We start from the raw sequence: 144,179 nt of genomic DNA on the forward strand, positions 1-144,179 counted from the left end.
AAGATGCCCATTCTTGCTATGTTTATTCAACATAGTATTGGAAGTCCTAGCCCGAGCAATTAGATAAGAAAAATTTTTGAAGGCATCCAAACTGAAACAGAAGTAAAATTCCCTATTTACAGATGACATATTATATATAGAAAACCTTAAAGACTCCACCAAAAAACTGTTAGTACTAATAAACAAATGAAGCTGTAGGATACAAAAATCAATATACAAAAATCTGTTGTACTACTTTGCACTAGTAATGAATTCTCAGAGATATTATGAAAACAATTCCATTTATAACTGCATCAGAAACAATGAAACACAAAATTTAAACAGGTGAAAATCTGTACACTGAAAACTAAGACACTAATGAAAAAAAATTGAAGACAATACACATAAAAAGATATTATGTACTCATGAATTAGAATATTGTTATAATGTCCATATTATCCAAAACTATCTACAGATTCAACGCAATCCTTATCAAAATTCCAATAGAATTTTTTTTTTTTTTTTTTACATAGAGTGAACAATCCTAGAATTTGAATTTTTTTTTTTCAACGTTTATTTATTTTTGGGACAGAGAGAGACAGAGCATGAACGGGGGAGGGGCAGAGAGAGAGGGAGACACAGAATCGGAAACAGGCTCCAGGCTCTGAGCCATCAGCCCAGAGCCCAACGCAGGGCTCGAACTCACGGACCGCGAGATCGTGACCTGGCTGAAGTTGGACGCTTAACCGACTGTGCCACCCAGGCGCCCCAACAATCCTAGAATTTGTATGGAACCACAAATGACTTAGAATAGCCAAATTAATCTTTTTTTTTTTTTTTAACATTTATTTTTGAGACAGAGAGAGAGCATGAACAGGGGAGGGTCAGAGAAAGAGGGAGACACAGAATCTGAAACAGGCTCCAGGTTCTGAGCCGTCAGCTCAGAGCCCGACATGGGGCTCGAACCCACGGACTGCAAGATCATGACCTGAGCCGAAGCTGGCCGCTTAACCAACTGAGCCACCCAGGTGCCCCAATAGCCAAATTAATCTTGAGAAAAAAGAACAAAGCTGGAGGCATCACACTTCCTGATTTCCAAGTGCATTACAAAGGTATGGTAATCAAAACAGTATGTTAGTGGCATAAAAACAGACACATAGATCAACGGAACAGAACAGAGAACACAGAAATAAACCCATACATATATGGTCAATTAATTTATTACAAAGGAGCCAAGATTATACAATGAAGAAAGGATAGTTTTTTCAATAAATGGTCTTGGGAAAACTACACAGCCACATACAAAAAAAATATAATTGGACCACTATCCTATACCATACACAAAAATTAGCTCAAAGTGGATTAAAGACAAACAAATGTAAGACCTGAAATCATGAAACTCCTACAATGAAACATGGGGGTAAGCTCTTTGACATCAGTCTTGGCAGTAATTTTTCAGATTTCACACCAAAAGTAAAGGCAACAAAAGCAAAAACAAATGAGTAGGGCTATATCAGACTAAGCTTCTATATAGCAAAGGAAACTACCGACAAAATGAAGACAGCCTACCAATGGAAGAAAATATTTGCAAATTATTTATCGGATATGGGGTTAATTTCAAAAAAAATATATATAAGGAACTCCTATAACTCCATAGCAAAACAAATAAACAAACAACGCTGTTTTTAAAATGTGGAGATGAACTGAATAGACATTTGTCCAAAGACATCCAAATGGCAAATAGGTACACGAAAAGATGTTCAACATCACTCATTATCAGGGAAATGCAAATCAAAAAGGCAATGACATATCACCTCACACCTGTTAGAAAGGCAATTACCAAAAAGACCAGTATTGGTAAGAATGTGGAGAAAAGAGAACCTTTGTACACTACTGGTGGGAATATCAATTGTAAATTGGAAAACAGTATGGAATTTCCTCAAAAAAAAAGTATTAAATAGTACTACCATATAACTCAGCAATTCCACTTCTGGGTATTTGTCTGAAGGAAGTGAAATCACTATCTTGAAAAGATTTCTGGACTCTCATGTTCATATCAGCGTTATTTACAATAGCTAAGACCTGAAAACAAACTAAGTATCCACTGATGGTTGAATGGATAAAGAAAATGTGGTCTATTTATAGAATGAAATATTGACCCCAAAAAGGAAGGAAATCCTGCCATTTGTGACCACATAGATGGACCTTGAAGGCATTAGGTAAGTGAAATAAGTCAGACAAAGACAAAATAGTTTACGGTTTTACTTGTATGTAGAGGTCTTAAAACAACCTGAACTCATAGATGCAGAAAACAGATTGGCAGTTGCCAGAAGCAGGGGTGGGGTTGAAATGAGTGAAGGAGGTCAAAAGGTACAAAGTTTCAGTTACAAGATGAGTAAGTCCAGGGAGTATAACGTACAGTATTGTGACTCCTGACTATATTTTTTCAATTAAAAAAAAAGTCTCAGTTGAAGGGATGGGGAGAAAGAAAATGGTAATTCAAGGAGTAACAAGGTTTGGGAAGGATTGATTCCATTTATTCTTTTTAAGACAAGGTACAATTGACCAGTCTTTTTAGGCAAAGATGAATACAATAGGGTTGGTGAAACTGAAGAGTCCAGGGCACCAGTAATTAGAATGACAATGGCCACAGGCACAGATCGGTATCTGGAGAAGAGATGGTCTAAGAGGGAAAAGGGACCCTTCACTCCTGAGATGTTCCAAAGTAGAGAGGAAAGGAGGGGAGAGGAGCCCAGAGTGGCCTCAATAAGGACCATATTCTTATCTGATGCAGAGCATGGGGCCCGTGACTGGTGTTGGGCTTGGTTTTGGGGAGAGAGAGAAACACCTCACTTTTGTCTGCATCTCCACACCTGGGACCAGGATCCTTCTCGCCTTCTTACTAAATACATTCCAAGCACCCACATCTCTGTGCTCCTACTTTTCTCCCTTCCACAAAATCTTGCACAAGCAAGACATATGGATGCAGGTTACTACTTGTAGGCATATTGCACATGGCAGGTGGCTTCTGAAACGTACGTACACAGAGGAATGGCATTTCCTCCTGAAAGCCACTACAACTCAGCTGGTCTGAAACTGAGATCATTGCCACCTGCCCAAGCCCGCTTCCTCTCACAGGAATTAAGCCTTCTATTAAAAGGCATTGATGACCAGACACGGGGCTGAAAAACAGACCCATCTATGACACCTTCCTCCTCAAGTGTCCTCTTAACCACCTTCCCTAGTGGTTTCTCCTGTGCCAGTCTCAGGAATATTCGCACCCCCACTGTCGGCCTCAGGTCCTGATCACCTCTTGGACGGATGACAAAAATACTTATCAGCTGGTCCATCTTCCTCCAGCCTATTCCCGTTGCCCCGGGCTCCTGCAACACCTTGTTCTCCTTAGCTCAGAAGCCTTCAGTAATGCTGTTCTCTCCCAGTGAAATGCCCCTACTGCGTTTCTTGGTCAACTCCTACTCATCCTCCAGACTCAGCCCTGACCCTCCTACGTCCTGGCCCCAACCAGACCGTTGTGAGGACAGGAATGCTGTTCTACTTGTTATCCCCACCTCTAACCTGGTATCTACACTTAGTAAGTGCTTGGTAAGTGTCTAATGAAGAAAGCGCTGAAGAAATGAGGGTTTCTCACTGCTTAGTCTTCTCCAGTTAAATGACGAGGGGACAAGAACTAACATTGTGCTAGGTCTACTCCAGCCAGGCATTGCACCAAATACGGTATCCCAAATGCTTTGAATGTACTATTTCAGTCAAATTTCTCTGCTGCCGACAAGGAAGCAGGCTGAGCGAGGAAAGGAGTTTACTCAAAAGCACCTAGTTTGCACCACTGGCTCCAAAGTCCCTATAATCATGGGCTACGTATCATTACCTTCCATCTCCCCTCGCCCCACAATTAGAGGCCCTTGTGATTGCAAAGCTTGGGGAACTAGAAAGTCACTCCTTAGCATAGCTTAGGGATTCTAACAAATAACTTATGTCATTCATGCATCTTTAAATATCTATTTCTTAACTTGACATCAAGCTAAGAGGTCCCTACAGGCAGGAACTGTGTTATATTCATCTTTGTACAACCTTTGGTTCTTGGCAAGTCGTAGGTATTTTGTAAATATTTACTGACTTGATTATCAATCAAATTATTTGTTGACTTATTAAGTGAAACTGTAAGGGTGAATTTTCTGGAGTCAGGGCAGGAAGTATTTTTGAGCAGATGGCCCATTATGGCACCCATCAAATTATACTAGATGGGTCACTTTCTAAGCATGGGGCCAGCCCTGGGGACGTAGCTAAAACCAATTTAAATTCATGATGAATTCATTAAAAATTCCAGGGCAAGAAATCTTTCAGGAACACTAATGACATCCACATTTAAGACTACATTAATTCTGTATGGTTTAAATGTTGTTAAAATGAAGTGCAAACAAACACAATGGTGACGAGGCACTGCTTCTGAAAAGGAATCCATTAAGAGACTCAATCACCATAGCTTAGCTATTCTTTAGTACTGCTGGACATCTTCTGTGTTAGGTCATTTTTTTCAGTTCAGTTATTCAACACCTATGTATAGAGCACTTGTTCAAACAACGCAGGGAACTTGGAAAATTCAACAGAAGTGGAAGGTGGGGTACTTGCCTGTGCCAGGTGTGGTCTGAGAACCAGCATGTGGAGACTTTAACCAAACTACTCCATGATATTTGCTGCCTCAGCATCCATTTGGTGTGGCCAAGCAGTCCACAGGGACGAGGGACAGGTAATATCTCCTCGCACAAGCACGTGCCCTGGATAATGGCCCACAGAGGCACAGGTAAATTCAAGTTCCTGATACGACTTCTCCAACAGCCCTTGTGATAAACTTTCTCCCCTGCTGCCCAGGGCCTTCCCCTTGGATGTCCCTGAAGACAAAACTTCCAAGAAGCTTACCGAAATTCCACTCTCTTCATTTGAATAGACTTACCACAGGAAGCCCAAAGCACTCCATCCACCAATCCAAAAGGCTTGGAAAACAGTGTGGAGGTTCCTCAAAAAGTTAAAAATAGATCTACCCTATGACCCAGCAATAGCACTGCTAGGAATTTACCCAAGGGATACAGGAGTGCTCATGCATAGGGGCACACGTACCCCCAATGTTTATAGCAGCACTTTCGACAACAGCCAAATGATGGAAAGAGCCTAAATGTCCATTGACTGATGAATGGATAAAGAAGATGTGGTTTACATATACATTGGAATACTACTTGGCAAGGATAAAGAATGAAATCCGGCCATTTGCAGCAACATGGATGGAACTGGAGGGTATTATGCTAAGTGAAATAAGTCGGGCAGAGAAAGACTGATACCATTTGTTTTCACTCATACGTAGATCCTGAGAAACTTAACACAAGACCGTGGGGGAGAGGAATGGGGGGGAAAAGTTACAGAGAGGGAGGGAGGCAAACCTTAAGAGACTCTTAAACACAGAGAACAAACTGAGGATTGATGGGGGTGGGGAAGAGGGGAAAGTGGGTGATGGGCATTGTGGAGGGCACCTGTTGGGATGAGCACTGGGTGTCTTATGGACACCAATTTGACAATAAATTATACTTAAAAAACAACAAACAGACAAAAGGCTTGTGCCCAAGGTCCTGGGGCTCTCTCTGCCTGCACCCTGCCTTGACCTCCCCACCTGTCCCCTCAAGGCATGCTGTGCACCTCCTGCCAGGACCTGTAATAGACCTATTTCAATTTCCTCTGTGGTCTTTCCTTGAACTTCTGCTCACCATCCCACACCTCAGTGCTCTACTTAACAAATGTTAATTTGATAAGGACACAACACAGCAGCAGCAACCTCTGGGAGCTTGTAGGATCTCATACCCCACCCCAGACCTCTGGAATTAGAACCCCCAGTTTAACAAGATGCCCGGGTGATTGGAAAGGCCACAATGTTTGAGAAGCACTGTAGAAATCTCTAGGATCCCGCTGGTCATGTAGGATGGTCAAGAGATAGAATTTCTGGACAATATAAACAATCTTAATAAGGTCTACCCTATACAGACATCAAGTCATTTTGTTTTACACTTTAAACTTATACAGTGTTATGTCAATTATAGCTCAATAAAGCTAGAGGAAAAAAGGACTACCCTGACGCCATTTACTTCTACAATGTGAATCCCTTACCCCAATGGCCCACATAATCTCCTTACCGTGATCTATTTTTCCCCGTGACACTTACCACCTTCTAACATGTTATATTATACCTTTGTCGTTTATGTTGTTCACACTGTCTCCTACTAGAATTGAAGTCCATAAAGGAAGGGATTTTTGTCTGCTTTGCTCACTAATATACTCCAAGCGTTACAGATTTGAGCTCTGCAGCGGCAGGGATACTTCTGATGCTCCTCTAGCCCCCAGCTCAGCCAGAGGTTAAGTACAAAAAGAATCTTTCTTAACAATTGGAGGAAAAGGGGCACCTGGGTGGCTCAGTTGGTTGAGCGTCCAACTCCCGATTTCAGCTCAGGTCATGATCCCAGGGTCGTGGGATGGAGCTCCCCATCAGGCTCCACACTTAGCGGGAGCCTGCTTGAGATGCTTGCTCGCTCTCTCTCGCCCCCCCACCTTTGCTCCCCCTCATGTGCTCACTCTCTCCCTAAAATTAAAATAAATAAAAAATAATTGGAAGAAATAAATAAATGTCTGGCTGCTTCCAGGGCCCAAAGACCCTTCGCTTGTGTAAGACTTCCAGCCTGACTTTTTGTTTCAACTCAGTGAAGAGAAACCTAGAGTCTCCATACCCCATGTGCAGAAGGACAAGGTCATTCAAACTGGAATGCCTTGGAGATTACACGAGGGTGGGATGAACCTGCAGGTACAACAGGCGTACGTGAGGACCGTCTCAAGAAGCTGGGGTCTTACTTATGGGACCCACTTTGTTCTCTACAATCCAGCTCCAGGAAGATGGATTGGAAAGCTGTCTCCACGCGAGTTCTTCTCAAATACACTCAGATAGTAACAATTTGTGGCAACATAGTGCCACATTTCCCACTGACATTCCCCTATGAAATAAAGTAGGTCATCTAGATTGTCAACTTGTATTTTTGTTTCTGTGGAGTGCAATGATGCTACTTTTTGTTTCAAAGAGGGCAAATGTAAATGTGTATTTTTCCCAAACTGGCTTTTCTGCAGAAAACGTTGTGTATCCCAATGCTGCAAGAAAACAGCCAGTGCAAAAGTGCAAAGGGGTGTGTGGTGGGAGGCCCGCCCCTCAGATTTCCCTTGTGTTTCTTACCCAAACACAGCCTGGGCCTCGGTCTCAAAATAAAAATCAAAACCAACAATCTGCCCCCAACATTCCTTTCCTTCCTTCCCTCCCAAGTCCCAAATACATAAACAGAATTTGTTTTGAAGGAAGCACATTTTTTTCCCATGCGTGTTTAACAAGCTGCCGTGAAAGAGATACCTGTATTATGTTCCCTTCAGGAAAACGAAGGCTGACAAAGAATCCTGTCACTGGAGCACACCATCTGCCTTAATAAATATATTACATGATGCTTGGTGTTGTTAACATACACGATCCTGACCCTTAACTGAGTTCTAAGCTTGCTACGGAGGGGATCAGGTCATAGATTTTTTGCCTCCGTGTGGAACCATTTGATTGTAAAATTAAAAAAAAAAAAAAAAACAATCCGATTGAAATGAGGTCAAGTTAAAAAGTGTTTTCTTGGGGCGCCTGGGTGGCGCAGTCGGTTAAGCGTCCGACGTCAGCCAGGTCACGATCTCGCGGTCCGTGAGTTCGAGCCCCGCGTCAGGCTCTGGGCTGAGGGCTCAGAGCCTGGAGCCTGTTTCCGATTCTGTGTCTCCCTCTCTGCCCCTCCCCCGTTCATGCTCTGTCTCTCTCTGTCCCAAAAATAAATAAACGTTGAAAAAAAAAATTAAAAATTAAATTAAAAAAAAGTGTTTTCTTGAGAGGTTATAGGGACAGCTCACAGAACCAAGTGGAGGAATTCTAGCCAGGCCTGAGTGCCATGGGGAAGGTATGAGGCATGGAGGTACAAGGCTTGCCATCCCTCAAGGCCAGTGGTCCCCTTCATCACGGTGTTTCTATCTTCTGTCACTGCGCGGGCTTACTAACCATGCCTGTGCCCCCAACACGCTAAGAAATTCTTCCTTGGAGATCATGTTTTTCCAGTGAAAACATCATTGGCAACTTGGATGGGGCATTCATTGAGCTATGGTCTTGTGCATAGCTGGAGATTCAGCATGCTCTTCCCTTGCCCAACGAATGCTAGTAAGGTCTCCTCACAAATTCATTGTCACAACCTAAAATACCTCCATGCATTTTCCAATGTCCCCAACTATGTGATAATAGAGGTGAGCTTGCAACACTGTGTCTTAACTCCCATTCCCAGGAGAGAGATCGACTGATCAGTCTACAGCCATTACATTGGGCCCCAGTCCACTCAGCCATGACTAGAAGTGTGAATTTCAGTCCATCACAATCACAGGATACACCCAAGTCTGCCAAGACCTGCTTCTTCCAGGGGAGCTAAGGGCAGGGATAATCCCAGAGAGGGGACTATGACTAAGGAACTAATAGTCTAAATTGACTAAAGCATGGGACCAATGGCAAGAGTTCTCCGAGATAATTACATTTGCTCAGGGGGCCCCACCATAGTGCTCAGGATCTTGCCATGCTTTTGGACGCAATGCCTACAGGTCATCTAATTTCCCTTTCCTTCTCCCTTGAATGCCACTTTACTCCCACTTTTTATTTTCTCTGCATCTCCTACAACCATTTAGGTCCACAAACATGTGATCTTAGTGGTTCTGGCTTCTCTTGCATACCAGATAACACAACATTAATTTACTTAGACTTGAATGAACTATTTTGTAGGCCTAAGAACAGAATGCCCTAATTTACCCCCCAAATTAACATACTTTTGCTTATGTGTTTGCCTTGCACAGCTGTTCACCATTTGAAGAGGCCATCACAGTGCTCAAAAGATAATCAAAGAAGCTACTTAAGAATAACATGCTGCCTTTTTCAAAAACCAATGCCCATGCTGAACTCAGAATGGTAATCAGATCAGGCAAGAACCCAACTGAGACCTCCGTGGCCAACCCACCCAGCTGGGATATTTGCATTTTATACAAACCATTTTATGAGGCTATAAATTTCACATTTTTACAGTTACAGGTCTTAATCATCACGAATACCATTTCTGCACGCATCTTTGGTAGACAGAATTAAAATTTCCACATGATCTGAAGATGCTGAATTGTTAATAGCTTCGCTAGGGCTTTGTGGCTTTTTCTGACCTCTTTGATGATTTCATCATTGTTTATGCATATAAAAATCATGATTTAGGCTCATGAGCCTAATGTACATCTCCAGGCATTTTTTTCGAGTCGGTTTTTGCCGCTTTTCGATATTCTTCAAGCTAGAGGACTGGTGCTTGAAAAGCAGGGAGTGTATTGAGACTTACCAATGCCTTTCTCAAACCAAGTTAGGTTACAAGCAAATGGAGTACAAAATAATGGAGACACCAGTTTTTAACCCCAGCATATATTATAAACACAACTGTCATCTATTTTCACACTTGAAAGTATTTGTTCGTGACATGCGATCATATCATTTTTGGTTGTTTCATTCAGTATTTGGCTCTCAAGCCAATCTGCTTTTCCATTTATAATGTTTTTCCTAGAGGGTGCTTTAACTGCATTCATTTGGGGTTTTGAAACTGCTATATCTATATTTACCTACTTTTTAAAGTCACAAAGCTGTTTGAAGCAGACTCAAATTTCTTAGGTCTAAGTAAGCATTTGATTTAAAAATGATCTTTGAGCTGTTTAGTAACTATTTGTGAGCATTGTATGCTATTCTACAGGAACTCAGAAGAGTTTTTCATTCACTTGTGTTTATCAGTTCTGTATATTTGGGGATCATAGAGAATGTGTTCAAGACAATAAATTTAACATTTTTTTTTTTAGGTCTATTTCTTAATTTTTGAGAGAGAGAACACAAGCAGGGGAGGGGCAAGAGAGAAAGGGAGACACAGAATCCGAAGCAGATTCCAGGCTCTGAGCTGTCAGCACAGAGCCTGACGCAGGGCTCGAACCGTGAAGTCATGACCTGAGCCAAAGTTGGACGCTCAACAGACTGAGCCACATAGGCACCCCAACAAGCTGTTTTTGATTTAACCGTAAAACGAAAGCTTGTGCTTCCTTGAAAACATCTTTTGCATGAAGTAAAGGTGTTGATTCTTTCTATCGTTATCACCTGCCAAAGTTGAAGCACACTGGCTCCAGAGTCAGGTCTTCATCCACCATGTGATCGTGAGGATGGGGGCCTTGAAAAGCCGTCATTGTATTAACTGAGGCTTATAAACCCCTCTTCACACTGAGTGTGGTTGATGGAACAATAGGCGCTAGAAAGAGCACGAAGTTTCCAGGGGGAATAAATGCAAACTGAAGGATTTGGACACATTTGTAAAGGGTCTGATGAGTCCAGCCTGTGTGTCTGCCAAAGTCATCTTGCCTTCCAGTACTGCGCCTTCAGAGATGCCGGGTCTGTCTTTTAAATTAATCTAAGAATACCCTAGCTAATCCTGCCAGCTTCAACTTCATAACACCGTCCCTCCTTTATCCTTCTCAAATGTAAATGTAATCCTATTCCATCCCCTTTGAAACTCTTCAAAGTTTTTCTACGGCTTGCAGGGAAAACATACAAATGAGCTGGCAAGACCTCTAAAGCTAGCATCATTTTGCCTCTGGCCACATCTCCATACCCTTCCCATTTGTCCATTTCATTCCAGCCGCGCGGAACTGCATGGAGCCCCAGCCACGAGCCATTTGACCTTTAAGGCGTCCATTTCGGTCTCAAGGAATCTCCCATCCCATCCAGCTTTTACCTGGCCCGGAAGCCCCGTAGCCAACTCCTATTCCACCGTTCAAGACCCGGTTCAAGCATTACCTTGCTCAGGCTTTCCCTGACCACCAACCCCCTTCCAACAACTCAGTTCAGAGTTCCCTCCTTGCAGACACAGCTCAGTGCTCAGGCCTCTATCCCAGCACTTAACCACATAGGGTTGTAACTATTTTTCTCCAACATGGGAGCAATTCCCTCCTTGATTACACAAAGGTCAACTGGGAAGAGGATACCTATTGTTATGTTGCATCCTTGAATCCTTGAAGATTCTAATTTAATGGGTGGGGAAAGCCCCAGGAATTTTTTTTTTTTTAAGTGCTCCAGGCAATTCTGATGTGCCTGTCTGAGAATCCCCACACCACCGAACTGTGAGTTCTGGGCAGGCCAGGACTGGATCTTGTTGATCTCTGACGTACAGCAGAATGGCATTTAGACTTTCAGTCAATATGCAATGAGAAAAAGAAAAAAAACAGAGTGGGGGGGGTGGGCAGAGGGGCAAAGCACAGGTCTTCTAGGCTTCTTGGGAGAATGGTACCCTGTGGGGGAAAATACTGCAATACGGGAGTTTTGTGAAAAGAAACTTCCTGATTTAGCTCTAAGGATCAGATCTGCTTCTCAAGAAGATAGGAGCCAGGAGGTCGATATACTGAGAAAGACGCACTGGTACCCGGGAAGTGTGTGGGCACAGAAAAACCACGGAAGTTATTCCTGGTCTTGTAAGCACCAACGTCAACCATCCATAGAAAACACATCAATCAGCCTCTTGAACTTTGCCTGCGGTACCTCAGGTCTCTGGCAGTCTGACATCCAGCTGAAAGGATCTTCCACCTCTGTGATACACAAATTACTCCCAAGCCTTGCCGGGTGTTCCTCTGCTCAAGCCAAAGTTTTTGGCAACCAGGCTGCCTCATGCTGTTCCGCAGAATGCTGGGATCAGCGTTCTAATCCACTGGCCGACAAGCCCCGCCCCTCCACCCGCCCTGTCCCAGCCCCCAGCCCCAGCCTGGCGGACTCATTCAGATGTCAAGGGATCTGCACTTGGATGGCATTTTGTAGAAGAGGATTAGACAGCCAAGAGGACACCCTGGAGTGGAGTTGGAAAGAGATCTTTGCACCTCGTGGGGAGTTTTCCAGCTGCAAAGGACACTGCCGCTAGTTTTCTCTACACTGAATACCAGGAAATGGGGTTAAGCACCATGCAAAAATCAGCCCCCCACTCCCATCCCAAGGCTGCCAGACTGGGGCAAAAAAACCCCAGATCCTTCTCAACCTCTGGAAGAACGCTTTTAACGTTCTGGTTTTCCTGATCGCTGGAAAACAGGCCTCAGGATTTTAGCAGCCAAGAGGCCCGGTACGATTAATCTCATCAGAACGGACCGGAACTGCTAAAGACCGCAGGTTTTTGTTTTTAAATACATGCCGTGGTCAGGGAAGGAAAGCCCATCGTGCAGGGTGCAGCATTTCAAGCACAAAACGTGATGTGGAAGGGTTATGATTAGAGCAAGCATAGCGCGACTCCACTTTGGGGCTCTGCCAGAGCTCCCATAAAACCCTCCTTTTTCTTGAGTCTACACCATGCGCTCTGATGTGATCAATTTAAGAGGCTTTTATGAGATGCCAGAGCGCGTTACTTAAAGCACTCCCATTTATTACTCTTTACTTTATGTTTTTATTACGTAGCATTTGAATTAAATCCATCTGGCAACGTTTTACCACGGAGGGAGGTGGGGCCCATCAGGAAGAGAAAAGAAATTTGTTGACGAGGGAAAAGCTCCTGTGGTCAGGGCTGCTTGGACCTCAGTGGGGTGAGCACCCTCCCCCCAGTTGAACCCCCAGGTTCCATGTGAGGACAGATCTTAAATGACGAATATACAATCTGCCTCCACAATTTGATTTAGGTTCCCCCCCCCCCCTTTTCTTGCTTCTTCCCCTCCGGCTAACCATGAGCTATTTCCTGTTTATGCCTCCTACTAACCAGCCTTCAAGTCCTACCGGACAGTCAGGGACCAGACATAATGTCATCTCTGCCTCACCATGTCACTTAATCCTTCTGGAAGGAAGTAGCTGGTTTCAGCTCTGAACGCCTATGGCATTTTATCTGGACTTTTGTAGGAAAGTTATCACTTTGTATCTTGACTCCTACGGAGGCGCGTTTTAGTTTTCAAAATTATGAGTCTAGAGCCTGAATGTTTTATCTTTGAATCATGCTCAGCACCTACTGCAATGACTTGAACATCCGAGGGACCCAATAAATATGTTTTGAGTAGTTATGTACATGCCGACTCCAAAAAGCAATTTTAGAACTAGGAAGCAGTTGTCACTTACCTATAAGTGAGCCACAAGGACTTGTTTTAGAGGCAGCTCTTAAAGTCACAGCTACTCAGAAGCCACGCCTGGCAACTGGCCTCAGGTCCCACCGGCCAGCCCAGAGCCACGGCCAGGACGACTCGTTCTGAGATCAGGGAGCTGCGCTCGGACGACATCTTATGGGAGGGTACCGATGAGCCGGACTGGGATCATCTGTTTGCAATAAAGACCATCCTGCTCAGCTGGCACTATTAAAACAGGCTTCATCTTGAGGATCCACGTGGAGCTGTAATCAGGTCAAACCTCTGAGGACGCACCTGGAGCCTGGACCTTCACCTTGGCCCTCCACTCTGGTCAGGCCTGGCCACACGCACCTCCCATCTGCTCCTTTCTGCTGGGCCGCCAGCGGCCCCTCCATCCTGGCCGGTTGCCCCCACGGCCACCCCCGCTGTGTGACCCTTCAGTGGTAGCAGTTGCGAACAGTGGGTAAATGTGCGGTCTGTAGTTTTTGTTTTGTTTTGGTCTGTTTTAGTGTGGATTTCTGAACAAAGGAATTTGATTGGTTCAGCCATCCCTGGAAGCCAGATGACTATAGTTCTTGGGTCAGGCGCCTCCCTCTGGGTCCCAGGGCCAGGGTGCAGGGACACGTGTGCACCTGTGGGTGTGTGCCCTGGAAACCGTCGGTCAGGGACCACCGCACACCTGCGGAGCATTGCTGCCTGCCCTCCGTGAGGACCCTGCAGCTAGGGACAGGGCTCGGGGGAGGCCTCTGCTCCCTGTCAGAGCAGCGAGAGAAACGCAGCAACCAGAAGCTGGGGGTGACTAATTCACCTAGGTGTCCAGACTCGCGCACTGCAGGAGAGTCGAGGGGGGAAAATGAAGTAATTGCAGGCGATCGCAGATTGGTTGGGAACAAACACTAAAAACACTACACAAGGGAGAAAGAAGGGGGGAAAGCAAGTATTTTAAACCCCCTGATGAGCAGCTGAAGCCAGAGGACAGTCTTCTGAATGGAGTGATACGCTCAACACCTCATTAGAACCTCCGAGTTCATTGGGTCCTCCGGTATTTTAGACTCCTGGTCTGTCTTGGGTCCTCATCTTTAAGGCATTTGAGGTTTGGCTTTGGATATTTAAAGAAAGAAAAAAAAAACATCATAAGCTATTGCCTGATTAATGCCTAAGACACAGCAGTTTCTGATGCTCATTGCAAGCTTTGCCTCTTAGAAGTGGCTAACGCTGGTTCAGTTCTTAACAAGCTCCCCGTTCTCACGTCTCTCACGACTTTATAATCACAGATGGAGAGCCCTGATTAGCTGCTCAATCTGGTGACCAGAAGCGCTAGTCCTTTCTTTTAGCAGATTCAGGCAATCGCCCTCCTGTATCTCTGAGAAAAGAGTCTGCTAAGATTTGATTACGGGGTGCTAACGATCACGGGGTGGGGCTGGGGGTTGGAGGGTGGCACGGCCCCCTCCCCCGGGCTCCAGGAGCTTCTTTCTCTGTCTCCCTTCGGGAATGCTCCAGCTGGGAGGACGAATCCAATCATGATCATAAGAGCCAATGTCTACTGAATGCTTAATATGTCCCAGGCACCCTTGTGAGCCCATCCCATAATTACCTCACTGAATTCTCACGACAGCCTTTTGAGGAGGGCGCCATGCATGTATCTTTAATTTACAGATAGGCTCCGTCTTCAGAGGGGGCTTCTGAAACAGAGCAGGCAACCTTTTTTGGGGGGTGGGGGTGGGAGGGGCGGGAGGGTGGGTGAGGGGTATTGAGGAAGGCACCTGTTGGGATGAGCACTGGGTGTTGTATGGAAACCAATTTGACAGTAAATTTCATATTTAAAAAAATAATGATAAATAAATAAATAAAACTCTTAAAAAAAAAAATGAAACAGACTTTAGCCTGCCCAAAGTCACAGCCCCGGCAGGAGGATGCCACCCAGGCAGACCTCCACTTAACTTCTGTGCTCCTCCCAGGCTGGGAGACATTAACTCACACCTCGAATGAACGAACATTTCCACGAATGGAGGTTTTAAGTATTGCCATCATGTTAGCACTCCCCGCCCCGGGGTTATCTGTGGCCCCTCCCGGAAGGGCCTTCCTTCCTGGGGCGACTACCGTAGCAGGAAGCCATCTAAATGGTTGATTTCCAAAGAGATGTACAAGAGGGATGCTTTCTAAGGGTGGGATTTCTGGACCTACCACAAGGTGACAAAGCAGGTTGTGGCGCAGAACGCTCGTTTATTTAATCTGCACCACTCCTGAAATAATAGACGCTCTCATCCTCCTGTAAAAGGTGGGGGAACAGACACAATGAGATTCATCAACTTGCCCGACATCAAAATCGGGTGAATGGAAGAGCCAACATTCCAACCTGGCCCCGCACCAGTAGCTTCCCCATCTCTCAGCAAGGAAAGAGCCTTGCCGGACGGGAATGTACCCTACCGGGATCTGCATTTGCTCAAAGGGCCTCCGGTCTTTTGGGTCTGGTTCTGTTTTTCCCATCAGGCAAACCTGGGGCCTCCCGCTCCTGAAACTGCACATCCTGGCATGAAGCCCCGCCCACCTGCTCTGCAGGCGCACCTCCCGCCGGGTGGGCGCTCCATTTCACCCCCCCTCCGGCCTCACCCCCACCCCACACACAACACAAAATGACAGGGGAAAGAAAAATATCCTTTGTGTGGCCTGGAAGACTTAGCCTGAGGCATTACTCCTGCTTCAGCACCAAGACAACAGAAATACGCGATGATTACTGGGTACCTTTGTCAATGGATTTTTAATTTCACCTTATTTGTCATTTACTTTCTTAGGAAGAATTCTACAGTCTCCTTCTCTGTCCGTGGGTGGATGTCTTGGGATCGCTCTCATGTCCCTCTTATTAATTTTACTTTTATGCTCTCTGAAAAGACATTTTTTTTCACTTTGTCATTCCTTGGGGCTTGAGTGCAGCCCAGAGCCTCAGTTAGCGCCCCGGTGGCATTAAAGGTGACACCTGAGTTCTGAGCCTCACCTGACCTCTGCCATGGCGTTTCTCCTCTCCTCACAGCCAAGCCTGGGAACACCTCCTCTTCCCTCTCTTTCCCCAAATCCACCCACAAAATCTGCTACTTTTTGGGGAAGACACAAGCGGGGAGACTTAACCTCCGAAGCCCGGTCTCGATCTGAGCGCAGAGGGGCAGCTTGGCTGAGATGAGTTCAACGTTCGTTCACTGCCTTCTTGTCAGACAGCTGTGGTGCTTTTCAAACAAAAACTTCAGCAGTTATTTTCCTGTCCTGAAAAAGAATTCAACTTCGTCAAATTCACATTGTGTTTTGTTCTCTCAATAGATAGGTCTGGGCAGTTTTGCCCCGGGCATTTCAAACTGAAGCCAATGCCATTTCATACATAACTTCCTCAAAGATAGGAGACCCTCAGCCAATCGAATTGGGAGGCTTCACCGGCCTCCTGCCTGAAAGCACTTTCACTCAGGGGCCGGGACAATGGGCGTGCTTTGCACTTCTCCTGTCTTGAGGGAGGAAAAGCAGAGGCCTCCTACCCCAGAATCTTTGAGAAATTCATTGCTCAACATGGAGAGCACCTCCTCTGTGCCAGGCATGTACTAGGCGCAGGGATAGAAAACAGACACTACCGTGGGTCTACAAAAGAAAGATATCCTTCTGTTTCCAGTTTCTAAGTTCAAAACCAGTGGATAGACATACTCAAGAGTGAGACAGGTGGAGATGAAAATATCAGCTTTAGCACCGGCAAAAGCCAGACTGGAGGACACAGCGTAGATACGAAGGTTCCTATTACTTTCCACACGTGTCCAGCCCACCGCTGCAGAGCCGGACTACGGCAGCCTCCCCCAAAGGGTGGAGCGTGCCCCCCGGGGGGCTCACTGCCAGGCTGAGAGCGGGTAGGCATCCCCAGCTCCCCCACGGGGACCAGACGGAGAGAGAAAGGAAGGGGAGAGCCCAGAGGACTCTGGGCTGGTTTACCGAGCACCCTGGTTCCCCATGCCCGTTACCCCTCTGCAGAGAAGCAATGAGTGAGGATGGGAACGGGGCCAGGAGGGGTGTGCTGACTGGAGCCCTCCACCTGCCAGCACGCGACAGGGGACTAGAGACGCCCCCTAAGGGACACATTCCCTCCCCTCACAGAAAGGGCGGCCCTGCGGTAGGGAGACCAGAGAGGAATTGTAAAACAGTAAGTGCTTTCCAGAGCAGGTGGTCTCTGAGCTGAGGCCAGGACGAGCAGGGCCCTTGCCAGCTGGACGAGTGGCGGAAGGACCAGGATACGCCAGGGCCCGGAGCCTAATAGAAAGAGGGTGACTGCGAGGCCAGGCAGACTTGCAGAAAGCCACCAAGGTGCACTCTGTCCCTCTGGCCCTCAGGACCAGCTTCCTCCACTTCCATCTGGCTTGCAGTCAAGGACTAAGGAACTGAGCACAGGACCCTGAAGGCAGGTGCTCCGCGGGGCAAAGACTGGCGCCTGTCACAGGTGGCTGCCCAGCAAATATTTGTTCTTTGGACCCACATCACATCCCTCTGGCCGCCTGGAACAGGCCACTTTTCCTTCACGCCTCTTGCCGTAACTGCAGAGACCCCACTCCGAGTCACCTTCTCACTTCCCTGAGCCCCTGTGATGATCCTTCCAGAAGTGATGTTTGCACAAGCCCGAATGCTCTCGGAAGCACGGCTCTCTGTAAATACAGAGTTTTATTATTAGAAGATGATGAATTTTTAAAATGCCAATTCTGGCCTTTTCGCCGTGACAGAGTGTGACTCAGGTCTGCATACACTTGGCTCCTTCTTCGCCAGAAACCTCACGGGTCTCAGCTCGACGCCGAGGGCGTGACTTTGTGCAGCGGTCGAGGCCCATGGGGGATCAGGGACATCCTGTGAATGATGGAGCCCACGCAGCCACCCAACTCCTGGGAATGCCCAGGAATATTCGTCCAGCACGGCTTGTCAAGAAAAAGCAGAAAAATCTGTATTTTGTGTAAAATGTCCTGAATGTTAAATATCGGCCTCCAATTCAACAGTTAAAAAAGAACACCGTGAGGCCCTAACATGACACGTCAGAGGGGCAGGTTCCCTCTCCTCCCACTCCCCCTGCCAGCTGGCTTCTGAGCTACAGCAACTTTGCCCTAATGTCCGGTTCAGCACTTGGACCGGGTTGCTGGAAGGAGAGCTATGGTCTCGAGGAAGTGAGCCTTGGCCACCCAGGGGAGGGCAAGGTCTGTGCTGTGCATATTTTATTTTATTTTTTAATTTTTTTAATGTTTATTTTTGAGAGAGAGAGTGTGTGAGTGGGAGAGAGGCAGAGAGAGAGAGAGAGAGGGAGACACAGAATCCGAAGCAGGCTCCAGGCTCTGAGCTGTCAGCACAGAGCCCGACGTGGGGCTCGAACCCACGAACCGTGAGATCACGACCTGAGCCGAAGTCGGGCGCTCAACCGACTGAGCCACCCAGGCACCTCTGTGCATATTTTAAACTACTGCTTCTTAGCATTTGCAGCTTCACATAATTCTTCCTTTAATGTTTTCAGTCGTAGGGCTTGTCCCAATTCAGGCTTGTGCTCTATGGCGCGACTCTTCGCCAGACAGGAAGACTGTGGTTGAGACCACACACGGAGCCTGTGCAGTGCCACAGGTCTGGGGTCAAATCCCGACCCGTCACTTCTTGGCCGTGTGATCTGGACAAATCACTGAACCTTTCTGGGCCTCGTGGGCAAATGAGGGATGGCTACCAACCCTATTTCAAAGGGCAACTATGAGAAATACTTGTAGGTAAAGCACCGAGCACCTGTCCGGCAGAGTGAAACCCCGGCTACAGGATCTCCATGTCCTCGGTGCCTCCTGCTCCTAACGCACAACCCCAGGGCGTGCGGAAAGCCAGGTGGACGACCCTTGGAGAGCGAAAAGTAAAAGGCCAGAATCAGCCGGCATTTGGGGCACATCCACAATGCTCAGCGGATTGCTGATCGAACCTAGAAACAATTTGCCACGTGCCTTACTGGCCTCTTTTACCGACGGGATCAAATACGCTTACGAAGCGCAAGTCTGGGGCATGGAGCCCCCATAACCGTCGGGCCCTGTGTGGGCATCAAGTGATTCCTTCTCTTGGGTGGAGACTGTTTCCTTTCTGCCTGCTGGGCTTGCACCAGAGGGCTTGACGGGACCCTTTCCCATGGCGCACATTGTTCCGCCTCAGCTCACAGTTGTCTGCAGACGTTAGAATGTACGCTGGTTAGACAGCGGGCAGACCATCATCTGGCTCATCCTTGGACCTCCTTCCTCCTCATCAGCCTGCCCCGTGGCTGCCACGTGGTCATGCGAAAACAAACAAACAAACAAACAACAACAAAAAAAACACACCCCTCCAGAAACAAGAAGCTACTAATTGAAGCCTGGGCCAAGGTGCATTAACACCGTCATACCCACATTCTCTCCCAATCCCACTCTAGCCGTTGTCCACTGATAGTTTTCCTGTCCTCCTCCACTTGGAAGCTCTCCGTGATATCAATGATTGCCTCCAGTGTCAGATTATCATCTGTCTTCCTCATTACATTATAGATTCCTTGGGTGCCCATAAAACTTTCAACATGAAACTTTGGAAATCAGGGACTGTGAGGAATAGGAACTGGGTATTTATTTATTTGACAGAGAGAGAGAGAGAGAGAGAGTGTATGCACGAACCAGAGAGAGGGGCAGAGGAGAGAGAGAGACTCTCAACCAAGCTCCACACTCAGGATGGAGGGCTCAATCCCACGCCCCCGGGATCATGATCGGAGCCCAAATTCAGAGCCAGACGCTCAACTGGCTGAGCCACCCAGGTGCCCCGAGAGACTGGGCTGCCTGTGTTGTAGATGTTCCTCAGCTCCTATAGAAATCCAGGAAAAAAAACCCAGAAGGTCTAAGACGGGAAAAGACCTTCGCGTTGGCCGCACGCCTGCACCAAGAGCCCAGAGAGCAGGGCCCGAACGTGCCGGGATGCCAGCGCCACTGAGTCAGGTCTGCTGGCAGCGACGGGCATTGGGCTGGCTCTTTCGGGGGCAGGGGGAGGGGGCAGCAAGCTGACGTGGAGTCAGGGACCGGAAGCTGTGAACAGAACACCCGCCGGCCCTGGAACAAGAGCACCGCCGGGGCCGTCACCGCGGGGAGAAAAGCTAGGCGAGCGCTGGCCTTTTCCATGGTACCTGAACAAACTGTAACGATTTTCAAGGTGTTTGTGGGACTCTAAAGTACGTCCTGGCTGATGACATCTTCCGAAGTATAACGGATTGCACGGTTCTGTTGTTAGAGTGTGACTTTCTGGGTGTGTGCTATGGAGAGCTTCCGAGAACCAGTGATCTCACGTTCATGCATTCATTCATCAACCATGTGAGGCGCTGTGCTCCATAGTACAGGAATACTAAGAGGAGCTTAAAGTCAATGGGGGGGGGGGAATACGGGGGGGAGGGACGCAATTTGGTCTTAAAGATTGAATAGGACTTTACCAGATAGACATGAGTTGGGGAGAGGAAGGCACAGGACTGAAAGTCAAACTCTGAAGAGACGGAAAGATATGACAGAAGCACAAGGATCTTCAAAGTTCAGATAATGCAATTATTAATTTTAAAACATTTCAGATGGAGCACCTCATTCAGGCAGTTACACTTCCGACTTCGGCTCAGGTCACGATCTCTCGCTTTATGGGTTCAAGCCCCACGTCGGGCTCTGTGCTGACAGCTCAGGGCCTGGAGCCTGCTTCGGATTCCGTGTCTCCCTTGCTCTCTGCCCCTCCCCCATTCGCACTCTGTCTCTCAAAAATAAATACGTTACACATTTTTTTTTAAACATTTGAGATGATCTATACTTGGGCAGTATTTGAACAGAGTGCTTCTGGAGTAAATATCTTTTTTTTACTTCTAATTTATAATACAGTAGTTCTCGGCCAATGCCCAAAAAGTAATTGGAGTGATTTACAATGCGAAGTCTTTATTCTCGGCGTCAGAGAAGGTGTCATTATCTGATGTAGCAGCAGAAGCTGTTGGCAGTCCAGCCACGGCCCTCCCCATTCCTGCACTTAGCCATTTCCCACCGTCCCTTCTACGGCTCTGCTGGTGGGCTTTCAGCCAATGAAAGAAAACAGGGGATAAATCCCCTAACTTCCTCGGGTATGACAGCTCGGAGATGCATTTGACACTGTCTCCTGGAGTCCTCCAACAAGATTGACCCCCAACTGCCCACAACAGCATCTTGCTCATTAATGCCCTCTGTATTGGCCTCCTTCCTCTCTCTTCCTCACTTCTCCACTTACCTCCTGCGATCCCCTCAAACGTAACCTATCTGCATTCAAATCTTTGTCTCAGGGTCTGTTTCGGGAGGGACTCCCATGTTGCGGATTGAACTGTGTCTCCCCAAATCGCATGCTGAAGTTCTGATCTCTGCTCCCCCATCTCTGCACGCGACCTTTTTTGGAAATAGGATCTTTGCAAATGAAATCAAGTTACGCTGAAGTCACCCTGGATCAGGGTAGGGCCCTCATGACTGGCTCCTTACAAGAAGAGAAGAGTCACAGACACACACAGGGAGACGGCCGTGAGAAGACAGAGACAGAGACCGGATGCATGCGTGTGCCCGGGAACGCTAAGGATTGTCAGTAGTCATCAGAAACTGCAATAAATGCACACACAGGATTCTCTGAGGATTTCCCCCAAGGAACCAGTTCTGCCAACACCCCAAGTTTGGACTTCTGGCCTTGTGAACTATGAGAGAATAAATTCCTATTCATTTAATACATCCGGTTTGTGGTCTTCTGTTAGAGCTCCCTAGGAAACTAATACACTGACCCATGATAAAAGTGAATGTTTCCTTCTTCTGGATTTTCTACGAGTCTGGGGCTCTTTGGCTATGTGCTTCAGAGTCTCTTACTGCAGGAATCCACGCTGTTCCTGGTCAGGGGGTCAGACTGTGATGTCAGGAGAGATCGGGCAGATAGGAATGGAAGAAAGGGATGAATGGACTCTTCTGAGTCCTCCTGGGTGATTACAGCCACTGAAAATAATAATGTGATCATATTTTACAACCAGAAAGATCTGGAAATGGCTGGTGCTTCTGCAACATTCGTGGATCTCCTCTACCCACTCACACAATCAAGCTTGCACAGCTTTTAAGTGCTAAGGTATGTTGTTCCCCATCTTTAGGCGGATCACAGCACTAATTAAATACTGGCATAGGAGTCTGTATAACTTTGAACTTGCTTGTCACAAATTATACATTCCAAATCTTCTGGCTGTGTGCATTTCTATTCCATTTCTAGAAAGAAATGGAGAGAAGAAAGAGAGAGAGAGAGAGAGAGAGAGAGAAAGAAGAAAGAAGGAAGGAAGGAAGGAAGGAAAGAGAAGAATGAAAGAAAGAAAAAAAGAAAGAAGGAAGGAAAGAAAGAAGAAGGAAGGAAGGAAGGAAATAAAGAGAAAGAAAAAGGAAAGAAAGAAAAAAGAAAGAAGGAAGGAAGGAAAGAAAGAAGGAAGGAAGGAAGGAGAAGGAAAGAAAGAAAGGAAGAAAAGAAGAAAAAAGAAAGGAAAAGAAGAAGGAAGAAAGAAGGAAGGAAGGAAAGAAAGAAAAAGAAAAAAGGAAAGAAAGAAAAAGAAAGAAGGAAGGAAGGAAGGAAAGAGAGAAAAAAGGAAAGAAAGAAAGGAAAAAAGGAAGGAAAGGAAGAAGGAAGGAAGGAAAGAGAAGAAAGAAAGAAAAAGAAAGAGGGAAGGAAAGAAGGAAAGAAGAAGGAAGGAAGGAAAGAAAAAGAAGAAAGAAAAAGGAAAGAAAGAAAGAAAGAAAAGAAAGAAAGAAAGAAAGGGAGGGAGGGAAGGAGGAAGGAAGAAAGAAAGAGCAAGTCACTGAGTCTCTTGAAAATTATCTCAATCTTTTATCAAAACCCAATTCCAGTTTTCAAACCTTCAGAGGTTTCTATCTTCTTTTATCCCCCTTTATTGAGCCAGCTGCCTCCTCCCTAACTTGCATGTCAGTCTTTTTCTGTAAGAAATAAATCTACCTCTAAGGGTTTGACCTTGAGCCTGGAAGATGGAGGAAGCACAGAGGGAAATAAGTACAGCCTGACAGAGACGATGCAAACCCACTCCTGAGGCTCCGGGAGAAGGAGGGGGGAGCGCCTCGTGTGTTTTGGTACCACTGAGTTTTTCTCCCGGACTTTCGCCCCCTAGGCCGGAGTCATCAGCTGGGTACCCAAAGCAAAACCCTGTGTGGGCCTGTGGCTGAAAGTGGCCACACCGATTTGGAAGTCTCTTTTAGAGATCTGATCCTGCCATGCTGCAGACAAGGGTTGCCATGGTAACTCTCCAGGGGGCACTTTCAACCAGACAGAGACATTCCAACACGCAGAGACGGGTGGTTAAGAAAATCTATCGTGACATCGAGTTGGCGTTTTAATTTGAGGCAGAGTCAGAAACTCTGCCTGCAGCTCGGAGTGACCCTCTGAGCAGGAGAAGGCAAGTGATCAAAGTAATCTGTCATGTCTGTAATCAGACCCCCAAAGCGGGGAGGGCGCTGTCTGGAAGCCCTCTGGGGGAGGTCTCTCCACAAGAGTGAAGCCCAGCCAGCTATAGCCTCTGCAAGTACTGTTGAAGAGCCCAAGTCGATAATGTTCTTCCCGGCCAGGGAGGCCAGCATGGTCTTTCTTTTCCTGACTCGCTTACCCTCCCCGTCTCCCTCCCAGAAATCTTCCTGCCTTTCCAGGTTCTTTCTCTCTTGGCTGATCTGCCATATCGGATTTCGGATGCATTTGGCCATGGAGTTCAGTCCTAGCCGCGGGACCTTGTCCGCTCACCCCTCTGGGCCACAACTTCTGCGCCCGTGGTGGTGGACACTATTGTAAACAGCGAATAGGAAGACATCTGTAAACGGCTTAACACAAAAGGAGCACAGAGCTACCCAACAAACGGCTGCTTCTCCTCTTACAACTTTTCCTTAGTCTTTGTGCGAAGAAGAGTGACTCTAAATTAGAGAAGAATATGTCCCTCTAGTTCTGTGGGTACTTGGCTAAGATAGACGAGTTCGATGGTAGTTACTTTTCAGTTGGAGGAGAGACTCTCCTAGGATAAAGGCACAACATCCCGAGAAAGCTGGAAAGCTGAGTGTCCGACACTTGATTTTGGCTCAGGTCGTGGTCTCGCGGTTTGTGAGATTGAGCCCCTCACGCCCCCCACCCCCTCAGGCTTGCGCTGACCGCATGGAACCTGCTTGGGATTCTCTCTCTCCCTCTCTCTCTGCCGGTCACCTCCTCTCGCATGCAGACACGTGCGTGTGCTCGCTCTCAGAAAGAAATGAACTTAAAAATATATATATATATATCACTGAACAAAATCTTGCTATGACCCTTTCTAGTGAGTCTGGGGCACTGGGGGTGGGGGTAGGAGGAAGTGCAAGTGTCCCCGGTAACACAACAACGTGAATGCACCAGAGGCCACTGGACTCTATGCTTAAAAATGATGAAGCTGGCAAATTTCATGTCATGTGTATTTTTAACCATAATTTTAAAAAGATGTGTCACAAGTGATTTCCTGAGCGTTTTATTCCAGACTTGGTTGGCTTTTTTTTGTTTTTTTTTTTTTTGTTTTGTTTTGTTTTTTTTTTTTTAAGTAATGCAATTAACGCATTAAGCTAAAGGGAAAAAAAATCCATTTAGGTTGTTTTTTTTGTTTTTTTTTTTGTTTTTTTTTTTTTTTGTGGTTAATGACAGCAGTGGTATCCTTAATGCAGATGGATTCACAAAGAAAAAGGCACTGTAAACTTTGAAAAGCCAGTGAAAGAATGAAAAGTTATTAAATCCCCCAAATCACAAACCTCTTTTCTGATCCCTTTGAACTTGGATCTTAGGCTACCTTGAAAACACGGGGTTTGGGGCGCCTGGGTGGCGCAGTCGGTTAAGCGTCCGACTTCGGCCAGGTCACGATCTCGCAGTCCGTGAGTTCGAGCCCCGCGTCGGGCTCTGGGCTGATGGCTCAGAGCCTGGAGCCTGTTTCTGATTCTGTGTCTCCCTCTCTCTCTGCCCCTCCCCGGTTCATGCTCTGTCTCTCTCTGTCCCAAAAATAAATAAAAACGTTGAAGAAAAAAAAGAAAACACGGGGTTTGGTTTCCTTTCTGTGTCCATATTTCGCCCCCAAAGGTAAATTTAATCTGCATGAAATTGCAGTCATTACCAGCCGTGTGTCTGATGGGGTTGGCTTCTGTCGGGGCTGGAAAACATTCGAGGGCTTCTGGCTTCTCCTGCTACCCAGGCATCCACTCCAGGGAACGCAGCCACCTTCCCAAAGAAGGCGGAAAATTTCTGTCATAAAGGTGGCTCGAAGGGTGGCTGTATTAAATTACCCCTTAAAATGGCAGGTGCAGTAAATTATTTAATGAATCTTCCGCTGCAGCGTTTGGGCTTTTGTTTTCTTCAAATTAAAAATGAAGGGGGGGGGGGCGGGGCGGAAAAAGCAATTTCAGTGAGACGCTGCTCAATGTTTTTCAAGCCTGTGGAATTTCACTGACACCTCCACCCCCAGAAACAAGCATGTCAATCACAGACTCAGGAGCTGAGAGGGGACGAGCTTTCCAGAGCGGCTCTGACCCAAGGCGTGCGGACAGGTGCTGGCAGTCACCAAAGGGGTTTCTGCTGTTCTGGGAGCCAAAGAGGCCAGATGTTTGAGGCCACTCATGGGCGCGGAAAGGGACGGTGAACACTGACCCTGTGAGCAAGGGTGAGGCTGTTCCTGCCCCCTCCTGGCTCAGCGGCTCCCTGGAAGGGGGGAGGAAAGAGCACTTCTCCGCGTCCTATGCGTGACGCGTCGTCCTTGTACCTTACCTGTGAGTTCTCACATCAGCCTCGGGCAGAAGGTACCCACAAGTAGAAAATGGCTCAGGGTGAGCGAGCAACGTACCGAAGTGGTGATTCCGCATGGCAGACTTTGGGACCGGGAGGACTCCAGAGCGCTCCCTCCTTCCATCAGACAAGAAGGTCCGTTCTGCAACCTGGGGGGAGGGGGTGTTCAGTTTAGGGAGGACGGTATGGGGCAGAAAGCAGCAAGGAGATGCAGTGCTGCTAAAAAAAAAAAAAAAAAAAAAAAAAAAAAAGCAAGAACCCCATGAAGGCCAAGTTTGGGCGGGGGGAGGGGGGGCTTGAGTTTAGGGTGAGGCTTCCTGCTTGTGTTGAGTAATTAATTAATGGGGAGCCACTGAGGATGTATGAGAAAGGGAGTGCCCATGCCAGATCTTCAGGAGGTTCCTCCAGCCACAGTCTAGGGGGCAGACTCACATGGAAGGACTTCAGAAGGATGTCAGTGGTTTGGCGGTGAGTTGGCTTCAGGGTGTGGACTTTCTCTGTTTTCTTTTTTTTTTTTTAATTTTTTTTTAATGTTTATTTATTTTTGACAGGGAGAAAGGCAGAGCATGAGCGGGGGAGGGGCAGAGAGAGAGGGAGACACAGAATCCGAAGCAGGCTCCAGGCTCTGAGCTGTCAGCACAGAGCCCGACGCGGGGCTCGAACTCACGGACCGCGAGATCGTGACCTGAGCCCAAGTCGGACGCTCAACTGACTGAGCCACCCAGGCGCCCCAATGTTTTCTGAGCGGTTACACTTTCTCCCTTCTGCACACACCCCTCCAGAGAAGGAGGCAGCATAGCGAGCTGGTCACAAGCTCGGCCTCTTTTTTGCTGTGTAAGTTGGAGCAAAGTCCTTCCCTTCTCTGGGTTTACTTTCCTCTTCTAGAAAATGGGAAAAATAAGACATGCTTCACAGGACTGCCGTGAAAGATACAGGAGAATAAAGTTATTTAACACTTGGCAGCATGATACGCATTTAATAACTGACTGCCGTTATTATCGCTCTTACACATAGATAGCAGCCCTTTGCACTTTGGCAAGCAGGCCTGATCAGAATGGAAACCGTAAAGTAAGTGAAATTAACCTTTGGTCCTTTCCACCCCTTCCCCCCAGACCCCCAAGCTCCCAAAACTCATTTGGTGGCAAAATCAGACCTGAAGTCAAGGGAGCCTAGCAACAGACTTCATCTGAGTGTGAAACTCATCCAATGTTGCTGCTCAAGTTCCATGTGTGTGATGTGGGGGCCTAGGTGCCCAGGTGTTTGGTCAATCACTAGTCTCGAAGTTGCTGTGAAGGTAAATTTAATATGATTAATGCCGGCAATCAGCTGCTTTTTTCTATTTACTTATTTATTTATTTAATGTGTATCTATTTTTGAGAGAGAGAGAGAGTGGGGGAAGGGCAGAGAGAGGGGGCAGAGGATCCGAAGCAGGCTCTGCGCTCACGGCAGAGAGCCTGATGCGGGGCTCTTGAACTCATGAACCATGAGATCATGAGCCGAGCCTAAAGTCAGATGCTTAACACACTGAGCCACCCAGGCGCCCCGTTATTTTTAATTACTTATTTTAAAATTTTCTTTTTTTTTAATTTTGTTTTTGAGAGAGGGAATGAGAGAGCGAGAGAGAGAGACAGAACGTGAGCAGGAGAGGGGTTAGAGAGAAAGAGGGAGACACAGAATCCGAAGCCGGCTCCAGGCTCTGAGCCATCAGCACAGAGCCCGATGCAGGGCCCAAACCCACAAACTGTGAGATCGCAACTAGAGCCGAAGTCAGGCGCTTAACCAACTGAGCCACCCTGGTGCCCCTAAGATTTTCATTTTAAGTAAGCTCCATGCCACATGTGGGGCTCGAACTCACAACCCCGAGATCAAGAGTCATATGCTCTACTGACTGAGCCGGCCAGGCACCCCTCAGCTGACTTTAAATCAAGGAGATTGCAATCAATAATACGGGTGGGCCTCTGAACTGTTGTGCTCAGGCTGTCACAGTAAAAGACCACAGACCGGGGAGCTTCAGCAGCAGAAATTTATTTCTCAAGGCTCGAAACCCAAGATCGAGGGGTCAATAGGTTTGGTTTCTCCTGAGGCCTCTCTCCTTGGCTCGCAGATGGCCTCCCTCTTCCTGAGTCCTCACATGGCCTTTTCTCTGCGCATCCCTCCCTGGTGTTCCTTCCTTTTCCAATAAGGATGCCAGTCTGGTTGGATGAGGGCCCCAACCCTGTGACCTCATCTAACCTGAATTACGTCTTGAGAGATCCTATTTCCAAATACAGTTAGACCCTAAACAGAAGCATTCTGGGAGGACACAATTCAGTCCACGTCATTCTCCCCCAGTCAGTTGAAGGCCTTAAGAGGAAATATCGAGGATTCTCGAAGAAGATGGAATTTTGCCTCCAGACTACAACATAGCAATCCTGCCTGTTTCCAGCCTTCCATCCTGTGCTGCAAATTTTGGACTTACCAGCCCCTACAATCCCATAAACCAATTCCTTAAATCCAATCTCTTTATGTCTGTCTGTCTCGATCTATCTACCTACCTACCTACCTATCTCACATGTATGCGGTATATAACTCAGGGAAGAATGGACTGGGGCTGAATGTGGGCCAATGTTGACTCTCCAGAGTAGCTCACTGAACAGAAGTCTTTAATCAGTAGGGCCTGTCTTTTGAAAGTGAGCCCCATTTGAGCCAGTGGAAACCCTTCTGTGTAATTTGCCTAGAAAACACATTTTCTCAGTCTTTGGTGATCAGTCCTTCCTGCCACTTTCTCTTTTCCGTGGGACTTCCAAACGATCTCAGTTGTAACTCCGAGCTACTAATTAAGTCCGTTAAACACAGTGAGTTTTCTGCCTCCAGCAGTGCTATAGAAATCGAGGGTTTTGCTGGTAAGTGACTAATCTGCCTGAATATATTAATTGTTGCGTGAACTGCTAGAGCTGTGAGAACAGTCTAAAAACATCCTAAGAATACCTTGATAATGAAACATCTCCTCCGTGATTGCCCTTTTCATGGTCAGAAGAACGTATCATACCCAAAAGAAAGCCTCCATCTGTATCAACACAAGCGTATCAAAAACAGAATGCATGGGTGTGCTTTCGTATTTGTCTCTGTGAGGACTGGCTGGGGTGTCTTACAGCAGTGACCTCCCCCAATCCCCAAAAGTGCCCGGTGAATGTCCAGTGAATGAACAAACGAACGTCTTTCCTCTCCCCTCCCCTCCACCCTTGATTTTGTTTTGAATGAAGGGGAATAGCTCCTTGGCTACAGGTAGTGCCTTTAGGTCTTGTGAGAAAAGTTTGGGGGAGCCGTTTAAGATAGAGTCCGGAAGAACTCCTGCTGGGGCAGCCACCTAGACACCCCATTTTGCCAACTGAAAACCCCGCCCCGTGCCGCCCTGGCAATCTGTGGCCAAGGTCAGAACAGGAGTTCTTCCTTGCAAACGTTCAAGTGGTGGAGGCTCCGCCATTAGGAGCAGTTTGAGGGGGAGCTAAAACTCACCTCCCTGGGTGGGAGCAGACACATGAAAACTTTCAGAGAGGAAAGGTCGAGCCGGTCCTCCAGCGAGAGGGCACCATCTAGAGACAGAGAGAGACAGTGAGAGACCAAGGAGCCAGTGACTGGCAAGAGCCATCTAAGCATCGGGCGGAATGGTGAGCTGTTCAGGTCCTGGCATCTGGAGGGCAGGTGTGAGCTGGGCAGGGGGCCAAGGACACTCTGTGGAAGATCTGAAGTCCTGGGATGAACTGCGCCTCTCTCACAGTGATTTGGAGGCAATCCTGGGCCAAGGTCATGTGCCAGTGAGGCAGGGAAGTACAACCTGCAGACGCAGGGGCCTTGGGAAGAGCACCCGAGGTGGAAAAGTGGTCAGGTGGCTTTGGAGACCGATAGGCCTGGGTTCAAATTCCAGTTCCAGCATATCTCTTGCCATATGGCTCTGGGTGCGTTCCTTACTTTCTTTGAACCTCTGTTCTACCGAGTGGGATTTAACCACGTCTCACAAGGCTGATGTGAAGATTTAGGAGAAAATACGTGCAAATTGGTAAAGCGCTGTGCTCGGTGCATGGTGGGTAACAAGTGCTCACAACGTGAGTGTCCTTTCATCCTTTCTCCTGCTCTGATTTCCTCCAGGCTCACCTACACACACACACACACACACACACACACACACGGCAATGAAAAAATTCTTAGTTTTAAAGAAGTACCATTCTTACCTTAGGAGCCTTTAGACATGTCTTCCAACTTTTTTGGTTACAGACCACAGTCAGAAATACATCTGAACAAAACCATGTGTGGGCTGGTGGTGGAGAATGGGTGCAAGCACCGAGCTGCACCCCGTCACGTAGAACATGCAGGAATCACAGATCCAACAGCCCTCTCCTGCGTGCCAGAGAAACCCCTCTGTAGGCATGCCGGGGAAATGAGGGAGAAGGTTCCGGAGCAGCACTGTTTGTAAACACCCAATCTGGAATGACTCTCGTGTCCACCAGCCCCAGGATGGTGCCGGTATCATGGTGCAATCCTACGAAGAAAGCTACACGCCAGTGAAATGCTTGAGCTACAGGTGAACGTGCCGACCAGAGAAAAATCTCAGGAACACAGCCTTGAGGGGAAGAAGCAAATCCCAGGAGAATCCTTAGGAAGAGCTCAGAGGCAGACCAAACTCAGTGTTCTTCCTGATGTAGATGTGGGGGGCAAAACTGTGACCAAAGCCAAGGGATGATTACTGTAAAAGTAAGGAGTGCGGCTGCTTCTGGGGGCCGGGAAGGGGAATGAGGTGAGGAGGGTCAGACAGTTTCTTTTTAAATTTTTTTATGTTTTATTTATTTTTGAGAGCAAGAGAGACAGAGCACGAGCGGGGGAGGGGCAGAGAGAGAGAGGGAGACAGAATCTGAAACAGGCTCCAAGCCCTGAGCTGTCAGCACAGAGCCCAACACGGGGCTTGAACTCACAGACCGCAAGATCACGACGTGAGCCAAGTTGGATGCTTAACCGACTGAGCCGCCCAGGTGCCCCCAGACAGACGGTTTCTAAGGTCTCAGCTCTGTCCTCGTTCTCAGTCATAGTGGGGGAAACTTAGGAGTTGGTCTAATGAGTCTTTAAAATAGAAATTGTATATATGCTGCTGGGGGTTTAATAATACATCATAGTTAAAATAAAGGTTAAAAAATAAACAGAAATACATTTGTGCCCCCACATCAGTACACACGTTTATGTATCTATGTGCGTGTGTTTATACCAAAATGAAAATTTCACAAAGAAACCAACCTTTGTTACGGGCTGTGTACTCCTGTACGTCTACTCTATTCTCTTTGGTTCGATTCTATTTTCTAATGCAGTCGTAACCTACTAAACTGATATCAGAAGCCCCTAGTGGATCATGACCACAGTTTAAGAACATTGCCTCAGCCTGATGATACATACCAACATTCCCCCTTGCCCAGATGCGAAAGGCCGTTTGAAATATTTGGCAAAGCCCAAAGTGGCAAAGACAGACCTTGTTCTTGGAAGGGATTTACCGCTTTTGATCAGCCATTTGCATTTCAACGGCACAGCTTTTCCTCTGGGAAGCCTTGGGGGGTGGGGGGGAGGGCAGGGAAGTGACTGCTGGTTATGGTGCTGCCAAATCAGTCACCCTTGTCATGGGATTCGAACAGCTGAGGAAGGAGAAGGCTGAATGCAACAGTTTGGAGGCTGCGTCCCTGGGGTGCAATAACAGTGTTTCCAAGAGACAAACCAAAGCGCATCATCAGGAAATACACAATGGACGCTACGTACCTAGGCAGCGGGGAGTGAGAATTGCAGCAGCGCATCTAAAGGACAGGAACGCTGAGATAAAAATGGAGTGGAACAGGGCATCCCCTAGAAGAGCATTTTGTTCAGTCGCTGCCCTGTGGTGGCTGGCAAATCATGTGGAGGGAGCAGCTTGCGGGTGAGGGAGCTGCTCGCTGGCCAGATAACAGAGCGGCAGTAGGAACAATCGACAGACAACCGGTGAGCACTCCTTTAGGGTCCGAATGACTCGGAATGTTCCTCTCCAGTGCTTCAGCGTCAGCGCTGCTTTTAAGGTTGAGCGTGACCCTGGACAGAACCAGCCAGCGCTCACAGCTCAGATCCACGTGAATCAAGCATTTGCTCTAAGTGACCAAACACCTGCTTCGAAGAGCTCACGCTTTTCGGGACCCCTGAAAGGGTTCCGCCTTCTGGCTTTCCTGGAGACTCCGAAGCTCAGCAAATGGTGACGTCCTCGCAGGTTCTAGAACCCAGACTAGAGTGGGAGCTGGGAGCCAACGGGGTGCTGCCCCCGGGGGCCCCAGCCCATCTAGCAAAATCCCATATGGGCTATTTCAGATGGCCTCTGCCGTGGGCTAGTATCAGGCCCCTTCTCCAGAGATTGACCAGAGTTGGTTAGGCTCCGGGGGCGTGTAAGTTCTTTGGGACATTCCGTTTAAGCCTTGAGAAGGTAAGTGGATGGAACATACAGGTGTTACTATGGGAGAGGTCAAAGTTGACTGCTGCCCTGTCCCCGCCCTGAACCTCGAGAAACCAGAGCAGAGATTCTGATAAATACCTGCCTGAGAGAGAGGATCAGAACTGCCAGGAGGCAAGGAAATCATGTGGGCTCCAAATGATCTCTGTAGTGCTGTCAGGGTGGTCGGAGTCCCCCCTAATCATAGTGGTGGGTTGCGGTAAGACGAGGGCAGGAACGAGAGAAAATGAGAAAGAAGAAATGACAGAACTCTCACGTTCCTCTCTTTTCTTGACAATCACTGAAAAGTGCTAGCCAGAACAATAAAACTTAGGTTCCCAGATCCTTTTCATCCCAGCACTTCTCTCCCTAAGTAGGAAGGAGAAATGTTCTGCATATTATTGGCGCTCTATGCACACTGTATCATCTTACGTGCAGAGGACAAGACCATCCCCAGGTGAAGTCAGTCCACATGTACTCAGGGCCTTCCTTTTGCATCAGGGTATATGGCAGTGCAGGAACTTCAGAACCTTCTGTCCTCTGAAAGAAACCATGAGGGAGGATCTGCTGAGATGCTTGGAAAAGTATCGCCTCCATCCCTAGAAAATTGTTAATGCTTCTTTGTTTGTGTGGTGGATAGAAGGCTGCAATATTGCAGCTGTGTGTGTGTGTGTGTGTGTGTGTGTGCATCTGCTTGCATGCACGTGTTTGTCCACAAACTGGAGACAGAGAGAGTAAGCTTCTGAGAAAGACCAGAAAGGAATGGAAACATAGTCTGTTAAGCAAATGTTGACATAACCAAGAGCCAGAAATCACCTTGCAGCTTTTAGCTCACGGGGGGCCCTCTCCCCAACAGCTCCGGCTCTTGGCTCTTCGCCCAGTCTCTTGATCAGTCATGCCTGCTTCTAACCTACTTCATATAAAAGACACATATATACATTTTAGGTGGCCCCTACAAAGGAAAATTAAGGTTTGAGAGGCTTCATGGAACAAAGACAATGTTTCACAGTAAGTACACATTTCTTGATCACCACAGAAATTAAGCTGCTGTGGGTTTTTCTTATCCTACTTGTAAATGCGTCCAGAGGGTAATAAGCCATGAGCACATCCAAGAACTCTAATAACTGCATAATAAATAAGCATCGAGTCAGCACAGACTGTGTGAGGGAGCGAGGCCAACAGGCTGGAACAGCACTTCCCCGCGTGGCACACAGGCAGGTTGATACAGATCAAGGAGGAAGTGTTAGGACAGCCCTCTATAGAGTTCCTGACCTTGGCATTTGTCCAGGACGCGCAGCTGCAAACAAACTCCTAAACGCACACGGAGCACACGCCGCCGACCTCCTTGCAGCTCTAAGTGAGCCTGCTGCAAGCGTGCTTGTTTTCGCGTGGGCTTAAGCCAGCCACTGGCAGCTGCAGGGCAATTGCCTGGAGTACTTAGACCATCACAAAATTGGATGGCTTCTGACTTCGGCATCAATCAGCTTCTTCCCCGGATTAAAAAAAAAAAAAAAAAAAAAAAAAAAAAAAAAGTGTGTGTATGGCAGGGGGAAGGGGCGGTGGCGGAATTAAGTTATTGGGTTAGAAGAATTAGCATAGGGGCGCCTGGGTGGCGCAGTCGGTTAAGCGTCCGACTTCAGCCAGGTCACGATCTCGGGGTCCGTGAGTTCGAGCCCCGCGTCGGGCTCTGGGCTGACGGCTCAGAGCCTGGAGCCTGTTTCCGGTTCTGTGTCTCCCTCTCTCTCTGCCCCTCCCCCGTTCATGCTCTGTCTCTCTCTGTCCAAAAATAAATAAACGTTGAAAAAAAAAAATTTAGAAGAATTAGCATAATGGAAGGAAATGAGCTACACAAAGTGTATGAATTCACCGCCATATATAACTCACTCCCGGAAATTTTTTTTTTTTTTTTTTTCCTTTATGATTCCTGGCAGATTTGGCCCGATGATTTGGGGCATGTCTGAGGCTCCATTTGAATCTGAGGTAAGGGAGAGTGGAGTTCCTTCACTAAAGAAAGATCTACAGGGAGTCTGCGAGTTGGGAAGGCATAGCCCGGACATGTGATGGAATGCGTAGCTCACGCTTGTTGGGGGAACCCAAGGAGGGGGTCCTACCTAATCACAGGGCCAGCCTCCCTCTCCCAGGAGCTGCCAGCAGGGAGACCATGGCCCTTTTAATAAAAACACCTAGAACTTACCTGTGCCTGTGCTCCTTGGGAGCCTACAAGAGGGAAAGAGGCATGGGGCCAGCAAATTATTGTATATTCTATTAATGTTACTAGCATGTCCTTCAAAGGAGGGACAGAGCACCAGGATATCATTAGAAATGGAAGGCGTAGTTTCTGTTTGAGTCCACAATGTAAAACTATACTATGAAAACAGTTCTATGGATATGCATATATTGATCTAACAGTTCCCTGTATTCATTTTAAAAATTTTTTAATGTTTGTTTATTTTTGAAGGAGAGAGAGAGAGACAGAGAGCGAATGGGGGAGGGGCAGAGAGAGAGGGAGACACGGAATCCGAAGCAGGCTCCAGGCTCTGAGCTGTCAGCACACAGCCTGACGTGGGGCTTGAACTCACGAGTTGTGAGATCATGACCCGGGCCGAAGTCGGACGCTTAACCGGCTGAGTCACCCAGGCGCCCCTTCCTTGTATACATTTTACACACTCAGCATAGTACTACGTACACAGGGCCTTTGGCTGATGATTGGAGGAAGAGGAGAAGGAGAAAGGGGAGGAAGAGATGTTGATGATGATGACGATGCCTTGGAACGGCTTGGTGCAATCTTCTGTAAAAGGGAGGGATTAAATGATCTATGCTAGATATTGTAATCTATGAAAAAACACTTTACTGTTCAGTCCAAAAACTCTAGGAGTATTGTACCTTGCAGTGTTGGGAGTGTAATAGTTGAATAACAAATACCTATGGGTTGATCTTATGAATCCATTTAATAGGTTGTAAGTGGAAAGATTAAGTCTGCTCCACTGTCAGCTTATTACCAGTGGGGGTCAGAGAGAAACTGACTAGGCAGAGTCCCAGAATAATGGCAGGTCCTTGAATGAGTCCATTGGATTCCTAGCTAAATTCACCTTTTCTACCATGAGGGGAAGAGTAAAGCATCAAAGCAGTGACATCAAGGATACCAGAGCCAACTCCTTCCTTGAGAAGGGGGAATCACACACATCCATTAAACCATTGGGAGATTGAAAATCAACTTTCTTTTTTGAGAGCTCCAACTTCTTGTTCTCTCTGTCAGTAGAAATGAGTAAATGTGGAATGCCTACTGTTCATTCATCCATTCATGCATTTGTTCATTCAATGATTTTTTTTTTTTTTGCTGGGTACCGTCCATGATCAATGCCAACCCAATTGAGAAACTGTCAGTGCCCTCGGGGAACTCGCAAGCTAGTAAGAGTTTAAGAAGTATTCATATATAACTACAACACGAGGCAAGATAAGGTGACCGTCTTGAGAGAGACAATAAAGGCTAGTCGATGCTCTGGGAGGGTAGAGATATGGCAAGAGAACACTCTATGACCTCCATTGTTGTATGAGAGTGGGGACAGGGAAGAGGCCCTTCAGGAAGCTGGAGCCAACCTGACACTGCAGATAAATGGATGGCATGTCGGCTTTCCTCCCCACAGACTCCTTGTCTACCCATCCTGACTCACTAGTTGTTGCCTTTTTGCGAAACAGAGTGGCTTTTGTGATCCTGCTTTGCATTTCGGGATCTAGAAGCCAGAGGCTACCTCAAGGGATCTTAACATTTGTGCAGTCAGGAGACAAAAATCTCTCATTACAGCTCAACAGCCCAAAAGAAGGGCAGGGTAACATGATTACATGCTGATTTTCTGCCACAGTATCCAACCTGCTAAGTGTTTTCTGGGTTACCTACACAGGCACTCAGGGTGAAGTGTCCCCGCGTTATCGAGAAGTAACATCGTTTCAAGCCCTGCCACGGCATACACTAAAAATATCAGATCTCATGATCCGCCCAAAGGAAGGAAACTATCAGCCCTCCTTATGGAAGTACATACCCACCTGTCAAGGTTTTCTCAGTGTTACCTTGGGTTCTATTTCTGACTTCAGGTTTTAGCATTAACCCCAGAACCTTCTTGATGAGTTCATGTTAGCAAACCTCCAAGAATTACAGTCCTTATGATAATACAGGTGCCAGGGTGTCTTTGGGGGTATCAGGTAAATGGCTGCTTTACCTTGCAATGGCTCACAATCTAGATTCTTCAGAAAGAGCTGTCCAGGGTTGGCGTCTGCTAATAGTTTCTTTTTTACAGAAGAGAGAAAATCAATCTGAGGGGATACATTCAGCACTGATGTCAAAATGCCAATGGAAGGTGAAAAATAACAGAAGTAATGTTGAGGACAATTTTCCTCCCCAGATGTCATGATGATCCTCTAGAATTCACAGCACTCCCCCTTCTAATCAAGAACGGGCAAGTTGCAGAGCGGTAAATATTATCTAAGGAAGGCATTTCCCCCCTTATTTTTTCAGGTATACAAGTAATCGTATGTTCAGTGTAGAAAAATAGAAAACACAGATAAGTAAGAAGAAATAAAACAACCAACCAAAATTCTACTACCCAGAGAAAATCACTGTAAATATTTTGGTGTATATCCACTGCTATCAATCGAAAATTTATGTCCCCCCCACCCCCACTCCAGGTCCAAATTCATATGTTGAAACCCTAACCTCCAGTGTGATTAGGAGGTAGGGCCTTTGGGAAATGATAAGGCCATGAGGGTGGAACCCTCATGAATGAGATTAGCGCCCTTATAGAACAGACCCCAGAGCTCCCTCCTCTCTTCCCCCATGTGAGGACACCGGAAAAGACTACCATCTATGAATCAGGAAGTGGGTCCTTGCTAGACAATGAACTTGCTCATGCCTTGATCTTGGACTTCCCAGCCTTCAGAACTATGAGAAAAACATTTCTGTGGTTGATAAGTCACCTTGTCTATGGTATTCTACCACAGAAGCCCAAATGTACTAAGACATCTCATCAGAACTTTTCCATATGTTTGTGTGTGTTTATTTTTTAACGGAATTAATGCTATGTTTAATACTTACTGATTCACTGGGGCACCTGCGTGGCTCTGTCGGGTTAAGCTTCCGACTTTGGCTCAGATCATGATCTCATGGTTCACGAGTTTAGAGCCCCAAGTTGTGTTCCATGCTGACAGCTCAGAGCCTGGAGCCTGCTTCAGATTCTGTGTCTCCCTCTCTCTCTGCCCCTTTCCTGCTCACACTCTGTCTCTGTCTGTGTGTCTCAAAAATAAATAAAAACATTAAAAAATACTAGTGATCTACTTGTCCTAATATATTATGAATATCTTTATATATTTTTATATGCACACATGTACATCATTTTATTATCTTTAATGGTTAAATAATTCTATTTTCTTTCTTTTCAAAAAAATTTTGTATGTTTATTTATTTTTGAGGGAGAGAGAGAGACAGAGCACAAGCAGAGGGAGGGGCAGAGAGAGAGGGAGACTCAGAATCTGAAGCAGGCTCCAGGCTCTAAGCTGTCAGCATAGAGCCTGACGTGGGGCTCAAACCCATGAGCTGTGAGATCATGACCTGAGCCGAAGTTGGACACTTAGCTGACTAAGCCACCCAGGTGCCCCTAAATATTTCTATTTTCTTTTTCTTTTTCTTTTTTTAAATTTTTTAATGTTTCTTTATTTTTGAGGTAGGGGAGGGACACACACACACACACACACACACACACACACACACACAGAATCTGAAGCAGGCTCCAAGCTCTAAGCTGTCAGCACAGAGCCCGACGCAGGGCTTGAACCCAGAAGCTGTGAGATATGACCTGAGCCAAAGTTGGCCCCTTAACCAACTGAGCCACCCAGTGCCCCAAATAATTCTATTTTCAAGGTGAACTGTAATTCATTTATTCAATCCTGTATACCTTTGGACATTTAGGTTAGTTGCAGCCGTTCATTGTTAAAAGACCCTAATGAGTATCTTTGTATGTATGTTTCGCATACTTATCTGTTACTTTCTTAGGATAAACTTCTTAGACCAGAAATGCTAGGTACATATACACTTTTGAGGCAGTTACTCTGTATTTCCCAACTGTACTCCAGGACATTATACTGATTTACACTTTTAGTAACAGCGTCTAAGAAATCCTCTTTCCCTAGACCCATGAAAGGCACCTTTTAAAGTCCTGTAGGTCATCTTTGCCCTTGGACTCCCAACACTCCCTGATAACAGCTTACAGAAAGAGCTCTGCACCACTCGTGTGCACCAAACAAAGGAAGATGGGCAGGAAGCCATAAACTGGAGGACTAACCGAGAAGCGCTGTCAAAACATAGTGAAATTTTGCTTAAGAGAAAGAAGAAAGAGAAGAACAAGGTGTCAGCCTGAGGTATGTGGCTTGGTTCCCTCTTGCCTTCCCTTCTGTTTTAAAAGCAGCAATGCTTTCTGTTTATACAGCTCTTCTGAGAAAGTTAGATCACCCCCGGCAAGGTTTCAGCTTTCAACCCTTTTCCAGATTTGAGTAGAGTTGATATCTGTGTGCTTTTACATAGATTATTATAGCAAATCCTCCCTACGGCTACATTTTTGATCATCCACTTTGCTAGGGTTTAGAACCTCTGGTCCCCAGTCTAGTGCTCCCTTTATTTTTTATTTTACTTTTCTAAGGTTTTATTATTTATTTTGAGAGACAGAGAGAGAGAGAGAGAGAAAGGACCCAAAGCAGGCTCTGCACCACCAGGGCGAGCCCAATGCGGGGCTCGAACTCATGAACCGTGAGATCAAGACTTGAGCCGAAGTCAGACATTTAACTGACTGAGCCACCCAGGCGCCCCCAGTGTTCCCTTTAAATATTCCACTCTTTCACTTAAGATTTAAGACATTGGAATAAATACATATTATTAGCCCCAGGATCTATGGCAAAAATTGCCATTTTTACATATTTCCTGCTATCAACTTTGGTCACGCTTTGACTTTTTCCTGAGGAAGGGTACAGCACAGATCATGAAAACAGTGAAATCTGGCCCCAGCTATTCTACAGATGCCATGACATTAACTGCATTAATGGGACCCTCTTCACTGTGTGAGTGACTCTCTAGGGTCACGGTTACTGATTCGTGAGGAGATACCAAAGTTCGGACAGGGCTCTAAGGGCCCTGCGATGGTTAATTTTTCTGTCAACTTGGCTAGGCCACGGTACTCAGATATTTGGTCAAACGTTATTCTAGATATTTCTGTGAAAGTGATTTTTTTCCCCAGTGAGTTAACATTTATATCGGCAGACTCTGAGTGAAGCAAATTACTCTTCACAAGGTGGGCAGGCATCATCTACCCAACCAAAGGGCTTAATAGGAAAAAACCGACCTCCCCGGAGAATGAGGAAATTCTGCCTCCGGACTGCGTTTGGACTTGAACTGCATCAAATCTTCCCTGCACCTGCAGGCTGCTGGTCTGCCCTGCAGATTTTGAACTTGCAGCCTCTACAACTATGTGAGCCAATTGCTTAAAATAAGTTCTATTTTCTCAGATAGAGAGATAGATAGATAGATAGATAGATAGGCATAGAGACGATATAGATACAGTTATAAATATACATATAGATCCTTGCTTCTGTTTCTTTGGAGAACCCTATTTATAGGCCCATCGTCAACTCGTGACAGAGCTTTCTGGTCAGGGTTTCTACCTTATCTAGTGTCACTCCCAAAGTCAAGAAGCAAGCATAGATAAACTAACTCCATTCCATCCTACTTTTCAAAGACAAGTTCAAATGACAATGATGGAATAGTAACGTCCCAGGTGCTGTGCCAAATTCACAACCCAACACTAGGGGGTTGGCCTTGGGCCCACATTGACAGAAGAGGAAGCTGAGGCCTGGGGAGGCTGAGTTCCCTGCGGTTAACCTTGTCAACGTGACTCCAACTAAATAGTATGAGCGGCTCCAGGTGGCGGGCCTGGGGTTCAGATCCAGGTTCGGCTGGCCTGCCTGACTCCCAAGTTCAGGCTTTCGACCTCTATGCCACGCTGCATCGTTGTAAAAGTGGTTTGGCATTTGAAAAAACATTCAGTACCAACTGGGCAGGAGCAGGGCTCTAAATTCTCTTTACTTGAGCGCACGTGAAAACCAAGCAAACTTTGTCCCAGGTTCTGAACACACGAAATGAGGTTCTGGAGGGAAGAGAGTCTTTCCCTGAGCCGGTGCGTTCAGAGCGTCTCCACTTGGAGAACGACTGAGATGCTCCACATGTCCCACTGATCGTTTCCAAACCTCTGTCTTCATGTCCAACTCTGACCCCTCCCTCATTACCTGCAGAGATGGGCTCCTGACTCAGCTCCTCCCAGGCTCCGGGTGACCCCAGGGGGCCGCCTTCTGGCCAGGTAGCCTGCTGGTTGGCTGAAAATATCTCTAGCACATTCCCCGGACCTGCTGTTCTCGCTCTCTTCTCACTGCCACACTCTCCTTCCTTGATCTTCTTCCTCTGCAGCTAAAAAGAACGGAAGCAGGAGTGAGGGGGAGGAGAAGAGGAGGGGGAAGACCGAAGTATCCCTTTCCTCTCTTCTTCCCACTCAAGTCCAGACATAGTGAAAACCTAATAAGCATCTTTCAGCCTTGTGAATAGATGCCGCCGTAACTGTCGCAAGAAAACGTCAATGTGTTTTAACACTCAAGGGGACGGAGCTGTAAGAAGGCCCCGTCTACCGCTGTTTGGAGCCATGGAAGGGAAAATGACAGGATGACAACAGGCACCGGACTCCTATTGGGGTCCAGGCAGATTATAATATGAAACACACCATTTGCCCTTCCTTTTACTGACGACGCTTCGTGTGTTATGGCAGTACGTTCACCCAGAGAATATTCAATATTTTATAGCATCCGTCCCTATTTCCCTAGGAAAGATTTACGGAATCATTCCGCTTCTTCATTTCCACTGCTTTTCCCCTCCCCCACCCGCCGCCACAGAAGCAGCTGCTGTTGCCTTGGCAACGTTACAGAATAAACTTGTTGCTTTTGGACCATCTGTACCCAACCTGAGCTACGTTGAGGCTGTTTGTTTCCTCTTCCTGTTCGTCACCCACCAAAAGTCAGACTTTGTAATTCAGACGCTGAATTACAGACCTGTCTCAAAGCTAGAAGGGCCAATTCATTCCTCCGGTTTCGGGTTTTCCCGTAGGACCCTTAGTCAAACATGTGCGGCTGCTAGGGAGTCAGGACCCCCCAGCACATTACATCCCAACGGAGTTAGTCCATGTTATGGCAGAAAACAGAATCTCCATGGATGGAATCACAGGGCTACAGTGTGAAAAAACAAGTACTTTAGATTTATAAGCGTTTTTGCTGACTTTATCTATTTGTCCTATTCCAAAAAAGAGATAATGTAGCGATTATAAAAATAACATTTGTATCTTAAAGCAGATTGGGAAAATATAGAACAATATTTAAATATCACCAGCAACCCTGCTGCCCCCACACACCGTTACGATTTTTTACATTTTTTTCTTTTGTGCCGTATGTTACTTTTAAAACATAAGATGGATTTATTTTATAAATGCAATTTTATATCCTGATTTGCCTAATTCAATATACACCGGGCGCCTCTGCATGTTATAAAAACTATTTGAAACATTCTCTCTCTCTCTCTCTCTCTCTCTCTCTCTCTCTCTCTCTCTCCCCCATCCTTCTCTCTCTCTCTCCCAGTCTCCGCAATGTCTGTGTTATTGGTTAAAGAACCCGGTCATTTATCCAACCTGGAATTTCCTACTCAGGTCCCCATGTTGCCATTTAGCACGTTCCTCTGTCCCCTACGTTTCCTAAAAATTGGTAGGTAAACCTGGAAGTGTGATCAATGAGCATTTGTCACTTTGGCAAGAATGCTTTGCAGACAGTGCCGTAGACCTCCCCGATGGCACGCAGTGCCTGCGTGGCTATCTTCCTGTGATAGCCAGATCCATTAGGAATTTCAAAAAAGTATATTCTCATTTCACCATTATTTCTTCATCTGTGAACTGGAGTCCTTCTACAGACAGAAACAACTTCTCGTTGCCTATTTAATTATACTCAGGTACAGTTCATAGAAGAAAGGTAGGATAAAGGCCTAATTTATTCCTTGTATTCACTAGCTATCACGATAATGAACTGAGTGCCAAGTACGATCCAAAGGGAACTAATTAGTTTTTCTAGTATCATTCTGAATTCATTTAAACATATTTGATATGTTTTAATCCATTATAGTTATTATTCTTAATCATGCTTCAATTGTCCCATCTTTGGCCAGTAGGGGCCTCTTTGCATTGCTTTCTGAATCCTTAAGAAGACTCTAGCGTTTTTTCTAGTTTTTTGTTTTTTGGGTATTTTTTATCGCCTCGTTACGTTTTGGTGTGATGAAATGCTCCGGGCTCATCTTAAACATTTTCTGCTCCAGATCTGGAACTAGCCATTTCTTCATAAATATCTAGCTTGTTGGTGTTCAAGGGGGAAAATTTATACGGAAGCCGCAACCTGGGTTTTAAGGTACTCATTTTTCAAGGTCTTTTCTGTGGATGGAATTAACAAACTTTGCTTTTGCTCTCCCTTTCCTCCTCTTCTTCCTCCTCCTCCTCTGCATGTTCCTTAGCATAAAACATCCCATTGCAATTACTGCCATTTGACTTTAAGCCTACAGTATTTTTTAAACCTTATCAATCTTAAGCCTGTGGGTCCTTTCACTTACCCCAATGACACCAACACAATTATCTATTTGTTTCATCAACAATGCACACACATCAATCTACTCCAAAACTTAATGGCGCGAAGCCACAATAAACACTAGCGATGTCACAGTGTCAAGGAAGCAGCAAATCAGAAGCAGCTTGGCTGCCCAGTTCTGGGTCAGAGTCTCTCACGATATTGCAGAAGAACGTTAGCCAGGGCTGTGGTCATGTGAAGGCACGACTGGGGCTGAGAGAACGGTTTCCAAGGGGACCTACTTACATGGCCACCAAGCTGACGCTGGACGTTGACAGAAGGCTTCAGTTGTTCTCGGAGGGCTGTTGGAGGGTCCTCACAGCATGATTTCTGGCTTCCCCTAAAGTGAGTACTCAAGACAGCAAGGTGTAAATGGCAATGACTTTCACGGTCTCGGCTCAAAACTCATACATTGTCATGTCTATCACATTCTATTGTTATAAGTGAATCACCATGTCTGCTCATATTCAAAGGGAGGAAAATGAATCTCCATCCATTGAAAGAGCAATGTCAAAGCATGTGTAGGCATGTTTCTTTCTAGTCTCTGGCTTACTGATTTACACTGCAAATGTTAAAGTACACTTGGCTTTCCAAAGACTCCCCAAAACTCATTCTTTTACGGCATCAGCTTGAAGTCTAGGATCTTGTTACCTAAATCAGGTCCAGGTGTGGAGAAAACACCTCAGGATTCCTAGAGTATAGCTCCTCGAGTACAGTTTCTCAAAACATGAAGACCTACGACCCAGAAAGAAAAGTTACATCCTACAATCTAGCAACTGCACCACAAGGCATTCAGCCAAAGGACACAAAACTGCTGATTCAAAGGGACACATGCACCCCAATGTTTATGGCAGCATTAGCAACAATAGGAGATTATGGAAAGAGCCCAAAATGTCCATCCACTGGATGGATAAAGGAGATGGATAAAGAAGGTGTGGAATATTACTCAACAATCAATAAGAATAAAATCTTGCCATTTGCAACAATGTGAATGGAACTAAAGTGTATTATGCTAAGTGAAATAAGTCAGAGAAAGATAAAAACCATACGATTTCACTCGTATGTGGAATTTAAGAAACCAAGTAGATGAACATAGGGAAAGGGAAGGAAAAGTAAGATAAAAACAGAGAGGGAGGCAACCATAAGAGACTCTTAAATACAGAGAACACACTGAGGGTTTCTGCGGGGGGAGTTGGTTGGGGGCTGGGGCTAAATGGGCAATAGGTACTAAGGAGGGCACTTGTTGGCATGAGCACTGGGTGTTATATGTAAGTCATGGTTCACTACATTCTACTCCTGAAACCATTACTACACTGTATGTTAACCAGCTTGGATTTAAATAACATTAAAAATAAATAAAGGGGGCGCCTGGGTGGCACAGTCGGTTAAGCGTCCGACTTCAGCCAGGTCACGATCTCGCGGTCTGTGGGTTCGAGCCCCGCATCGGGCTCTGGGCTGATGGCTCAGAGCCTGGAGCCTGTTTCCGATTCTGTGTCTCCCTCTCTCTCTGCCCCTCCCGCGTTCATGCTCTGTCTCTCTCTGTCCCAAAAATAAATAAACGTTGAAATAAATAAATAAATAAATAAAGAAGTAAACAAACAAATAAATAAATAGAAGAGAAAATATTTGCCACCTCTTTGCACATACACACACTTAACAGTGGGACAGGCATAGGGTAACTACTATGGACCACCCCCACCCCCCAACACACACACACACACACACACACACACACCATAGAGGAAAACAGGAGACATGTAGAAGCCTCTGATCCATAGCAAAACCCACAGGGGCAAATGGTGGAAGTTCCTTGACTAGGACTCAATGCCTGAAAGTGAGTCTCCCTAGCTCTCAGCTCCAGCCTCTCTTCTCTTTACTCCACCCTCTAGGTCACCCTCGTCTCATTGAGAAAGGCAGCCCAGGTCTTTTGCAGAAGAGTTTTAGCTTGCTTCCTGCCTGCAGAAGCTTCAGGGTTAAGGCCTCTTATCATTTTATACCGTTTCTGCCACCTTTCAATCCAACCTTGTGGGACTTCTGCCAATTTACTTCTCTTAAAAACCTCTTGGATCTCCTGTGATTCTGGTGGTGGCCCACTCAGACAAGACCACACTCACGAACTCTTCCAAAAATCAGCCCTCCTTGATCGTGGGCTTCTACAAACAGTCCTTTCAAGACCCTCTAAGCCTTTTTAATACGTCCCGCCTCCGTCCACGGCCCAATTCCGAAGCCACTCCTAAACTTGAGGGTTTTGTAACGGCAGCACCCTACTCCTGGCACAAATTCCGTAGTCATCTATTGCTGCATGATCAATTATTCTAAACCTCGGTGGCTTAAAGCAACACTACACGGGGATTATGCCACAGTTTCTGTAGGGTAAGAATTTGAGAGCGACTCTGCTGGCTAGTTCTGGTGGGGATTTTCCCATAAAGCTGCAGGAAGGAATGTGTCCTGGGCTGAGGTTACCTGAAGGTGTGGCCCAGGCTGAGGGATCTGCTTCCAAGGTATCTCGTTTTCACGGTTGGCAAAGTAGTACTGGCTGCTGGGGGAGACATAAGTGCCTCTCTGTCTGGGTCTCTCTGGAAGGCTAATGGAATGTCCTCATGGCATGAAGGCTGGCCCCAGAGCAGGAGATCCACCAGAACCATGGAGAAAACGCCATTCCTTTGGTGATCTAGCTTCAGAAGTCACCCATCAACATTCCCCCACTTTTCATTAGAAGCAAGTCACTAATGAGCGTCTCACGTTCGTGCGGAGGGAGATCAGGGTCTTTCTGTAGGCGGTATTATATTTTTAAACCACTACAAACACTATCGTCAACAATATGATTACTAAGTGTAGCTGAACGTTTAACTTATTTTTGTCCTTAGGGTGTATCTCACTAAAGATTTACAGTCACATGATCATGTTCCAAAGTCGCCTAAAATTGTCCTTTCTGGGTGCCTACCCCCTCAACTTGAAAAACTGTTGATCTATCTCATCTCGCTTCTAACTTTTGGGGATTTCTTTTTAGTTTTTGTTTCACAATTTTACAAAATAACCTCAAGGTTTCAAAGTCAAACCATAGAATAAGTGAATTCAGAGACGTGTGGCTTCATTTCTGCCTTCTCTCTCTTCCCTTCTCTCCCCTATCACTATCCTTGTTTTTAGTTTATTATTTATTCTTCCACTTTTAAAACATAAATAACAAATACAAATCCCCCATTCGAAGGTAAACATCTGCATTTTATGCATTAGACTCTTCAGATTAATACCACCTGAATTCATTCCATAACAGTATTTAGAGATAACTGTCATTTCTTTTTAAGGCTAATAGCCGCTATTATATAGATGCATATAGTTTATTTCAACCAGTCCCCTACAGAGGGATAATGTGGAGGTTATGCATTGATACGTTTGTCATTATTAGTCTTACCGCCACCAACAGATGAGAATGTCAGTCTCATGGAAGATCCATCAGCGCTGGATGGTATTGTTTAAAAATAAAAAAGTGCTAATTTGACGAGTACAAGATGCTACCTTGTCTTAATTGGCATTTCTTGGAGTTCTAGTTCTATTAAACATTTTCCACTTATTAATATTTTTTTCTTTTGTGTAATCTGTTTATATTTTGCATCTATGTTTTCTATATGATTTTTGTTCTTTAGAATGTATATACAAGGCTTCTTTATCAGGAATACAAATCTTTTGCTGTTGGGGGATGCAAATATATCCCCCAGCGTGTTGGTTGCTCTGGTTTTTGTTTTCAATTTCAGTTGTTAGACATTATTTCACAGAGTTTAACATTTTACATAATCAAGTATTTCCCTTATTACTTCAATAGGCTTTTTAAATCTTAATGGAGTTCTTTACTATTTCAAAATGCAATTATGTGCTCATCCACATGTTACTTTAGTATTAGTTGGAGCATTTATCTTACATGCAAGAAAGGTGCCTTGATGGTAAGTTCAGGGCCTGAAGAATTTCCACGAAATAGTCGTAATCGTTAGTTAGCTAGGATCGTTAGCTAGAAGTACGACAACCCGGGTGGCTTAAACAACAGAAATCAACAGGGTCACAGTTCTGGAAACGAGAGATCTGAGATCAAAATGTCAGCAGGATTGGTTCCTTCTGGAGGCTGTGAGGGAGAATCTGTTCCATGCCCTCCCCCAAGCTTCTGGGGGTTTGCTGGTCAGCCTATGTGCTCCTTGTCTTGGAGATACATCGCCCCAGTCTCTGCCGTTGACCTCCTCACGGTATTCTCCCTGTGTGCATGCCTCTGTATCCAAATTCTCCCTTTTTATAAGAACTCTGGTGATAGTGGATTACGGCTCGCACTAATGACCTCACGTTAACTCGATTACCGCTGTAATGACCCTATTTCCACCTAAGGTCACATTCTGAGGTACTGGCCGTCAGGGCTTCGGCAAATCTGTTTCTAGGGAAACAATTCAACCCACAACAGTCACAAAACTAGAGCACGGATCAAGAAACAGAGCACACCTAGCTTTCTAAAACCTACCATGCGTTCTCTTCAGCCACAAGCCCTTGCCAAGGTTACCGCAGCCCCGTCTCCGACGCCGTAGATTACCTTTTCTGTGTTCTTCAACGACACATGAACGGAATCACACGACATGTACTCTTCTGTATCACATCTGTGCCTCAAAATCGTATCTGTGAGATCCACGTTACCGCATGGCTGCAGGTAGCAAAGAATTCACGTCTTCGTGTCTAGGTAGTTATTTGCAGAAGGAGGACAAAATGGGGTAATTTACCCAGTTTCTTGTTGATATTTAGGCTGTGCCCAGTTTTTAACCGCTGCGGATATAGGTGCAATGTTGCAGCGAAAATCCTGGCGCAAGTCTTCTGCTCAGCACGTGTTCACACTGCTGTTGGGCACGTGGAGCGGGCTTTCTGGGTCGCAGACAGGCTATCGATACGCTTAGCTTTAGTAGATGATCCCCAACAGTTTTCCAAAGTGGTTTCCAGCCGTGCACGAAATTTTTTCGTTGTTCCACATCTTCACTAACGCTTTGGGGTGACTTGGACAAAAAAAATTTTTTTAATGTTTTATTTATTTTTGACAGAGAGAGAGAGAGAGAGAGAGAGAGACAGAGCATGAGCAGGGGAGGGGCAGAGAGAGAGGGAAACACAGAATCTGAAGCGGGCTCCAGGCTCTGAGCTGTCAGCACAGAGCCCGATGCGGGGCTCAAACTCACAAACCACGAGATCATGACCTGAGCCGAAGTCGGATGCCCAACCGACTGAGCCACCCAGGCGCCCCAGTGACAAAAATATTTTTGATGAGAAGAGGAGGAGGAGGAGGAGAATAGCTTCTCGTTGAAGTTACTATGAAAACCAGGCACTGGGCTGGTCATTTGACCTCTATTATCTCATTTAATCCGTAAGCTACTTTTTAGGGGGAAATTATTAGCTTCATTTCACAAGACAACAAAACCAAGCATCAGTGAAATAAAGCAATTTGCCCAAAGTAACAGGAAGTAGCAATATAGGGTTTGAATTAAAATTTGTCAGGACGTTCTAGTCCAGATAAAATATAAATCTGGTTGCTGTGGAGGTGAAGGGAAGCCCTGAACATTACGGTGTGACATGAGGCAGCAGGGGGGTGGGGGTGGGGGGGTTGGCATGACTATTGCAGAGGACCCGACTTAGTGGTAAACGGTGACACAGCTCGAAATCTCTATTTGAAGGTTGGTTTATGCCACCCTATTTTGGAGACATTAAGCATGAACATCTGCTGTTAGGGTTAACTCCAAACGTTTTCCAACAGATGAGTTTTGTGAGAACTGATTCTGAGGACAGATGATGTGCTTAATACCCTAAACTAGAGTAACGGAAACCAGGTTTCGGGTAGAGAGTTAGAGCAAGGGCTCACGTCCGGAACTAAAGAAAAACATCCAACAGAGCAGGTCTGGGGTGCTGCCCTCACTGCTCATGTCAACATGCGTTCCTCAGCCCCTGGGTCCTGACTCCTAGCCTGGTCTCCAGCCCTCAATGGTGGCCTCCAGCTCATATCGGGAATACCTATGCTTAAGAACACAGCAGGAGCAAAGTCCACTGTTTCCGTGCCCTCTGCTTGTGTGGCCCTCAGGGGTAGGGTGAATCTCCACAGGGAAAAATATTTCAGGGAGCAGGAAGAAAATACATACCTGCAAATAATCACCCTTCTGCCAGAGCTATGCAGTAGACTCGAGACTTGGGAGGCTGCTTTGAATCGGGCACTGTGCAGGGTACTTACAGATACATCAACTTAGTCTTCACAACGACCCTGAGAAGCAAATAAATTTCTGTTATCCCCACGTTACAAGTGTGGGAACCAAGCCTCAGTGAGATTAAGAAACCTGTCTGAGGTTATACAATCTGTTTGTTTGTTTAAGTGAGGCAGTACAAGAACACCGAATGCTTTCCTGCTGAACTCCCGAAAGCTGCTTCTGGAGAATGAAAACTTCAGAAAGCAAATTCCAGGGTCGTGGTCTAGCAACCCTGACTTATGAACCAAATAATGAGAGGGTCTAGGAACTCATGTCCTATAGCACGCATCACGGCGTGTGAGTTTCTAACCGGTTCAAATGTTGTCGCCTTCGAGTTTTGTGTGAGTGCAGTCATTTTTAGAAAGTACAAAGTTTCCACTAATGAAAATGGAAGCAACAATTCAGTGTTCGGCGTGTTTCTTGAAGCATCGGTGTGGTTTTAAATTCGGGTCAAAACGAATCCCTGCCTTTGTCCTGGTTTCAGTAAACCTGTACCTTCTCCCCGCTAGAGTTTAATCTGTTGTTGGCTGACCTGGTCTGACCAGGTCACAGACGTGGGTGTCCCAGGCGTGTGTAGGCTTTGCCTACGTTACAACACAAGCACTGTCGCCCCAGCAGAGTGAGGGCCAATCAGGAAGGAACTTGGGCTCACACTCCGGGTGCAATTCGCATACAAGGCTGATCCAACTCACCCCCAGGTGCTGAAACAACAAAAGACGAAAGGAGACAAAACACACCTACCTCTGCTGTGTTAGTCACAAAGACTTGACTAAGCCATCGGAACTAGTCCCCAGATACCCTAGGACACTTGGGTGTGCCGTTCATGAGCCTCTTTTCCGGAACCAGGGAGTGGGCTTAGTGCCCCCGCCAGCCCCACTCTGGAGAGGGAGTGCCGTCAGGAGCCTAGAATGCCCTCTGCCCGCTCCCGCAGAAATGTGCCGCTGGCATTCCCGGAGACCAGCAAACAATGTGGTATGTGCACTTCCTAATCCCTATTTTAATGTCTCCAACAATCTAGTGGTTAATTAGCGATTTGCTGCCCACCAATATGCAAATGAATGACAAGCGAAGACCCTCCACATCTGTAATTATTTTGCTGATTTACAAGCCACTTTCCTCTCTGTGTAGGTTTTTCCGTGTGTGTGTGTGTGTGTGTGTGTGTGTGCGTGTGTGTGTGTGTGCATTCACGCATCAGGGATTTCGTTATTTTTAGCAGCAGATCCCGTGCATCTTTATGCTTTAATATTTTCAGGCTTCAGTAATTACAGTATATATATGTATCCCCCCACCTCCCAACTGCAAATGCTTTTATTTGTTAGGGATTCTTTTCTTTGATAAAGATTGGAAAGTAAGATTTATCAGGGGGCTGAAATCCAAATCGCAGAGAGCACAAGATTGAAAGATGCACGTTTCCATGCTGCCAAATCCTTATCTGGAATCGGAGTCTTGTAATATTTGATTTTCTCCCAAGCAGCTCTGGTGCGTCGAGCCACGATCTGCGTTATCCATCTGCCTACTTTGGAGCCGGGCGCTTTACTATTTGGCGGTTTAAATGCTTTACGTTTTTGCCAGCGCGTTGAGAAAGGCTCTCGTGTTAAATTAAGTCAATTAATAAATGGAGACACATGAAGCAATCAATTTTGTCAGCCTATCTCCCCAGCATTATGTATGGTTGGCTGTAATCACAAGATAAATGCAATGTGCTGATCTATGGTAATGTTCAATAATACATTCTCCGCCAGGCTCAATTCATCAGGGAGTTTCGGTAGGGGAGGCATTTGTTATTGGCTGTCTCTGCACCTCAAGGATAACATTTCTGTCCTTTTGATTGGCCGCCTCACTGCTGCAAGATTCTAACCGTCTTATTTTGATGATGAATATGAAGGCACGCTAAGCCGGGCTGGAGCGGAGTGTCTCAGAGGCTGTGCTCCTTCCAGAGCCCAAGGACTTACCAGCTTCTTCCCGCTGCCTTCCTGTGCCAACAACCCCCCCAAAAGTTGTGATGCTTTTCTTTACCCAGTGCTTTGGGGCTGTGTTAGATCTCATTCACCTCCGCTTTCAGCACTACAAGGCTAAACGGGTTTTCGCCGCCGCTGGGCAACTTGTCTGCGTTGTAAACCCCACGCACAACCTAAAGGTGAGTTGCTATCATTTTCTATTCCCGCGGCTCGGGTTCCAGTCCTTTCTCCCGGCTGGTCGGTGACCCTCCGCGCGTGCTCCTGGAGCTCCCGGCAAAGGCTCTCTGGCTAGCGCTAGGACGCGCTTGGTACCCGGAGGGGTTGCCTCGGCTCCTTCTGGCTTTCTAGGTGTCTCTCGTGCTCTCGGTGACAGCGTGTTGTCTCCCCGACTGGCAGAACAGCTGGAGTGAGAGTCCAGTCTCTTTCCCCGGAGCTGTCAGCCTAAGAGCGGGGTCGGAAGGGAGGGTGGCGGAGGGGGAAGGGGGCGTCCTCTTCTAGCTCCCAAATATTTGTGGGCAAGCGTTCAGGAGACAGGATGTGAAAAGTTACCCAAATTGCACACTGCCCCATGTGTTTGGAAAGGCAGGCAGGCACATGGATTGCGGAAGCCCCCTTCTGCTGGCTGCCGCTGAAGTGGCCACGGGCGGGGGCGCGCAACCCCCGGAGCCTGACCTGGGAGCGGATGAGGGGGGCTCTCTCTGCAAAGTGGTTTGCCTTTTGCTCAGACTCGGCGTGTGTGTGCGTGTGTGTGTGCGTGTAAGAGAGAGATTGAAAGATCAGGAGGAGTTAGTCTTTGCTCCCTGTGAGCTGCTGCGCCCCTTGCGCTGGGGACCGGAGGGGGCGGGATTTGCTTCAGTTGTATAATAATGAAACCGGCTGGGAGCTGCGGGTGTGTGAATCCCCGCCGGCTGCCCGGGGCCGCGTCTGGCGCCACCGCCTCTGCATTTGTGTCTTCGGGCCAAAGCCCTTTACAAGAACAGCCCAAATCTGGGGTCTGGGAAGACTGCTCCACATCACAGCCGCGATCCACAGGGAAATGAACGAAGAACGTTGGCTGGGGGTGGTGGGGGCAGAGACAAGACAGGGCAGTAGAGAGCGGGAGGGTGGGGGGGCTCAGCTGAAGTCCCCGATACGAAACTCCGAGCCACCTTGGCTCTGTTTTAAGATAAACGATGAACTCACTGGGAGCTGCTTTCCTGTCTACCTCACCACGCGCAGGGCTGAGTGACAGGGAGGAGGGCAGGTCTGCAGGAGAGTGCTGGAACAGCCTGGCAGGATAGATCTCTCATCCTGACCACTGCTCTTGGGTAGGGAAAGCGTTGCTCGTCCCTCATCACTGTATAAACTCCTATAAAGACTCAGACTCTCCTCGGCCCTGCAGGTCAGGACTGATGGGTAGCCTCTCCCCTCCCGCCGCCCCGATTCCTGGAAGTCCCTAGGAGGGACAGCTGCCTGGAGTGCCTGTGGCAGTAGAGGCGGTCCGTCCTGGGCAGAGGGGTGCTGGACTGCTCCAGGATCGCTACGGTGCACAGACCTAGGAACTAGCTCTCGGAAGTACCCAGTCTGTGACTAGCACCAGCTCCATGAACTGCATTTGCTCTCTCCGTCCTATGCTCTCTCTTTCTGGCTCTAGCTCTCCTGCCCCTCGTTCCACTGGCTCCTTTTGCATTCGTGGCTTAGTTATACAAATGACGGTCCACTGCCAGTCATCCTTGGCAAAGCAAGTGCATGGCGGACATACTAAAACGTGATTCTGAATTCCACGTTACCGCCACTTTGGAGACCGCGTTCAAACTCCCATTATTTTGTCACTTTACATTAGTTACTTCCCCGTGGCGAGACGTTTTGTTTACTTCTGTTTTGCATTTTAATGCCTTTAAAAATTGTGTCTGAGACCAAAGTTTGCATTTATGTGGTTCGCTGGCTGCAGCTGATGACGGGAGGAGACGGCTCAGATCTGGGGTGGGGTGGGGTGGGCTGGGGTGAGACGCATCTGTGTGTATTTTTTAGCGAGGTCTGCCTGGACATTGGTTAGTAAGTAGTCCTGCTGCCCGAAACCCAGGAGTTCAGAGTCAGGGTTGGAGGCTCTGGGTCAGCTCTGACCAGCTGTGCGCCCTCAAAAGATTCAACCTCTCTGAGCCTTCCCTTCTCCACCTTCGAAATGGACATATGAATGAGTATATCCATGGCTCTGTGAGGCTAAAAAGAGTTCCAAGGGGTGGCCGTGCCTCGTGGCACTCTCCCCCAAAAAGAATTCTGTTATGGCACATAATGTGGGGGGGTTCCGGTAGGAACTTTAAAAGTTGTCACTCAAAGCCTTTAGCCCACTTAGAAACCATATAAGCAGTAACATAAAAAATCTCTGACATATGCTTTGGGAGACTATTTTCCATGGCTCGCTTTTCCGTTCTCACTTGGCTTTTTTAATTTCCCATAAAAAAACCACTTCGGGATTTTGCCCACGCAAGCATCCCCGGAGGTAAACAAAGCAAGTTGAGGGCTGTGAATGCCACCAGGGGGGTCCGGCAGAGAAGACAGGAGTCACAGGGGCTGTGCCAGCCAGAAAGACCTCTACAGCCCAGACCACCTTTATGGAGGTCCAGGTGGCCCATCAGGTAAGTTTTACCTGCTTTGCAAACCTGGGGGCTAACAGCCATTTGCAGAGCTTTTGAAGGGACAGTTCGATCGGAGCACTGCTGGCCGCTTCACTTACATTAAAAAGTGAGTGAACAAAACCTCAAAGAAAAGGTGCTCCTACTAAGCATGAATTTCCATAGACCGCAGAAATATGTCTTGGATATAATCAGCTGTGATCTACACGGAGGAAAAAATTCTTTTTTTAAAGGAAAAAAAAGGGGGGGGGGCTGTGGCAACGTTAACCCAGAATAGCTATTGATCTGTGGTGCTTCCGTGCACTTTGTATGACAGGCTGGAACGTGAAATGGTGACCAAGGACAGAGAGACTGCAACCTCGCTTTCAATTTTCTAGGTTGTGTGTAGCTACAAAGAGGGCTGGGAAGCCTGTGTTTCTCTTTGTGGAAGCATTTTTTGCACTTCGTCCCTTCCCGGGCTTTCCAGAGAATGCTAACAGTATTTTAGGACCCGAGGCAAGTGCTGAGTTATAATCAAAATTCACTTACTGAGCAGAGAAAATCGTGTATTTACCATGCTTCCCTAGGTCACCTTCATCCTCAATCTTATTAAGGCGATTACTCAGTAACCTGGGATTCCTTCAAGCAAGCGGGTTCCTCTCCTTCTACATGGGAGGCAGAAGCCTTCCTGGCAATGCAGACACCCTGGATAAAGCCACGACACCCCTTAAGCCCACCCTAATTAAAAGGGGGCACTCAGAGAAGCTGTACTGGAACACAGGAGACCAGAACCCGGGGGACCTCTGCTTTAAGCAAGGGGCAAGCAGAGGAAGAATCCGTTGCAGCGCCCTCTCCATGGGGCGCCAATGACACTCTGTGTGTCCCTGTGTCTGTCTCCTTGCACGTATAAGGATTCCAGATGATGCCCCCACATTTCTCCTTCCCACTTTATAAAGGGTCACCAGCAAGAAGCCAGCGTTCTTGGCTTGCTGCCCTCTCCGTCTTCATTCACAGAGGTTACAGAAATGTGGTCAGCAGGCTTCGGGCCGGCCCTGGTGAGGGCGCCAGCTCCTGGTCCTGACTCGGCACTCCTTCCGCCCTCGTGCTTTTTGCTTGTTTCCAAACCAGGAAAGCCTTTCTGCTCTGGCTCCTCTCCCGTTGGCACCGGCCACTTCTATAATGCCCTGTCCTGGGTAGCCTTCCCCTCTCCCGCCCTGTCTCTGGAGATGCCAGGGCCCCTCTAGGGCCAGTCCTCAGAGCTTTCCAAGCAGACAGTACCTGAGCTGAGGCTGGCTGGACGACTTCCTCCTCTTAACCACAGCCCTTGATAAACTGGTTTCGGAAAGACCAGCAGAGAGCTTTCTGGCAAACTTCTGAAGGCCCTGGCCGGTACCAGAGTCCCTGCTGAATACCCCAGTGCCCTCACCAGCATCTAGAACAGAGGGTGTAACGTCCCCGCTTGTCCTGGAAGGCCACTCATACCTCCATCTAGCTGGTCCTAAACCTCTTTATTTTAACCTGTTAACCTTGGGCTTACAGACTGAAATACACACACACACACACACACACACACACACACACGCATGCACGAGATGGGAGGGGCGTATGGGACAATGATGGCTTTAATTTCAGGGCCTGACTAACACTACATCTAAAATCTGGACATTTCCGCACCATTACTTGAAGCATCCACACGCCTTTTATTCTAAGACCAACCTGAGCCGGTGTGGATGAATGTGTGTTGAGTGACAGGTGATGGGGGGTTGGGGGGGGACTGCAAGGTGGAGGAGGGGGATCACCAAAGGAGGGGACCGAGGAGATATGTGTGGCAAAGCCAGACATCACCTCTCCTGTTTCTGGGTAATCTTTGGAAATCCCGTTCTCACCCCGGGGCTTTCCCTAACTCTGCCTGACATGGCTCGGCTAAAGAGAGCTAAAGACCTGAACATTGTTTTTAGGGATTTAGAGGCGGCCGTTGGAGCGTTCAGCCTGAATACCTGTTTTAAAGCACTTGAAGGCTTCCGCCAAGACTGGTTAATAGCCAGAGTGTGGGTTACCCGGCTCTGGTTGACATAACCCACCCCTGAGGAACCCCGGGCCCCATCCTCTGGAAGTGTCACCATCTTCCTTTTGCTGGCCTCTCTTGTGCCTCCGCACAGTTCACGAGCACCTTGGAGGGGCCCGGAGAGGATAAGAGAGGAGCTGAAACTGGTGGGGGTCGCTCTCTGGGCCTTATTCTAAAAGCTCCCCGTGCAGACTCTTCCAGCCCTCGGTTCCCGTGGATATTGTAGGACACTCAACTCCACGGGCACCGAGCGGCTGTGCAGCTTTTCTGGTTAATGGTGATTGCAAACGAGGCTCCCGAGTCCCATAAGTAAAGGCCCGGGGCCCCGAGCAGTCATTTGGCGAGCTGGTGATGGAGTTGCAGGGAGGCCGAAGCTGGCACCGAGGCGAGGTGAGCCGATTACCTCTGTCCCCCACGTATCCAGAGGCGCCAGAGCAGATTTCATGTAACTCTCTTAACCACGGTCCCTTGAGCTGCAGACTCTGTGACAGAAATGAGAAAACCGGTACTGCAAGCTTTCCTTGAAGTCCACAGAGAGGTCAGAGCTATTTGGATGACTTCCCCAGGGTGAGGCAGAGTATTTTTCTAGCAATTAACAATGGGGGGGGGGGGGAATAACCGTCTGTGAAGGTATTTTACCCTGAAAGTCATCTTGAATCAAATAGCTCTGTTTCTCAAAGGCAAAAGTTGACCTGCTTAGATGCTAATTGTTACACGGAAGGGGTCAGTCTGGGGAAGGGAGACCTGTCCTCCACAGGGGCCTGGGACTCAGGGAATGACAGGGAGTCATTAAATGAAATGGAAGGTCAAACCTTCTTTTTTTAAAGTTCATTTATTTTGAGAGAGAGAGAGAGAACAAGAGTGCACACATGAGCTGGAGAGGGGCAGAGAGAGAGAGAGAGAGAGAGAGAGAGAGAGAGAGAAGGAGAGAGAATCCCAAGCAGTCTCCCCACTGTCGGCACAGAGCCAGATGCGGGACTCGAACTCACCAACCGTGAGATCGTGACCTGAGCTGAAACCAAGAGTTGGACGCTTAACCGACTGAGCCACCCAGGTGCCCCTAAAGCTTCTTATTTTATAGTTGAGGAAACTGAGGCCAGAGAGGGGGAAGTGATGTACATCCATTTCCCAGCATTGCCGTAACACACTGCCACAAACTGGGGGCTTAAACAGAAACGCATTCCCTCGCGGTTCGGGGAGGTGAGACGTCCAAAATCAAGGTGTCAGCAGCACCCTGCCCGCTCTAAGGCTCGCCAGGGAAGACTCTGCTCCTTGCCTCATCCAGCTTCTGGTGGCTCCATGTGTTCCTTGGCTTGTGGCCACATCCCTCCAATGTCTGCCTCTGTGGTGTCCCACCGTCCCTTTCTCTCCTCCGCGTGTCCTCTCCTCTGTGTGGCTATCTTACAAGGATACGTGGGATTGCATTTAAGGCCTCCCTGGTTCATCCGGGATAAGCTTCTCCTCTCGAGACCCTTAATTCAATCCTACCTTTGGGTCATGTCATATTCACTCTCTTGCCACGTAAAGTGATACTCATAGGTTCCGGGGGATGTGAACATGTCATCGTGTGAGCCGCCATTCAACCCTCTACACAACTTTTGCAAATGTCAACCCATCCGGCGACAGAAATGGAAGTGTTAAGTTACGTCTCCTAATCCCAGACCCATATCCCCTGCGCTGTCCCAGGCTGCCTTGAAGTTAGCCCCCAACGAAATGTCCCTCGTGCAGGTGCGTGCCGTCAGAGCAGAAAATTACAGGGACCCCCGTCCTGCACCCCATCAGCCCTGGGCCAGCAGTATGACCCCGCGGGTTGCACCACGCACCTATCATCCCCCTTCACCAAACCTGCATTCTGCGTGCACACTGTGTTTTTTAAATCAAGTAGTAAAGAGACACATAGTCAAAAGCATAGCCCTTTACACCCACCAGGTCAATACGGGGAGAAGTAGTGGGTGTCGGGGTGGGGGGAAAAAAACACGGGCTTTGGGGGAGCCAGGCCTGAAGTCAAATCCAGAGTGTGCCACGTGTAGACGTGTGACTTTGAACAAATGGCTGAGCCCCCCGGAGGCTCCATTTCCTCATCTTTAAAAGCGAGAAAACAGTGCCCACCTGCTAGGGTGGCCTTGAGGCTGAACTGAGCGCCTACGAGGAAAATGTCTGCCGCCCGGAGGAGAGTCGGCAGCAGTTACTGTCAACAATGGTCATTACGATGAAAGCACCTCCTTGGAAGCCCGAGTCCACTCCCTGGAGCCCCACCGGGCTGTCTTTCTCTGCCCTCCCGCCCTCTCTGCAAGCCTCCTGCTTGCTGCTCTTTGGTATTCGTGAATCGCCTTTGGCCTTGAAGGGAATTTTGAGTAGCACAATTTCTCGCCTTATATAAAAGTAAGATTTGTCCTTAAGGCATCGCTTCCATACAACACTGGATGCTGCCTGGGTCCTGAGGCCGTTCATCCAATGGGACAGGGCCCGGGTCTCAGGACACAGGTGCCTGTCACGGGACAGGGGCTGATCAGCCGGGTGCCCTGTCATTCACAGAGCCAGGAGGCGTGCAGATACGTCCCCATCTCCACCCATCCTGAAACGTGCCCCTCATGACTTACGCACGACGTCTTTTCATTAGCAGCAGCTGAGTAAGCACATGGGTTAAGTGGCTCTGTGAGGGGCATCGGATCTGGAGGGTGTGGATCCGAGCTGGGTGACTCCACTGAGAGATTCAGCGGGGTGGGGAGACGTCCGTGCGCAAACGCTGCCCGCTCCCTGGGAGACTGGACGTTTTCTCTCTGCCCTTCGGTTCACTCTGCCTTGAGAAGCAGCCTCCCTCTCAGCAGGGCAAGGATGAAGGGGGGTGTGGCTGGGTCCAGGCCCTGCAAGGGAGGGGGCGGCAAGAGAGATGCTCTGACCTTTCTGAGCCGGGAAAGAATTCCTGGATCCCACTGTTCTCAGAGAACTTTCTAAACGTACTAAGCGAGTCCACAGACCTGGGTCTCCCGCCCTCCAGCCTGAGTTTCTAAACGCACACTCACAGGGGCACCTGGGTGGCTCCGTCGGTGAAGCGTCCAGCTTCAGCTCAGGTCATGATCTCGCGGTCCTTGAGTTCGAGCCCCGCGTCGGGCTCTGTGCTGACAGCTCGGAGCCCGGAGCCTGCTTCGGATTCTGTGTCTCCCTCTCTCTCTGCCCCTCCCCCGCTCATGCTCTGTCTCTCTCTGTCTCAAAAATATATAAACATTAAAAAAATTTTTTGAAACACATACTCACTCATGCTCACTCGCACAATCGATGGTAATTCTGAGGATGCCGACCTCTGGGGACCCTGCGTGGTCTCTGAATAGCAGTGCAAGACCACAGGACGCAAAGCCCAGTGGAGGGGGAGAGCCGACCCCCAGGACCGCGGAAGAAAGAATAAGAGGGAGATGGACAAGACACGTCTCTCCTGTCCAATCTGTGACTGACCACTGCAGCCTCAGGAAGGAGGTCAAGGGAGAAAGAAAGTGTTGGGAAAGAAAGGAGCAACATTCTAGTTGAGGCCTTAAAGTACAGATCTGGGTTTGTATCCAACGCTGTTCTTCTGTTGTTCCTTGACTAATTTCTCTGGCCTTCCCGAGCCTGAATTTCCTCACCTGTAAAATGACTGTTGCGAGGATGGAATAATGTCACGTACGTCAGGTGCTTAGCACAGCACCTAGCCCGTAGTAAATACTCCATAAATGGGAGCTACCATTACTCTTTTAAAAATTTTTTTAACATTTATTTATTTTTGAGAGACACAGACAGAGCATGAGCAGGGGAGGGGCAGAGAGAGAGGGCGTCACAGAATCCGAGGCAGGCTCCAGGCTCCGAGCTGTCAGCACAGAGCCCGACGCGGGGCTCGAACCCACGGACCGTGGGATCGTGACCTGAGCCGAAGTGGGACGCTCAACCGAGTGAGCCACCCACGCGCCCCAAGGGAGCCATCATTACTCTTAAGCTGTGTCCCGTAGGGATATTACTCGGGGCACAAGAGGTGAGCAAGCTTCTCTTGCCCAACTTGTGTGGGTGACCGAACTCCTCTTGCTCCAAATGAACGGAGGGAGGGGGCAGCAGTAACGTGACCTGTCTGTCCAGTGGCCAAGATTTTGAAGCACAGTCTGTTCAAGATAAGAGAGCTAGAGTGATGCTGTAGTTTCAGGTCCTGGTCTGAGAAACAAGGATGATAAAGGGATGAAGGGACTTGCTCAAGGTCAGAGCTGATGACGGGCACAGCCCACTGCTCTGTGACCCCACACTGCTGGAGGAGGAGAGCGCTGGTTAAGGACACTGCCTCTCTAATAATAGGACCCTGTGGCAATGCCGGATGTCTTCCCAGGGGGTCCCTGTCCTCAGGACAAGGTGCCAGGTGTAAACCAGCCAGGCAACAGCGGGGCATTAAAAAGGTCAATGTTCCTTGGGTCTCTGGTACTGGCTCAAATACACAGCAGGCGGAAGATGAGGCTCCAAATGGCTTCGCTAAAGCCACGAAGCAATAACCCCAGACTTTCAGATAGTAGACGGATCAAGTTCTGGTACAAAAAGCTACATTTGCATCTTACCCCCGGGCCCCAGGTGAAAATGCCCTCAGAAAGCAGATCTGAAACGAGCCTAATGTTTTTAGCCATCGAACAGGGTCCTTGGGGCTAAGTGAGAATTGTGATCTAACCGGAAATGTCAGTTTGACTTGCAAGATGCCGTATCTCTTAATAATTTCTCGGTCCTTTAATGTATTTTTAATCACAAATTTGTGATGAGGAGGGAGCTGTGTGCTGCAGGGCTGTCTCCAGCCGAGGCCCCAGGAACTCCAGCTAGGAGAGAGTGGCCTGGGGAAGGAGCAAGGCTGGGCCTCCCAGCACAAGACTGGAGAATGTCTTCTATGGAGGAGCAAGGCCATTACAGACCACATTTGGAAAGGGAAGAGGGGGTTCGCTGGGCATTAGGAAGGCAGAACCACAGGCAGGTCAATAACAGATTTTGTGAGACTGGCCAGGCAGTCTCATCATCTGCCCAGCTTTGCAGCCAGACACCAGGGCCCCCCAGATCTAACTCCTACGACCTCACCAAAGGTCAACCAGGAAGGCCAACGCAAGTAGCCACCCGGAACCTCGGGTTTCCTTTCTGTAAGTCCGAGGTGTATTATGACTTGCACGAAGCTAAGCCAGCTACACATCCTGCAACCATCAGACAATTGTTTTCCGCTGTCGGGTACGCACACAGTGATAACAATAATGACAATGACAGCCACACGGTGGCTGCCATTTGTGGAAGGCATGCTATGTCCAGGAACTGTGGGAAATGCTGTGCGTTTAGTTCTCGCCGGGAAATGGTATGCGATTCTCCTCCTCTGTGCTACAGAATAACGAAGCAGAAAACGCTGGAAGAGCTTGTTCACTGGGGTGGAGCCTTCTTAAACTCAAATCCTGTGCCTTTAAGCACTTCTTGACATGTCGTCCATTAGTGCTCTCTTTTCACAACTGAGCCAGAGGACGAGGACCGAGTGGACTAGATTTCATTTAAACACGCCGAGGTGGGATCCTGTCTTATTCACCCTTGTGTATATACGTCAAACACACGCGTAGCTGCCCCAGCTCTTGGCGGGCGGTCCTGGGAGGCATTCTCCAGGCTTCTCTGTGCCGCCTGGTAGAATCAAGCCCCTGTGGCCTACAGCAGTGACTTTCCTCCTTCCTCCTGCTTCCTGGAACCGCCTTCCAAATAAACTCCTGCATCCAAATCTTTCTCTCAGGCTCTATTTTTGGAGAACCCAAGTTAAGACTATGGATACGCGCGTGCTTTTTAAAATTATTATTATTGGCTGATGTTTATTGAGCCCTTACAAACTGCCAACTGCTGTGCCAAGCGATTTACCTGAATTGCCTGTTTGACCGTCCTCGGAACAATGCCATCAGTGTATCCCCAATTCACACAAGAGGAAACTAAGGCACAGAGAGATTAAGTAACCTGTCCAAGGATGCGTTCAATGAGCAATACAGGTTAGCTGGTGCTTTTAACCTCTATCTAAAGCTGTGTCTCCCTCTTGATAACACAATTGCTTGTCTGGAAACTTCTACAAAGAGCATAGCCTTCCAAATTCAGGCTCAATAAAAACTATGATTTGCATAAGATGCTTCAGGGGAAACTTTGCAACCGCTTTACCTACACGCTCAACTCCAAATAACCCTGCATAAAAGGAAATCTGTGCTCCGTGACCCCTTTTGTTTAAAAATGGGTACATAGCAAAGGAAACTGGCAAAAAGAAAAAAAAAAGACAAAGAAAAAAGGGAAAAGAAAAGAAAAGAAAAGGCAACCTCCTGAAGGGGAGAAAATATTTGCAAATCATACATCTGATGAGAGGTTAACATCCAAACATATAAAGAACTTGACTCAGAAAAAATAACAACAAATCCGATTCAAAAATGGGGAGAGGATCTAAACAGACATTGTTCTAAAGAAGACAGGCTCACAAATAAATGTTCCACATCACTCATCGCCCAAACCAAAACCACAACGAGATACGATCTCACACCTGTCGGAACAGCTATTATCAAAAAGACAAGTAATAACAAGCGTTGGCAAGGATATGGTGAAAAAGGAACATCTGTGCACTATTGGTGGGAATGTAAATTAGTACAGCCACTATGGAAGATAGTATGGAAGTGTCTCAAAAGATTAAAAGCCAGGGGCACCCGGATGGCTCAGTCGGTTAAGCAACAGACTCTTGATTTCGACTCAGCTCACGATCTCAGGGTTGTGAGATCGAACCCCGCATCAGTCTCTGTGCTGAATGCACCGTCTGCTTAAGATTTTCTCCGTCTCTCTCTCTCTCTGCCCTTTGCTCGCGCGCTCTCTCTCTTTCTCAGATAAATCAATAAGAAAAAAAAATCTTAAAAAAATTGAAAGTAGATCTACTACCTGACCCGGCTATTCCACTTCTGGGTATTTATCTGAAGAAAATGAAAACCCTAATTCAAACAGATATATGGGCTCCTCTGTTCACCGCAGCATTATTTACAATAGCCAAGATAAGGAAACAGCCTAAGTACCCATCAACGGAGGAGTAGATAAAGAAAATGTGATATATATCTACACATCTTTAGACAGATATAGAGAGAGATAGATATCATACAACGGAATATTACCCAGTCATAAAAAAAAAAAGAGGGAAATCTTGTCATTTGTGAAAACATGGATGGGCTCTGAGGGCCTCATGCTAAATGAAATAAATCAGACAGAGAAAGACAGATATTGTACGATGTTACTTATATGTGGAATCTAAAAAACAAAACAAAACAAAACTCCCGGATACAAAGAACAGACTGGTGGTTACCAGAAGGGAGGGGGCGGGCGAAAGGGTGATCGGGGTCAATTGTGTGGGGACAGACGTTACTGGGCTCATTGTGGCAATCGCCCTGCAGTGTATACAAATACCGAATTACTATGTTGTGCACCTGAAGCTAATATAATGTTATATGCCGGTTTTACTTCGATATAAGTAAATAAATAATTGGTTACAGGTGTTGTCAGGCGAAGGGGTGTCTGAGTCGGCAGCTACATTGATCGCTAAATTTTTTTTTTTCTAAAATCAACGAGAAATGAAATATCAATGACCATTTTCTACCTAATCTAACTCAGCGTCCACCTGGATCTCTGGTAAACCTTCCCCCTTATTCCTTTCAAACGTTTTCTCTTTCCCAAACGGCTGTGGGAAGAACTGAGGGAGGGAGGGAGGGAGGGAGACATCCATCTGCGAGGTGAGCTTGTCAGAGAAAAGTGGAACGACGTGGACGAGCCTTGTGTCCAGTGTGCAAGCTGGAGAAATGCAGAGGAGTGTTCACACTGACTTTGGAGGGCGGGAGCAAAACGCTCAGCCGGGAGCTGCCGAGGGCAGATCACCAAAGTAAATCCCAGGCGCCTCCTCCAGCAGCCCTGACATCTGGGGACAGTCCCGGAGAGCCACACAGGGCTCACGGGGGACCCTGACGTGGAAGGAAGGGATGATGGCGCGTCTGTGAGGAAAGTGCCCCTGGCACCAGTGTCATGACCATCCAGCCCCCGTGACACCTGCTCGCCCCAGCGCCCCTCGGGGTGGGGGTGGGGGGTGGCTGGCGCCCCGGGGACCCTGTGCCGCCCCCGTGCCCGCCCGGCCTCCCCGTAAGCAGGAGGGCTGATGAGCACATCAAGAACCAACCTCACTGAAGCCAAAGAGATACATCTGTTTATGGTAATTAAATAAATGCCAGCTGGACCCTCCTCGGCGTGCTTACTGAAGCACGTCCCAGATTCACGAGGCTCTCCAAGAATCCGAGAGAAATCAGAGGCGGGAAAGCGAGCTCCCAGCCACTTACCACCCACTTCTTGAGAATCCTTGGCTGAGGAGGTTTTCTCAGAACCGAGAGCCTGGCTTCGGTCCCACCGGGTCTTGAGCAAGTCATTTCACCTTGGCTTCTCCATCTGTCAGGTGAGACGGTGACACTTGCTCTGTGCCTCCCTCCAAAGTGACCTTGGTTAGAGGTTGGCCCTTCCTCATTGACCCCATCTACATGCTGCCTCTTTTCAAAGGAGGTTTGAGGCAGTTTAGAACCACATGGTACGGTGACAGGGGAAAGAAACTGGAAGGAAGACGGTGAATGCACGCGGGTTCGTTGTATGATTTGTACCCATTGTACCCGTTCAGAGTGAGTGGCAGAAGTTATAAGGATCGTGGCCTTTGGACTCAGATGTGGCTTCAGCTCCAATGTTCCTGGGTGACCCTTGGCAAGGGACTTAACCACTTTGAGCTTCGTTTTCCTTGTCTAAAATAAGGCAGGCAGTGTAAGGCTAATGGAGGATTAAATGCGGCAAATATACAGAAAAGCACTTTGACCAATGCCAAGCACATAGTGGTGCCCTTATAAACGCTGGTTTCTTTTTCTTGCCTGCCGTCTCTCCTTCCTTCCTCTATTCCTTCCTTCCTTCCTTCCTTCCTTCCTTCCTTCCTTCCTTCCTTCCTTCCTTCCTCCTTGCTTGTTTCTCTTCATTTGTCTTTCCACGTTAAATAAGAAAGTCTCCAGGAAATGATTCTGTCATAATTGGACTAATGGGTGAGAAGGGACTGTGTGGGGATGGGAAAGAATTTGGAATTATGAAGGAAAGAAATCCCTGACGTGCAAGGAAGAGAAAATTTTAAAGATGGGGTATGATTCACTGAACTTATCCAAAGTCACCAGGTGACTTACTTTTGCATCTAATTTTTGCTATCTGGGTGAGGAATTAGTAGGAGGGGTCCCCTCAGGTGCCCCAGATCTCTCCAAGGGATCTAGAGTAGGAGGTACGCTGGGAGGACGTTCATTCCACATGGAGTCGGGAAGACCAGGGACGGACGGGGCTGCCCTTATGGAGGGCACGACTCCAGACAGACGTCAAGCTCACAACAGCAGGATGGCCAGGTGGTCCAGGGGGCGCTAGAACCTACCATCCCCCTGCCTGGAGCAGGTGCTGGGACAGCAGATGTCTGCACATTTTCCTCCAACCAATTAGAAAATAGAGGTGACAAATGCAATTCCTTCTTACCCTCTGAGGTCACATGGGTATGTCCAGGCAGGCAGGATGAAGAGACAGCCTGCAAAGAGACAGGCAGCGAGAATTCTAGGCATCAGCGGGGCCTGGCAGCGGGGGCTGGCATCAGCGGGGTGTGGCAGCAGGAAGGAGCCCCTGCTACCTGTTCTGTGAAGCCTTTCCTGGTAACCGCTTTCCCCATCTATCTCACGGATGCTGCGCTGGTTTTAATCACAGCCCTCAGACTCGTTCGCTCCGTGCAGCTGTCTGCATGTCTGTGTCCCTATCAGATGGTGAGCCCCGTGTCCTCAGCCTTAGCATAAATGAATGAATGGCACATAGTAGGTGCTTAGTAAATGTAGCTCTAATTAATAAGTAGAAGGCTCAGGATGGTAAGAACAAGGCAAGGAAGCAGGAGAACTGAGAGTGTTACCAAGACAGAGATTCAAGATGGGCGCCTGGGTGGCTCAGTCGGTTGAGCGTCCAACTTCGGCTCAGGTCATGATCTCGTGGTTCGTGAGTTCGAGCCCCGCGCCGGGCTCTCTGCTGTCAGCGCGGAGCCTGCTGCGGATCCTCTGTCCCTCTCTCTCTCTGCGCCTCGCCCACTCACACTCTCTCTCAAAAATAAAATATTCGTAAAAAAAGATAGAGCCTGTATCCTGAAGCCTCCTCTACGCCATGAACTCAGTATGAAGAGGGCAGTCATAAGGCCAGAGCTAGACAAACAGCGAGACCTGGTCCAACCTCCCAGATCCTTCCTGCCTACGGATGGGATTGGGTTTCTGAGCCTGGGCTGGATCTAGGCTCATGGTTGAGGTCGATGATACAGGAAAATGTAGTGTGATGCTAAGTGATGCACTCCGGAGCCACACTACCTGGGTTCAATGACTGTCTCCACAGCTATCAGCCCTGTGACTTTGGACTTCTAACTTAGTTTATCTTATACCTCAGTTTTCCCACCTGCAAAATGGGAATAACAATAGTACCTGCATTGTAGGGTTGCTGTAAGGACTAAATGAGTTGATATGATAAAGTGCTTGGTACAGAGTGAATGTTACACAGGTGCCAGCTACTATTATTGCCATTGGTGATGGTGTCGTCATTACCAGACGTTGAGGGGGTTGGGGCGGGGGGGCGTGCACGTTCCATAGGTCCTGACGGTGATACAGTAAAAGGAGAGAGGAATCTCATGGGTCCTGGCTTCCATCTACTGTATTACAACTGCCCCCACTTTAACTGGTTAGGGGTTGATCATCTGAAGATTAGTTCTCTACGTGCTGCTGGGAAATGTTTCAGGTTCCGCCTTTTGAGACCTGGGACAGTCCCTACCCCCGCGGTGCCACAGGTTGACTTTGAAAAAAGAACACGGGTGTGAGATTTGTTTGCCGGTGTACTCAAGTGAATCAGGGGTTTTTGTGGCTTGAGGGATGGGGGACCAAGCTTTCTCTTTCTGTCTTTATGCTGTCTTGTGGGCTCTCGGGCCTAAAGGGGGCGAAAGAACATTAAAACCCGTTCAGTTCTTAAGGGAAGTTCTTGCTTACTTGTTTTTAAACACATACTTGTAAAGCACTTACTATGTGCCAGGCACACTATTTCTAATTACAAATACTAACACAATCTCCAACATAACCCTGTAAAATAGAGCAATCTTTGTCACTACTTTACAGGTGAGGAAGGAGGCACAGAAAGGGTAAGCAATGTGCTCACAAGCTCACAGCAGGGACCAATGAGGCCAGGCTCATGAACACAGGCGCCCGGTCCCAGAGCTGGTCGTGTGTCTCCTATTATGCCACCTCGCCGGAAGGCCTAAGTTTGGGTAAATGCACGAGAAGGTAAACTGGCCTTTCCCAGCCCAGGGTGAGTTCAACTGCCAGTTACCCCAGAGTCTCCCACTCAGAGCAGCCCTGCCTTCCCCGATGGAAGGAAAGAGAAATTCCACAGACTTCACCAGAGTCCCAGATTCCTGCTGACTCTGGGAGCCCAGCTTCGGAAGGAAGGTTTTGTGCCCCAAAGACTCCTCCCATATGGCCGAGGACACTGTCTAGCCTGAGACCCCTCCACCGGCTCCTCCCCTTGGTTTTCTATTACTTCTCAGACACCCCCCCGGTCTGAGAACAGGTAGGGCCTGGGGCCTGGGGGACTTCTTCCCTCTTTTCCAAGCAAAGGGAAGAAGCCCCAGGGAGCCTGCGGATGTCAGTAAACAGGTCTGTGTGATCGCTGGGCCTTCACAATTGGACAGCCTTTTCTTTCCCCTGATAGAGATAAATGTTGATAACTCAATGATGATGAAAACATTGTAAAGTGCCAAGCACAGCATGTTTAGTTACAAAAGCCAGGAATAATTGCTTCAGCCTTCCTGCTAAGAAAACCAGTTGTTGGGTCCAGGATAATTCTAGTAAGAAATTGGCATTCGGGGATTAATTGTTTAGAATGTAATGACTGCTACAACCCAAACTAATGAGAACAGAAGGCGGCTTCCAATTTGAATTTCAGGAATGAAATCGGCTTTGCCGGCCTGGCTGGTGCAGGAAAAGAGAATGGAAGGGCTTTTTTTTTTTTTTTTTTTTTGACCTCAGTTCTGATTGGGCAAAAAAATAAGAAAGCATTTTGCAAGAACAGCTTCTGAGAAGACTAGCCAAAAGTCTGTGCAGACGCCTCAGGAAAATTCTTGATTGATTATTAAAAGCCTGGCTGAGCTTTTCCTTGGGGCCCTGAGCAGGTGCGGGGGCAGCAAGGCAGGGGTGAGTCACGGACTGCGCTGGGCGGGGGTGGGGGGAGCGGGCACTGGGCATGGAGTCCCACCCGTCCCTGCCACTTCCGCTCTGACCTTCAGCAGGTCACCTGTCCTTTCCGAATCTGTCCTCCTGCAAACAGCACTCGCCCTGCCAACTTCAGTGGCTTATGGTGAGGCTCGGGTGAGAAAATAGCTAGCAAAGTGCACTGCGATCTTTGTATCACAATGTGGGTGGAGAGTGTTATTTGGATAAGTTACCCCTTCCTCCTTCTTTTATTTGTTTGCTTAGCCCTAAAAGGGACTCAAGGCAACCTGCCTATTCTTTTCTAATTTCTAGCATCGCTGTGAGCAGCGTGTTGAATAACTATCAAGGCAGGCAGTGATTCAGTGCCAGAAAAGACCAGAAGAGACCCAGGAAGGTTGGTAGGCTCCACGGGACAGGAGCCTGAGGGCCCCTGAGGGAGTAGAACCCTTGCTGGCTCTTCAAAAGGCACTACAGATAAGAGGTGAGGGAGAAAAGGAAATGGGAGTGGCCCACTCATTCAAGTGTCTATTTGTTGGGTTCTGGCTATGAAGATATATTTATTTACTGAGGGACTGTTAGGGGAGTGGCATCATGATAAAGGGATTAAAAGGACCCTCACAAGACCTACTTGACTCATGGGAGAGGCCGCCAATTCTCCACCAGTGTCCAACTCTTACCCAGTTTTCTTTCCCAGTTTCCTCCCATCTCCATCCCTGCCTTCTAGCTGACGTTGGTAACAGAGATGCTGAGCAGTATTCCCTGGAATTCTTTCCACTGGAAAGCACCCTCATCAAAGTCCTACCATAAGTGAGGACTCCTCAGACTGCCTGCCCAACGTGAGGTCAGAGAAGGTTCTCAGAGACGATTTAGACGTGATGCTCTTAGGGTAAAGGCAAAGGCATTGGAAAGTCGCAAGTGTTGGCCAAGGACGTGGAGAAACCAGAAACCTTGCACACTGTTGGTGAGAATGTGAAATGGTGCAGCTCCTGTAAAAAAAAAAAAAGCCAAACAGGAGTTTTTTGTATGGAGGTCCCTTATAGCATTTAATATAGAATTACCGTGTGGCCCCGCAATTCCATGTCAAAGAGTTGAAAATGGGCTCAAACAGGTATTTGTACCCCAATGTTCACAGCAGCATTATTTGCAATAGCCAAAAGGTGGAAACAACCCAAGAATCCATCAACAGATGAATGGATAAGCAAAATACGGTCTGTACCTACAATGGAATATTACTCGGCTACAAAAATCAATAAAATTCTGACACAAGCTACAACATGGATGAACCTTGAAGACACGGTGCTAAGTGCAATAAGCCAGGCACAGAAGGACAAAGATCGCATGATTCCACTCATACGAACTATCTCACATAGGCAAGTTGACAGAGACAAAAGGTAGATTCAAGATCACCGGGGGCTGAGGGGAAGTGGAGAGTTACTGCTTAAGGGTCACGCTTTCTGTCTGGAATGGCAAAAAAAGTTCTGGAAATAGATAGTGGTGGTGGTCATACAACATTATGACTGCAATTAATGCCACTGGATTGTACACTTAAAATAGGAAAAATGGCAAATTTTGTGTTTTAAGATTTTATCATAGTAAAAATATATAATTCGCTTAAAAATGAAGGCAAAGTTCCTGGACAAAGTTGGGCAGGGCAGAGCCCTTGCTTGCCTAGGGTGGGGTTCCCCCCCCCAAGCCTGTCTTCCCTGCCTCTCTAGCCACTTGGCATCAGTTCAGCCATAGCGCTCACCTTGCCCCCCCACCCACCCACAGCAAGCCTTTTCGCACCGCGTGCCAGGTCAGGTTCCTTGGTTACACTCTCAGAGACCCATGCTCCTTCTTCAAAGTACAAGCTCCAATGATGGAATATTCGAATCACGTCTGGCTCTCCCATGAGACATAAATGCCGTGGTAACAGGGACCGTGTCTGTTTACTCTCTCCATGTTAGTGCTACTGCCCCTCGGAGGTCCTCGGTAAATAAATACATTCTAGGGGCGCCTGGGTGGCTCAGTAGGTTAAGTGTCGGACTTTGGCTCAGGTCACGATCTCATAGTTCATGAGTTCAAGCCCTACATTGGGCTCCGTGCTGACGATGCGGAGCCTGCTTGGGATGCTCTCCTCCCCTCTCTCTCTGCCCCTCCCTAGCTTGCACGCATGTGCGCGCTCTCCCTCTCTCTCTCTCTCTCTCTCAAATAAATAGGCTTTAATACATACATCCATACATCCATTCTGGATGAAGAAACACATGTACAAATGAGCTACTCCATCTCCCCCCCCCCCCCGCCCGCCATCTCCCCTCTATCTCTATCCCAATATTCATTAACCATAGCATTTGCATCTGTTGAAATAATTTGAAGTATTTATTTCTTTATGTATCCACAGTGTCCTTGCCTTCTCATTATACGGTAAACCCCTTGAGAACAGGGACTTTTTCTGCCTTGCCCCCTGTGGTACCCCCAGTATACAACAATGCCTGGCATATTATAGGGCTCAGTAGGTATCTATCGAATCAATGAATAAGCAGACCTCATTAACTCCTGCCCAGATTATCTTCTACTCAATTTCATTGTCTCCATAGGCGCGCCAGTCATGTCACTACACGGACAAATTGTCAATTTGTCCTTGTCCCGTTTCTGCTCTAAGCCTCCACCGCTCCCCCAGGGCCTGGAGGAATAGTCCATGTTCCTGGTAGAGCCTATGCTGGCCTCTCCTGACACTCCCCATGCCACCCCTCAAACCCTTCCACACTCACTAGATAGACCATTCTTAACTCATGCCTCCCCAGAATACCCTCCCCCACTTCCTTGTCTGGTTAGTACTTTCTCACCCTTCAAGACTGCTCAGATGTCATCCCCTTCCAGAAGCCCTTCCCTGAAAGTGTGTGTTCCTATTGTGATGCAAAACTGTTAACTGCCGGGCTCTCCCACTAGACTTGCCGCCCCAGAGAGCTGGGAGCAAGTTCCATCCATCTCGGTGCGTGGCTCATTGCCTGACATATGGCAAGCGCTCACTGAAGAGGGGTTTAACCAAACTGAGCTCTTCAGAATGAATCTGAGAATAAAGAGGATGGTCTCTTGATGGAGACACAGGATCTCAGTTCCGTGGAGTCACCCTGAGACCTGACAAGATGGCTCCCTAAACCCTGTGCTCTGCAAGTCTCTCCTGGCCCTCCTCAGGCCGAGTCCCACCTGTGGGCTGAGGAACCTGCAGCCACAAGTGAATGTTCCCTCCTGGAGCTTGCACCTTCCCTTCCAGGCCTCTCCCTGGGTATCCAGAGCTTGTCTTCTACGGATCTACACTCCCAAGGGCACACCGTGCCACCAGTATGCATGCCCCTAGGCCCGGCTTCCTTTTTGTGGAGACCGTGGACAGAACCAAGATGTACAGGCCGGGGTGGCCATGGACGTACATCAGGTATGGGACAGGGACGGAGATGGGAAGAAAAGAGAGGCGGGCTGCCCATGGCCAACTCTCTCTCTCCACCACCACGTTCTGGAACTCTGAGGAGTCTGGGCCCTCTAAATTTAAGGCTGGCCTTCTGATGTGTTATGAAGGTGTTTATCTATTAAGATAGGAAGAAAACACGTATTTTATTTTATTTTTTTTTAATTTTTTTTTTAACGTGTATTTATTTTTGAGACAGAGAGAGAGCATGAACGGGGGAGGGTCAGAGAGAGAGGGAGACACAGAATCTGAAACAGGCTCCAGGCTCTGAGCAGTCAGCACAGAGCCCGATGCGGGGCTCGAACCCACGGACCGCGAGATCGTGACCTGAGCCGAAGTCGGACGCCTAACCGACTGAGCCACCCAGGCGCCCTGAAAACACGTATTTTATTTAACAGTCTCTGGCTTAGTATGTAACTCTGAAACATCTAACTAAACGTCTTGTGAGCCTCTATCTGACCCTTGCCCTGGGTCTTGCTAATGCTGAGGGTGGGCCTGGACCTCAGCCGGAAAGAAGGGCGTCCCTATCACAAGGAGAGGGGATCGTGAGATATGGTTCTCATGTCCTGAACAAAAAATACAAGGAAATTGCTACCCTAAATAGGTCTTTTTCAATACGCGAGTTTGTGCTCTCGTTTCCCTTCGGTTACATTGTACTGTCTGATGGTGAAGGGAAAACCTTAAAGACGTGTGTGTGTGTGTGTGTGTGTGTGTGTGTGTGTGTGTGTGTGTGTGTGATTTATTCACAGGCCTGAGAGAGAGGAGGAAGGGACAAGCAAGATTGTTTTGTCTCGAACTATCTCCCAGATGTCAGGAGAAGGGTTACCTGGAGGCGGGTACAGGCAGGGGCACTGACTGAGAAGGGGCTTGAAAGACGTTCCCAGGATGCAGGAAGTGTCCACTGTCTTGATCGGAGTGGCGGTTACTGGGTCACGCAGACTGAAAATTCACCAAGCTGCACACCTGAGAGCAATGCACTTTACACACAAGTCAGCTTGGGCTTGCCAGCTCAATGCCCTTGAGCGAGTTACTCGTCCTCTTAAACCTCAATTTACTTAATACATAGTGGGTAAGATCAACACGTCTACCTCGCGGCGCTGCGGGAAAGGCAGAAGCAGCGAGAACGCAGTCAGCCGTGCTACTTTATTATATTAGCTGCATTAACTACTATTGCATTAGCGATGTAAGCTGTTGCTCCTTTAAAGGCTTGAAACTTTGAGACGTATGGGTTTTTTAAGGTAGTTTTTCTTAGCAAAACAACAACAAACATGAGTTGGCTCTATCCAAAACTCTTCTCTCTTCTAACTAGTTTGTCGATACCACTCATTTTCACTGCCTGATTTCTTGTAAACCACACTCGGTCTGGGTGTCGGACTTGACTGCATTACAATGCGACAGAATTCAATCCGAAGGGAAACGAGAGCAGGCTGCTGAGACTGGCTTATTGAAAAAGACCTTTACTGCTGTCACGGGGGACTTCACCTTGGCCCCGGGGAGAGCCCTCATCCTGGCTCCAGCTGATTCCCCATGTGTAATGCCCTCGCTCTTGTCTCATTCCACACTGGAAGCTCAGCGTGGGTGGCGGGGAGATTTTGGTTGTTCTTAGATGAGGTAAGCTGGGATGGCCATTTTTGAGTCTCCAAAATGTTGAACACGCCCTCCTTATTATACTGCTATTGAAGTATGCTGTTCCCTAAGTTCACCCTCACGAGGAGAAGTGGGCTTTGAGAGAGTTCTAGGAGCTTCAAGAGTAGTATTTGTACATTCACCAAACCTTTCCTAGTGCCCACCAAGGACAAGGGGCCATCCCAGGCACCTGGGAGAAATAAAGAGGGTCTTGGGCCCCAGAGAGCTTAACTGGCCCTCCTCTAGATGAGGCTCTGAGAACGTGAACTTCAGCCATGCAGATGCTAATCTCATTACGAATCGGGCAGAAATACGTACTCGAGGGAAGGCGGCTGAACAGAGTGCGCACAGTGGGGCTGCTTTGCTCATGACCCCTCATGTAGCCCTCCCAACAACCCCGCCGAGCCATTTTCATTATTCTCATTTTACAGACGAGGACACTGAGGCTCAGAGAAGCCAAGACATGGCCTGAAGTCACAAAGTTCACAAATGGAGGCAGGACTGGCCACATCATTTGTGGGCAACAGTGCAAAGTGAAAATAAGGGGCCTTGGTTGAAAAAATCAAGAATTTCATGGTGGTGTCAGTAATCCATTAAACCAAGCCTGGGACCCTTCCAAGCTCGGGGCCCTGTGCAGCTGCACAGGTTGGTTGCTACCCTGGTTTCCTATAGATGGACACAAGGCTACCTTAGTGACCTTTCTAACCAGAACCAGATGCAGCCAGGAGCCCAGGTATCTCCTGAAACCTATGGGACCGAGGAGTCTGTCCCGGGCACAAGCCGCCTGTACTGAAGGTGGGAAGGAATCCAGTCCTTGGCTTCATTCTCTGCTGTCTGGAACTTTCTCAGTCCCTCTATGAACTCTGTGGCTTCTGGTTCAGCTCCAGGCCTGGGACTTGCCATGTCAGCATAATTCCCCATCAATTAAGAATAAGAGGGGCGCCTGAGTGGCTCAGTCGGTTAAGCATCCGACTTCGGCTCAGGTCACGATCTCACGGTCCGTGAGTTCGAGCCCCGCGTCGGGCTCTGGGCTGATGGCCCGGAGCCTGGAGCCTGCTTCCGATTCTGTGTCGCCCTCTCTCTCTGCCCCTCCCCCGTTCATGCTCTGTCTCTGTCTCAAAAATAAATAAACGTTAAAAAAAAAAAAAAGAATAAGATTGGTGGCAAAGAACAGAGTGATCAAGCATGAGTGGCTTGAACAAATAGAGGTTTCTTTGTCTCACAGAACAAAGACCAGGAATAGAGAGTTTCTAGCGTTAGTTCAGGTGCTCAAAATGTCAAGATTGGCCACTCTGTGACTTTCCTGCTCTTTCCTTCAGGGTATCAATGTTGTAGTTGCAAGATGCTCACTGTGGCTCTAGCCATCTTGACTGCGTTCAAGAGTAACAGAAGGTGAAGGGTGACCCTGGTCTCAAAAAGGAAAGCAAAAGCTTCCTCAGGGTCCCTACCTCCAAAGGATACCCCTGAAGTTTCACTGCCCCAAACTGGGTCACACGGCCACCCAGAACTGCTAAGAAGGGCTGGGAAAACAAAGAACAGTGACTCAGTGGCTCAGACCAGGAAGTGGTCACTAAGCTGCCATGAACAAAACTGAAATACTGGTAACCATGGCGGGGGAGAAAAGAGCCGGTACTGAGTAAGCGCTTAAGACTGCTGGTTACTCTATGGACACCTCTTGTGCCCTGAGTTCATCCCAGTCCACTCGTATGCCTCCCAGCAACAGTCCTGGGGGATCCTGAGAGCACACGGGTGCCTGGTCTTTCCAAGCATGCCCTCCCTCTCCTGTGGGATCACAGGCTCCTGGGGGGCAAGCCCATGTTCAGCGTGAAGAAAGGTACTTAATGACGTCAACTGTGTGAGGCACCGCAATGTTGCTACAACCCATTAACGTGCAATAAGGCCTACAACACAGACCTGAGGGGAGTAAGAGGAGAAGGCACAGAGTGTCTTTAATAGCATAGCTTGGAGAGTCAAGGAGGGCTTGCAGGGAAGCCCTGATCCACCCATCTATTCATTCATTCAATCATTCAATCATTCGGGGCGCCTGGGTGGCTCAGTCGGTGAAGCAGCCGACTTCGGCTCAGGTCACGATCTCGCGGTCCGTGAGTTCGAGCCCCGCGTCGGGCTCTGTGCGGACAGCTCGGAGCCTGGAGCCTGTTTCAGATCCTGTGTCTCCCTCTCTCTGACCCTCCCCCGCTCATGCTCTGCCTCTCTCTGTCTCAAAAATAAATAAACGTTAAAAAAAAAAATCATTCAAATATTTATTTAGCACCTACTCTATGCCAAACACTGTCCTAGGCACTGGGGATGCATTAGTGAATGAGGTAAACAGGTCCCTGGCCTCACAGGCTTGATCTCCATCTAGTCCAGACAGGAAGTAAAAAAAAAAAAAAAAAAAGGAAAAAAAACCCAAGTAAATATGTCAGGTAATGTTAAATGCTTTACAGAGAATTAAAACAAGCTTCTATGGACTGGGTCATCTAGGAAAGCCTTCTCTTAAAAAAGCGACACGTGACCTAGAATCTGCAGGAAAAGAACATTCCCAGGCTGAGCCCTTCAAGGCTCAGGGGAAAACATCTGCTGGGCAGGGGCTAAGGAGAAACCAAGAAACAAAGCTGCAGGGCTAGGGCACTGAGGGCCAGAGGGAGGAAGTCAGAGCCTCATGAATGCTGAGGGTCCTGGGCTTCCTCTGTGTGCGTTGCGGGCGTAGGGGGGTGTCTAGAAGCAAGGTGGGGACTTCCAGGATGAATCCGGGGAGCGAGAAGAGAGCAGGAAGAAGGGCCATCCTGCAGCCAAAGCAGGATAATGACAAAGGTCCAGAGAGCGTCTGTCACCGGAGCAGGTGTGACATCGGAGAAGGAGAAGGGTCCCTGTGCTCGACCCTTGGGAACTCCTCGGTGGGGGATTAAGAGGGAGAGGTGTCTTCAATGTGTTAGTAGCTATGACCGCCTTGGGGAAGGATGGATGGGAGGCCCATTAGAGGTGTCACGACATCCAGAAATGACCAGGATCCACGCTGCGGAGGGGGCTGGGCGGTGGGAAACACAGAGGTGACGGGGGAGACAGGCAGAATGGAGAAGCTTCTATCTAGAAGCTTCTAGCCCGGATAGAACCAGGCTTCTATCTCTGGTTGCTCCACAGGGTCCACCTGGCGCCTTGCCACTGACGGGTGCCAGGTGAGTACCCATGTTTGCGGAACAAACGAACACACGAGACCGCTCGGAAGCCCGGGAAAGCAGCACGCGGGCAGGCAGGTGCGGCCGCAGAAAGCACTGCCTCCCCGTGTCACCTCTCGGTCACCAAGACGTGTCCTAAGAGACACGGGCTTTCTTACTTTCCCCAACTGGTGCCTTCGGCAGAAAAGCGAGCTGGGAGAAGTGGGTCATCTGGAGCACTAATTCACAAAGAAGTGAAAAGGTCAGTTCAGATTTGAGGCCCTCCCTGGTGATGAGGCGATGCTGGGCACATCCCTTCCCGGTTGGGAGCGGCTCCCCCCCCCCCGCCCCCGCCCCGGCTTTGGTTTGGGGCCATCGGTTTCCCTCCCGGTGATTTGTGGTGGGGAATGTGGCAGGAGGGAGGCTCCGGGCGTGGAGGCCGCTGTGCCTTCCCTGCGTTTTCTCCTGCATCTTCACTCGTTTATTAGTGTGATGCTCCCGGCGTCGAGATAATGATTTAAAAGCTCTAATTTTGTTACATCCTGAAGCCTGCCTGCCATCAAGCCTGATTGTAATGAGATTGGGGAAGGAGCCGGGCTCTTAGCTGGGGTCAATTCATCTCGGGGAGAAAGTGCTACCATCAAAACGCCCGGGAATTATTAGCACTTAGAGGATGGCGGAAGAGGCCCTATTAATGCGAGATGCCCGGGGAGTCCTGACGTGTGAGGTGCAATTATATTGCTTCTTTATTTCCCCCCGGCTTCATATTTAAGGGTGAAGAAAAGATGGGTAAGTAAGAGCTTGTGAAAAATCAATAAATATTTATTAAGCGCCCAGAACACGGTCCTACCACCTTACCTGTCTGCACAACGTTCCAGCCTCACGCACGTGAGCACACGAGCCCGCACGGTAGCTCTCTTACTCGCCTCTCAGCCCTCCCCTGAGACAGCACAGCATGGCCTGCTTTCCTATTTTTGTTTCCTAATAAATGAGGAATCCGAGGCACAGAGAGAATACATCCCTGTCTCTCAGGATCTAAGTCCGGATTGGCCAATTCCAGCCCACTGTGTCCACAAACCACGGAGCACCTCTTTGTGTGCCAGGCTCCGTGGCGTGGGTGGGGTGGGCGGGGGCTGCAGAGAAAGCCAGCGCCTGCTGTGACAGTGGTTCTCAGCTCTGCCCGCCCGTTGGGCCCATCTAAGAAGCTTTAAAAAAAGAAAAAAAAAGAAGTAAAAAATGCCAAACCTGGGTCCCTCCCCCAGAGACTCTGCTCTAGTCACATGAGAGCAGGCTTAGACCTTTGGAGCTTCTAGAGTGTGGGAGAGTGCGGTGTGCCAATCTCAGCCTATCAATAACCAAGGTTGTGATCGGACTGGCCTTTGTGGTCCTACTAGGACTGCAAGATGCCCGTAGCTATAACCATCAGGAAACTGAAAAACTAAAGGTTTGTCACCTATAGGACCTGGAAATTACATAGCACTCTGGGACCACACAGCGCGTCACGTAGAGGGAGAGAGGGAGGTGGAGGGAGGAGGGAGGAAGGAGAGAGACCTTAGCCCAAGGTCTGCTTGGGTCCTGCTTTTACTGAGGTTGCTCCCGTGGGGTCTAGGGTTTCAGGACTCAATTACTGATTTTAAAACACAAAAGCAGGAACTTAAAGCATGGGAAGACAAAAAACAAGTGGTCCAAATGGTCAGTCATCAAAATCAACAACTTTTAATGATAGAGAACAAACTGAGGGTTTGACGGAGAAAGGTGGGTGGGGGATGGGCTAGATGGGGGATGGGTACTAAGGTGGGCACTTGCGATGAGCACTAGGTGTTGTGTGTATGTGAGGAGTCACTGAATTCTACTCGCGAAACCAGTATTGCCCTGTATGTTAACTAAAATTAAAAAAAAAAAAAAATCAAGATTTCTAAAACAAAGGGGCAGGTGGCCCGGCCAGTTATCTGGTTGTTTGGCTGGCAATGTGTTTATCTGAAATAGTCATCTTTGAAGTGGATGCTTAGGCAATGAAAGCTACAGTCAGGTGCTCGCATTACAAAATACAAACCAAAAACCAACACTCAAGATTTACAGAGAGAAGGAAGAATATGGTAAGAGACAGGTGAGTGGCAGGGGGCCTGTGCTTACTCTATTTTTATTAATAGCAACACTTTATTGACAAAACGACAGGCAGGTCCCCTGCCTGCTGCCTGGCCTTATCACATTCAATCCTACTAACAACCCTGTAGGGCTGGGGACATTATTGACACTTTTAGGGAACTTAACATGGCGTAGTGAAACAAATAAAGGGTTTGGAACTAATAGGAATTGACTTCAAAACCAAGGTCTGTCGCTTGCTATTTGTGTGATTTTGAATGAGTCACTTAAATGTCCTTAAGTCAAATTTGCCTAGTTGGTAAAATGGGATGTAAAAATTTGCCCCGACTTAGGTTGTGTGACGACCACAGGGATGAAAGTATATCTTTGAACTTTGTAGAGTTTACTCTGTGAGCCATAAAACATCATCCCCGTGTTATGACGGAGGAGAAAACTGAAGCTCAACACCAGTAAGCAATCTGCCCAAGGTCACAGGTCGGGACCCAGGCCTCGGGTGAGACAGGCCCACTCCTTCTGTTATGATTCAGCACCACTCACTATACCGTCTGTAGGATGTCTCTAGGAGGAAGCCACCAGACGGTCACTTTCACAGTCCCTGCCTCCCCAGAACGCATTCACGTCTTTTGGCCTCTGCCTAAAAGGGACGGTAGGACAATTCTGGGTGGCCAGAAGCTGGAAAGGTTTCCCATTGTCTTTGGGTAGCGAAGATTTTGAGACCAAAATGTTTCCAGGGCTTTGGGAATCACAGAAGAGACCAAGCTCTCTAGAGTCAAGAGTTTACATTCAGATAATTGAAGAATTTTAAAGCTGGAAGGCATATCAATCATAGCTTCCGCGGAAAAGAAAAAAAAAGAAAGAAAGAAAATTGGAAAAACTCCAGAGGTAGAATGAGATTTAAGGTTTCTCAAGTAGTGCCTATAAAAAGACTTGCCAGGGAAACTAGAGAGGACTCGCCTTGCCGAGAGCGGCCCCAAGAATCAGCTGAAATGGTGGACAAGTGATTTAAAAACTCGGAAGCAGTGATTCTCAGCAGTGGCTGTGTATCAGAGTCGCTGGGGAGCTTTTGCACGATTCCAAAAGCGGCGCCCACCCCAGACCAATTAAGTCAGTACTCTGGGGTTAGGGCTGGGCTGGCAAAGCTCCTCAGACAATTCAATTGTGCAGTTTGAGCTGAGAAACCGCCACTCTGAAGCATCATGCAAATATGAGTTGTCATTCTATTATGCAAGTAGACCCAGGGCTACTATGGAATAAGGTACCCGCAGTCTACTGAGGTTCAAATAAGGACTGACCGCTGTAATTTTTTTTTTAATGCTTATTTATTTTTGAGAGAGACAGAGACAGAGTGTGAGCAGGGGAGAGGCAGAGAGAGAGGGAGACACAGAATCCAAAGCAGGCTCCAGGCTCTGAGCTGTCAGCACAGAGCCCCATGCGGGGCTCGAACTCAGGAACCCTAAGATCATGACCTGAGCTGAAGTCAGATGCTTAACTGGCTGAGCCACCCAGGCGCCCCAGGACTAACCACTTTAATCTATAGCAGAAGGGACCAGTTGAACCAAAGGAGCTGACTGTCCAGAGGGGGATTAAGAGAGTCCCCAGTGTTTGCCTCTCTCCAGGGTGACCCAAGTGTAGACTGCCATGGAGGACCCATGACCTCCAGTCTTCATCTGTACTTTTATAAGGGAAATAAATAGGGGTGCCTGGGTGACTCAGTCAGTTGAGTGTCCGACTTTGACTCAGGTCATGATCTCGCAGATCACGAGTTCAAGTCCCGCATCAGACTCTGTGCTGACAGCTCAGAGCCTGGAGCCTGCTTTAGATTCTGTGTCTTCCTCTCTCTCTCTGCCTCTCCACTGCCTTCTCTCTCTCTTTCAAAAATAAATAAACATTAAAAAATTTTTTTTAAAAACCATGTTAATTTTCAAAATTTGGAAAATAAAAATATAAAAAAATGTGTATCACCCATAATCTCGCGGTCCAGGGGTAATCATTATTGATTGCCTTTTAAAATGTATTATTATTTTAATTTATTATTTACCATTTATTATTTTATTATTTATTTGTTATTTATTATTTTTGCCTTTTTCCCTAGTTATCATACGTACATTTGGGAATGAAAACTGAAGCTCGCTTTCTCAAGGCACTGATCACTGTTGAGTAATAATTCAGAGCTGTAGCTTAGCTCAGAAAAGATCCAAATTCAAATGCAGCTTATTTAATTACAAGATAATTCCTTTTAGCACAGTGTGTTTTTACATGACCCAGTATGCTGCCTACTATACTTTAAAAAAATAATGAATTACTGGGGAAATATATGCACCTCTAAGACAGTTACGGTGGAGCTGGGGAACAAGCACCCAAATCACATTTCTGGAGGACTGCAGTTTTTCTGCCGACTGCTCCCAAATTATGAGAGTGGGATAGTACACAGGGCTGAGCTGAGATCCCCGGGTCTCCAGAGAGTGCTGAACAGGTCTCAGGACTAGCCCTGGGAGTTTGGACCGGGAGCCCCTGGAGCCGGACTCCTCTGAGACGCCCTGGGTTCCGCTTGTCGCTTGCGGTGGGGAACACGTGCCCCCAGAGCAAAGGCGTGTAGTCTGAGCCAGGAACACACGGCTATGATGCATTCCCCGGAACCGCCGCCGAGGGCCCCATAAATCACTCCTGGCTCTTCCCCAGGCCCTCGCCCCGCTTCGTGGCGGGTGGTGCTGCGAGATAAGCACCCGAAATCGATTCAGTGCGTGGAAAAGAACGTCCAGGTGTATCACAGTGAACGAGGGTCCGGGCTCTCTCTTCCCACCCAGCTTGCAGAATGGAATTCCTCCCCCCCACCCCCGCCTCACTGCTTTTCTGCCTCACACTCGTTGATCAGCAAAGCAAAACTCAGGAACAGGTATTTCCCGGGGGCCGTAACTAGGTGATGAGACGATTAAGAGGGCCACAGAGTCACTGAAAGAACACTCGCTTCTAATTTGCATCTGTTGTGGTTAATCAGGATGACGGTTAAAGTTCTCTCCAGTACTTTTGCACTTTGAAGTCGAATTGTTCTTGTGGCACCAGTGTATTTTTGACTGCCTACTATATGCCAGGCACTGTGCTAGGTCCTGGGACACTGTGGTTTGGGCCCTTAGAAAGCTGACAGTTTAGACGGGGAGACACGAAATCAAATCGATGTCGCATGCTGTGTTTGGGCGACTAGTCCCTGTATTCGTTTCCTGGGGCCACCAGAACAAAGGACGACAAATCGGGTGGCTTTGGCAGCAGAAATGTGTGGTCTCACAGTTCTGGAGGCTGGGAGTCCCAGATCAAGAGGTCCCCAGGGCTGGTTTTTCCCGAGGGCTGTGAGGGAGAATCTGTCCTATGCCTCTCTCCTAGTTTCTGGTGGCCTCAGGAGTTCCTTGGCCTGTAAATGGTGCTTTCCCTGTGTCTTCACATCATCTTTCCTCTGTAGAGGTCTGTCTCTGTGTCCAAAAATTCCCCTTTTTATAAGGACCCCAAGTCATATTGGATTAGGGCCCATCTTAATGACCACGTTTTAACTCGATCACCTTCCAGAACCCTATTTCCAATAAGGTCACACTCACAGGCACCTGGGGTTAGAACTTCAACATCTTTTTCAGGAACACAATTCAACCCATAATTGCACGCGTATATATTTACGAAGCAGAGAGGGGACCACAGGGGAGGGACCACAGATCGTGGTGGGAGAGTCCCAGGAGGAGAGAGAGAAGGCCCGGAGGGAGGGGTGAGCCTCCTAGAAAACTAGACCAGCAATCACACGACAGGAATAAGCCCCACAGCTGAGCTGTTCCCTGCTAAGTCTACTCCAAGGGCCCCAGCATCAGGGCAAGAAGCCCCAGGAAACCCAGAGACTCCCAGGCGGAGTCTGCTCTCTGCAGCAGGGTAATTTTGATATTGGCAGAGGGGATGGAGGAGGTAGTGGGGGCAGGGCACTGTTGCCGCTCAGAAGTACTCTGGAATCGTTCACGCTGTCATCTTGAGCAGGCCAGCCCCCGATATTTGTGAGGCCCGGGGCATAGGGAAGCCCTCATATCATTTGTCTCTGCACTTTGAAGTCGTAAATCAAGCTATCACGCTGTTAGACAAAATATGTTCTATTTTCCCACCTTTCCACACATGACCTTGTGACAACCTGAAAGGCCAAGCTCAAGTTCACGATTCCTGGACTCCGAGGAGCTCCTCACCAGAATGTAGTTGCGGGAGGGAGGGGAGCCCGCCGCTGGCCCAAAGCCCACACCCCTTCTCAACCTACCCCCGGCTTCATCCCATAACGCAGGGGCCACTCCTGCGTAGGTGGGGACGCCCAGCCCACACCTGGAAGCTTCATCCACCCCTCCCCTCCGCCCCCACAAACAGAGCCTCCTGACCACCCCCTTTGGCTTAAGGTTTGTACTGGGGGCATGATATGTTCTTGAGTGGGGGCCCTGCAGGGTGCGGGCCCTGTGGACTCTGCCCTGTGGGTGGGCGCAGCCCGGGGCGGGCCTCTGAAATGCAGGCCCGGGCAGGGGCTCTGCTGACCGGATATAAGGCCTGTTTCACCCTTGAACACACAGCGGCCAACTGTGTGGCCACCTGAGAAATAACTTTCTCCTGAATACCAACTTCTGGGAAATTCTCTCTTATCTAATTTTCCTCAGTCCCCCCCCTCCAAAGTCTGACTTCCCTTTTGCTACTTTTTTCTTAAATTTGGAATTATGGATTTCCTGTAGAGGCCCTGGGTCGCCCAACTCTTCCCCGACGGCCACCTCTCCCCACACACGCCCCCATCCCAGCCATGCCCCCCAGACACGCCCACTTCCTCCTGCCTCTGTGAATTGGTGCCCACTGTCCTTCCTTTCTTCCTGACATGCTCTGTTGGAAATCAAGTGCAAACAGCAAACGGTAACAACAACAAAACAGCGGCTCACGTACGACTGGTCGTGGTGCTATGTTAAAGCAGGCAGGAGGCAGGCAGGCAGGCCCACGATAGCATGGTGACCACACAGGCCCTCGGGGGCCGGCCTTCTAAGCCTTTCCACGCCGGCCTCTCACTTCCTTTCTCAGCGTTGCAGAAGATCACCAGCTGGCCCTGGCAGCCTGAGCCATCACATGCACACGGCAGTAAGAAGGAAGGACAAGGGTTAAGGGCACATGCACTGAGGCTGCTTTCCCTTAAAGAGCTTTCCAGAAAGTCCAACCATCAGCCTCCACTTACATCTCGATGGCCACCCCCATCTATATGGTAGGCAGGAAATATGTACTCTTTGGCCAAGCACTTGACGGCCCCCGACGAAACTCAGGCGCACTTCTGAAGGAAAACAGGGAGACTGGGTGCTGAATGGTCACTGGCAGTTTCTGTTCTGCGGGTGCCTATCCTCAGGGTTTGGCTCCAGGGGCACATCCTCCAAGAAGCCCTCCACGCCTTGCAGCAGGCTCAGTCATGTGCCCTTCTCTTTGATCTCTCCATGCCCTTTTCACGGCTCTGGTTTAGCATTTACCTAGTGCCCTGGAAAGGTGGGGTTTCTTGTCCATCTCTCCTTAGAATATGAGCACCCAGGGGGAAAGGCTGTGCTTTATTCATCTCTGCATCCCTAGTACCTGCACCTGACAGGGACTAAGAGTAAAACTCTTTTGCACGAATTACTATTTTATTGTGGTAGGCTGATAACGGACCCCAGAGGTGTCTGTGTCCTAATCCCTGGATCCTGTATGGCAAAGTCTTTCCGGTGTGATTAGATTAAGGCTCCTGAGATGGGGAAATTGTCTGGCGTTACTGGGGAGGCCCTAGATGCAATCACATGTATCTTTAGAAGACAGAGGCCAGGAGAGATTCGGCACAGACACACAGAGGAGAAGATGATACAAAGGCAAAGCGAGGAGAGAGTCGAACACACTGGCTTTGGAGACTGGAGTGACCCAGCTCCAAGCCAAGGGACGCCAGCAGCCACCAGAAGCTGGAAGAAGGACAGATTCTCCCCCAGAGCCTCCGGAGGGACACGGCCCTGCTGACGGCTCAGCCTAGTGTCACTAACTCCAGATTTCTGACCTCCAGGACCGTGAGAGAATAAGCTTCTGCTGTTTTAAACCACCGAGTCTGTGGTAGTTTAAATTTGTTACACTAGCCTTGGGAAAATAATACACTTATTTGCCGCTTTAAAAAAACATCGTCATTTAATGTAACTACAGACATAAACATAACAAATACATCTACGTGTGTATATGTGTCTTAGTTGAGGATCCCCAGAAACCAACCCTGAGACAAGGACACTAACACAGGTAGTTTATCTGGGAGGTAAACTGAGGGAAGTGAGACCATGAGCCACAAACGGAAGGCAGCCACATAAGGTGCACAGATGAGCAAGTCACCGCCGTCGGCACCTGGGGCGCAGTCGCCCTGGGGACCCACTGGGAGACGTGGGACACGCCTCAGAGTTACCCATTAAGAAGGAGGAATCTGGGTATTTCCCCCCAGTTTCTGGTCATCACGTGTCAACAGCTGCCCCTGGGGCAGGGTCGCAGACACTCGCCGGGTGAGGCACCAGCGTGTGTGGGAAGGGTGCGTGGCCAGGGAACGCGGGCCGGGCACCTGCAGCAGGTGAGTAACGCACATGCTGTGTTCCCTACACACACACACAGGAGACGCCCACAGGGCACAGCGCGTGAGAGCGGGGGCTCGGGGCTCTGACCGCCCCCACATCGTGTTCTCATCTCTAACATGGGAATAGCGATGCTGCCTGACTCACGCCATAGGAGGAGTAAAAAATACATATAAACACAAAGCCACATATAAAATATTAATATTCTATCTATCTATCTATCTATCTATATATTAAAGGGCTAACCGTGATCCAGACGCTATTTTAAGTGTCTTCTGTAAATGACTCATTTAATCCTCAGTAATACTAAGAGGCTGGTGGGATTATTATTCCTATTTGCCTATGAGGAAACTAAGGCACTAGCTAGGAAGTAGCCGGGAAGGGGATTTGGTCGTCTAGTGCGAATTCAGTGCAAATCCTAATCATCAGGTAGTACTGCCTTCTTTCAATGGATTTATATTACCTGATCCAATGCAATGATTGATTACCTGGTCGGTAATAAGCTCTCACAACATTGTTGTTGTTGTTGTTGTTGTTGTGATCCCCAGTGCCTACTGCTGCTACCTAAAGGCACAGGTGGTTCCCACAGACACTCGGCGATCTTCTCCAGCCACATTGGGTTGGCTGTCCCAGGGCAGGTGAGAAGCAGTTCAACTTGGCCCAAAGTGAAAAGAGCCCCCTGCGGAACTCAGGAACTCACGTGATGTCAGAGAGCAGTCCCCCTGACCCTTCGCCTTCCTGGAGGCCAGGCAGGCGAAAGTGAGCAGTGCACTTTGTTGGTGCTCTACCCTGGAGCCTGCGAGCAAAGGAGCAGAGTAGTTCCGGGGCGTGGCCACGAGAGGGGCTGCTTGCCTAGGGCCGTGCTGATATTTACATTCAGATGAATGCTAAATCCTCAAGGGTTTTGGGACTCAACGTTCTAATTTATAATGAGACTTTTTTTTTTTAATTTTTTTTTTCAACGTTTATTTATTTTTGGGACAGAGAGAGACAGAGCATGAACGGGGGAGGGGCAGAGAGAGAGGGAGACACAGAATCGGAAACAGGCTCCAGGCTCTGAGCCATCAGCCCAGAGCCCGACGCGGGGCTCGAACTCACGGACCGCGAGATCGTGACCTGGCTGAAGTCGGACACTTAACCGACTGCGCCACCCAGGCGCCCCTATAATGAGACTTTCAAAGACAGGTGCATATGCATAGTTTTCCAGGCCACGTGTTATGGAAATAAGCGGCTGTAAACACCTCTCTTCTTTAGCTGGGATATGAACAGGTGTCCCTGGTTGAACCTCACTTCACTGTCTTTATTCCAGTCTCGGCATCAGGATCCTAACGTGAGGAGGCCAGCAGAAACAGGGCCACCAGTTTGCCAGACCGCAGGGCACCAGTCCCTGCAGTCTGTGTGAAAGCAGAGGGCCCCCTGGAGTTGTGCAATGGCATGGCATGGAAGAGAAACAAATTAGATGGAGCTTCTGGTCTCAGTCCAGGCCCCGCACACTGGGAGAGCAGGAGAGCCCAGCCTGGCTGCCTCAGCTTCATGAGAACCTGGGCAATGCAGCTAAGCTTCTCTGTGCCTCAGTTTTCTCATCTCTAGAGTGGGGCTGCTGCTAATTCCTCACATACGACCGTGCTGTGAGGATTCAATGAGACAGTGCGTGTAATATGAGTCCTGGTTTTTGAAAATGTTACATGAATAGTATCTGTTATCCTTTTACTACAAGCATCCCACCCCCCACACTGCCATGTCACCTTAACAGCCTCTGTCGGTTGTGTGACAGATGAAGAAATGACTCCTAGGAAGTTAATCAGCTTGTCTGGGCTCTGGAGTCTCACTCCAAACTGGGGCAAGAATGGAATTCAGGGGTGTTTTTTCTACTCAGCCCTTTGAGATCATAGTATGAATACCTGTAATCAGTGGGAAAAGCCAGAAAGTTTGGTCTTTCCTGGTGGATAAGATGTAATGCTTTCAAATGAATCAGGCGACCTAAGATGCCAGGGCTTACCCAGTGTATTAGTCAGGGTTCTTTGAGGACAGAACCAATAGGATCTATTTTCCAAAAGAGAGAGAGAAAGAGAGAGATTTATTTTAAGCAACTGGCTCATGCAATTGTGGGAGCTGTCAAGTCCAAAGTCTGCAAGGCAGGTGGCAGGCTGGAAACCCAGGAAAGAATTGATGTTGTGGCTTGAATCTAAAGACAATTTGCAGGCAGAATTCCCTCCTCCTCATGGGAGGTCAGTCAGTTTTCATTTAAGACCTTCAACTGATTGGATGAGGCCCACTCACATTATGAAGAGTAATCTGCCCTTCTCAAAGTCTATCGATTTAAATTTTAATCTTATCCAAAAAGAAAGAAAAGAAAAGAAGAGGCTCCTGGGTGGCTCAGTCGGTTGAGCATCCGACTTCAACTCAGGTCATGATTTCACAGTCCGTGAGTTCGAGCCCCGCGTCGGGCTCTGTGCTGACAGCTCAGAGCCTGGAGCCTGCTTCGGATTCTGTGTCTCCCTCCTTCTCTGCCCTCTCCCACTCAGGCTCTGTGTCTCTCTCTCTCTCTCTCCCTCTCTCTCTCTCTCTCTCCCTCTCTCTCTCTCTCTCTCAAAAATAAACATTAAAAAACTAAAAACAAACAAAAAAACCCCTAAATACTTTCCCAGCAATATCTGCACTGGTATTTGACCAAACATCTGAGTACTCTGGCCTAGCCAAGTTGACACCTGAAATCAACCATTACAACCATTACATCCAAAAAGATGAAATACATCAGTACAACCCCTCCCCGGCAAGCACCCACGGTGACAGATTTTTATTTCTGCTAGATCTTTGTGAGCAAATACACTTGGAACTTCCTCCAGCAGCCTGGAACACTCTGAGCAGCATGGTGCTATGGGGAGAAGCTGAGATCTGGGGAGGTGAGAGAGAATGAAGGCTACACATTGCAACCCTACCTTTGCACCTGCTATTCCCCATGCCGCCAAGTCTGCTCCCCTGTTTCTCCTTGCTTTCCCAGTTCTTGCTCATTCTCAGGGAGGTCACTTCTTCTGGGAAGCCTTCCCTACCACCCCAAGATGATGTTGGTTTTCCTGTCAAATATCCTCTGGCCCCCAGCGCCTCCCCCATGCCATGGCACCTCCCCCGTGTAACGTACTTGCTCAACAACTTGTCGGTTTCTCCCACTGAACTCTCAGTTCACTTCTGCACGGATGGATGAGTGTTAGGGAATGCACGGTTGTACCTCCACCCCAAACTTGCACATTGAAACCCTAACCTCCAATGGGGTGGCATCGGGAGGCGGGGCCTTTGGGGTGGAGCCCCCACGATGGGATTAGTGTCCTCACAGGGGAGAGTGTAGCGCCCCCACTGCCATATGAGGATACAACAAGACGGCCACCCGCAAACCAGCAAGAGGGCTCTCACCAGACACCAGTCCTGCCACACCTGGATCGCGGACGTCTCAGGCTCCGGGACTGTTGAGAAACAGATTGCTGCTTAAGCCACTTAAGTTTATGGCATCCTGTGACGGCAGCCTGAGCGAACCACGATAAGCAAATGAGAGCAGTGGCTCTGTAAGGCTGAGGAGAAGGGCTTGTCGTCAGGAAGCTGGCGGAAGGGGCCTCCGATGCAAGACCCAGGAACACTGCGCTCCAGTGTCTTAGTCTATTCGGGCTCCTATAACAGAGTACGACAGACAGGGCATCTGAGCAACAGCAGCAACTTATTACAGTTCTAGAGGCTGGAAGCCAAGGTCGGGGTGCCGGCGTGATCAGATGAGGGCCCTCTTCTGGGTCATGCGTCCTCACGTGGCATAGGGGGCACGGGAGCTCTTCAGAGCCTCCTTCATAAGACAGTAATCCCACACACGACGGTTCCACTGGCGACTTAAACGCCTCCCAAAGGCCCCACCTCCTAACACCGTCACGCTGAGCATTAGGATTTCAACATATGAATTTGGAGGGGACAAAAACATTCAGACCATAACATTCGGGTTCCCTGGCACCAGGTCTGGGGCTTTGTCTCTTGCTCCCAAACAGCCTCCTTCCCACACTCCACCTCTGCCCTTCTCAACTGCATGACAGCGTCACCACGTAAAGAGCTGAGTGTGGCCAGCAGTGTGCCAGGACCTGGTCCTGGGGGGCGGGGGGGGGGGGCAGGCTCACATGCTCCGTCTGGGTCTAGCCAATCTGCTTCTGAGAGCGGAAGGTACCGACAGCAAGGCCCGGGGGCTCTCTTACTTCCCAGCCGCCCCTACAGGAGCCTGGAAGGCATGGGTGGGCCTCCGTACACAGTTTTCCTTCTCCTCCCCAGAACAGTCTGTGGCCTTACATTTCCCGCCGGGGAGAGGCGCAGCACCTTTATTTGCTACCTGCAGTCGAGCCTGTGACGACCCCCAAAACTTTCTCTGATTGTGTCCACGCCCTGTGTGTGTCATCTGCAAAGGCTTTTGTATCACTGGAGCATCCGAAAAATCCCAGGGCATTCCTGCTTCCAAGTCCTGGGGCCTCAGGCCTCGTTCTTAGCACTTAGCTGTCTCGCCAGGTTCCTCTTTAGCGTAGGGGTGTATGTGTGGTGGTGAGGGGGGTGTGGGTGCATGCGGGTATGTATGTACGTATGCGTATGTACGTATGCATGCGTGCCACAGAGAAGCGTGGCATTAAGGAAGTCATACCCCGGTCCTAGTGATCCCGTATCATGATAACGATCGGTATAATCATTATAATGTTAGCCACCCGCTGCTCCAGAATGCCTGTAAGGATTAATGGCAGGCTGTGAACAAAGTGCCACGGGTTCTTGGGGAAAGCTCTTTAGCAAGTACTGGTTTGAACTTCTTTCTGGGGTGGGGGGGGGGGGGGAGAGAAAAGTATAAACTAGGAACAGAGCCACAACTTGGCCACCAGCCTGCCCTGTCTTAGCTGTGGGGCCTTAGGCCAGTCTTACCACCTCTCCGATTCTGTTTTCTCATCCATCACATAGCCTCGCAGGGCTTAGACCTCTCTCCGGGGGCTGGGGGAGAACGAAAACGAGATCACGCGAGCGAACACCCTATGGAAACCAGCAAGCGGCACAGATTCCCAGGCTTGGTCCTGCCTTGTGAGCTCTCAGGCCAAGTTTCTACCTCAGCCAGCTTGGGGGTCTGCCAGCAGCTCCGTCTCACAAGCGCCTATGTTGGCCCACACATGACTCACTTCTGTCTCCGTCTGCACGGGTGACGGGAGGTGAGCTCTGGAGAAGCTTTGGGCTAAAAGGAGCACATGGGGAGAGTGTGGCCCTGTTCTCTGAATGTGTCCTCGGCGTCCACGCCCGGGTGATGTGTCCCTCCCCCGTTGATAGCTAAGAACTCTCCCGAAAGTCCAGATGGTACCTTCCCACAGGGCTCTAGTGTGGAGGCGCCCTCGGGCCCCGAGGCCTCTCGCAGCGGGACAGGCTGAACGCCCTCTGGTCCCCCAGACACAGAATCGGCTGCCCTTTGGAAGACTTTCTCCAAGATGACTTCTGAGCCCTTCTGAGGTCAGTAGGGGTTGATGCCCACGAGGAGCAGGAGTAAAACCCCAAAGTAGCCAGCTCCTGGAGAGGAAAGGCTTGGGAGCCCTTGGGAAGAGAAACCTGCACGACAACAGAAGCAGTCATCTCCTGTCCCACGCGGTGGCTTCACAGCCCTGAGATCCCCAAGCCGTTTCCCGAGGCACAAAGAAAATGTCCCCCATAAGGTTTCACTTAAAGGACATTAGAAGTACTTTTCCGGAACGTCTGTCTGTCCTATCAACAGAGCCTATCACAGTTTTCAAGATCTAGTTAGGCTGAAAACGTTCATTTCCCTTAAGAAATGGTCACTGCCCGCCCCCCCCGCCATGGTCAGATTACAGTCCTACCTCCATCCCTTCCAACTATCCTGCTTCACTAAGTTCAGAGAATCAGCATCATCGTCACTACCACGAACACTGATTAGCAACGACTCTACCAGGCAAGGTGCTAAGGTACCTGAATCTCTCTTTTAATTATTAAAATTGCCCTATGACAGAAGTTTTATTATTGGCCTAATTTCACAGGTGAAGCTCAGAGAGGTTAAGCAGCTTGCCCAAGGTGGCACAGCATACGAGCAGCTCCACTGGGATTCAAACCCCCATGCTCTTAACTTCTTCCCGATCTTACTTCTCTTGGGCATAACCAGAATAGTTCTTTACCCATATTCTCGTGGAAGCCAGCCAGAAGGATATGAGCACGCCGGTCGTGCATTCCCTTTCTTTCTGACTCCATGCCTGATTTCTGGAAAGTCTTTCCCAGGCCCTTTCAGGTGCTGTCCGTGCAGACCCTCGTTTTAACTAAAAGTTCCACGGAGACCATGGACCGGAGGGCCCAGGGGAAATGTGTTGCCTCTTATCTCCAGAGCTGCCTGCAACTGAACCAGCAGAGACAATGATGGCCAAGTTTCAGCAGTAGAATTTGTTCAAAGCAACCATTCTCGCCGACTATCAATTCTAGACTCCCAGCAGTCACAGAGTATAGCAGCATATTATTTCTCTAAGGGGCTGCCTCTGACTTCAAGCTTAGGAATGGAGAAATCAACTAGCTCCAGGCAAATGCTGGGCTCAAATTCCAGTCCTTCATTGGCCCATGTCACAGCATTTTTCTATTTCCAGACGGTGATTTGCTCTGATTCCAGGGCGCATCAAAACCCCACGTCTAAGCCACTAAACACCAACTGCTGGCGGCAGAGTTTGAAAAATGCCTCCCAGATTTTAAGTATCCAGAGTGGTTTGTGGCAGCACTATATCAGCTCGGTAACACACACAAGAGTCGAGATAGATGGGAGCTCCTGGTGCAAACCATTCCTCACCCAGGCACTGTGTGAAAGCTGACTCCGGAGCAAAGCAGAAGTTCATCCATCCATTCAGCCGACTGGCCGTTAGGGAGCAACCCCACGCACCCTAGACAGGGCTGGGCCTACCCGTCTCTCACCTCCCCTGGAAGGTGGACATGGGGCTAGCAAGTGGGGGACCCCGGCGTCTCCCGGGAGGACGCACAGCTCAGTCTCCTGGGAAGGTCCAGAACACTAGCCATCATGAGCTAAGCTGAAGGCTTCTCAGCCGCCCCTGCTGAATTATGCCTTCAGCTGCTGCCCCAGGATTCCGCGCTGGCTTGAGAACTTTGGGTGCTGTGAGTCAGGACCAGCTCAGGTAGGGAGCCCTGGGCTTGGCTGCCGACAGAAGCTGTAAATGGAAGTGCTTTTGGTTTTGTTCTTGCTGTACTTCCCCTCTATCCCTCCCTCCTTCTCTCTCTCTCTCTCTCTCTCTCTCTCACACACACATTATTTTTAAAATAACATTTTTCTAATTACAAACCCAGTACATATAGAAAACCACTAAGAAAAAGGTTACCCATAATCCCACCCAGAGATAGCCACAATTAATATTCTGGTATCTGTACTTCTAGTACATTTTCAATGCAATATATGTGACTCTATTTTTCTATAAGAAGAGCATTAAATAGTGATATGCATATACAGTCTTACCTGTTTTGTTTTGTTTTGTTTTGTTTTGTTTTTTTCACAGACAGCATGCATGAATCAGGGAGAAGGACAGAGGGGGAGAGAGACAGAGACAGAGAGAGACAGAGAGAGTGAGTCTCAATCAGGCTCCGCACTCAGCACAGAGCCAACACAGGGCTGGATCCCACCACCCTGGGATCCTGACCCACACTGAAATCAAGAGTCAGATGCTCAACCAACTGAACCACCCAGGCACCCCTGATTTTTTTAATAACGTAAACAGTTTACAAGATCAGTCCACAGGTATGACCTTCCTGCGTAAGCAGTTTGGGCACCTTTCAGCCCCCGTATTCCCCGATTCAAGTCTCAGCCAGGCTACAAGAAGATGGGCCAAATTACTGATCCTCTCCTCACAATCACGAAGCCGCTGATTCTGCCCTTGGTCAGGACTCTGACCTGGAAATATCTCCATGAGGCACAGCTCTCAATCTGCAGCGGGCATATACTATTTATCTGGGGTGTTTGTTACAATGTCAAGAGATCCTCATTTCCTAGATCTACAGGCGCAAAAAAACATGTCTAGGGCCTGCAAAGATTCCCAGACCATAGTCTATAAATTTCCAGTGTAGCCTTAAGTGTGGAATGAGAATTATGGGGTCCATTTAAAGGCCTCGGTTCTGTGGAGCCCCCAACATGCCCATTCCCCCACCCTAATGCCCGGTAGCTCAGCCAATTATTTTAAGGCAACAGCCACTAAAAGGTCAGAGGTTATACAGGGTAGTCTCAGGATTTATGTCCACTTCAGGACTCATTGACCCTCATCGACTTCTTTTATGAGTCAGGAGCAGGAAGGGTCCATCAATATTGTCACAAGTGGGTTGGAAGCCCCCTCATTCACCATGTGGGACATACCACTGGAGGTGTAGACAGAGGACACTCTGGCTTCAGAGGACCCTTACTCAACTAGGCTCTTTCAGATGAGAAACGCTTAGAAATCTTAAACATATCCATAACTTGAGGTGTGTAATAACTATAACTGAACTTAATACATATTTTCGGTTCCCATTCCATCAAGAGTGGAGAGTTAACATTAGCCAACCTAAAGATTCCCTGCTTTTGCCCACAATTGTGTCCAAGTTTTGAGGGGCCAACGAAGTGATATTCTGGTAGATATTTAACAAGCAGCTCTTGTGGGGGGGGCGGGGAGAAGCCTGCATACACATATGTACACAGGTTCAGTAACATAAAGGATGCGTGACACAATTTTAATACAATAATAAAATATGCAATAGTTTTTAGTTGTAAATTCCACACAGCCGCGCAGAATGCCTTCGCAGGGTTTGCTGAATTCTTGTACCCCTAGGCAACCTATGGGTGCAATTCAGCCACTGCTTAATAAAATCAGATTACAATGAGAAGCCACCACACCACTGATGAATACGTGTGATTTCCATATGACTGTTGGTTGACAGTTGCTTTTATGCTAATGAGACGCAAGTGAAACCACAAAGGTAAATGTCAGAATATCACTCACTCATCAGTGACGCGAACGACCTCTTGGCTGAACTGAATAACGATTTTAGAATACTAAACTTCCCAACACCGTGTGCTATCCCACACAAAGTAACAGGTACACACACAACACACTTTTAAGTTTACTGTGCCTTATTAACATTTTCTCCATCGCTTTCTTTAGTCTAGACAATCAAAAACCCAGAAAATTGAGCCCTGGTTTCCAGCATTTGCCAATTTCCATGGTATAAATGCCCCGACCGTAGTTAATTTCAAGCTACCAAGGTGTCATTTTTCATGAAGCTGGGAGAAGATGCTTACCATTATTTCGTATTTCCACCATACAAAGATACAAATACAGATTTATTGATATGTGAATGACCTCAAGAATACATGTAAGCAAAATAATCAGGAAGTGATGAGTTTGGAGTATTTATTACCTTTGTTCTTTTTTTTTTCTTAAGTTTTATTTATTTTGAGAGAGAGAGCGGGGGGGGGAGGAGCAGAGAGAGAGATAGAGAGAGAGAGAGAGAGAGAGAGAGAGAGGGAGGGAGAAAATCCCAACCAGGTTCCACACCGCCAGTGCAGAGCCCAATGCAGCGTTGATCTCAGGAACCGCGAGATCACGACCTGAGCCAAAATCAGAGGTGGATGCTTAACCAACTGAGCCACCCAACTGTCCCGTATTACCATTGTCCTTAATATAATTTATCTAATTATTTTACATAATTTAATTTTAACAATGGGTGCACTTCATAATCAGCTCACAAGATTCTTGAAATTTTAATAATTAGCCTTTGTGAGCTGATACACAGAGAGCCTGTGTGCCGTCGATGGTTGGATCTGGCGGGCATGCTTTCTAGCTGTTTTCATCTATCCATAATGACACAACTATTAAGAATTCTTGCTGCCGGGGCGCCTGGGTGGCTCAGTCGGTTAAGCGTCCGACTTCAGCTCAGGTCACGATCTCGCGATCCGTGAGTTCGAGCCCCGCGTCGGGCTCTGGGCTGACGGCTCGGAGCCTGGAACCTGCTTCCGACTCTGTGTCTCCCTCTCTCTCTGCCCCTCCCCCATTCATGCTCTGTCTCTCTCTGTCTCAAAAGTAAATAAACGTTAAAAAAAATTTTTTTTTAAATAAAAAAAAAAAAAGAATTCTTGCTGCCATGTGGCGTCTGGCCAACGGCCTAAGCAGGTCACTGCTGTGTCCTGACTTTTCTACACACACTATCTTCCCCAGGTCCATAAGCTCTCTCTCAGCTCACTTCTGTGGATCAACGGAGATGCAGATTTTAAAACTCATTAGGAGAGCTGGAGAGTCTTTTCTCTAATGATATGCAGTGGTGACTTTCTGCTCTACTAAGTGTACTAAATAGACCCCTATCTGAGTGTATTTTTCAACTCTGTGCTGTTCCGCTGGCCTGTTTTTTTGTCACACAGCAGAACCACATTGCTTTCATTACTGTAACTCATTCTTGGTTTTAAAACAAGTCGGTCAGCTAGTCTCGTTCACTGCCACTCACTTTTCCGTAATGTCCTGACTATAGTCGCGTGTTTTTTTTTTTATATATATAAACTTTTTAAATCAACTTGTTTGGTTGTGTTTAGCCTATTTTAACCCAATCACGCATTTGTGATGGTCTTCTTAAATTTATGGAATGTCAACATGTTTATCAAATTGAACCATCCTATTGAATAGATCATATTTTTTATTTATTCAATTCTTTGCGTTCTTCAGTAGCATTTTAAACTTTTTTTTTCTTATAGCTTGTGAATGTTTCTCGTAAACTGTATTCCTAGGTATTGTTTTTAATGTGTATAACTAGTTTGTGTTTGAACTTATGAAAACTATTAATTTATATTTATTAAACCTGTGCTTTACTGAGTTCTTTACTGTTTATGGTAATTTTCCAGTTAGTCCCTTCCTTTCTGAATCTTTATACCTCTCACTTTTTCTCCTGTCAAATTGCTTCGGCTACTTGCTGTGGAATCTTAAAGAATAAGAGTACAGTGAGCATTCTTGATCTGCTCCAGGTTTCAGTGATGTTTCCCGAGGTTGCCCATTATAAATGATACCGGCCTACTTGTTAAGAAAGTTTCTGTCTGGTTCTATTGCTTATAAGTCTTATTAAGATAGACTTCATACACCTTCGAAAGTGTGTAATTCAGTTGGTTTTCATATCTTCAGAGAGTTGCACAACCATTACCACAAGCTAACTTTAGAACATCCTCATCACCCTCAAAAGAAACCCCATACCCATTAGAGAGCCCTGAATTCCCTCCTTCCCCCAGCCCCCCAGCCCCCGGAAGCCACTAATCGACTTTGTAGGATTTGCCTACTCTGGACATTTCATACAAATGGAATCATACAAGTTGTGTCTTTGGTGACTGGAATCTTTCAGTTAGGATAATGTTTTCAAGATTCATCTATGTTGGAACGTGTTAATACTCCATTCCTTTTGTTGCCAAATAATATTCCTTGAGTGGATATAGACGACATTTCGTGTATTTATTTGTCAGTTGATGGGCACTTGTTTTTTTCCAGCCTTCAGCTATTATGAATGATACTGCGATAACCATTTTTGTAAAAGTCTTTGTGTGAACATAAGTTTTCACTTCTCTTGGGTATGTACCTAGTGGGTTATAGGGTAACTCCGTGTTTAACCTTCTGTCAGAATGTCATCCAAAGCAATTGCACCATTTTATATTTCCACCAGCAGTGTATGAGGGTTCCAATTTCTCCGTATCCTCACCAATGCTTATCATCTTTTTTTACTTTACCCATCCTAGGGGGTGTGGTTTCTTATTGTGGTTTTGAATTGCATTTCCCTAAGAGCTAGTGATGCTGACATCTTTTTACGTGCCTGTTGGCCATTTATATATCTTCTCTTGAGGGATGCACCTTCAATTCCTTTACCCATTTTTTTTAAGTCTCTATGTAAATTCTGCTTGATTAGCATACAGTGTAACATTAGTTTCAGCCGTACCATATAGTGATTCAACACTTCTCCTTTGCCCATTTTTAAATTGGGTTAGCTGTCTTTTTGTTCATGAGTCGTAAGAGTTCTTTACGTATTCTGGATACGAGTCCCTTAACCAGATATACGATTTGGATACTTTTTTCTCATTTTCCACTTTATCAAATGTCTTTTCAACATCAAGGAAGATCTTTTTGACCTATTTAAATGGTGAATCATTTAATAGCTTTCTAAATATTGAAACATCCTTACATTCCTGATATGAACCCTTTCTGGCCTAGGGATATAATTCTTTCCACGTGCTGCTGCTATATACGACCTGCTACCATTTTATTCAGATTTTTACAATGATACTCATGAGATCAGCCTAGGGTTTTCTTTTTGTGTTACTTCATTAAATTTTATTATTTTATTTAAGCAGGATGAAGGTCACTCGTTTGGTAAAGATCTTGGTAAAGAATCCCCCTGAAACCATCTGGCCTAGTGGTTGCATCCTGGGAGAGCTCTGGGAGAGGAGGGAGTGACCACGATGTCTGTTGCTTCTTAGCAACTCATGTGTTCAGATTTTCTATCTTTTCTGAGATTCCTTTTGTTCGTTCATCCTTTTTAGAGACAGCAGACACATATTCACACGGGCTGAAGCAAAGTACTGCTTATAATTTCTACCAATTTCCCCTCTGTCCGAGCTGATTCTCATTTCACATTTTCACACTGTCCTTTAGTAGTGGCTCCAGTCGGTCTGTGGGATGGGCAACGTGCTGAATACGGAACGGGAAGGACCCGGAGGCTTTCGCGAGGCTCACCAAGGCTTCTGATCTCCGTTTTAGAATACTGCATTAGCCCACAGCTAATTAGCCCCCCTTCCCCTGCCTATTTCAAGACATGAACTGTGGCTCCTCGTAACAGCGAAAGTGGCTTCCCTGGCTAGTGTACGAATGCCTTTGTTGAGAATTACCCTAACGGTCCGGAAGCTTTCGCTACTCTTCTTTCTGCCCAAGGACTGTACTCAACAATCCAAAAGATCTAGCCCTATAAACCTGACTGTCATCAGGTCAGGGCCCAGTGGCTGGAAGAAAGTAGGCTCCTATAACCCTGCCACTTTATTGAATTTTCTTACTCTTTGTACTAATTCTCTGGTTGATTCTCCTGCATGATATCCCAATCTCTAGGAAAAGCATTTTCCCTTCCTGCTACCTGTATCTTCCAGAGTCAGCATGGACAGGCACAATTTCCACTGAAACTCAGCCTTGCTGTCCTTTAACGTTTTCATCTGCTGGCCTAGACCAATGCCTGGAACATAGGGAATACCGGCCAGCAAATGTCATCGACTGGGCGACTGGGTGACCTTACCCATGCTCAGGATTACCCGAAACACTAGGTATGAGAACACTTTTAAAAATGCTAGTGATGATTCGAGGCCATAGCTCTTGACTGGAAAGAGGGCATAAGAATGACTAGTTTAACATGTTACTAAAATACCTGTTGAGCCCCTGTTGTGTGCATCTGCTCTATACACACACATATGACAATTAAGACAATTTGTCATCATTTTAGATACTCATATTAAAAGGCATTCAATAGATCCTTGGTATCATGGTCATATATCCAGGATGTGGAACAGATTGAAAGTGTTGTGAAACCCTCGGCCACCACGTCTGCCCCCCACCCCGGTCTTGCTTTCAGAGCTCTCAGTAATCAGATTGTACGGTTCCTGCCCGGCCTTATTTCTCGTTCCTCTGCTGAGGCCTCATCAGTTGGCGAAGACTAGCCCCTGTCCGTGGTCAAGCTGTTCTCCATCCTCCAGGAGCAGTTTCCTCTCATCTGTCCACCACCCAGTCCTCATCTATTGTTTCTGGCCCATTTCAAGAGTCACCCCCTGCACAAGCCTTTTCCTACAACTCGAGCCATTTGATACTGAAGAGAGCACAGCCTGCTTCTCTCCATGAACTCTTCTATTGCAGAAACATATGGCTTCACATATGGCAGGTTCTGGTGAGCTCCCTGATGGCCAAAACGGCAAAGTCAATGGCCATGTCCCCTCAACACGTCACACAGAATCCAGCCTATTCTAATTGCTCTACAGGCATATGCTAATTATTAAGGACCCTGGGCTAAAATGGCTCTGAACCTACAATCAAAAGTGGACACAGGCAGAAGCTGCCCTTCTCAGGGGATGGGGGGACAGTCGTGGGTGAGGCTCCATCCCCCTCCCCGCCAGGAACGTGGCGCTAGGAGAGGTCACCCACAAGGACGATGTTCTCATTACCAATTCAGTCCCCATGGAAAGCCTCACCAGGGCCCTTAATTTCATGTGTTAAAACAACAAACGAGGTGACCCCAGCACCGTCTCTAATAGGTAGCGCGGGTCAACAATTATTCATTTGTTCTAGTGCTTTTCGCATGACGGGCTGAGATGAAAATTTGTCCTCTTCCTGGCAAGAGCTATAAATTAGTTTTATGCTACTGTTAAACCCAGAGGCCAAAAAAAAAAAAAAAAAGGGAAGGGACTGGAAGTGGGGGAGGGGTTAGCAAATAAGACCTGACCACTTCCAGTGACAAAGCTACCTCTTAGCCTGTGCAGGCAAGGAAGGAGGGGACCGCAGAAGACAATGAAATTGGGCCAGACAAAAACATCGATGCAGAGTCTCTGACACAAGACCGTGGACTCTTCAGGGATCCGAACTGAATCTCATTTTTCTTTTCATCCCAACATCTGGCAGGTTTGCTGAATGAATGAGCTAGGAAATGATGGGAGGTAGGTGGCAATCGTGACTCTCGTAGCCGGGTCTGAATGAAACCAATTACGCCACATCCCTATGAGTTCTCCTTGAGTTCTCGAAGGCCAAATGGGGCCAATTAAAATGATGGTGCTCATCAACGTTTCTGACACGTATTTTTCCATATGATATGAAGTGGAAAAAAGCAGCTTATAAGAATTCACATATAGTATTTAGGTATTTGTGTTTAAAAGGCACTGAAAAAAGTACCCACCGAAATGGTAAGAGTATTCTTTGTTAGCATGCTGGCGTTGTGAGTTTTCTCTTCTTCATAGTACGCACAATTTCCTAAAAGTTGTGCGATGAGAACACATTCCCTTCTAATTAGAAAAAAAAAAAGTTGTGTTTTTTTTTTTTAAATCTATCACCATCCCATAGTTATCTGCTAGAAAAGGAGAACAGTGGTGTAGATCATCTAGAAGATGGGAAAAATTACCCATGCTTGACTTTGGAGTCTGTTACATCCATTTTTCCCCCCAGAAGATTTACCTTCCTAATTATGCTTTGCTCTTTACTTAATATTAGGATTAGTTCTAAGTCCCCGAGCCCCCTGCCAACCAATGAGCTGGACTGCATGGCAGGAAAAGTCAGCTTGGAATGGAACGAAATAGCTACAGATAATCCACAGGCAGATAATTGAGCTTTGGCTGCGTGCACAGAGAGGGGGTGGGAAGCCCAAGGGGGGGGTGGGAGGGGCTCGGTTCCCATGTTCAAAAGCCAGACTCCTGAGGGTCAAACCCCAGTTCCGCTATCGCTAACCCCAAGGTCTTGGGAAAGACCCTTATCCTTTTCTGTGCTCTCATTTCTTCGTTTGCAAACTGCTGGTGACCGTGGCATCCACCTCCGGGAGCCCAGAGGAGGATTAAATGACACGATGTGTGGGATGGGGTTAGCACAGGCCCTCAGCAGGTGTGAGTCAGGACAGCTGTGTGTTTGGGGGCATGCCTTTCCATGATTTGCATCCATATAATACCTCCCTCCAAATGCACTTCACTCTTTACAGCATATTTTAACACGCTCCTCAGTCTCCCGTAGGAGGGGAGGCAAGTATTCGTGTTCTCATTTTACAGTTATGAACACAAAGTCCTGGAAAGGTGAAAAGAACTGCTCTTGGTTTCATAAGAAGGACAGAGACCACATCTCCTTTCTCCATGAGCCTCCTTTCCATGTGCCCCTGCCCTGTCCCCGTCACACACACTCTCTGCCTCCACTCCCTTTCTTAGCCAACACGAGGCAATGTAGGTTTTATCCTAAGGTCTGTTCATCAAGACTTGCGACGATGAGCCAGGGAATGACTGTTAAGCGCTTGGCCAAGATCAAGTGCTGTGCAAATACTGAATTCTAGTAATGCGGAGAAATTGAGGAAAATTCCTCTCATTTTGGCTTCTTGTCATGAGGTTGGTACATTAGCAGGGCGAGGATTGAGGACTTGTCACTCCTGTGTTTTATGGAGGAACGCTTTCGTGCCATTAGCAATTTATCTTCCTTCTGAAATATTCTCCACTATTGGATTCATGGAAGAATCTTTTGACAGTGGTGGCATAGGGGAAGGGATGGGGAGGAAGATAAAGTTCCTTCCAAACTCCGCTCCCCTTACAGGTAATTTACACAGAGCTCAGTCACTTTCCTGACTCTAAAGTAGATCCTAGCTCCTTCCTCATCTCCCATCCAAGGCTTCCTTCTTTTCCCTCTGCCCTTCCCTCTCCTCCCGCTGGGTTCGACATTAAGAGAAGAGAAAGCGAGGGGCACCTGGGTGGCTCAGTGGGTTAAGTGTCCAACTCTGATTTCAGTTCAGGTCATGACCTCAGAGTTGTGAGATCAAGCCCCCTATGAGGCTCGGCACTGACAGTGAAGAGTCTGCGTGGGATTTTCTCTCCCTCTCTCTCCCTCAAAATAAACAAACATTTTTTAAGAAATAGAAGAGAAAGCAAAAAAGGACAGGGCAATTTGCACTCAATCCTCTGCCAGAAACTGGAGAGGAAGCCATCCTGACCATTCTCTACAAACGCCTTCCTGACCTCTGAAAGCATCTGCTGTCCTTACTAGAAAAACCTGCTTTGTGACAACAGGGACCCTGTTTGCTTTGTTCAACATTTTATCCCCACCCCCCCCCCACACACACAGCACATAGTTGCTGCTCAATACATATTTGTGAAATAAACGAATGAGCGAATGAACGAATGAATTCACCATGTAACAGCAGAACAGTGTGGGACTCGAAGGATGCCGCTGAAGAGAGTGATGTTTGTTTATGTATTACTCCTTAAAACGAAGAGGAGGAAGCTGCTTTGAACTTGTGAACGTGAAAACCCAATTTAACTAAATAGTAGGAAACTGCAGGCAGCCATAAAAGTAAAGGACTTATTAATTAAAGCTAAGCTCTCTGAAAGAATGACTCTAAATACAGTGAAAAGAAAGAAGATAAACCACCTTCCCATTCTGTGCTTAAAAATTCCCTCGGAGTTTTGCTTCCTTCCTTCCCCGCCTGTGAAGTCAGTCTGTGCTCCAAGCTCTGGGCACGGGGACCCTGAGGACTGACAAACGAAACAATGTCTTGTGTGGAATCGGGCAGCCGATTCCGGGAAGGTTCTCTGGAACCTGCGAGGGCTGGAGGTTGTTAAAGTGTCAGAGTTAAGAGGAATGTCTGCGGTCATTAAGAATCCTCTATCTGATTCCAAGAGGGATGCCCGGCGTAAGTGGGCAGAGAAGAGCCGGTCTGGCTCCCCCCCTCCTCCAAGTGGAGCCTGTGCCCCAGCAGCGCTGACACGCAGGCTGGTTAGAAACGCAGCACGTCAGCCCCGGCCCCGACCTGCTGAATCAGAGTCTGCGCTTGCACAGGATGCCCAGGGGGGTCGTGTGCACACTGCAGTGTTTCAGGCGCGCCGGTCTAGCCCGCTGGGCAGTTTGTGAAACTACGAGAGATGCTCTGGGATTTATACACGTGCAGGGCACAAAAGCAGGTGCTTTGGATCGCTCAGAGCTCCACAAATGCCTTCCCTTCTACAACATTCCCCTAGAGCATGGGGAAAAGCAGACTGATTGGAGGCAAGCCCAGCCCCTGGGGTGATCCTAGATGTAACCCAAGCTGCAGGCGTTGTGCAGGTTGCAAGAATCCTAGGCCGCAGGTGGATTCTCAGTCTCCTTCCCCTTGGGCCAGCTGGAGAGTCTGGGACAACAGTAGAAAGTGAGCACCCTCCACTGGGGACTATGGGAGAAATACGAACACAACAGGCCCAACGTTGAAAGGCAGCCACGGAGAAATCTGGAAAGAAATGCACTTACGGGAACAATGTCAGTTGCCTTGAAGTACATTGGGCTAATTATCTTAGTGGACACTAATAAACGTGTTCCTTAGAGACACATGGTGACTGTAATAACTTAAAAGATGAATATTGGATGAATGAGTTATTAGGGACTGGCCAGACTGCTAACCTCCCAAGCCCAGAGGGCAACTGTTCTCCCTTCTGCCTTCCCATGTCTTCCCCCGAAGCCTAAGATTTTTATTAAATATGTACCCAGCTACTGAGAAAGCTTTAGAGTCAATAAAACACCTGCCCCCTCGCTTACGGGGATTTACTCAGAGCTGTCAGCCGCTTCTCAACGGGGCGGTGGTGCTGGTCCTCAACTGGGGTGAGGAGAACCACACTGCAGAGGGAGGGAGCCTGTATTCAGCCCACAGTTAGCCTCCACTAACCCACTGACATGCTGTGGTACAAGTTTCAGTCCTCAGCCCCTTAATCTAGGCTCAGAGAGGGGGCTTCTGCCCCTAGAACCAAAGGGCTGGGCCTGCACCACTCCAGGCATGACTGTGAATGCCTTCAACTGCTTTTCCTCCGGGTTCGGGGCCCTGCGTCGCCCTAGGAATGGCAGCCGCAAGCCCACCTGCTGAGTCCAGGGCCCGTCCCTGCTGTGACTCCCATCCCCAGCTTCCAATCCCCTAGCTATTAGCCTCATGGGCAACCAGATCAATCCAGGGGTCAAATGAGCACCTGGAGAAATGAAAGAAAAGGTTTCTAGCGTTCTTCCTTAAGCTTTGCACAACGTGCCCGTTTAACAGTGACCTAGAGACAATGGCCACATACACCACTCCTTTCTTTTGTTCGTTTGTCCACGTATAGTATACAGCGAAGTGCACAGACCCTTAGCAATATCTCGGTGGATTTATACGTGTGTGTGTGTGTGTGTGTGTGCATCCATAGAACCACCGCCTCGATCGAGAGCTAAAATGTGCGCAGCCCAAGAAAGTGTCCCGCATGTCTGTTCCCAGTCAATATGCCCGCACACAAAGCTAACCGCTGTTCAAGCCTCTGTCACCATAGTTTTGCACGCTTTTGAACTTCATACAAATAGAATTATTACGTGTGTCCTCTTCTGTGTCTAGTTTTTCTTTATCCAACTTATTTTTGAAGTTTTTTCCTATTGTGTGTGCTGCGGAAATCATTGTCTTGCTATAGCTGTGTAGCATTCCATTGTGTGAATGTACCATAATGTAGCCATTTAAAGGGCATTTAGGTGGTTTTTATTTTATTTTTAATTTTCATTTAATTGGTTTTTTAAACTTACATCCAAGTTAGTTAGCATAGAGTGCAACAATGATTTCAGGAGTAGATTCCTTAATGCCCCTTACCCATTCAGCCCATCCCCCCTCCCCTCCAGTAACCCTCAGTTTGTTCTCCATATTTATGAGTCTCTTCTGTTTTGTCCCCCTCCCTGTGTTTATATTATTTTTGCTTCCCTTCCCTTATGTTCATCTGTTTTGTCTCTTAAAGTCCTCATATGAGTGATGTCATATGATTTTTGTCTTTCTCTGACTAACTTCACTTAGCATAATACACTCCAGTTCCATCCACATAGTTACAAATGGCAAGATCTCACTCTTTTTGATTGCCAATACTCCATTGTGTGTGTGTGTATGTATATGTATATATATATATATATATATATATATATATATATATATATACACACCACATCTTCTTTATCCATTCATCCATCGATGGACATATTTGGGCTCTTTCCATACTTTGGCTATTGTTGATAGTGCTGCTATAAACATGGGGGTGCATGTGTCCCTTTGAAACAGCACACCTGTATCCCGTGGATAAATGCCTAGTAGTGCAATTGCTGGGTCATAGGGTAGTTCTATTTTTAGTTTTTTGAGGAACCTCCATCCTGTTTTCCAGAGTGGCTGCACCAGCTTGCATTCCCACCAGCAGTGCAAAAGAGATCCTCTTTCTCCGCATCCTCCCCAACATCTGTTGTTGCCTAACTTGTTAATGTTAGCCATTCTGACAGGTGTGAGGTGGTATCTCATTGTGGTTTTGATTGGTATTTCCCTGATGATGAGTGATGTTGAGCATTTTTTTCATGTGTCGGTTGGCCATCTGGACGTCTTCTTTGGAGAAGTGTCTATTCATGTCTTTTGCCCATTTCTTCACTGGACTATTTGTTTTTTGGGTGTTGAGTTTGAGAAGTTCTTTACAGATTTTGGATACTAACCCTTTATCTGATATGTCGTTTGCAAATATCTTCTCCCATTCTGTCGGTTGCCTTTCAGTTTTGCTGATTGTTTCCTTCGCTGTGCAGAAGCTTTTTATTTTGATGAGGTCCCAGTAGTTCATTCTTACTTTTGTTTCCCTTGCCTCCGGAGACGTGCTGAGTAGGAAGTTGCTGCGGGCAAGATCAAAGAGGTTTTTGCCTGCTTTATCCTCGAGGATTTTGATGGCTTCCTGTCTTACATTGAGATCTTTCAACCATTTTGAGTTTACTTTTGTGTATGGTGTAAGAAAGTGGTTCAGGTTCATTGTTCCGCATGTCGCTGTCCAGTTTTCCCAGCACCACTTGCTGAAGAGACTGTCTTAAGGCATTCACATTTTTGCACCAGTTCTTTGAAACTCAATTCCCACAGGGTTATGCAGAGAGGGCCAGATGAGGTCTGCACACACAGTATGTTGCATTATTACAAAAGCTTAGGGAACCCAAATCTCTTAAAATGTACAGCAAGCACTCCTGCCCTCAATCCCGAAAGCAGATATGGTATCTGTGTCCCAAGGCTATAAGCAAACTGGCCCTTTGCTCCAAAGAATCACTAACTCTATATTTCAAGGCTGTTCACTATAAAAACATCCTTGAAAACCTAGTCTGGAATAAAGGACATTCAGTGCTATGCTTGCAAGATATGCAAAAAATGGAAGAGATCAATGAAGAATTGTTTCCCCACACGTATATGCCCAGGGGTGGGATTGCTGAGTCAAAGGAGCTGGCACAGATTTAGCTTCAACGGATACTGAAAAAAAAAAAAAAATTCCCCAAGTGATTGTATCATTTTACATGCCCACGAGCAGGCGTATGAGAGTTTCAATTGCTCCACACCCTTGCCAACACTTGGTACTGTTGGTCTGTTTCATTTGAGCCATTGTGGTGTGGCCATACCTTTGTCCCTTTCAGGGACTCTTCCACATGTCAGGCCTGCTTAGGTGTTATAATGATGGTACAAACCATCAGGAATATCACTGCCATGGGCAGCGTGGATCGGAGGCTCTGGGGAAACAGAAAGACACACAGGGCAAACTTCCCTCAGGAAACATGCTTTAAAGGTATAGAAAGTATGAGATCGCTCCTAGGCAGGGAGAGCTGGTCTCAAGGGAAGGCACTACCTACGCAGTGCCATTCAGGCCGTGCCAGCATGGTGACGGGCCTCCAAAAGAGACCCTCAGTGGAGCAAAGAGGGAGGAGCAGGTGGGAAAGGTGGGAGGACCAAGGGCCAGACCTGCTCGTAGGATTAAACTTTGTAGCAGCATTGCATTGACCAAAATGCTAGCGGGTGACGACGATGATGAAGGTGACAGTAATCATTTACTGAGGGCCACCGATGTTCCAAGCACTAAGCCGGGCTCTTTACATACATTAAGCCTCTCTCTACGTTGCAACCAGCATCCGTTGGCCAGTGATGAGATGGAAATAGTAAAAGGCTTTTGCTAGTGAAAACACCGGTCTCGGGTGAGAATTTTCAGGGAGCTTTACGGGAGATTTGGAAGGGCTTTGGTGTTTTTACGACTTCATCTAACTCAGCTATGGGCCTAGAAATTATGCAGGGTGAATTTCCTTAGCTCACATCTCCATCCACTAGCCAGATAAAGATAATAGTAGTGAACGCAATGATAACTTCGGTAAGAATATCTCCTTACTTGGGGCCAGATACTATACAATGTACTTTGCATCTCATTCAGTCCTCACTTCAACCCTATGGCATCATAATCCCCACCTTATAAAGAAACTGAAGGACAGGGAGGTTAATTAACAAGTCCACAGTCTCACGGGTTTTAGTAGCAAAGCCAGGATTCATTTCCAAGTTTGTCAGACTTCAAATATGTTTTCTTTCCACTCTGTAGCACCAACTTGCCATCTACTCTTGATCAAATGACACACTTCCTATTTTAAGGACAAGCTTCTAGGGAGGCCTAATCTGCTAAAGATCATTATTTGGGAATTTAGCCTGCTGTCAAAAGATGGTCTTTTGTGTGAAACGACCCGGTCCTCTGCTCTAGATCTGTGCATTTCTGGTATTAGCGTATGGATTGTGAGTTGACGATCATCCCGGAACGACTAGAGGCCATATCCATGCCTGTGTGTAGACAGTGTTCCCTGACAGTGAAGCAGTTCCCAGTCTTAATCATCCAGGAAAGAGGCGAGTTCTCAGGGAGGAAACCAGAATTCCTAGTTCTGGGGGTCCTAGGCACGCAGAGAACCTCTGCTTCTCTCACAGCCTGGACATGATGGGCCTAGAAGCCTTTGAGGAGGACAGTGTGCAGGCGTGAATTCATCAGGGGTGGGAAATCTGGAGGCTGGGAGCCAGGATGGACGGGCCAGAAAGTTCTGGAGGACAGGCCTAACATTATGCACGGTAAGGTAGGCCTGACCCTAAGCATGAGCCCACTTTGAAAGCTAGTCAGAGTGAGCTCAGGAATGCTTCTGGTACATCTTAACTCTGAATCTGCAAATCAGTAGTTCAGAGATACTACTGATGCAGGGATCAAGGACACACACGAACGAATGCCTCTCTCCATTGCCTTCCTAGTTCCCTGCAGACACGAGAAGTTCCATGGTTTCAGCAGTCACAGGTTGGGAGAAACCCAGCAAGTCACAGCTGCCCAAAACTCTGATGGGGAGACCGGGGCAGGGTGTCAGGAATGAGGACAGTCACATCGACATTCCAGTGACAGGGACGCTTCGCTCGGGTCCTCTAAGATGGAAGAGCTTAAGACCAAGAGGAAATTATTCATTCATTTGGAAAAAAAAAAAAAAAAAACGCTGTTCTCTTTTAGGTACCAGATAATGTTCTAGAGATACAGTAGTTAACCAAGATAGCCAAGTTCCTAGTCCCAAGAAACTTACATTACAGTAGAGAAGACAGTACAGTACACGCGCGTAGATATATGACCTATACTATATGTACATTATAGTTCCATAGTGTCAATAAATGCCATGGAGTAAAATAAATTAGAGTAAGAGGATGGAGAGAGGTTTTTTGTAAGTGAAGGGGAGGGAAGGCAGCCTCAGATTGAAGGTATTTGCAGAGCAGCACTGCAAATGAAGTGGGAGAGAGACCCAGCATGGGTATCTGATAGTGTTCTAAGCAAAGAGAGCGTGCAAAGGCCCTGTGACAGGTGTAGACAGCACGTTTAACGCACAAAAGGTGGTAAATTCTTTAGAGCAAAGGGAGCAAGGAGGATAGGGGTGGGAAAAAGGCGAGGCCAGGGAGTTAGCTGGGAGCCAGAGTGTGTCAGCTCTTGGTGGCCATGATAGGGATCTTTGGCTTTATTCGGAATGGGATGGAAACCCATTAAAATACTTGGTGAGACAAATTACAGTCCGTATGAGGCAAGAACGGACACAGGGAGACTCATGTATTAGTTTCCCAGGGCTACCATACAATTATCACCGGCTTGATGGCTCAAAATAACAGAAAATCTCTCACACCGTTCTGGAGGCCAAAATTCTGAAGGAAGGTGTTTTGGTCTTTTGGGTGAAATGACCTGGTCACTTCCCCTCTGAAGGGCCACATCCTCTCTGAAGGCTCTAAGAGAAAATCCTTCACTGCTTCTTCTGGTTCTGGTGGCTCCAGGCATTCCTTGACTTGCGGCCACATCATTGCAACTTCTTCCTCGATCTTTCCATGGTCTTCCCCTCTGCGGCTTTCTCTTCCGCCTATGTCTCCTCTTCTGTCGCTTCTAAGGATGCCTGCCGTTAGACTGAGGGCCTAGCTGGATAATCCAGGATGATTTCATCTCAAGATCTTGAACTTATTTACATCAGCAAAGCCCCCTTTTGCTCAGATAAAGTCACATTCACAGGTTCCAGAAGTTAGGAGGTTGACCTATTTCGGGGGTCCACCTTTCAGCCCCACGACAACTAGTCAGGAGGCTCTGGTAAAGCCCAGAGAGGTGATGAGGGAGATTTGCCCCAGGGGAGTAGCAGCCAGACGGTGAAAAGTGGTCAGATTATGCTAGTATAACAGGTCAATGGGGAGGGGTCGTTCATTCGTCTTCTCCAAAAATGTTTCTGGGGAACCTACCACGTTCCTACGCTACTGTCACTGGGGATACAGATATAATGCTCGCCCACCTGGAGCTCACCTCACGGTCTAACAGGAAACCTGGACCTCGAATAAGCGTGTCGTGTGTTACAAAGGAAATATACCAGCCACAGACCAACCCATTGAGAGTTTGGAACGCGCCGAGGAGGAATACAACTTAGCCAGGACAAAGGGTGCTCCAGGCGAAAAGGCTGAGGAAGGTACGGAGCTCTGGCAGAGCAGGCTGAATCTGTGGAGTCCCTGGAGACCGGGGGAGCAGCCTGGCCACCAGAAGGTCCCAGAACACCGAGGACACACCTCTGCCCCTCACAACTTGTGACGTCGGCCTGTGGGCGCGTAGCCATTTTCAGCAAGAGGCCCCCGTCCCAGGTTCCGGCACCGGCTCCTACCGTACCCATAACCCTGAGCGGCACCGATGCCCGCAGCCTGAGCTTGGGCAGACTGGGCGAGGTGGTTCTCGCAGCAGGCTGGGCACACCCCCCCTGCGTCACTCCCTCCTTCCTCCTAAGGAGATGCTCACGTTAACGGGGCTTCGATTCATCTATTTTTAACCTTTATTTTTATTATTATTATTTTAATGTTTATTTAGTTTTGAGACAGAGACAGAGCATGAGCAGGGGAGGGGCAGAGAGAGAGGGAGACACAGAATCGGAAGCAGGCTCCAGGCTCCGAGCTGTCAGCACAGAGCCCTACGCGGGGCTCGAACCCACAAACCGCGAGATCGTGACCTGAGCGGAAGTCGGCCGCTTAACCGACTGAGCCACCCAGGCGCCCCTATTTTTAACCTTTAAACGGCTCACCCAGGCACCGGGTTTCGCTTGCCAAATGCAGATATAAAAATGTCAGTACGCGAAAAGTTGCTTTTAAGAAAAAGTCCTTTCATCTGCAAGATTCATAATACTCATCAGCAGGCTCAAAATCTCGCAGATGAAAGGCAGAGCCAGAGAGTAAATGAAGACGGACAGGCACTCCTCTGACTACGTGGTGGGACTGCAGGCCCGCCCCTGACGTTTGCAGGGCTCAAGGCCAAACTGCAGATGGAGGTTCACACGCTTCCAAGTTCAGATACTTATGAGTACAAATCAAGGTAAGAGACTCTTAAAATATGTTCTATCCTCCCCCTTTAGGAATTCCCCCTTCCGGAATGATCTGCATGGCCACGACCCCCAGCCAGTGGCCTGTCTTGCGTTCTTCGTCATGAGGCTTAGTCTGGCACTGTGACAGGTCCCAGGCAAAGGCAAATGAACCTCCACAGGCCACACATCCCAACTCTGTGCATATCCCCCCAAAATAGTCATCCATGGGCCATATCTCATGTCTAACGGTCCACCTTCTGGATGTTGGGTCCCAGAAATAGCACAGCTACAGGACGTTGACTTAGAGCCATTGGGTAGGGAATACAGGATCTCCGTTATCTGGAGTGTGGTCTCCAAGGGTCGGTTCAAGGGCTCCGGGCAGGCACAACCCATCAGTGCCTCACCTCAAGAGGAGGGGTATAGCCGGAAGAGTATATGGGTGCATTCAGCCTTTTGCTACGTCAGCGGTCTTGCCGAGGTATGGGAGGGGAAAGTGGGTCTAGATCAGTCTAGCAAGCGGACAGATTTCCTGGGTCGATCGAGCGGCCTGTCCTTCTCAAACAACTTGTAAAGAGCAATCTGCTATTAATAAAAGGAATGTCTGAGGCTTAGAGTAATCTCTGTAAAAAAAGTAAAAGCAAATAAAGTACCCCTCTGACATGAAAAGTTTGTTCCTCAAGGCTTTTATTTCATGGCCTACGACAGCAGCTGAGCACTGTCCTCGGTGTCCTCCTCCTGGCCAGAGCCCCGCGCCTACTCTGTGTCCCATCACCGCTGGGTTCTGGGTAAGGGGCTGCCAGGAGACCTTCCTGATAAGCCCACGGCCGTGGACTCACAAGGACACACACACACACCTACGCACTCCTGGAAATGTAGCAGCCAAAAATAAAAGGCGCAGGACAGGGCCTCCACCTGAAAACAAACAGCCTTTCCAAGGATACGGTCCAGAACAGGGTTCCATTTATACATCATTCACGCATTCGTTTACTCCAGCAACAAAAGCTGATGGAGAGTTTACCCGATGCCAGATTCTTCCAAGTGCTGGATTTGCCCATCACTGGGCTAGGCACTGGGCAAACTAAATACGGCCCCTGCCCTCAATGGCGTCCACCCTAGCTGAGGAGAGAAGGCCGCGAGCTAGTAATTTCAGCGTGAGCCGGACAGGTCTTAACTGCCGTTTGACTCCACAGGGCAGAGAGAGAGAGGCGGCATCCATCTTATGGAGGCTTATTGGTCTCAGACAACATCAGTCGGGACTGTGGCTGAGGCACCTAAATGCTATAAAGGACAAGAGCCAACATGATCCTCGTACGTGAAGGTGTCACTAATAGCCCGATGGATGGCACAAATACGTATCAAGCATCTAACGCGTGTCAGGCACCATGTGAGCAGTGAGGACGTGTGGGCAACAAGTCCCCATCCTGAAGGCTCTCAAAAGGCAGGAAACTATGTATAAATCAACCAGCCCCGGGCAGCCAAGAGCCAGGGCCTAGGAACTAAAGAAGGGCCCTGAGAGCTCAAGATCTGAGTCCTAGGTTTTGTTCTCAGAATGTCACCCACATATTCCTTCCCTGCTCCTCACAGAGTGAGACTGTCCTGGATGTATACCTGACCAGGCGGGTCAAGAGGGCTTTCGAAATCATAGGACTGGTGTGCGTACAGACACGTGTATGGACCCCTCTCGCTGCTCTTTGCCCACGGATCTTGGTTCTTAAAAAGTTTGGTTCAGGGGCACCTGGGTGGCTCAGTCGGTTGAGCGTCCGACTTTGGCTCAGGTCATGATCTCATGGTCTGTGGGTTCCAGCCCCGTGTCGGGCTCTGGGCTGACGGCTCAGAGCCTGGAGCCTGTTTCAGATTCTGTGTCTCCCTCTCTCTCTGACCCTCCCCCGTTCATGCTCTCTCTCTGTCTCAAAAATAAATAAATGTTAAAAAAAAAAAAAAAAGTTTGGTTCACCAAAATTTTCGTTTTCACTGTCCTCTTTTCCAATTAGTTAACGGCATATATATATCCCAAGGCCCAAGCCTTCTGTGTGTCTGCTAACCCATATCTCCCTGCTGAATTTACATAATTTTGCTCATCGGTAAAAGAAACTGTGTGTGCAATGATGTAACGGAGGCAAGAATCTGGTATTCTTAGAGATGGGCCTTGACTCGGTGGCCAGATACAGCAATGTTTAGAGAATAAGCTTCCAGGCCCACCCCTACAGTGAAGGATCTCTCTGCAATACTTAAACCGATCTTCATGGCTTGAAAACCATGAATTTCATACAGGCAAGTCCATTTCTAGCCTTCGTTATTCTGACTAACTAACCCCCAATTTCACCAACGAAAGCCTCTGCGAAATGTTAATTAGCAGCATCTGGTGTGGATCAGAAATATGGATACTGAGGCAATGGCAGTTGTCATCTCTGGAGTGTGGCCTTCCTGCTAACGTGTCGGATAATCACCTCAAAGAGTGACTTCTGATTAGGGAACTGATAGCCTCTACAGTCTGGTTAAAAAGGTTCACGTTTATACCACATCCCTCCCACTAAAATATTTCAAAGAAAATCATGGACATTACCATGCTGTCCACAGGAAGATCTCATCCATCTGTGTCCCAAGTATAACTAAGTCTGGGGGAAATGGAGCATGGGACACATTCTCTAATGAAGATGTTCTATCCCAGGTGACAAGAGTCCCACTGTTGTTTTCTGCTCTCAGCGTATTTTTTGACTGCTTGGAAGGCATTCCAGAGTCCTCCTGGGTTTTGTGGGCACGTCTACAGTCACGGTAGGTTTTGACGAAAAGAGGGGAAGGGCCAAGGTGTCCGGGGAAAATAGACCAGGCAAAGCTCAGCCTTCAGCCTTGACCGTCCCTCCTGGAAAGAGTGAGAATTTTTAGGCACTGCAGAGTGGGACCTAGGGTAGCTAACAATTATTCCCTCTTCTTAGCAGCCCTGATTACAAACTTGGTGCAGGCCTTGACGTTATCCCCAAACTCTGATACCTATCCTGAAATTTTACCCCCTCCCCACCTGCTTTTCAGCCCTGGGTGTGAAATGCACTGATAAGCATGTTGCTCTCCCCTCCCCCACACCCCCCCTTAAGTCGCTCTCACAAAAGAGACTTTGGGTGAGCAAAGTCTAAGCAAATGCCTATCATTTGAAATTGGGTGCAAACCCTCCCCCAGCTGAAATACAGTAGCAAGCAGGGCTTGCTGGCCACAGAGAGCAGAAAGGGTCATGAGATTTTCCAGGGGCAGTTGTCCTCTTTGGAGGCCAGGATTTGGAGAGAGAGCCATTACCAACCATAGGAGTGTGGCTGATCAAATTAAGGAAGGCGTTTTTTAAATTCAATTACACCCTCAGTGGAAATGGTCTCACTAATGCTTGGGGAAAGAATTATACCCAGTCCATAAAGCCTAACACTTCTAAACCCAATTTTGCACATTATTCTAAAGGTTAATTCAAGATCTCTCTTCCAAATGGGAAGTTAAATACAGCCAATGGGAGGAAGGCATCTGCTGACTGACTGAGGAGTTTATCAGCCTGTAAGAGTTCATTAGTTTTAATTAGCGTAATCACTAATGTTGCATTAACAGTTTAGTGAAGGAAAGTAATTACTCACACATCCGCTGTATTAGATGGGAAGATTAGAATTCATTTTCCAAAACGATTAGCATTTTGCCAATTAAAAGAATCCTTTCTCCCTGCCAGAAACCCTGTGACCTCACTCACCCGAAGATCGTCTAAACGAAACATATTTTGCATCAGAAAATGGAGCAGGAAGAAGGGGAAGAATTAAGGCTGGGTTTATTCCTAGAGCCTTCTTGGGGCACAGCGATCCGCAGGGGCTCCCTGAGTTGATAGTGTCCTGCTCTATTTGCATGGTCATTCACTTCAGTGGCTTCAGATTGTGCCCTGGCCTTTGTCACCCAGCAGCAATTAAAAAATGAAAAGGCTAGTGGAAGATGAGGCCGAAGGAAGCAAGGAAGCAAGGTGGAAGGGCCGTTGCTAAGGTCCTCTGGTTGGACAAGAGTGGGACTTACCACCGGCCCCATCCTGAGCGCGCAGGAGCGCTCTACCGCAGGAAGCTGTGTCTCTTGGGCCCCTTAATGACTTCCCCTGAGCACCGGTGATATCTTGCCGCCTCTGGCCGCTCTCCGGCACCACGGCCACCTCTTCTCCATCTCTACCAGGACCCCCAGAGACCCATTTCTGCGACGGGAATTTCAGGATGTTCTGCCATCATGGGTCTGTGTGGGGACAGGAGGCCCCAGGCCAAGTGCAATGTTGGGGTTTCCAGGCCCTTACGTTGGCCTGTGTTCAGTCCAGAGTGCTGCCCAAGTGCAAAGATCATCTGGCCAGGACAGACACAGGCAGGCATGGACTGAGGCAGAAGGCCACCGGAAGTAATCACCCAAATCCACATCTAAAGGGAAATGCCATCTTGATGTAATACTTACTAACAAGTATTGCAATACTTGTAATAATTTGATGTAGTTATTAAAGCTGTCTCACAAGCATTATTTCCTTCGATCCCCAAACAACCCTTTGAGATACATATTTTGTTGATAGGGAAACTGACTTAATCAGGGCTACGGGACAAATAAACAGTGAAACAGAATAGAGTCTGCAGACATCCAGCCTGTGATCATCACAGACTCTGATCTCTGTCACCTTTGACTGATCTGGGCTCTGTTCCCAGCGGCACCCCTTATGAGCCACGTCACCTTGGGCAAGGGACTCAACATCTCCAGGTTTCTTCATCTGCAAGACTAATATAATATGTTTCTCTAGTGATTGTTGTAAAGACAAAGTGAGAGAGAGGAGCTTCTCAGAGGCTGGGAGAGGGGACCGCGTTTGGGGCTTTCCGTGAGAGGCCGAGACCGGTCCTCTTGAGCCCAGCAGACGAACCCCACTGCCAGGCCTGAGTCTGTTGGAAAGACCTGGGGGGACCCTGGCATGTGGCCGACAGTGTGCGAGCCCTGGGCTTTTGTACGTTCCCAAGGGATACGAGAAACTCCCCCTCTCCCACTGACTGAATGGTACATGCCACCAGCAGGCAGGTAGGAGCTAAGCCAGATTTAAGTTTTTCATCTGTCTTTTAAAGAGGAATTGATCGGGGCGCCTGGGTGGCTCGGTCGGTTAAGTGTCCACCTTCGGCTCAGGTCAGGATCTCACGGTCCGTGAGTTCGAGCCCCGCGTCGGGCTCTGTGCTGACCGCTCAGAGCCTGGAGCCTGCTTCCGATTCTGTGTCTCCCTCTCTCTCTGCCCCTCCCCCGCTCATGCTCTGTCTCTCTCTGTCCTAAAAATAAATAAACGTTAAAAAAATAAAGAGGAATTGATCTTTCCTGTGAAAAATTAAATGAAGTAATTATGCAAAAAAATACCAACTTTCCACAGTGCCTAATTCCTAGCAGAGGTTACCTACTAGTCAGTCCCCTTTCCTGTATTTAACACGAGAGGGGAAGTCAGACCCATCACTAGCGGGATTCTGGAACACAGCCTCCCTCATGGGCCTGGCAGGGGTGCAGGATGGGTGACGGCACGCTGCCCCTCCGCTTCCGCCCAGGAACAGCGCAGGAACCACGGAAAGGCCCCTGTGGCTCACCCCCCAGGTCGGCTGCCGTCCCCGGGCAGGGCGCAGAAACTGGCAGCTGGAGCGAACAACCCCAGAGCAGAGCTGGTGCGACGCCCGCCTGCCTCTAGGTCACCCGGGCCACAGGGCGACCCGCACACCATGTGGGGGGTGTGTACGCAGCGGAGGGGGGGTGGGGCCCAGGATACCCTAAAGAAAGGGAAGCCAACCAGGCCTCCACCATTAGCCAGGCTCGAGCCCAGGGAGACGGGCACCCTGGCAGCCACAGTGGCACGAGTCAGAAGGCCGACCTTCACCCTCAAACTCTCCACGTTGGGGACGAAAGGAACCGAGAGGAGGAGGCAAGGGTCCAAAGGCACCTGCAGTCCTGATAGGGCTTGGAGAGCCGGGGCACAAGGGACACGGTGCCTGAGTTCCGCCCAGAGGCCGGCTGCCCCGGGATGGCCTCGTGCCCCGAGCGCCCCGCGAGGTGCCACCTCACTGCACGGCCCCGGTCCCACAAGGCTAATTCAAGGAACCCGAGCTGGAACTCCAGGAATGGAGGAGGAACTGGAGGCAGGGAGAGCTTCAGGGAGGGAGAAGGGGGGGAGCGAGCGGGGCTGCCATGTTCAGAGTCAGGGGGGCGTCAAAACGGCCAAGCTTTGTAACCTTGGGCACGCAACCACGGAAGCCTGTTTCTTCAACTGAAAAAATAGGAACCGTAGTCCTCGGGTCACAGGGAGGAGCCTTGCAAAAATCACGATTAATGAGGCGCACGCTGATGTCTGTGCCACCCACAGCCAGAAACACGGTTCATCCTGCTCACAGCTGATCCCCCTAAGCACCCTCACGGTCCGGGCCAGAGAAGGTATTCAATCAGTGTTTACTGATACCTGATCAGCAAGAGCCATCACAGCTCCTGGGGCGGGGGTGTTTGTGGACACACTGCCACGAGGAACAAAGGATCGGGAGAGTCTCAGGGTGGAGGCTTCCTCTCATTGAGCCCCTGGGAAGCTGCTCTGGAGCAGTGAGCCTGGAACAGGGCAGAAATGTGCCCGCTGGGGGGGGCGGTCGGGGGTAAGGGCGAAGTCCCGGGAGTCACAGATGAGGCTCCCTGCCTGGGAACTGTGGCCCAAGTTGCACATCATCAGCTCTGCATCCCTCCTGAGGACCCAGGGGAGGGCACCCAAGACGGCACAACCCCTGGCAGCACTGGAAGGACAAACAGGCACTTACCGCAGCGTTGTTCTAATAAGAATAGCAGTGGGGTCGCCTGGGTGGCTCAGTCGGTTAGGCGGCCGGCTCTTGATTTCAGCTCTGGTCATGATCTCACAGTTCGTGAGTTCGAGCCCCACGTCGGGCTCTGTGCTGACAGTGTGGAGTCGCTTGGGATTGTCTCTCTCTCTCTCTCTCTCTCTCTCTCTCAAAATAAATAATTAAACGTAAAAAAATATAATAATATCAATGATAAGAAAGGGAGGGGAGGAATTCCATTGGCTTCTAATGCCTGCACAAAAATATCAGCGGTATTAAAAAAGCAAAAAAAAAATTGCTTTTTGTCTTTATGACTAATGACCATCATAATGCACGTTGAAGGGGGAAATTGCCTATTTGTTTCAGTATTTTGTTAAGGAATCAGAAAGACATAAATATTGTCTTTTCTTGGACTCAAGTTTCAGAATCTCAACCACCCAAGGCATCTACCTCAATTTTTTTTAGGGGTTTGGTTGTGGTTTTTTTTTTTAACATGCTGTTAGCTTTGGAAAATATCTTCTTCGCGAAAGGAATTTTTTGCGGGAGCTTCCATTTTTAATTGGCACAATTTAGATCCTATACCAAAATGACATGACGTGGAGAAGATTTAACAGTGTCTCAGCACCTAGATCCGGCAAGACCTTCAGGACAATTTAATTGTGTCTCATGAAAGCATCTGTCAAATCGGATAATCACAAGTGTTGGCGAGGACGGGGAGACACTGGAATCCTCTTACCCGGCCGACGGGAATACAAAATGGTGCTGCCACTTTGGAGAACAGTCTGGCAGTTTCCCCTCATTTCTGGTGGGGTGGTGGCTTTAATATTTATTTATCTTGAGAAAGAGAGAAAGAGAGAGAACGCATGGTGTGCTCAGGGGAGCAGCGAAGGCATGCAGAGAGGGAGACAGGGAATCCCCAGCAGGCGCTGCACGGGTCAGCCCAACGTGGGGCTCGAACTCACGAACCGTGAGATGGTGACCGGAGCCGAAATCAAGAGTCGGATGTTCGACCGACCGAGCCACCCGGGTAGCCCCGGCCCCTTGGTTTGGTTTTGTTTTTTTTTTTTTTTTTAAGAAACAAAGCTTTCGCCGCCTGCTTTCCACCCTTGGCACACCTGGGGAGTCTCAGCCAGGCTGAGGGACTGGCCTCAGCCACTAACACTCTCCTCTCTCCCGCAGTATGTGTCCAGCCGACGCGCCGTCACTCAGAGCGCACCAGAGCAAGGCGGCTTCCCCCCTCACCACCTCACCCACCACCACCGCCCCCACCGCCCCCACCACCACCTCCGCCACCACGCCCGCCCCCACCGCCTCCGCCACCAGGAGGCGGGGCTGCACGCCGCCCAGGGGACACCCTGCACGTGCCCCTTGTTCTCCTGCCAGTGGGAAGGCCACCTGGAGGTGGTGGTGCCCCACCTGCGGCAGATGCACAGGGTTGACATCCTCCAGGGAGCGGAGATAGTCTTCCTGGCCACGGACACGCACCTCCCCGCCCCAGCCGACTGGATCATCATGCACTCCTGCCTCGGCCACCACTTCCTGCTGGTGCTCAGGAAACAGGAGAGGCACGAAGGGCACCCCCAGTTCTTTGCCACCATGATGCTGATCGGGACCCCCACCCAGGCCGACTGCTTCACCTACCGCCTGGAGCTCAACAGAAACCACCGGCGTCTCAAGTGGGAGGCCACCCCCCGGTCCGTTCTCGAGTGCGTGGACTCGGTGATCACCGACGGGGACTGCCTCGTCCTCAACACCTCCCTGGCCCAGCTCTTCTCCGACAACGGCAGCCTCGCCATCGGCATCGCCATCACCGCCGCCGAGGTCTGCTCCGCAGAAGCCGAGGTGTGAAGCCAGAGGCCAACGGACGTTCCCGCACGGCCCCCCCTCCGCCGAGACACTCCGCCTGTGGCCCTGGGATCCCCGGTCGCCGGGACTCCAGGCTCCTTTTTATTCTTCTCCCTCCTTCCCTCCCTTCTTTTTTTTTGTCTCAGGTACTTTGTGGTACTTAGTCTTTGTCTGCCATGGGCATTTTAGTAGGTAAACATCCTGTGATTCAAGACCTTGGTGTGATGTTTGTCCTGATTTGTCGGTAGAGTTTTCTAGAGCATTTCTAATCCACTTTGATCGGGAGGGTTATTTCCTGCCACCCCCAGGTCCCTCCTCCGCTGCTCCCCCAATGAGCGAGAGCCACCGAGACCGCAAAGCGGACCGTTGGGGTTGAGAGGAGATTTGGTATCCCAATCATTTCTTCCTTCTCTTTTCAGTCTATTTCGGACCAAGCCAACCCTGAACTGTGTGAGGACAGCAGGTTGGGGAAGGGGACCCGGCCAGCTCTGAGGTGTATTCCAGACCAACCAGACGCAACTCTGACAGCTTCCCAGGAACCTTAGGGTCAGGGCTAAGCTGCCTGGACACGAGGACGTGGCATCACCTCTGAAGGCCAGGGAACCCGGGCTGGAGGTACCACGACGCCATGAGCCCTCCGGTTTGATCCTGGGGCTCGAGGGGGTGCACAGATGCTGAACCCTCTGTTGGGCGGGCTGCTGTGGGCTTCCTGCCGGCCTGGGCCATGGTTTCTTGCTCCGGAATCAAAGTCCTCTTGTTTTTTGTGATTTCGTGAAAACCTCTTTGCCCTCTGTGGAGCGAGTAGGAAAGAAGAATAGGCGAGATGCAAGGGAAGGGAAGCAGCTGAGAAAACAAAAGATCAAATTAATCTCCCAGCTCTGGGAGGGCGTTCTCTCTGTGGAGAGTTTTATTATCAAATTGTAAAATCCATGGATCCTTTCGCTAGGGTAGAACACTTTGGTGTCGTGCAAAGGACCCACTTGACTCTTGATAGTCAGTAAGGCGGAACCACGACTTAGCACCAACCATAAGGAATTTGGAGGGTGTGCAGGGGACCTCTGACTTCCGGGGGGCAGAGGTCACTCGTACACCTAGGGCAGGGGAAAAGGGGTCCTCTTTCCTTACTTTCAAAGTGCTCCGAGGGCCCCATTCAGCACACAAACGTTGTCGCTGGTCAACTATTATTCAGCGCCCTGTTGCAGCGTGAATGAAAAGGTGACAAAATCCATCTTGCTTGTTATTGCTTTCTCTTATTTGCTTTCTCTTATTTGCTTTCTCTTCTTGCTTGCTTGTAGACTGCTTTCTCTTATTTGGCTGTCGCAGCAATTCAGCACCTTCTTGTGGAAGTCTCTCTCGTGTAGTTGAAGAAAGTACGCGTGTTTAATCGACTTTGTCTCTTCTGTCCAAAGGTGAATACCTTTCAGCCTTCCCAGTGGGCCTCTTCTCCCCGCTGTTTGCTGTTTTGTTCTCTCCTTGGCTACTCTCCAGTCGCTGAAAAACATGGCGCCCAAACCCCACACAACGCTCATTAGAACTGAGTGGGCCTTTGGCCGCCCAGAGGTTGCTCTTTGCCCTATTCCCTCGGCGTCTTGGCTGCATCCGAGCAGGCCTCCAAACGAGTCCTTAGTTTCAGACGGCTTGGCCTGGCATCAGCAACTCTTTCCCTCACCAAAAGTGTTGGATCCTGAGACACAACACCCTTCTCCCCCCAAGTCGGTATTCCTCCAGTCACCTATTCTGCCAACGCACACCGCGAGCACCGGTCAGATTTCATAATGCAACCCCCTCTAGTCACACAGCAATCACTCAGACCCTGGGGCCAAACTTTTGTTAGGTTAGACCCTAAGGGGACCCGTAAACATCATGTCGCTGACTGAGGCAAACATCAGGTCACAGTCCCAGGGAAAGGGTTGTAACCTGTTTGCTCTATCAGAAGATCCTTCCAGGACACCAGCTCTCCCCTCGTGCCACACAGCCCAGGAATCAAGCTGAGGCTGGTTGGCCGGTGCTGGGAGACGCTAGCCCGCTTGGCTCCTTCCTTTATTCCCAGGTCCTTCCTCCAAACCTCAGATCCCCTTGCCTGTAAGTTTGACACCTCGGGAAGCCACAGTCCCTCCCCGGGTTTCCGATAGTCAACTACTCTGAAACATTTATTGTAGCCTCACAGGTGCCCCAGGTACACAAACAAACAAAACCTCAACAAGAATATAATTACAGTTCACAGGGGCCTTAGGATTCCTGCAAACATCACCTCTGCCTTCTTGTCGTGCTGTTACCTGAGCCAGACTAGGAATAACTTCAGGTGATTATTACTGCACACAAGACTGTATTATGAATAAGTGACCCCACATAGGAACTGGTATTTGGGTTCCTAGGAATGTTTAGAATTAAGGGTAGAAATGTTTTATTTGCATCCATCTATGGTGCTCCCAAGAAGGCCTGCCTCTCCATATCCAGATGTTGAGGAATTGAAGAAAAGAGAGCAAACGAAAAGATAATAGAGAATTGAAAACGATACGAACAAAGTGTGTGGTGTTGAGCTTTATAACCGCAAAGGGCCCCCTCGTTTGAATCTCGGGTTAATCCTTATTGGCATCCTTGATAGACTAGAAAAAATTAGAGATCCTGAGACACGAAACGACCTTCCCAAGGTCACATGTCAAGTGGGTGGGACCATGACTAGAACCTAGCCAACTGCCTACAGATTTGGTATTCTTGAAAAAGGAACACCGACCCCAAATATTCAGCAGTATTCCCGCCTCATCGGTGGACTGTGGGCCTGAGGGTCAACTGGGTCTTGGTTCTGGGATACCTGAGGGATCAGGGAGAGAGAGAGACTGGAGTGGATTTGCTTTTAGATGGCAGCCCAACTTGAAGAAGTGGTCAACCTGGAAGCAGGGGATGGGGTGGTGGGAGTGAGAACTGGCTGTGGAGTCTTCGGGATCATTACCTACTCCAGGGTCCTCTTTCTTGGATTTCCAGGAATCTGTCCAGTGAATAGCCCAGGGATCCCGTTGCCTCATTGACACCCAGGTGCTGACTTAATGACTCAACCTGCTATGGAGTGTCTGCATGTTAAAAGCCTAGGGAGAAAGCCACACTTACAGTGAGAAATGAGTTACCAGTATTTCAATTTCAGGCATTTGTGAGAATGATATTTTTCAGGAGGTGTGGACATTCCTCCCCTTGAGGGAGGCCTACATAAATGGTGGATGCTGAAATGGAGGTCAGGCCATACAAAGCAGATTGTCTTTCACAGTCTTTGCCTGAACCCGCAACTGAGATAGATCCCATCACTACCCATGGCTACCTGGGACATTTTAAATGTTTTTATTTATTTTTGAAGGAGAGAGAGAGAGACAGAGCATGAACGGGGGAGGAACAGAGAGAGAGGGAGACACAGAATCGGAAGCAGGCTCCAGGCTCTGAGCTGTCAGCACAGAGCCCGAGGCGGGGCTCGAACCCACAGACTGTGAGATCATGACCTGAGCCGAAGCCGGACGCTCAACGGACTGAGCCACCCAGGCGCCTACCTGGGATATTTTAGAAAGGGGCCAGGTTAATAACAATAACAGTACCCATGGCTACCATTTATTGGGGGTTTGTCACCCAGTAGGTTGACTATGTTGAATATAGTATCTCATTTCATCCCATAACAGCCTTATGAAATGGGTACCGTTATTGCACCCATGAGAAATTTAAAGCTGAGAGAGTTAGGACCTTGTTTAAGGCCACATGGCTAGCAAATGGTAGAGCTGGGTCTGGAGCCCACGGGTCTTGCTCCCAAGTCCAGGCTGCTTCTGATCAGTAACAACTTGTGTTATTTCTAGGAATTCTCAGACCCAAGGGTCAGAAACTCTGAATGGCAGAGAGGCCTTTTAGTACTAATTGTGCCCTTTGATTTCTCCTTTTCCCCCTGCTTTTCCCAGCCCAAGACAGGCTGGTGTGCTAGAGCTGCTTTGGATACCAGTTGTTACACGTTTTAGGAATTCTGCGAGCTGATTAAGCACGGCCGTTACTAAAAATTAAATCGTCAACGTATAATTGGTTATATTAAAAACAAAAGTTAACAAATACTAAAAACTCAGCACTTCCTAATTATTTCAGGACTCTATTATTTTCTGTGCTCTTTAGATATGTAGATGTATAGATTCTTGACATCTATCGTAATTGTATGGTGAACACAGTACACGCTGACGGGCTACCAACCCCCCTTCAACCAAGTGACGTCACAGCCATAGCTTGAAATTGGCCGTGGTGGTAGTGTTTACACCACTGGCAACTGTCAAGAGCTGCAAGCCAGGACCTTTCCCCCTAGGAGAACTAGACGTTAAACGTTTACCAGCCCACCACTGCCAAGACATCTCGGATGCACACGGCATTGTGGAGGAGAGGGGGCTTTGCAAGGAGAAGCAAAATCCTATTGGCCACACCGACAGAGACACAGGTTATGGTCAAGCTAGCCGAACAGCCAATTATTGGGAAAACACAAAATATTCTGTAGAAGGGAGTCTGGGGCTTCTAAGCAACTTCAAGCACATTCCCTGCCCTACCTACTCCAGACCTTGCACTATTGCTCTTGGTGCAGGAAGTCCTACCTGATGAATTTCATGGAAAAGTCATGGCTCCACAGAACTAGCCTATTGGCCGCCCCAATCTGCAAAATGAAATCAAGCTCTAAGAGACTGGGATATCCTGTTGCTTGTTCTTACGGGTCATGTTTCTTATCTCTACCTGTAGACTAAAACCTCATCGAAAGCAATAGTTTGCTTTGAAACACACACACACACACACACACACACACACACACACACACACACACACACACATATTGAAATTAGTGACTGGAAATATCCCACATCTGAGATGGGCACCGTGAGCAGTGGTTTCAAACGTCACATAAAGTCTGTTACCATCAAAATAGGACCCTTGCACAGCATAGCACAAAGCTGAGAGACAGAAAAGGTAACGAGTCAAGGGATACCACGTGAAGAACAGAGAGCCCCCAGCACCTTACTTTCCTGCTCTGGCTGTTTCTCTCCACTGCATCCCAACAAAGGATCCTGTTCACAATCTACAGCCTACTCTAACCAATACTCTTTCCAAATTAAAGGCATGGTTCCCGCTAGGATAAAAGTCACAGGGAACTCCAGGCTGAGTGTCTGGAAGCAGGCAGAATGTCAAGGTCAACAGGGAGTCAGTTATACTGATTCCAGTGATTTCGGCGTAAGGGATGGAAGAAATGAGGGTTGCTGCAGCTTCCACCTGGATCCAACTTCTGGTGGAAAGGGAAGGGACTATGGACCAAACATCACAAAACTATGCTTCGATTAAAAGGTCAGCTACAAATAGCATCGAAAGTAGAGTCTCCCAATAGATTGCTAGGATTTCAGATTATTTGTTCTGAAGATCTGCTCCAAGAACTAGTGAGTTCTCTGTTGTGCTCACCTGGAGAATGGCCAGCCAAGAAAAACCTCACTGAAAAGAGATCCAAGACATCTGTTGTAGATAAGCATTGATTTTATATTCCTTCCCACATCAGGTTATCACATGGGTTATCTACATGGGTTAGAGTTTGTCTTTTCCAATACTGTATGAAAATATTTTACCTTGAGTACTATACAATACACACTTCCCTCTCTTTTTTTTTTTAACCTTTTTTTAAGGCATTGAGATAAGAAAGAGAAATTGAGAATCATTTTACTTATCCTGAATGGATGTATACATATACTTTTCTAGGCTTTCTTATGGTGTTAAAGACAGCAAGAAGCAAACGTAGAATGAACGTTACTTTATCTCTACCCTGTCTCCCATGAAACGTGTCATTAAATTGCATTTGATACTGTTTCCTTGATCCTTTGGAGTTGTTTTTTGTTGGTGGTGGTGGGTTGTTTTTTTTTTTTTTTTTTTTTTCTCTCTCCCCACAGGCTACTGTGCAACATGCGGGGACAGAAACGAAATGCTACAAGGGAAAGTAATTATCAGAAATTCACCAGCTGCCATATTTGACTTATGTTTCATTATCTCCGCCCCCCCCTTTTCATTTTTGCCTCGATTTTAAAGTCATAATTGGATGTAAGGAAGACAGCGCTACTAGAGGTGAATAAAAGCCCTGGCAACAAAGTTGCCCCCAATGCTATTTCAATGTATCGGGCAGCCCTGAGGTGGACCAAAGCCTCCCTCACTGGACTCCAAAGAAAGAGACAGGCTCTCACTCCCCTTCCCTTCCACCCAGGGCCCCTTCTCTTAGCTCTTCCCTCCTTCTGCCTGACAACAGTGTTCCTGAAATTTACTTCTGGGCCTATCAGATCGGTTGTCAAGGGAGCCTTCAGGGTTTGATCCTTTAATTTCAAGCCACTGTTAGTTACTCGCAAGATCAGGATTGAGCAAGAGTACTAATCCTATTGCCTGTCAATTCATGTTAACTTCTATCTTCTTCCCTACCTCCTTATTCCCAGAACCTGTTTCCTGCTCCCACATGGGCTTACAGACACCGCCTTGATTGATCTAAGTGATCAAACTGACCCCGTGGCCAGCATGAATATTCACAAGCCAGGCCCTAATTCGTCTCAGGCCACGTCCCCTCTTGGGACATTCCCGCATCCCACGGTGTCCCAGATGTTTGCCCCTTCCCTCCAAATACCCTCAAAGCCATATGCAGTAAGTTTTCTCAGTGCTAGGGCGAGACTCCACCAAAAGGAAGGAGAAGCTCAGCCACCTGGCCTTTGCTCTCACCCCACAGACAAGGCTTCTATGCATCTGAGCTCTGAGCTGCCCCAGAAGGCGTCCCGATAATCCACATTCCCCAGGGAGGACCCTGAAATGGCGACCCTGCTCTGGCATTGTGGGGAGATTCGACAGGCCCAACCCTGGCCCCACTCTGGGATCTGGAGTTTTAATTCCCAAACTTCAGCGTCCTCAGGAAATAATCTGGAGAACTTAATTTCTGGGCCCCAGAACCAGAGATTCTGATTAGAAAGGTCCAGAGTGAAGCCGAGGATTCTGATTTTTAAGTTTATTTATTTTGATAGAGAGAGTGTGTAGGGGAGGGGTAGAGAGGGAGGGACAGAGGGAGGGAGAGAGAATCCCAAGCAGAGTCTCCATGTCAGTATGGAGCCCCACGTGGAGCCCGAACCCATGAACTGGGAGACAATTACCCAAACTGGAATCAAGAGTTGGACGCTTAACCGACTGAGCCACTCAGGTGCCCCAGGATTCTGTTTTTTAACACTCTCTTCCATGGGATTCTGTGAAGGGAATGGCTGATCATTCAGTTCTCAAATCCAGAGCAGAGCTCACTGGTGAGAAAGAGAGCCACAGAAAACAAAGGAGCGGATGAAGTGACCTGAAGAAGCTGGTCCTTCTGTAAGAAGGAGGAAGGCAGCGGGCACCTGGGCGGCTCAGTCAGTCAAGCGTCCGCCTTCAGCTCAGGGCATGATCTCCCTGTTCATGGGTTCAAGCCCCGCATCCGGCTCTGTGCTGACAGCTCAGAGCCGGGAGCCTGCCTTGGATTCTGTGTCTCCCTCTCCTCTCTCTGGCCCTTCCCCACTTGTGCTCTTTCTCTCAAAAATAAACAAACACTAAAAAAAATTTTTATTGGGGAAACAAAAAGGAGGAAGGCAGGAAAAGAGGTGCTGGGGAAGTGGCCACAGTTCCATTTGGATGGAGAAGCAAGGAAACACAAAGTGGAGATCAAAAAGGATATGAGAAGAGAATTAGGTAGGAGTTCCCTGTAAGCAAGTAGTAGAGGGAACTACTCTTCTATCACTCTGGGATGGAAACAGGGGGCTGCGGGGACAGAGGAGGGAGAGAAGCAGCTGTGCCACAGACACCAGAGCTCCCCAGCCATCACCCATGGCCAGGGCCGCTGCTGGAAGCCAGCGCAGACCGATCCCTAGCGCTGAGGGGCACCCAGCGACAACCCCGCAGCGTGGCGCCCGGTGAAAGGACTGTGCACATCTTCCCATGAACACCGAAGGGGCTCATCTGTGAATCCCTGCCAGGTTGGAATGGTAACTCATTTTTAAATCTCTGCCCCCAGCGCTGACAGGGAGTTACCTAGCAAATCCCCAGGGAGGCGTTTATTTATCCTGCAAATCTCCCCAACATGCCAGAGAAGGGTCACCATTTCAGGGTCCTCCCGGGGGAATGTGGATTATCGGGACGCTTTCTGGGGCAGCTCAGAGCTAAGCCCCATGTAAGCCTTGCCTGTGGGGTGAGAGAAAAGGAAATCACTGAACTGGTTTCTTATTAGCCTAGAGCAAGACAAGATATACTCTGCACGCCCTCTCCAGGGGAGTCGATGGGAAAAGCCTCTATTAAGGATCAGAGTTGGGGGTGTGGATTACCACCTGTCCGGGGGGGTGAGTGTATCTCCCACTCTCTCTGCCCCCTCCAGGGCCCCAGTTCAGCTTTCATTAATACACAGCAGAGGGACACATTGTGATTTTTTTCACACTGGACCCGACAGACAATTCTGGGGATGACAGAGGTTAAAAATGAAACAATCAAACAGGAAATCAAGCACCCCCAAAATATCGAAATGCTTCCAGATCATTCGAAAGGCAAGGCCACCTGCCACCCCGTGGTCCTGCTTTCTGCAAACAGTGACAGGAGGACCAGGCTGCCGGGCAAAACCCAAAGGCTGGTTCTTTCCCTAACTGTCCAGCTCTGCGTATTCACCAACCCAGGAAAGTCGCTCTGTAGATAAGGAGACTCAGAAAAACTCTGATCACTGGGGCTGGTTTAGAGAAGGGGCCACACCCTGAGGAAGAGGCTGGGTTGCAGAATGGGCTCCAGTGGGGAGACAGCAGAGAGTAGGGCTGTTTAATAAAATACAGACCACCCAGTTACATTTGAATTCCAGATAAACAACAGCGACAAAACAATTTAGTATCTCTTTTAGAATCCTCGCAACATATGATGTACATACTTATACTAAAAAAGTCCTTGTTGTTTATCTGAAAATCAAATATAACTGGGTGGCCTGGATTTTTATTTGCTAAGTCCGGCCAGCCTAGGAGGGAAAGAGCCCTCCTGAATCAACGGCATGCATTTTTTTCTGGGGGGAGGATGGTATCTACAGCAAGCACTCGGGAGGGAGGGTTCCCTTTGGTAACTTTGCCCCTGATCTGGGGAGTCAAGTCTGTGACCAATTCTCTCTGGCCACAGGGCTGGGTTTGGACAGTTTATTATTCACAACAATAGCAACCTTTTGGTCCAGGTTCCCTGACCAAATTCCAAAAAGACGGTGCAATGAGGGCCAGGTGTTGCCTGCACACAGAGTGGTGGGTACATCATAGGAGAGAAACCCTGAGATTAGGAGACCATCCTCCCCTCTGGAGAGAGAGATTATTTGCATTACCCTGGAATGCAAGCAAATCTCTCTTAGAAGGGAATACCTCTTTCTTTACTATCCAGGAATGTAAACAAATTTGCTCTAGAAGGAGTTCCTCTCTCCATGCTTTACTGAAATTCCTGAAAAGACGGTTCTGGAGCAAATTGGTTGTTCACATCTAGACTTGTAAAAACACGAGAGATTCATAGACAGTTTACCAATAGCAACACACAGCTTTATATAATGAAGAGTCAATGAAATGATTAAGGTTTAAACTGGTGTGGTTTGAGGAAGAGTTTGATGGCAGCTAAAATGATTAAAGAATGCTTCGTGGAAAAAGAACTTGAAATAGTCCCTGAAGAACTTATAGATAATATCCAAGACCACCAGCCCATTTTATCTACCAGAAAAAAGGGTTGGCAAACTCTTTCTAGAAAGGGCCAAATAACAGATATTTCAGGTTTTGCACACCATATACCCTCTACTGCAACTATTCAATTCTGCCATCGTAATGTGAAAGCAGCCACAGACAATACCTAAACAACTGAGTGTGGCTGTGTTCTAACAAAACTTTATTTACAAAAACAGGCAGCAGAATGACTTTGTCCCAGGGGCTATGGTCTGTTGATTTCTACACGAGAACACATGACAATTAACATTCAGACGGATGCAGTGGGATGATCAATTGTTGGAAATGGTAGAAGGGATTCATTCAAAGGGAAAAGAGTTGGATGAAGTACTGAATGAGGAAAAGAATAGTAGAGGAAATAAGCACATAAAGTAACTCGTAGGGTTCTTTATCACTCAGCAATTCCCTGTTTGGGGATTTGGTAGAATAACTAGAAACTATACAGGCATTTTGAGCTTTCTTCCAAATGTAAGGATGAAGTTAGAGGGCTGTTAGAATCTGTATATATATATTCATCTCTAAGATTCTAGAAGACCTAGAAGATTCTAGAAAGCCACAGGCAGCCTTGCTCATATGATATGATAGCTGCTGGGTTCCCTGAAATAAGTGACAAACGAGACTTTGAATATGATGGTCAGTAATCTGTCCCTAACACTGGGATTCGGCTTCATTCTAACAATGAGGGGGACTGCATGGACGGATACTTCTGCAAGGAACTTCCTCGAAGCAGAAATCAGTCAAAATACAAAGGTTCTGTCTTGGGAAATCCAGTTCATCATAAGAGAAAAGAGTATGAAATATTATAGTATGTAGTACTGCTCAAATATCCTCTTTCCCAGTTTTTAAAGATGTACCAGGATTTTTTGTTAATTGGGTATGGTAAAGTAACAGCATGGGAACAACTTCCTTTGAAAGAAAAAATTATTACTCACAATTCCCAAGAGAAGGGGGCACACCAGGCCATGCAGGGTCGCACAAGGTGGCACCAGGGTTGACCAGGAGGCAGAAGGATTAGGGAAAGCATGGGCAAAAGCTTTTAATGTGGTTTTAAGGGAAATGAATGGGTGTGGCCGAGTAAACATTGGAGCAGGTATAGAACTGGATAGTTTGAATCATTTCAGCGGGCCCTATGCTCCCAAGGTGGTCTTGAATTTATCTGGTACTTGGCACTGGGGCGATTTAGGGCAGGGAGACAGTGCTAGACTGAAAGTGCCAGATAAAAGAAATAGCATAGGGGTGTGGATTCAGGATTGGCAGGTTTGCATGTCCAAGGCATGTTCCTAGGCAAGTTGTTTGCTATCTCTAGGAATTAGCTAACGTGGGGAGGAACAGTCCCTCACCAGGTGGTCAAGGCCTCAAGGCATCATAAATTGCAAAAAAAACAGAACATGATTAATATGTCCAGCCTAAAAGAGTTTTAATCTCTTGGAGAAGGTCATGTGGGCTGAGAGAGTTGTGATCTCTACAGAGAATTCTCCCTTCACGCTGGGGAGGCAGCTAATGCACAAGTTGTGGAGTGAGATCCAAACTAAGGCAGCGGGAGCTGCAGAGTTCAGGGACAGGCAACAGGCTTTCAAGAAGACAGCAATTCATAACGCAAAGTTGTTCAGCCTATGTGAATGGTGCCCTCTGGAGTTGTGCAGTGCACAATCTGAACAGCTGTACACAGTAGCCTTGAGTGTGAACCACCCAGGGCACACAGGGAAGGGAGGGTACATCAGCCGAGTTGTAGACTACAAAATCTACGTGAGCTAGTTTAAACAGAAGTGTATTAGGAAATTCACAGGAGATCCAAAGAGTCATACAGTCAGAAACAGAGCCAGCCAGAGAAAACTCTCGGCTATGTACAGCATTCTTCTGGAAGAAATACCACTGTTGTTGCCTTCTGCTGCTTGACACCTTGATGCTAGAGACCAAACACTAGGCTCGGAAACTCTATCACAGCTGCCCCGGAAGAAGGAAGGGTAGCAAAACATGCCCGTGGGAGTTCAGGAGAAGCCCCCCCCCCCCCAAAAATATGCCACTTTGATATACTGACATTTTGAGCTGTAGGTGCTCAAAAAAGAGCAAACGCAGGGAGAGGCTTTCTCTGAACTCCCTTGATCTGTCTAAAGATACGTCCTCCAACAGGAACTCGGTTGTCATAAATGCCCCCCCCCCCAGAATGTCATCAATGGGGGCAGACTGACTTTGACCATGGAGAGGAGACTTCAAGGCAACATCACACTCAGACAAACTTTGTCACAAACTATACCTCCCTCCTGTTTTTCTAATGGCTCCTTCACCTTTCTGAAAAATCAGTTACTCTCCCCTGAGAGGCCTAAATCCCTCCTTTCCCCCCCTCCCATTAAGATGGTATTTAATCCTGAATTCTCAAGTCCTTCTTCAGCTTACTCATTTCTCCCGTGTGTCCCAGGTACCCAGGAGGTGTACCTATTAATAAACTTTTTCTCTTGTTCATCTCTTATTCTATGGGTCTCAGATAAGAACTCCTAAGGGTAGAGGGAAAATGATCTCTCTTCCCCTACAAAAGCCAGATGTCCCATCCACCACGCGTGCCTAAAAATCAAGTCCCTAAATTATATGAAGAGCCCTAAATGCCAGGGAAACTGCAAAGTACAGGTGTTACTTAGCGTTTCAGTCTTAGATTTGGTCAAGAGGGCAAACTGAAAGGGGACTGCCATCTGCCCTAAGCAAGTCCACTTAAGCTTTCGTGGAGTTGTGGTAAAGCACAACAGAGCTCCAGGAACAAAACTGGTGATGAGAAGCGGCTACCCCTGGAAATGCCACCTGAGCTCTAGATTGTTACCAATGCCGGTGGGGTCTGGGGAACAGAGGGTTAATAATCTGAAGTAAAAAGCACCAAAATCCTTTAAGTAGGCTGCATTTTGCCAATAGACCCATTCCTGAAACAATGAACGAAATCACATTCTAAGTTACGCATATAATATTTATTACTGAAAGAATCCCATTGTGAATCCTTTTGCAAAGTGAATAACTGTGCTTCTATATTTCTTTCGCGTGAAGCTAGATTTAATATATTGAGCTTTCTTAAATCAAGGTATACCATCCCCTTGGAGCCTTTAAAAGAACGGAACATCACAAATCTCATGAAAGGAGGCCATAAAAAGTCACGGTTTTGACATAACAGGCATGACATAATGGCAGCTGGAAACTGGCAACTGTCAATGCCATCGTAAGCTCCCTGTCTCCCAAATTAAGAGCTGGAACTCATCAGCTTGGACACGGAGGGAGAGCTCGGCACGACCTTAGTACCTGGCCGTGTCCACTTAGTAGCTAAAATGCTCCGAGCACCAACTCGAATGTAGATCTCGGGCCCCACATCCGCATGTGTGCTATAAATACCGGCGTGTTGGATAGGAGGCATAGGTGCTTAATGCTCTCGTAAAAAGCAGCTTGCAGATGGTAATTAATGCCTCACACCGTCCCCAATGTGCAAAGCAGAATTTCTACAGTGGCAGCGGCTCTGATTTCTGATTTCTTTTTAAAAATTTTTGCCCATGAAGCTGGAGGCCAAAAGCTGCACATTATGAAAGATTTTGCTGCCGGCTTCACTCAGACCTCAGCTCATGATGGAGATTGGTGCTCGTTAATAGACTGGTGCACTCCTTCCCCGGTGCCTTGTCAAATAATAGCGCAAAGCAGTAAGAGAGAAGTCCACACTCACAGGCAACTCACCAGTCCAACAGTGGGGAGGGGGCTTGTTTATTATCCTGTCTGCAGCAGAATGAAATTATTTATGGACCATTTAGATGCAAATGTATCATTCATTTAGCAAACACGCTGCATATGCAGACAATTTAGCCAAACAATAGATCTATAAGGACATGCCCACTAATCTTGGAACATCAACGGTGCCTTTTCAAAGGGGATTTGGATTTTCTCTGAATTGATCAAACTTGACAAGTAATTTCTACCTAATGTTCAGGCTAGCCTCTTCTCTCTTCACCATCTGTAGGTGAGAAATCCTATTTTCTGCTATTGACTAGGTAATGCAAAAGGTTGCGGACGCAGGTTAAAGAAGAGGAGGAGATTTTTGTGCCCACGACTATGTCGCCACAGAAAATAAAACCATTCTGAAGGACCTATTTTGTTTGGTTGCTTTGAAATTACAAAACGTTTCCATTCGACACACGGCCCATCCCCCAACCCATTTATGCTTCCTGAGCTGTTGCAGGAGAGGAAGCTGGGAAGAAATCTAAGCCATCTTGGTACAAAGAGAGTGTTCCCCACCACTACCCCCCCTCCACCGCCCCCCCCTCCCCCGCCCCCAACCCACACACACACCTGCTCGCCAAGGAGAACGTCTCAGTCCCTGCCTGGGAATTGTGAAAGAGTAACTCTCGGAATCAATGAAAACCATGTTAGGGGAAAAGACACCAAATTTGAGACTCACCCCATCTTGGAGTTTCCTATCAAAATGTCAGCTTGATTCAGTTGCACGAGACAACTGGGTGAATGGAGGAAAGGTGATGTAATAAGCCCTGCAGGTCAGAGATGTAAAATGGAATTAGATGAATTTCTCCGCAGTGGGCCCAAGGGAGGGACTGAGGGGCTACGCTGCCCATGACTGAGCTCAGGATGGGAGCCTGTAAGTATCTGAATCTCAGGGCTCACCCCCACATGGGTCTCCATGCTGGTACCCTGTGATGGACCTTTTTTTTTTTAAAAAAACCTTTTTCTTTGTCCATATCCAAATGGAGACACGATATTTGCAATCTGCCCACTGCCTCCTCTAGGAGCCTTAGCCCAAGAGAGGCCTCCTCTGCCACCAGATCCTTTGGCCTGGTTGTTAGAAAACAAGAATTAAATTGACACTGAATCCTTTAATGAGCTTGCCTCCATTTTACTGGAAGGCCAACCAACTCCTAGATTTGACTGAAATATTAAAGTGGCCACGATGCGTACCAGGAACACTGGGCTACATGCCTTGTAAATTTCTTTAAAAAAACAAAACCAAACAAAACCAAACAAAACCTGGATAGCGCTTTTATTAATCCAACCAGTTTTGTTGCTCTAATTCTTTTCTTAAATTTTTTTTTTCAACGTTTATTTATTTTTGGGACAGAGAGAGACAGAGCATGAACGGGGGAGGGGCAGAGAGAGAGGGACACAGAATCGGAAACAGGCTCCAGGCTCTGAGCCATCAGCCCAGAGGCTGACGCGGGGCTCGAACTCCCGGACCGCGAGATCGTGACCTGGCTGAAGTCGGACGCTTAACCGACTGCGCCACCCAGGCGCCCCATGACGCTCTAATTCTTAAGTTCTAGGTAGAACTCAAGCCAAATGCTTCGTACCTCACTCTCTTCTATCCCTGGCTCTCCCCATCCATTTCTCTGTGCGTGTGCCCGTGCGTGCACGCACACACACAGCCTGCGTGCACACGCATCTCCCACCCCCCCCTCCTTCCAACAGTCCAGACTCTTCAAGTCTGCTGCTTCTACTTCATTCACTTCCAGTGTCTTCCTTTCCGTGTTTCAGCTTCATCCCTCACGACTACCGCCTCAGCTTTCTCAAGTCACAAGCTACCTACCGCCTTATTGCCAGATACAGTAGCCGCTTTCCAGACTTCGTCGTCCCCCAAACTCTCCGCCACGTTTGATGCCGTGGACTTCCAGGAAATTCCTAAACACCACACAGAGAGCTCCGCTGGGCGCCTGAAACTCAGTCTACCCAGGTCGACACGGACCTGAAGCCTCTGCCTGCCAGGGGCCACCCCTAACAAACCTTGCCTCCTCCTTCAGTTCCCTGCCTTGGGAAAGGCCACACTCTCCTCTCAGTTACCTGGTCTAGAAGCCCCAGGGGCATCTTAAACCCTTCCCTTTTCCTCCGCTGGCTTTTCCAGTCCACCTCGGCATCCCCTTGATCCCTCCCCTACACCACTGGCTCCCCACGTCTCATCCCACCTTTCAGAAAATTACATCACAAATGGCGGTATCGCTCAAGAGACTCAGACCGCCACGTAAGATGCTCCACACACTATGTCACGTTCTATTTTTCAGGTGGCGCCTTCACAGAGGTCTTAGTACGGGTGAAAATATCTGACCAGTTCATACTGAAATGCACGTTCTTTGACTGTAAAGAACTTTCTTGCTGTTTCTCCTTTATATTATACTTAGTGTCTGATAATTTCTGAAGTCATGAGAGTAGGTTGGTTATATTATTTATGAACTTCATTTCAGACGGGGTTGAAAAATACCGCTCCCTTAGAGCTTGTGCTTAAGGTTTCCTTTCCAGGCCCACCACTTCTTTCCAAGTTCTTACCTGGATACTAAAATTATCGTCCCTTCCCTACTCCACTCCCTGTGTGTCCGACTGCTTGTCTCTCCAATCTGTCCTTTGCACCGCCAGAAAGATGATCTTTATACAGCACACATCAGGCCGTGTCCCTCTCCTCCTTCAGGGTCCCCACCGTTGTGAGAGGCAATTCTAACGCTTGAGTGTGGCATGTAAAACCGTCGCAAGTGGGTTCCTGCTATCTTTCAAACTTCTCTTCCACGTGCCCATCACACATCCTACGCATCAGTACATGGGATGAGTTTACTCCTCTAGCCCTTTGCTCTACGCTGTTTCCTGCCCTTGAACTCCCTTTCTCTCCTATGAAGCCTGCAAGCTTCAGTCAGCCCTCAGTGACTCCTCCCTGCCCCCAGATCCCCTACTCCTTGAATGCTTTATTCAAACGCCATTCAAGGGCCCAGCTCATCCCTCCTCGTACCATAGTTTAGCTGTTTATGTACCTCTCCCCTAATGTGTGTGTCCTCTGAGCCAGGACTGTTCCGTTTACCTCTGGATCCCCCTCAGTGCCGAGCACTTTGACACAGTGCCTGCTCAAGAAATGCTTGCTGATTTGAGTTGAAACAGCAAATCCTGCTAAGCTCAAAATAGTTCTGGGAAAAGACCAGTTGGGTGAGCCCAAGGGAAGGGAAGTCTTGATAGCCTTATTAATGGAGCTAAATTCAGGGCTTAGAGTTCCCCCAGGAGAGGCTGCAGACATTTCCATTCTGTTATTTTAACAGAAATTAAAAGCGCACATCAGTAAAACAAGGAAGAATAAACGTATCACCTTCCTAAGAGGCCATGTTGTAATGCCAAGTCGATTTCCAGAGCGCTGCTCCATAGCCACCCCACCCCCACCCCCATTTCTGCCCTCGTGGTCCCTCCCCGCGGTCCTGTCAGAGTCGGGGTGACTCTACCGCCAATGTTCGTCGGGCTAAGACTGGGATCCACAGAACTCAGTCAGCAGGGGGGTTAGGGACCTGGGTGTCCCTGGGGAAAATGCTCGCCACCGTCAGCTGTCACCAGGAATGACGCAGGCGCCTCGGCAGTGCCCCGCACATACACCGCCATTCCCCCCTTTGTGGGCCTCCACGGCCCCCCAACCCCGGTCTGAATCCTGGCCTGGGCGCTCCCCCAGCCTACTGTCGCTTCTGTCTGTCAGCTCTGTCCTGCTCAGATCCCGCTTTCTCATCAGCCTCATTCGCCCACCTTCCTGCACGCTGTTCTCCCAGGACGTGTGCGGCACCCTCGCTCTTCAGGGTCCCCGTGCTACTGCCTCTGCCCGGAATGCTCTCCCTCCCGCTCACCACCCACCCCTGTCTGGGTAACTCTCCTTCCCGGGCCTCGGGGTGGGGGCGTTCTTTCTTGACACCCCCGCTTTAACGCAAGGCCCGCCCTGCTTTAAACCCCTCTGCTGTATGATACACATCGCGCTCGCAGTACCTTGTTTTGCGTCTCCTCCCAGATCTGTGTCTGTTCATAGCGTCCCTGAGTCCCAACACAGGGTCTGGCCCACTAGAGAAAAGTCCATCACTCTTTGTTGAATCCAAACGAGCTGCCTGCCTGGGTGGGTCTGTATATTTCATGTGAATGTCTACCACTGCCTGACACTGTTCCCCAAGCGCTGGAAGAGAGCCCTGAACAAGGAGGCAGAATCTCTGTTGTCAAGGGCCTCACATTATTACAGTGGAAGGAGACACATCTTAAGAAGACATAAACGCGTATCAGAGGGATGTGATCGCTTCCAACGATGATGCTTTTGAAAAAGATAAAATCCTCCCGCTCTTCGTTAATCTGTGTCGGTTGTCAAAGTTACATAAGACCCAGTTCCCTTGAAGCCCATGATCCCCCAACAAGGGGGGGGGTCATGAAGTTAGGGTGACTGTAGCTGGGAGGAAGTAAGACCGATGGCCTTTGGCTCGACAGTCAGGGTGTCTGCCCCTCCCCCATGCCGGACTCCTCTCCTGTCAGTTCTGCGTCTGTATCATAGCTCCAGCCAGCTGCTCTTGGATTCCAGTTATTCACAAATGTCTCCGTCTCCATGTCTTAACAGCAAGGCAAGGACCACCACTTCCTCAACCCCTGCACGAGGCCCAACGTAGAGTAGGAGCTCAATAAGTGTCCTTTTGCTACTTTTGACAAAGCTGAATGTGAAGGCTAGCTTGCCAAAAGGCAAGTCCCGAGAAATACAGAGAGCAAAGAGCCACACAACTTTTGCAAACCCGGAAAAGCTAATTCCCCGTGAGTCACCGCCTGGCCTTTCTGACACTGGGTCCCGGTCAGCAGATTGGAGGATTGGCGGGTGTGACACCGGTGCAATTGTGTTGTCACTCAACTGTCCTAGCTCTTTGGTTCACTGTGCTCCCTGTCCGTGCTTACCCCCAGACGCACCACCCATGCTGACAATAACTCCCTCCAGGGCCTATCAGGGGCATGCTCCCTACTCACGCAGGTTTGGGAATGCTGCAGTCACCACAGAAGCTGGTAACGGTGGCTCTACACACGCTGTCACCATGCCTCTATAAGTCACAGTCAAGCCTGACCGACTGGGGACATCCAGAACGTGAGGCAAAGCAGGAGCATCTGGAGAGCCTAGAGTAGAAGGAGAGGGACTTTGCAAGCATGCGCGGAATCAAGTTGTCCTATTTCTCTGCCCCGTGGCGGGAGGGGGGTGCCAGAGAGAAAGGAGAGGGAGGAACAGTCCCCACTATCAACACTCCGAGCCGGCAGGGGCACGACAGGCTAGATGGAAGAGGGGGAGACCTGAGGAAGGAGGGGCGGAGTTGAGAATTAGACCAGATCAGCGCTCTCAAACCTTAGGGTACCTGGGAATCACCTGCGGAGTCTTGGAAAAATTCAGGCTCGACTCCACAGGGCTGGGTGGAGTCTCAGATTCTGTGCTCCTGACAAGGCCTCAGGGACAGCCATGCTGCTGGACGTCAGGCCACACACTGTGTAATAAAGGATGAGATGATCTCCAAGACCCCCTTCGACACGGGCTCAGCCTATGATCCTCTGTAGGGCTGGGCCTCGGTGAGCTCATTGCCTCGTGCAGGCTGGGAAGAAGAGTCAATACTCCGTATGACCCTAAGCCCAGAAAGCCCGGGAGCTTCTAGTGCCATAGGAGCAGCAGAGAACAGCTTCTGGGCCTCCGCCACGCTAACGCTGAAGCATCACTGACTGCGCGCTGAGCACCGGGCTTTCCACTTTACCCGTACAAAGCACGGGGTAGCAACGCATTACCTACAAAACGGCCACCCCTGTTAGTCCCACATCACAGCTGAAGAAACTGAGGCTTACGTAGGGAGGCTTGAGGATTTTGCCCAGTCGCCCAGTTTGAAAACGGCCAAACTAGACTTTGAAAGCAGTAGGGCTGGACGCTGAGCCACAGCTCGTAAGCGCGTTGCCTTGGCCGGGTGACGGGAGCTTACGTGAGGATTCCATCTCCTCCCGGCTGCGTTCTCTTGGGCAAACAGTAAGGACATGATAACAGAGTCTATTATTATGACCATTAAATTGTTAAGACCGTGAGGCAGGAAACGCTTGGGATGTAGAAAGTGGGAGGACGAAGGGAGGATTACAGGGCGGCTGCAGAACCTCCTGGCCAGAATTAAACCTCTGCTCCTGGAAAGCCCTGGAGGGGGAAGCACGGCCCCACCCCCGCCCCCGCCCCGTTCTCTGGCCCTGAATCTGTTATTCCTCCTCCTCAAGCCTCAGCCACCCCCAGGGAAACAACACATGGGGCAAAGGGTGACCTCAACCTCAGAGCCATCATTTCGATCGCCTGCATCAACAAAGGATGGGACACGGGCCACACGGGCCAGGCCCCTCAGGGCAGGCCGCAGTGGGTTAGAGAAGCTGGCACAGGGCCAGGGGTAGGGTGAGGACAGCGAGGCATTCACTTCAGGTGTAAGATTGAAGAAGGGGCCCCCAAGTCAAGGATGAAAATAAATGTTTTCTGGCAATATTTTTTAAAAGATGGGTGCCAACAAATCCAGAATTGTAAATAAAGACCCGATCTGACCCTGTATTCGGCACAACCCTGAGTGTGAGCTTCTCACCTGATTCAGCCTTGGTGAGCTGGCCATGGATAAGAGACTTCATCCCCCGTATTTGGTATAGGGACAAAGTGAGGAGATGTGCTTCCCACCCTTCGGGAACTTACACGTTTACCCCCGCGCCCCCCCACCCCCGTCAAACAAGGAAGCAGTCGTTAACAATACACTTGCTTGCTGGGCCAAAAGAAGTTGGAACAATATTTACGGCGAATAAAATGTCAGTATTGGTCAAACCCTTCAAGCCGGCGTATACGCTTTAATTCGGCAATCTCACTTCTAGGAACATATCTTAAGGCAATAATTGCACAGACACATTCATCACGGCACAGTTTACGTGAGAGAAATTTTAGAAACCACTTAAATGGCCAAAAATATAGGAGTTGTTTTTGAACACAAGATACCTCTTTAAATAAACTACTATTCTGTCATTTAAAATGACACTGTTAGAAAAATTGTCACTGGCATGAGAAAGCGCTCACGACACACTGTCAAGTGACAAAAGTAACTGAGTGTGTAACCATAAAAATCATCGCTAAGAAGCTAAAAATGATTACCTTTCGGGGCAGTGGGATTAGATGTCACTTTATGTTACATTCTTTATTATCAACAGTTTCTAAAACGAGCTGCTCTTAGAATTAGATTTTTGGTATGTATTTTTTTAAATTTTTTTAAATATTTATTTATTTCTGAGACAGAGAAAGCATGAGTGGGGGAGGGGCAGAAAGAGAGGGAGACACAGAATCCGAAGCAGGCTCCGGGCTCTGAGCGGTCAGCACAGAGCCCGATGCGGGGCTCGAACTCACAACTGTGAGATCATGACCTGAGCCAAAGTCGGTCACTCAACCGACTGAGCCACCCAGGCGCCCCTGCATAGTATATGTTTTTAAGGAGGAAGGGCCTATTTACAGACCAGTAGAGCCTTAAGAGGAAGGACATGTACGCAGAATGCTGTCCTCGGGGGTGTGCTGGCCCGAGAGAAGGGAGGAGAGCATTCCAGGAAAGGCCATGGGCACTGGTGAAGGGGGGGAGGGGGTAGAACAGGAGAAATGCCCATCTAAGTATGGCGTCCTCAACCGCACTCATGGCCAACGGACAGGGGCGCACCCAGGAATCGAGCCCGAAACAGCTGACCACACGGCTGCCAATTCCAAAAAGCCCTGATAATTCTTGCACACAAAGGATCCAGTGACCTGCTCCATCAGAGGTGGAAGGAGCCACGGGCATCCTTCAGAGGCCGTGATGAAAGTTCCAGCAGTTCCTCTGATTAAAACTGCAAATCCGCAGCCCTCCACCTAATCCCTCGGTGAAAAGCAAAGATTAGCCCAAGTCGCAGCCCTGATAACTTCTTCTATTCCCTTTAAGTTGCACATAAAATTTCAGGCATCTCCCTGGAGACCCCAAGCTGGGCTACTGCCATTGCTCTCCCACTAATTGGAAAACTATAATAAGAAAGTAAACATTGCCGATTCCGTAATAACCTGAATAATAGATCAGCCTGCCTTGTGCTCCCTGATTACTCCATCCGTTCACTCAATATACTTGTATGGCTTGAAAGGATGAATGATGGGGGCTATTGTAAGCCCTTGATGTCACTGCATTTTTCATTATATTAAAACAATAACATCTGTACTGGGAGAGATCATTTGGTCCAGAAAACCTTTGGGCTCCTGCAGGTTGGGATGGAGGCTTTGCAAATTTGAGTGACTCCCTTTGGGGACATAAAGGCATGCCGCTTTCCTCGCCCACAACTGAATCATTAAACCACAGCAGGAGGCGGCATGGACACGGGCGCCTCGGTGAGGCGATGGCTTTTTCCTCCCCTTTTGTTCCGAGCCATTTCATATCTGGCGTCTGCGGCGTGATCGGAGAGGCTATGGCTGTGTGAGGCAGAGGAGGCGGGGGGGGGGGGGGGGGTGGGGTACCTCGAAGCAGAAGGGGAAGATGCCCCCCCCAACCCGGGCACGGAGTCCGGAGAGCTGTGTCGTGGCCGCAGCCTGCCTGCCGTAGACCCATCTGTTGCCGGCACGCCACTGAAAAACTGCATTCCCAGCCCTGGGGGGCCCTTATCGCTCAAATGACAACGCAGGGGCCCAAGGACCCCTAGTGCAGAATCCACTCATTTCCTAACTGACATCTTCCTAGAACTGCTACTTTGATTGCTGAGTTCTATCGAGGCGGTTCTACAGAGGTGCGGGAGTGAGACAGGGCTGGGCCGAACACTGTGTAAGGATGTTGACTCTAGTTCGGTCATATTACATTGCTTTTCTTGCGTTAAGCGCACAGAGGTATTAACGCATTCCAGGGCTATGAAAATGGTGGGCAATATTAATGGAAATATGATAGAGTGATATGCTTTTAAAAGTGTCCGATTTAATACACCCGGGAAAGGTATTAATGAAATTTTAATGAGAAGTCAGACTGCAGTAATTTTAAAAGTAATGATTATCTTTATTCCGAAAACCGTTTCTGAAGAGCCGTCTCCGCAGTGATACACGCGGTCACAGAGGTATATTATTACTAAAAGAACCGGGCCACAAATAGGCCACAACGGTTATTTTTGCATTAGAGCGGCAGAGGGGTTAACTGGGAAGCTAAGGCTTTGCACAAAGGCATACGCTTTTCTAACGTGTTCTTAGTCTGAGGCAAAATTACAGGGGCACTTACCCGTGTAACACAAGAGGAGGCCTCTGACAAATGGAGAGCCAACTTCCATGGCGTGGGACACCGCAGATGACACCGTGTCCCTTGACCTGGACTAAGCCCCGGACAGTGAACCACAGTGGAACCACAGGGAATGATCAGGCCCAGGAATAAAGCACGAGACCCCTGGCAAGGCGTGCACTTGCCTACGGGCAAGAAAGAAGAAACGCTGAAGCTTGAAGCAGAGTGGCAGGAGGAGAGGAGGAGGACGCTGCTGGACGGGTGCGTGGTGGCCGTTGGCACGGCCCCTCCTTTGGCCTAATCCCCAGGCCACCCCATTTTGTAAAACCCTGCCTGTTGGGGCCGCACAAAATTTTTAGGAAGATGTTTTCCCAAATGCAGGACAGTTCTCCTTTACATCGTAAATCTACCTGAGCTTATTAGAGCAGTGGTTCCCAAGTTCTATTTTTCTTAAAGCTTATATGTCTTATTTATTTTGAGAGAGAGAGAGAGAGAGAGAGAGAGATGGGGAGAGAGAAAGACAGAGAGAATCCCAAGCAGGCTCTGTGCTGTCGGTGCAGTCTCACACACAGGGCTCGATCCCTGCGAGATCCGTGAGATCTCAGAAGTTCCATGAGAAACCAAACCGTGAGATCATGACCTGAGCTGAAATCAAGAGCCACTCGACCGACTGCGCCGCCCAGGTGCCCTAGCAGTTCTCGAGTTTTAACGGGCATATGAATCACCTGTGGATCTCGTTAAAACACAAATCCTGATCGGATTTGTCCGGGGTGTGGCCCGAGATTCTTGCAACACTAACAAGTTCATAGGTGATATGGATGTCCCTGGTCCTATGCACCTTACTTTGAGAAACACGATAAGGTGACCATGAGCTAGGTGCTGTTATAGGTGCTTTACACACAGTGTTTGCTTGTTACAACAAACCGCTTAGGTAGGTACCATCCCTTGTCTCCCCTTTTGTAGACGGAGAAACAGAGAAGGTATGTAACTAGCCTAAGGTCACACAGCCAATAAGGAATAGAGCCAGGATTTGACCCTTGGCAGTTAAGTGCCAGAGTCTGGATCTCTTTGACAGCTGACTTCTAAAAATCAGGTTCAATTCTTAGAGCTATAACTCTTTGTACACCCCTAGTCACTATGAAGCCATACCTACAGGTTCAGATTTCTGCTTGCATACACTTCTTAACACATTATTTATTGAACAACACTTCTGGAGCAACTACTTTGGCCCAGACCCTGTGCTAAGCTCTAAGCTCGTGGAGACCAGGCCCTGCTTAACGGAGCTGGGGCAAACGGGTGAGACCCTGGGACAAGCGAGCTGAAAGCTCTAACACAGAGTGCCCACCCTGGGACCACGGGATGCATTGGCCCTACTCACACTTCCAATACGGACACAGCCAGGAGATTGTTTTCTTTTTCCTAAGGTGGGAGGGAAGGGAAGAAAAGGGAAGCTAAGATTTTTTTCAAATGCCTACTACCTGATAAGCCTTGCACATCTATTACCTCATTTAACCCTTACAGCAACCTGAAACACAGGTGATATTTTCCCCACTCGAAAGCTGCATCAGACCCCGTCCAATGTCACAGAACTGGCCAAGTAGGAGCCGACATTCGAACTGACCTATCACTGATTCCAAAACTGGTATCTTCCCCATATGCTGCTGTTCCGGTTAGGTATGGCTGCAGAACGACCCCAAAATTTAGTGGCATAAAACAGCACCTATCTGATTGTGCTCGAGGGGTCTATAGGTCAGAAATTGGGAGAGGGCACAGCTGCTCCACGATGCCTGCAGAACCCAATCTTGAAGAAGCTTCTTTACTCACGGGTCTGGTGTGTGGGTCAGGAAGGAGTAAGGATGAGATTGCTCAGCTGGGATTGTCAATTGGAGTCTCTCCCTGTGGCCTCTCCAGCGCGACAGCCTCAGCACGGTCAGACTCTTTACACGGTGGATTGGGGCTCCAAGAGCGAGTGTTTCCACAAAAAAAAGGTGGAGGCGGCATGACATTTAATGACCTAACTTT

The 144,179-nt window shown here is 48.2% G+C and overlaps 1 protein-coding gene and 1 non-coding gene across 2 annotated transcripts; one reads left to right on the plus strand and one right to left on the minus strand.

The window, feature by feature from the left end:
• Positions 1 to 18,577: 18,577 nt before the first annotated feature.
• TRNAR-UCG lies at positions 18,578 to 18,662 on the minus strand. Its single transcript has one exon. It is a non-coding gene; the product is annotated as a tRNA-Arg (tRNA).
• Positions 18,663 to 51,396: 32,734 nt separating this feature from the next.
• Positions 51,397 to 119,460, plus strand: SIAH3 (siah E3 ubiquitin protein ligase family member 3). Its single transcript, XM_030333817.1, has 2 exons — positions 51,397 to 51,631; positions 118,730 to 119,460. Exons 1-2 carry the CDS (start codon positions 51,497 to 51,499, stop codon positions 119,396 to 119,398), a joined length of 804 nt encoding a protein of 267 aa, XP_030189677.1. The 5' UTR covers positions 51,397 to 51,496; the 3' UTR covers positions 119,399 to 119,460.
• The last annotated feature ends 24,719 nt before the right edge of the window (positions 119,461 to 144,179 follow it).

The sequence above is a fragment of the Lynx canadensis genome, chromosome A1, assembly GCF_007474595.2.
Source record: "Lynx canadensis isolate LIC74 chromosome A1, mLynCan4.pri.v2, whole genome shotgun sequence".
Lineage (NCBI taxonomy): Eukaryota > Metazoa > Chordata > Mammalia > Carnivora > Felidae > Lynx > Lynx canadensis.

What these genes read in the sequence shown, in the direction of transcription:
- SIAH3 (XM_030333817.1), top strand. Translation starts at nt 51,497, where the DNA reads ATGCTTTTCTTTACCCAGTGCTTTGGGGCTGTGTTAGATCTCATTCAC. An exon ending in ACCCCACGCACAACCTAAAG is followed by an intron (nt 51,632 to 118,729) that starts GTGAGTTGCTAT and finishes TCTCTCCCGCAG; the next exon opens with TATGTGTCCAGCCGACGCGC.